The sequence below is a fragment of the Sitophilus oryzae genome, unplaced genomic scaffold (genome assembly GCF_002938485.1).
Source record: "Sitophilus oryzae breed Bouriz unplaced genomic scaffold, Soryzae_2.0 scaffold_1620_pilon_pilon, whole genome shotgun sequence".
NCBI classification, from domain to species: Eukaryota; Metazoa; Arthropoda; class Insecta; order Coleoptera; family Curculionidae; genus Sitophilus; species Sitophilus oryzae.
Genome location: NW_022146304.1, coordinates 1,838,487 through 1,960,382, shown reverse-complemented (window position 1 = coordinate 1,960,382; position 121,896 = coordinate 1,838,487). Strand labels below are relative to the sequence as shown.

General features: G+C 36.2%; 6 protein-coding genes across 8 annotated transcripts; 1 reads left to right on the top strand and 5 right to left on the bottom strand.

The window, feature by feature from the left end:
* Nucleotides 1–3,456: 3,456 nt before the first annotated feature.
* Nucleotides 3,457–10,220, bottom strand: LOC115880238. Of its 2 annotated transcripts, XM_030897405.1 has the most exons (3): nucleotides 9,953–10,220; nucleotides 9,458–9,907; nucleotides 3,457–3,685 (listed from the first exon to the last, which is right to left on the bottom strand). In XM_030897405.1, exons 1-3 carry the CDS (start codon nucleotides 10,043–10,045, stop codon nucleotides 3,671–3,673), a joined length of 558 nt encoding a protein of 185 aa, XP_030753265.1. In that variant the 5' UTR covers nucleotides 10,046–10,220; the 3' UTR covers nucleotides 3,457–3,670. The 2 variants fall into 2 exon arrangements, with proteins under 2 accessions (XP_030753265.1, XP_030753264.1); XM_030897404.1 differs by having other exon boundaries at nucleotides 9,458–10,220.
* A 13,291-nt stretch (nucleotides 10,221–23,511) lies between these two features.
* On the bottom strand, nucleotides 23,512–31,442 carry LOC115880187 (zinc finger MYM-type protein 1-like). Its single transcript, XM_030897324.1, has 2 exons — nucleotides 31,329–31,442; nucleotides 23,512–24,465 (listed from the first exon to the last, which is right to left on the bottom strand). Exons 1-2 carry the CDS (start codon nucleotides 31,440–31,442, stop codon nucleotides 23,512–23,514), a joined length of 1,068 nt encoding a protein of 355 aa, XP_030753184.1.
* An 8,626-nt stretch (nucleotides 31,443–40,068) lies between these two features.
* Nucleotides 40,069–42,716, bottom strand: LOC115880246 (piggyBac transposable element-derived protein 4-like). 2 transcript variants are annotated; one of them, XM_030897418.1, is made up of 2 exons: nucleotides 40,469–42,716; nucleotides 40,069–40,288 (listed from the first exon to the last, which is right to left on the bottom strand). In XM_030897418.1, exons 1-2 carry the CDS (start codon nucleotides 42,219–42,221, stop codon nucleotides 40,251–40,253), a joined length of 1,791 nt encoding a protein of 596 aa, XP_030753278.1. In that variant the 5' UTR covers nucleotides 42,222–42,716; the 3' UTR covers nucleotides 40,069–40,250. The 2 variants fall into 2 exon arrangements, with proteins under 2 accessions (XP_030753278.1, XP_030753279.1); XM_030897419.1 differs by having other exon boundaries at nucleotides 40,069–42,161; nucleotides 42,426–42,716.
* A 6,636-nt stretch (nucleotides 42,717–49,352) lies between these two features.
* On the bottom strand, nucleotides 49,353–54,969 carry LOC115880186. The gene is made up of 3 exons (XM_030897323.1): nucleotides 54,934–54,969; nucleotides 52,507–52,572; nucleotides 49,353–50,300 (listed from the first exon to the last, which is right to left on the bottom strand). The coding sequence occupies exons 1-3, from the start codon at nucleotides 54,967–54,969 to the stop codon at nucleotides 49,353–49,355; spliced, it is 1,050 nt and encodes a 349-aa protein (XP_030753183.1).
* Nucleotides 54,970–58,573: 3,604 nt separating this feature from the next.
* LOC115880185 (craniofacial development protein 2-like) lies at nucleotides 58,574–61,676 on the top strand. Its single transcript, XM_030897322.1, has 3 exons — nucleotides 58,574–58,639; nucleotides 60,529–61,054; nucleotides 61,489–61,676. Exons 1-3 carry the CDS (start codon nucleotides 58,574–58,576, stop codon nucleotides 61,674–61,676), a joined length of 780 nt encoding a protein of 259 aa, XP_030753182.1.
* Nucleotides 61,677–66,595: 4,919 nt separating this feature from the next.
* Nucleotides 66,596–72,576, bottom strand: LOC115880184. Its single transcript, XM_030897321.1, has 3 exons — nucleotides 72,434–72,576; nucleotides 67,358–70,445; nucleotides 66,596–66,772 (listed from the first exon to the last, which is right to left on the bottom strand). The coding sequence occupies exons 1-3, from the start codon at nucleotides 72,574–72,576 to the stop codon at nucleotides 66,596–66,598; spliced, it is 3,408 nt and encodes a 1,135-aa protein (XP_030753181.1).
* Between the last annotated feature and the right edge of the window lie 49,320 nt (nucleotides 72,577–121,896).

Here is a 121,896-nt window from a genome sequence, read left to right as displayed (position 1 = left end):
TTTATATTTAAACCCATCCATAGATAACTTAAAATTATTAGAAACTTTTTTTAGTAAAATAAATAGATTGGTATGGGACGTCATCTGCTTTTCTTCTGTCATCGTCTGTCGAAATCTTACCTGAGAAAAAAAACAGAGTATAGCAGTGAGAAGTTTTTCTTCTTTAACGAATTATCGAATAGGAGTATATCTTACTTCGTTGTTTTTGGCAGGATGTATAATTTAACTTGTCGGTATTAGCTTTATTTCTACTATTGCTCTCATCCATATTCTAGATCTTAGTTTTCATGAAGTGAAAATCTTGAACTGAGTAGAGGTTTTTTATAATACTTCATGAAAAACAGATCTGGTGGATGCTTCCCAGCCCAGACATGGAAATGTTCAAGAATATTATTTGTTTACAAAATTTAAGTATTTTGTAGAAGAAACTATGACTTGACATGGATAGTTTGCCACTAATACTTTCATATTTACCAAGTATATAGCAGTGAGAAGTTTTTCTTCTTTAACGAATTATCGAATAGGAGTATATCTTACTTCATTGTTTTTGGCAGGATGTATAATATAACTTGTCGCTATTAGCTTTATTTCTACTATTGCTCTCATCCATATTCTAGATCTTAGTTTTCATGAAGTGAAAATCATGAACTGAGTAGAGGTTTTTATAATACTTCATGAAAAACAGATCTGGTGGATGCTTCCCAGCCCAGACATGGAAATGTTCAAGAATATTATTTGTTTACAAAATTTTAGTATTTTGTGAAGAAACTATGACTTGACATGGATAGTTTGCCACTAATACTTTCATATTTACCAAGTATATAGCAGTGAGAAGTTATTCTTCTTTAACGAATTATCGAATAGGAGTATATCTTACTTCATTGTTTTTGGCAGGATGTATAATTTAACTTGTCGGTATTAGCTTTATTACTACTATTGCTCTGATCCATATTCTAGATCTTAGTTTTCATGAAGTGAAAATCTTGAACTGAGTAGAGGTTTTTATAATACTTCATGAAAAACAGATCTGGTGGATGCTTCCCAGCCCAGACATGGAAATGTTCAAGAATATTATTTGTTTACAAAATTTTAGTATTTTGTGAAGAAACTATGACTTGACATGGATAGTTTGCCACTAATATTTTCATATTTGCCAAGTACATAGCAGTGAGAAGTTTTTCTTCTTTAACGAATTATCGAATAGGAGTATATCTTACTTCGTTGTTTTTGGCAGGATGTATAATTTAACTTGTCGGTATTAGCTTTATTTCTACTATTGCTCTCATCCATATTCTAGATCTTAGTTTTCATGAAGTGAAAATCTTGAACTGAGTAGAGGTTTTTATAATACTTCATGAAAAACAGATCTGGTGGATGCTTCCCAGCCCAGACATGGAAATGTTCAAGAATATTATTTGTTTACCAAAATTTAGTATTTTGTGAAGAAACTATGACTTGACATGGATAGTTTGCCACTAATATTTTAATATTTACCAAGTATATAGCAGTGAGAAGTTTTTCTTCTTTAACGAATTATCGAATAGGAGTATATCTTACTTCGTTGTTTTTGGCAGGATGTATAATTTAACTTGTCGGTATTAGCTTTATTTCTACTATTGCTCTCATCCATATTCTAGATCTTAGTTTTCATGAAGTGAAAATCTTGAACTGAGTAGAGGTTTTATAATACTTCATGAAAACAGATCTGGTGGATGCTTCCCAGCCCAGACATGGAAATGTTCAAGAATATTATTTGTTTACAAAAATTTAGTATTTTGTGAAGAAACTATGACTTGACATGGATAGTTTGCCACTAATATTTTAATATTTACCAAGTATATAGCAGTGAAGTTTTCTTCTTTAACGAATTATCGAATAGGAGTATATCTTACTTGTTGTTGTTTTTGGCAGGATGTATAATTTAACTTGTCGGTATTAGCTTTATTTCTACTATTGCTCTCATCCATATTCTAGATCTTAGTTTTCATGAAGTGAAAATCTTGAACTGAGTAGAGGTTTTATAATACTTCATGAAAACAGATCTGGTGGATGCTTCCCAGCCCAGACATGTAAATGTTCAAGAATATTATTTGTTTACAAAAATTTAGTATTTTGTGAAGAAACTATGACTTGACATATATATATATATATATATATATATATATATATATATATATATATATATATATATATATATATATATATATATATATATATATATATATATATATATATATATATATATATATATATATATATATATATATATATAGTTTTGCCACTAATACTTTCATATTTACCAAGTATATAGGTATATAATCCAATGTAGGTGTTTGGAGGTACTGGCTTACCGGAGTTGAGGTCAAATATTTTTTTGCCTGTCAGGGTAGTTTCAAATTTCAAAAACGAATCCTGTCGATTTTATCAATGCCTTCGCTTGAAACGGAACCTTCGGTTCAAACTCTGTTCTCGATGATAATAGTACTTAAAAGTTTTTATGAAAGCAATTTATCTACTTTTATTTTTAATAGTGGCCAAGGCTTTGTCTTTAACTCACCGTCTTGTTTTTCCAATGTTCTGTAACCGCCTTAATTTTTCTTGGCCAGCTGTCAATTCTGAAATTTTATCTACCCTATACAGATGTACGCTTAAATGACTCATCAATAAATATAGACGTGGACTCCAAAAGTACAACTAAATTTTTGGATTTAGTACAGTTTGATGTAGCGCTCCCCCCCCCCCCCTATTATATTTAGAACATGTGCGTAACAACGGGTAAAAATTGTGTACACTTTTTATTGTAAGACTACGCCGTCTGGATCAGGCTGGGGTTGGATGATTCCCCGAGTGTTTCAGCTATTCACAGCAACGTTTTCTTCTTTAACAACTACTAAACTGTCGATTTTTCAACGTTCCATCGCTGCAAAAAATGTTGAACTATGGCTTGGAGATGTTCATAATTTTTAAGTTGTGTGTCCGGAACGGAAGTATGGTCTGATTCTGGAAGTGCTGTTAACGACCTTCTCACCAAGAAATGACCTGGAGTAAGCGGCGCAGGATCTTGAGGAAGGGAGTGGGGATAATGATTGGAAGTTTAGAACTTCCCCAATTTGAATTAACATTGTGTAGAGATCTTCATAAGTAAGAGCAGAACCACCTATAACTCGGTTCATAGGGTACTTGATGCTCTTTACCCCTGCTACCTATAAACTCTCAAATTTAGGCGCTTCAGGCGGAGTAAAGTACCAATATTTACCTTTAGTTGACAATGTTGCGACTATGTTATCCGAACTTGATTCTATATTTTTAAAAAGTATGGAGTTAGACCTGAAAAAATTAGTACCAAATGTATCGTGGCTTACCTTGTCTCGTAATAAAACATTTCAGTGCAGCAATAAAAGATGTTGTTGGTAACGACAACTACATATACACATTTAGTGCTCATTCAGATAAATTGTAAACACGCCTTTATTCAACTAATTAAAAACAATTTAAACGCCTAATAATAGTAAAAATATCACCAGTCCGCCAAAAATGATTCGTCCCCCGCCGACGCCGATAGATAGCTTCCCCCGCCCGCCAGCTGACTGTGGCTTGCAGCGTTGCCGATGCTACTTCGCCGTGCCCGTCGCCACGTTGCCATTTTCCTTCGCCTCGGAAAAATCACTGGTTACATTCGGCCATCCTGAAAAAGAGATTAATGCCCTCATTAATTTAACTCTCCAATAAATCAATCAGATTTTGGCGATCTACGCCAACGCCAACGCCATCGCCATCACTGTCATCATGCTCACTTTAATAGCCTCGCCATGCTACTATAATATCGCCTTAAAGAATCAACCGCCACAACAGCCTTAAATACTTTATAACCCCTTACGCCTTTTACCGCCTTTATGACATATCTGTCATTTCCTAACGCCTTCGCCATTTTATACGGACCATCGAACTTGTTAATTATTTTCCGATTTACACCTTTTTTCCCTGATCAAGTTCCAGCCTGTCGCCATAACACCAGATCACCTACCTTATAGGTATCGCCTACCTTGGAGGTGCCGCCTGCAGTTGCAACTTTACGCCTTCGATCGAATACCACCTTCATTTTACGCCCCGCCTTTGTCAGGTTTTACTTGCTTTCTGTCGCCGTGAAAGAAGTTTAGACTTTATATCATCATAAGTCTCGCCTTTCGCCTGGGGTGCATTCGCCATTTGCACATCGCCAGACAGACTCGTATTTGACACCATCATCGTGTGCAAACATCAGTTGGGTCGGGGAAAACCCACTGCTTTGATTAACGGTGTGATTGAGACCCCAAACAATTTCATTGAGCCCTTCATCCCAATCAACTTCAGATATTGCACTTGCCTCTATTGCATTTAATAAAGTACGATTCTGCCTTTCAACCTGACCATTCGCCCTTGGTGTAGCAATTGCATTCAACACGTGTTTTACACCTCGCCCCGCCAAAAATTCAGCTAACGCCTTGCCTGTAAACGCCAGCCCGCGGTACGCCAAACGCCACGCCTCGCCTTGGATATCCAAATTCGCCAAACACCTCTCTTAATTTGAGAATCGCCATTGAAGACTGCAATGTCTTCATCGCCTTCGCCAGTATATCGCCACGCCTTTTTGCTTCGACAGAATAGGCCTAGGTAGTCAATATGCACAGTATCAAAAGGAATCGCCACCCTTTTGATAGGCTGCAACATACCACTCGCCTAGCCATTCGCCAAAAGCACAGCTTTAACACGCCTGGACATATTTCCTAACCAAACGCCCCAGTTTAGGAAACAAATAGGTTTGCTTTAGCAAACCCAAACACCTATCAACGCCTGGATGACCAATGTCATCATAATACTGACGTACCAAGCTAAATTTCGCCATTGCAGGTACATATAAACGATCTCCAAGTAAAGTTTTCCTATACAAACGCCCATTCGTCATTTTGTACACACGCCTTTTTACGCCTTTATCAGCTGTACATTCAGTCAACTTATTCACCAACGCCTGCGCCTTGGGATCTTGCATCTGAACCGTCAAAAACCAATCCTCCTCGCTCAAGTTCACCATAAGAACTTCAGCAACAGGATTTCGGCTCAATGCATCCACATGTTGCATCTTGTGACCCGCCCGATACTCAACTGCCATGTCATATTCTTGTAGAGTCATCCACCATCATGCAATTCGAGGAAGAAGATCCTTTTTCGCCATGGTCGCCCTAACAACTGAACCACCTCAGTTACCACCTTAACATGAACACCAATATAAACACGATAACGCCTCAGAGACTCAACAATCGCCGATGTTTCTAACTCATAACTATACCAAAACTGTCCAGTCGCCTGGTAGCCCTGCTATAGTAAGACATCGAAACCAAGTCGCCGCTCGCCTGTTTCTGCATTAGAACATTCGCCAAGCCCAACTTACTAGCATCCGTATGCAGCTCAGTTTCCGCCTTGCTATCGTACAAACCCAATACTGGTCTACTCGTCAGCTCCGCCTTAAGTTTTTCACAAGCACCTTGTTCAGGATCGCCCCAACGCCATGAAACATCTTTCCTGGTTAAATTTGTCAAGGGTCTTGCAAAGATAGCAAAATCCTTCACAAACTTCCGAAAGTAGCTTGCTAAACCTATAAACTGCCTTACGCCAGGGACATTAGTAGGAACTGGAAAATTTTCCACCGCCTCACAGTGCGGCCAATTCGCGAAAACGTGGCCTTAATTCAGACGCGCTGTTTTAGAACCAGATTTCCACCAAAATTCGTTTTAATATGGTCGTAGATTACAATAAAATAAAAAACACAGAATAAACAAAGATTGCCAGTATTTGCTATTTATTGGCATTAATACAAAAAATACAATTAAAATTAAAAACTACAATTTATTTCTACTCGTCAGAAGACAAACTTTCTTCAGTGCTGGCTGCTTCTAAATCACTTTCCATATTACTATCATCGCTGTCTGCCTCTAATAGATCACTTTGAATTTCTTCGGAAGTTTTAATCGTAACATCAGGGGCCTCGATTAATTCTAAAACTTCATTTGGATATCGCCTAATTTTTTTCCTTGGGAGTTGTCTGATGCTGGATATAACTGGATCTGAAGTTACTAATGAAAATAAATTTAAAATATCTTCATTGCATTTCTCTCTTGAACATTTCCTGGAAAAGCTCTCTCTAAATTTTTTGAAGTCTTTATTTCTGGCTTCCTGCGCTTCTTCGGATAATTGGCCGATGGGCAAGAGAGCTGAAGAGATAACTTCAGGGCCGTGAATTAAAACTTTGTGCACAGTTGGGGGCATTATATACCAAGGGTATTGGTTCACAAAATGTTTAGCTGTATTTAAAGCGAAACTTCTAAATTTTTCAAGATTGATGTCATATCCACTTGAATTTGTAATTAATATAGTGTGGAATCGCTTGATTAAAGTGACATCTACTTCGGTTACTTCTGAAGAAACTTCCGCATTCTCAAAAAATCTTCTTGCGGTATTGCCGTCATTGGAACACCCAAACCCCGGCTTTGGTTTATCTACAATCAAACCTAACTTTTCTCTAAAAAGATTTTGTATCCGTTTTTTATTGGTTTCAACTAGAGCGTTGTCCGTTCCTCGTGCCTGCCATTTCTTTATGGGCATTCTATATCCTATGTGCAAAATACATTCGAAAAAACGTATCCAGCTGTGCAATGTAGAGAGCCCAAATTGTAAATTTGAATCATATCTCGTGATAAACAATCATCAATATTATTAAACTGCTTCGATGTTGCTCCACATATAAAACACTTTTGGGTGGATTTAGTATCTGTTAGTGCATTGCAGATTTTCCCGTCCACCATGGAAAAAAAATAAAGGATATGGCGTGACAGAATCTCATCTCCAAAATTAATGGACGTGGGTTTTAAATTACTTAATTCACAGTCTATTCGGTTTTTTTCTGCTTTTGAATGTTCAGTGGTTTCTTTTGTAAAATTAATTTTAGTGGGCAGCAAACCTTGTCGAAGAAGGACGTGGATTTTGCCATATTACTGCCTTAGGATCATGATAATTTAAATTGGAATTTGTTAGCATCCGTAAAGGTACCAATGAAGATATAAAAACGCTCGAATCATCAAGGTTTGGGTCACTAAATCTCTGTTTATAAGAACTATGACCTGAACTGCCATCGAAACCCCATTTTGATATTAGATGCATGTCTTTTAATAGTTTCGCTGGTAAAGTCAGAAATCATCTTTTGAACTTCAATTACTCGTTCTGCGGTGTGATCAAGCAGGTCTTGCATACTAACTTCAGCAGAAGTCGCAGTTATTTTTCTATTATCTACGTTTGGGTAACATCCTTTTTTTGTTATTGCAAAACTTTATAAGATGGAAATCTTTCTTTATCCTGAGCCCTGATAAGGTTGTACTGGTGCTGTGTTAATTTTGCTTCCACATATAAAGCAAATTAAGCTATCCTGACATAAGTTTTTGTTTTATTGTAAATGTTCATTGCCTTTCTGAATTTTTTTGCGCGTGTGGGTGTTGTTTCTGTTACTTCTTTTATTAATTTTGCGGCTTCGGTTTGTCCAGAGGATCTCAAGCTCATTTGAGTTGCATAAGTAAGTTCGTGAAGCGGTGTTCGTTTTCTAATTTCTTGAGTCTTTTTTCTCTTAGATCGTTCAGAACTTTCAAGAAAAGGCAACTCTGGGCGACCGCGACCGCGCGCCGATTCTTTCCTTTTTGTAGGTTGCTCATGCTCATACATTTGAAAGGCTATAGATGTCTTTAGCCACTCATCATTATTTGCTGTGAATCTGTCAAATGTTCTGTGCGATTTTCCCATCTAGTTTTAAATTGGGCCATAAAATGTGAAACAATATGGCGGAGTTCGTTTAGATTTTGCGTAGGACAATTTGTACGCTTTTCCAAGTATTCTCTTAAATAGGTACCCCGATCTTCCAGTCTTTTATAACCTGACTGTTTCATTACATCAACGAGAAATCCTCTAGTTAAAGACAGTTCATTAGAACCCGATCCTAAAACAAAGAAGTCGCACTTGTCAAATTTTTGTTACATACTGGATAGGATGTGTATATTTTGAAACAACAATATACCATATGCATATTATATGGTTGTAATCAGAAAAGTATGTAGAATTCAAAAATCCTGTAATATACAGCGCGTTCCACTGTTAAAAACGATAAATCTGGTATGACAAACTTTTTGGGCACCCTGTATAAAATAAAACTAAACGGCGAAAACATTCATGAATACCCCTTCAAAATGTTTTTTGAATCATGGTTTTATCTCAAAAAACAAACAAGTTAAGGAAGAATTCAAAATAAACGCGAACACCCTGTACCACTTCAAAGCTTTTTTAAAAATTCAATTTTACCGAAAAGGGCAAAAATGGGCAACATTTTTTAAATCCCACCAAATGTCAACTTAATAAGGAATATTTTGGTGTAAAATTTTTTACGTGGAAGCTTTTGGAAATGTACTATTTGCAAAAGGTATAGAGGTATAGAAGGTATAGAGTTCATGATAACAAATAAAATCACAATAATAGTTTTACAAAAATACACAATATCAAAATCACTACTGAAATGTACGTTCGCTGACGACCAAATAGCAACTAAACTAAACGATCTGTTGCGCAGTTATAAGGGCTGGCAAAAACATTACCTGGGTGGAGTTAGGTAGTCAGGTACCTAACCGTTAGGAAGGATGCAATTAACAGCAATTTAAACAAATCGTTTGAATTAATGCAGGTTTAATGGAATCAGCCGCCTGTGCGCCCAATGCTTTCTTACCCGGCCGAATAGCAACACTCGCCATGCCTAAATAATGAATTCGCCAAAAAGATACATTTCGCCAGATTCAACTTAAGCCCCGTCTTGGCTACAAGTTGAAGTACTTTTCCAACAACGACAAACCTTCCTCTATAGAAGACATCATCCATGCACACCAGAACCAAAACCATGTCGCATACCGCCAAGCATCTTGTTAACCACCTTTTGAGACACCGCCGGGGCATTCGCCAACCCAAATGGCACCTTCAGGTATCCATAATGTCCATCCGGAGTTACAAACGCCGTCTTTGCCACCGAATCGCCATGCACTGGAACCTGAATGCCTTCGATTATATCGCCTCTCCCGTCTAACGCCTTCACCCTGCATAACGCCTCTATAACCCTGTATAACGCCTGAACGCCTTAGTCCTGCGCCTTCTCTCGAACTATCACCCGTTCAGGAAAAGACAACCTATAAGACCTATACACCACTGGCTTATCTGTCGTCAACTGTATTCTCATTTCCCCCAGAATAGTCACGCCTAAATCGTCATCGCCTACAGAGAAACAAACCGCCAACTTCTCTAACAACGCATGCAATTTGTGTACATTATCTTTGCCTATATCGCCTAAACGAATAGTATTCCAATCAAGTTTAAATAGTGAATTAGAACTTATTTGGCCTACCTTAACAGTAACTTCGCCTATAAGGGTGCATCTCGCCATGACGCATCCCGTCTTCCAAATCATCTGTTTTTCGCCTACGTTCTTCACATGTAACTTGGAAGATTCACCGCCAGTCAGTACCTGTCCGCCTATTGCCAATACGGTGCCCTTCTTTTCAAACCGTTTGACAGGTACCCAATACTTTTCGCCTTGTTTTCCGCCATACACCACCACCAATAAGTCTGCCTCTTCGCCAGGATCCATGCTTGTGTCCTCCAAGCATAGCACCTTGCGTAACGCCATCGCCTTGTCATCCTCCAAAGTGATCTGTTGGATCATCTCCACTGCTGGGTCAACCCGAGTGAGCTTCGCCTTGCCATCGGTGACCGTTAGTGTAACGCCTGGGGTAGCTAACGCCGGTTGACCTAAAAGAAGATCAGCGCCAAAAAGATCGCAGTCTGCAATTACCGCCTTAACATGTATTGCGATGCCGTCCACAATGATAGGTAATTTTACCTCGCCTTTCACTGTGCACGTACCGCCGCCAAAATCCTGTAAAACCACAGACGATGGATCAACTTTAATATCGTCACCAAGAGTATCGAACATTTCGCGCCTTATAATGCTTCGTTCACTCCCAGTGTCGATATATACGCCTTAAGTTTTACATCACCCTGTATAACCGCCAGTTTTTTTGTATGCATTTTCAACAACATCGACTAGTCTCACCTGACAGTGCTTCGCCTTTGGAATCGCGCCAGATCCGCCTCCTGACGGTCCTCCACTACGACTAGGGCAAGAAGGGGTTGCATTACTGCGTGGCCACATACCCTAAGGCTTCGGCCACCCCTCACCATCGAGCGAAATCACCCAAGGAAACCCACCACCTCCAACTCACCAAAAATCAGCGGGGAAAGAATATGCATCAGACCGGCCACGTCGAATCTCTAATCACCGCCTCCGCCCAATTATTCAATGTTTCGACCCTTCCCTCAATAACCCCCTTAAGCCCCCTAATTTGGAAGATCGCCGTACCGAATTTACTTCTACCTCTACATCTGTCTAGGCTCTTACATGTTGTTCTGATGTGTTCAACATCTTCCTCTCCCTCTCCACACACACAGTCTCCCCTCAATCTGCCACCCAGCTTAAAACGGTATAGGTAACTCTCAAAGTTACCATGCCCCGTTATGAACTGTGTCGCCTTCTGACTTAGCGGGACTAAGTCCCGTCCCACCCTCCCGCACCACTGGTAGGCATTCCGACCCTTCTCACTACTGTCCCACGCCGCTTGCCATTTATTTAATATAATTTCTTCCAGGACCATTCTATTTTTCTTTCGTCTAAACAAACCCTCAATTTCTATCTCAACCCTATCCCTAACTCTACCTTCAGTTGCACAAGTATCGGCTATCCTGTTGCCCATCTCCGTTCCTTTTCTCACCCACACCACTCCAATCTTCTTATCCTTTGACCACATTTGCGCAATGCGTTTCTTAATCTCTAGCACTGTTCTGTTCCTTATCTTGCTGGCCCTTATTAGCTCGACTGTCGCCATGCTGTCAGTGCGCACTACTACGTTACCCCTGATGTTCATATCGTCTATAAACCTGATACCCTGCCTCACTGCCAGAGTCTCCACCTCTGTGCAGCTGAGGTCATTGGGCGCTCTAAACGATTTCCGTATCCACTCTCCCCCGGCATTTTCCCATGCAATCCCTATCCCTGAATACCCCTCTTTGACACTCCCATCCACCCACACATTCATACCTTCCTCAACCATTCCCCCCTTAACCCAGTCTTCCCATGCCCACGGCTCTTCTCTATGTTCCACCACTGCGTCCCTTCTTTTACTACCCCTTTCCCCGTACCATTCTGCATGCATCTCGGCAGACAGGATGCTCAGAGGTACCAGCCCAGCCAGCACGCACAACGCGTCCGTAGACACCGTCCTGTATGCCGGCACAACCGCCAAACCGAACATCCTGTCTACCGCTGCCAACTGTCTGCTCACTCTAGAGTCTAGTGCTCGTACCCCCCAGATTTCAGCCCCGTACAGGACTGCTGGCTTCAGAGCACCCTCTATGATGTGTTTCAAGGTCCTTTTCCATCCCATTGCTCCTTTCCCTTTAATTCTCCCTGTAACTTTACAGAGGACCTTCCCTGTCCGTGCTCTGACCCGCTTCAGGTGTTCTATGAAGTTTTGTTTTGCATCTAAGTCTATCCCCAAGTATCTTATATGACCCTTTAGGTCCAGCTTGATATCCCCCATTTTAATCACTGGCTCCCTGACGTTACCCTTTTTTGCGACGAACATTCCCATGGTTTTTGTTAAATTGTATTGTAAGCCAGACTTATCCGCCCATCTTATGCAGCTATCCCAGCATTCGCTCCAAACATGTTCAACCTCCCTAGCCGATGTTCCAGAAACAACCAGTACCTGGTCATCGGCATAGGCTTGCACATGTACTCTAGCCCTCCTGTCCCACATGTCCACTGGTAAGTCTCTGTTTTTGTTCGCCACTAATCTGCTGTTAATTTCCTCTAGATATCTGAACCATCCCGCCATTCCCACATTCCAGAGCACCGGACCCAAACTGGAGCCTTGAGGACATCCCCTGTTAACCCTAATCTCAACACCGCCGCTGGCTGCAGTGCGATCCTGCAGGAAACTCCAGCAAGCAGCGATCTCTTTTCCCCCCAAACCACCTCTTCTGAGCTCTTTAACTAGGTCCCCAAACGGTGTTGAAAGCATTCCTCAGGTCCAACGCCACCACCAAAGAATGCTCCCCTGCCCGCTTGTTGCATCCTAGGACCTCGATGAGACCATTCAACGCACCCACCGTGTTCCTTCCTCTACGAAAGCCATACTGATGTTTGTTGTGTATCCCATCCCTTTCCCACAGTTGCTGTACCCTCTCAGCAAGCAGCTTGTCAAGCACCCTGCCAAGAGAGCCAACCAAACAAATTGGCCTGACCCCACCTCCTTTCTTAGGTACCCATGTAATGTCTCCCTTCTTCCAAACCTTCGGGAATACTCCGACACCCAAACATGCGTTGAATAGCCTCACCAGGTCTACTTGTCGCTCCTTCCAAACGACCTTAACAAGTTCGTTTGGGATTCGATCTGAACCAGTGGCTTTGCCCGGTTCCAACCCTCCTACCGCTCTATCTACCTCCCCTACCGAGAATTCTACTACCTTTCTTCCCTCATTCATTGCGTCTCCAATCAACCTGTCCCATACCTCTCTTTCTCTCTCCATCTGCGTATTAATGCCGGGGTGATGTTTCTGTAGCATACCCCTATGCCAGTCTTTCATGTCCAGACCCTCCTCAATGTTACCAATTTGCCTACCTCTTCCTCCTTCTATTCTTCTTAGGACTTCCCAGACTCGGGCCCATGGTTCATTCTCCCTGACTTCTTCCAATATCTTCCTCTCCCATTCCTTTCTTTTCTCCCTAATAGCTCTCTTGTAGTTAGCCCTTTCTTCCACGTATCTTTGTTTATTACGCAATTCTTCCGCTCCTCCACCTACCCTTTCCCTTTGCCAACTTTTCCGGAACCTTCCCACTGAACTTCTCATTGCTTGCAACTCCAGATCCCACCACTCCCCCCCTTTCTTTATTTTTAAAGTCCGTCTTCTGAAGAATTTTTTACATATTCCCATACATCCTTTGTTAATGCTTTCAGCCGCTTCCTCGATTCCGGTTTTACATTGCAAGTTCCAAGCCCCTACCTGTAACTCCCTTACCGCCTTTCTTATCCCGGTCCAGTCAGCTCCCTTAATGTCCCTAGTTGTTCTGTATGTCAAGGCTCCTGTGACTGATCCCTCAATGTTGAAGGAAATCAGTCTGTGGTCACTCAGACTTTCCTCCACCAGCACCTTCCATTCTGTAACATTGACCCCTCTAGCCCAAGTGGTGTCGACCCAGCTTTCTCCCCTAGTACTACTAAAGGTTGCTGGCGACATTCTATTGTTGGCGCATCGAAACCCACCCCTGATCCCCCATTCCAATAGCTCGCCACCTCGCTCATCCGTAACGCTACCCCCCCAAGCTTCGTTCTTAGCGTTAAAGTCGCCAGCCACTACCCATCTACCCCTGATCCCGTTTGTTTTCCCCCAATCTATATCTTGTATGGCCTTGACTGCCCTACCCCCAGGCTCATCATAGATTGTACTTATAAGCATATTGTTAGTTGCCACAGTGGTCCTATTTCTGCATGACAGATCCTCGACTAGTAACGCTCCAATACCCTTTCTAATTTTAATCTCAACTTTGCTGTCAGCCCCCTTACTAAATGAGTCCCATCCCTTATCCTTAGCCCATGTCTCCTGAATCATCACCATATCGTAGACCCCCTCATTAGCCTTGACCTCCAATAAATTCGTTGCCTCCCTTCCCCTCCCCAAATTGACCTGTAGTACTCTCATTCCCCATAATCAACCCTCCCCGAATATTCTCTGATTTTCCTTTCATATACGGGGCACTCTCTGTCTACTGCCTCATGTCTTCGCATATCATCCGCGACCATCAATTACAATTACAACGACAATATTACATTATTATTATTACAACGACAATATTCCTTCCCTACATGCGTTGCCTTCGTGTCTGATCACCCCACATTTGTAGCAAGCTACCACTTCCTTGCAGAATTTAACTACGTGTCCGAACTTGCAGCATCTTCTACACACTGTAACGTTCACATTCTCTTCCACTCTGTGAACAACCAAATCAAACGTTACACTTCCTCTTCTCATAATCTGTTTAAATACGTCTGGTGCCACCTCCAGCACCAGATGCTCCCTGTATTCACTTCTACCCTTCCTCCTTGCCACTACCTTGAATACATCTTTCAACTCCCTGGTTCCCATGGTTTCAATCAGGTCCTCATTTTCTCTGACTAGCCCCTCCACAAAGTCCTGGTCACTGTATTCTCTCTCTATACCCAGCACTACCATCTCTGGCTTCCTAATTCCCCTCTCAATGATTTTAACCCTACTATCCCCTTTCAATCTTTCACCCACTTTCGTCCACTGCTCCTCATCCCTACACTCCACCACTAAAGTTCCCCCTGCATACCTCCTAATACCCTGCACTCCATCCTTGCCCACAATATCCGACGACAGCCTATCTTTGACTGCCGTCATGACGTTGGTATTAGGCTCCTGCCCCTCCACAACAATTTCCCTCTTTCTTGGAACCTCTGGGGTCTTCCACGTCTTTGGCCTCTTATCTTCAACATCCCGTGTTGCGGTCATTTGTGCGTAAGTTTTCGTTTGTAATATGGGTGCTGTCTTCGGTATCTCAACTGGTGTCTCAACCGTCATCATCTCATTTGTTCCCATTGACATGCTACCCCCTTGATTTAAACTCAGTGGTGTCTTCACAACTCTATTCTCAACAATACATTTCTCTAACCTTAAGAATCGATCTTCCGTCCTTTTCGCCCACATTCTAAATATGCCTTCCAACTTATCCCCCTCCCTATCTACGCTCGCCTTCCCCTTTATTTTCCCCCCTCTATCTTTACCCTTAATCTCCCCTAGCGCGATAGCAAACGCTGTGAAGATGTCTGATAGATCATTTAGTCTATCGGACACTTCCGTCTGTTCAGCCCGATTAAACTGTATTTTAGATCCCGAGTACCTCGTCGTAGCCGCTCTGATGCTCGCGATACAGGTTTTAACTTTATTGAACTCAACATTTACATTAAACCCAGAACAGTTTTCATAACCCTTAACCCCTGTCTCCTCTTCCTCCTCCTGCTCCTCTTCCTCGCTTTCCTCGTCTTCCTTCTCCTCCTCTTCTCCTGATTGACTGACCATTGTCCCCTCCTGTTGTTGTCCTTCCTGCTGCTCCTGCTGCCTAGTACCTCTTCCTGATGTTCCCATTGCTTCCGTCTCCCCAACGATGGTTAGCTCCTCATTGACTCCCCTCTGACTTTCCTCCGCTTCTTCGATGGATTTGCTAAGAATATCCTCAGCCTCCCCCATAGCCTTAGCGAAAATGACCCCTATCTTTGCCTTGCTAGTTTCCAATAATCTCCTTTTCTTTTCTGCTTGCTCCGGGGATTCTTGTTCTTCAGGGGTATAGAATTCCTCCTCCGTACCCCTGAACATCCTGACTGGAGATCTCGGCAGGCTACTTCTCCTGGGGAAATTTCCACCGGACTCTCTCAACTCCTTTTCTAGTCTCTCAATGTCCATGACCTTTCCTTCCCTACGCCTCTTGGATCCCTCCTGAGAGTCATCCCTGTCGGCCATTGTATCCTGCGCTACTACGTTCTACAAGTATGTAAACTTATTTGGTAAAAAGGCGAGCCCTAAGACTCGCCACTACACTACGCACTACCAACAAATTGTATATGTACGTAAAGTTTTTTGCATAAAAAGGCGAATATCAGAATATCTGATATTCGCCACTGCGCACACTCGCGTCGACTAATGTAGGTTGGGCTACCTAATAACTATCTAACCTAACTTAACTACTGACTTATCTTAATGAGGTCTCTGCCTTTTGGTCCTTGCCCTGCGCACTCACCCACCAGATGAGCCTGCGTACTCCAATCTGTGGGGCCCCACACTGTCAGCACCTGCGCACTACTGATCACACCACTAACAAATGGGTCTGTGCCCCCGAAACTATACTACGGTTATGGAGCTATGCCCCTTGCAAAGATTGCGGTTATGTTCAAGTTGAACCGAGAACTAACACACGTCTTACCCCGACAACAGTAAGACACGAAGTAACTACGACTAGGGCAGTCAAACCTGTCGTGTCCCTCCTTTCCACACCGCATGCACCTTTCCGCCTTAGGTTTGGGGCAATTGCGGCTTAAGTGGTCCCCCATTATAACACCGGATGCCAGCAGATGTACTTGCCACCAGTGTCGATCTTGCCTCCGGCCTCCTCGCCTTCGATACCACTGCACTGTAGCTAGCTGGGCCGCCACGCCGTTTCAGTTCCATGACCACTAGCTGCATGACGCCTGTATCTGTCAAAATAAGACAAAACCCAGTATACAAGTATACATATATCGCCAGGGGTTGAGCAAGTAAATGCCAGTGCATTCGCCTGCAGATCGAGAGGTAGTTCTTCAATCAAGCACGAAAGCGCCTTTGTGCCTGACAGCTCGCGCCTCTCAATCAACGCCATTTTGTCGTGGTAATAGTGGGTCATGGTTTCGCCATCCAATTTTCCCCTCGCCATCATGTCTTTTTTCCTTCGCCTCGGAAAAATCACTGGTTACAAAATATTTCAATAGGCTGAGATGTGACACGACATTCAGGCAACTCTACCTTTTAAAAAACTTGTACTATTGGTTTTGCCCTAAGGCACACCACGCAACTTCTTGCTATAGTTCTGGAACTACTAAAACCTGCAATAGGCCAGAACATTTGTCTAATCGAATATAGTAGTTGACCACAATGTAATAATTTTAAATGGACACGAACCTTTAAAATTAAGGATTAATATAGTTAAAGAGTGATTATTATGCAGGTGGACGCTTCTGAAAAAATTGGACGCTTCTGATCTGCAGAAAGGTTTGCCTTTTGCATTTACTACTCTAAGTATCCTAAGTTCATCTAAATAAGGAGTTAAACATAAAATATTACTACAATTTGACAAACTTTTACTTTTCAATAAATAATATATTAAATAGTTTACGAAAAGATTGGTTTTGAGCTATTGACCTGAGATAACAAATTTTTATTTTTGAAGACGAATATCGACAAAAATCTGTGACGACTTTTCTGTCTTACCCAAACAGAAAGAAAAAAGTATCCGTTGCTCAGGGTGAGAGGAGAGCTGGGTTCGTAGGTAAGGCTTCTGGCTTGCGGTGATTTTCTAATGTTGTTAAATATTAAAATAAAAATATGATGATATTTAGGCTGCAAAGATTTTAATATTGATGTTAAATATTTGTATAGATATGGCCAAAGACAGTAAAAAGGGCGCCACTTACTTTGTTTATGAAAGAGGTAAAGTAAGAAACCAAAATGAAAAATATTTTAACACAAAATAGCTAGAATAAAGTAATCAGCAGCAATAAGGGTCTATTTATGTTTATCAAGAATAAAAGTCAGAGATAACTATACTACATTAATTATTTATTTAAAAACGAACACAAGTACCAGTTAGTTTCAATGATCCCAATAAAACTGTAAGTTATTTTAAATAAATTCGAATTTAGTAACTGTATTCTTCGAACTATGCTACTTAATATAAAAACGGGTGAAATTTATGTACCTATATATAAATATACGATGATGTTTCGAAACATGTCGTGTACAAAAACCTTCAAGAATGAATACGTGTTAATAATTTTCATATAAAATATTCATAACAAAGCAAAAGTATACTGTTTCAATCAAATTATAACTTATAACGTTAACTGAAAAGTAATTTTGACTCTAAAATATGGGATAAATAGCAATAATTTATAGAGATAATAAAACTGTTGTCTCAAAAATTGTAAAATAAAAGAGTACCTTTTGTATCGAACTTAGGACTTATCTGTATAGTTTTTTATGATGTTGTAAACAGGTAGATAGGTAGTCTCCAGACTAACAGAAGTGGAAGCAGATGACTATGGCAGCAGGAGTCTTCGATATCAGTAGAAGAACAAACGGTCATGAATGCTGTCTTAAGATCTACGTAGGTCCATACAAAATGAAAGTGGGTGAAATTTAAGCGGCATACAATTACTGTGTCCATAGGATTACTGTGGTCATGTAATTACTTATATCTAGGTCCTAATAAGGACTAGATATTATATCTAGGCCCTTACTAAGGTCCTAATAATTACTTATGTCCGTATAATTACTCTATAAATAAAAGATAGCTCTCATAACAGATACTTAAAAAACAACTTACGGCCTGAAATACAGCTTTACATAAACCAAAATATAATCAAACCATATGCTGATCCAAACCAGTAATTAAATATTAATCAAAACCTTCAAAACAAATAAAAAAACAGGAATAACTGAAATAAAATTTAGTTAGTTATGGCGATGCAAAATGGCGGATACACTTACGGTGATATATTCCAAGAAAAACCCAACAAAATACGAACTATACTCTGAACTGCATATTTTAAAAAGGTCTTCAAATCTCCAGATCGGATACCCATGCAATTACAGACAAAAAGCGGATTCAGAGTGCTTTTTACTGAAAGAATCGTATGGACGCTGAACAACGCGTCTCTAACAGATCCGATCTCTCAGCAAAAGGAAAAAAGGCCTACTTCTTGTTTTTTACCTTGTAAAAACGGAAATAGAAGATAGAATGACAAGCGACATCACCATGAGAAAAGACCGAGAAAAGTGAACTGTAATATAATATATGTATGAAGTTTGGCAAGTTCAACATGTAGCGAATAGATAGCGTTAGAAAAAATCATAAAAAAACTAAATATTTAAATTTAATTTTTTAGAAAAGAAATAAAAATGCTACAAATCAAATTGATATTCTTCGTTTACCATGGGTGAGTGATTTTGAATTTTTGTCAGTCTTGTTTGACTTGCTTGAGGATATTTATCTTTGAGCTCTAAACGTATTTGGTACAATATTCGAGCAGCTAACAACGGAGGAGATGCACAACCACCGTATTAAGTTCATAACAGTGAAAATTACCGTATATTCATAACGTTCAATTTGTGCGGATGGATCGTAAGGATTTTTTGGAACAGTTATTTGAAATCTACGTTGATTAGGGTGGATCAACACTTATCGATACGCATTAGTGTATCCCTATGTGATTAATCAGTATTAATCACATAGGGATACATTCTAAAATTCAAAAGAATAGATAATAAATCTAGTTGGTAGTAAATAGTGGAACCTACATGTAGCTCGTCATTTATTGAAACTCCGTTGTCATTTTGTGCCGAGGCATCAAAAAATATTCCGAGGCGACTTGTTCAAATTCAATTTTTTTTTATTAGACCCAAGTAGATTTACAGATTAATACATATTATTATTAATAAATGTGTGTCTAAAGCTAACCTGGTGTCTTTGACAACTGCATGATGTGGTGTATAAAAATGTTCATTTGGATCAACGAGATCCATAGATAAATCTGTGATTTATATCATATGACCAAGATTTTTATATTTGTTATGAAATGCAACATATTTCTTTTTTAACCCGTTATCCTTAAGAATGCATTTTCCTTACAAAAACCAACAAAAAAAACATAAATGTCATTGCCCCAAAAAGCTCTAGTCGATTCATATCTTCCTAAAAGGAAGTTTAAAAAGAAAACGACCTTTTGATGAAAGGACTAAAACTTTAAATATGAGTTTTCTAATGTTAACTTGTTTTAGTTTGAATTAGAAAAAGGATCAAGAATCAGTGTACAAGTTGGAAGGAAACCAGTGGATGTTAAATAGTAAAGCCCGCCATTCACTACGTGTAATGTACACTTGCGCATATATTACACGAACCCTACGAGTAAGTTAATTTTTTCTTGAATGTGGTGAGCCCTAGACAAACAGCGTTATGGCTGCCGTATTGTCTAACAGGCAAAATTTGCTTTGATGGTTAATGGAGTTCTGCTAATAGAAGAAGAAGAAAAAAACGGATTTGGGTGAAACCATTACTGAATTTTCAACAGCAACTGCTTGCCTTTCCTACGTTGCCAAAGAAAATTCCACAGGGTTCATTCTTCTGTCTTTGTGCAAAATTTTCATGTGCTTATTTTATCATAAAGCGAAGCGAGACTTCTCTCTGCTGCATAACATTGGCGAAGTTAGCTCTCTGATTTTGGGGGGGCTTAAGCCCCGGCATCTTTTGATCATAACATTAGGTAAGATTAGGATGAAAACACAGTATTTAATACTAAATGCTTTAGTGGCAATATCGAATAAACATGGACTAAACAGAACTAAGTATAACTGATATATACATTTTAATAATAAACATACAGATATTAAATATGACTAAAAAATAAAATAAGAAACACCCAGACCTTCGCATTAAAGTAGTTGTAATTTTCTGTTTCCGGATTTTGAGAATCCATCAATTATCTCCTGATGTTCAATATTTTTCGCCATATCACTATTGATGTTTAGTATTGAAAGTTTACTAAACCTATCTTGGCTCATTCGACTCCTTAACCATGTTTTTATGCGACGCATGGTTGAAAAGACCTCTCACAAGTAGTTGATCCAATTGGAAGAATCAATGCTACTTGTAGCAGTCCGAATGTATGTGGAAATGTATTTTTTGTGACAATGGATTTGAGGTTTGACAACTTATCACCGATCTTGTTATCAGGGCAATTTTTTATAACAAGCATCTCCGCTTTAAGAGACTCCGTATCAATGTTAAATAGTTTTTTGTAGTGTTCTATGAAGAACAGGCTTCCTATTGGATCCATTTCCAAAAATTTATTGACTGAAATAGCTAGACGTTGACTCTCTTCGGAAAAACGGATTTTCAAGTGATTTGTTACACTGTCAAGTATACGGTAATGAGCATTTCTAAGCTAAAAATTCTTTTTGTCATACGCTCCCAAAAACAGCTATTTTACGGACTCATTTCAGTCCGTAAAATGTTTCTTTTTCGGCCTAGGCCGTAAAGGTCGTCATGGCAACCTTTATGGACTAAAATGTCTAAATTCGTTATTTGGTTGTTTTATTTTGTCATTCGAAATTTGTCACAAAATCACATAAAATTATACATATATTTATAATTAAATTATTAAATACTAACAATATCAAAAGCTAAGTTATTTGTTTAAAGGAACCTCTTTGGTTTAAAGTAAGTACCTAGGTACCTATTTAAAAGAGGCTTTTAAATTAAAATATTCTTAAATTACAGTCACAAACATTCAAACCATCGTCAATTTGGTCGAAATATTCCATGCTGAGAGCAGTGTTAAGTGTTAAAGAAGATATTTATATTGACAAATTTCCAAAACTTATTGCTTTTTTGAAGAGGAATTCGGTTGGTTACGAGCCTAAAAAGTCTAAGGTTTTGTCCATAAAAGAGATCGGTGATTTTTTGGCCACGGCTAGTGATGAAACTTATTTACTTACTAAGGTAAGTTTGCGATAATGATTTTTAAAATATATAGATGGTTTCTTATTCCATTGTATTTGATTTTTAAATTATTAAATACTAACAATATCAAAAGCTAAGTTATTTGGAAAAATAAAAATGAAATGAACAATTTTGTGCATTTTGAAAACTTGCATCTGCAATCGAAACGACTCCTCCATTGGCAGGTAAATTTACTTTCTGATGAGGTGGAGTAAATGCGAACGATGATGTACTTGGTAATACATCCGTGGAAGTGGTCGCGATTTTCTTTTCCCCCATTAGCAGTTTGCAAACTTTCTTCTTTTTCTCAATAGATTCTTCTATGTAACCTTCGGCCACTGTGGACGACCTAAATAATTATTGTTGTTTAGAACAAGATCGGAAAATATTAAAATTTTTACCTCCAACCTCCTAGGCGTTTCAGCGATGTAAAATCCACATCTGCATCTGCAGCAAGAGTAGCAGAACTACGTCGGAAACAATGACCTGTATATTCGTTTGGGTTCGACAACTTTAAAAATGCTGCTACAATCGATGGCATCTTCCCAAATGAATGAATGCCGACTCGTTGCACGGTGCATTTTCCTTTACGATAAGAGATGAAGACATAATCATGTGGTACATTTTTTGGCCTAAGACAAGCATATTTTCTATACAACTCAACTGGATTGACAACGTTCCCTTCGTTCACCACCGGAAACACTCTTTTGATATTAGTTTTTGTATCCGCAAGGGTAACTAAAAGGCAGCTGTTGTCTTTTTCTATGATGTCTTGCACTCGTAGAGAGTACAATTCTTCTCTTCTACATGCTCACAAAGGCCAATGACAAGAGCTACCTAAAAATCAAATACAATGGAATAAGAAACCATCTATATATTTTAAAATCATTATCGCAAACTTACCTTAGTAAGTAAATAAGTTTCATCACTAGCCGTGGCCAAAAATCACCGATCTCTTTTATGGACAAAACCTTAGACTTTTAGGCTCGTAACCAACCGAATTCCTCTTCAAAAAAGCAATAAGTTTTGGAAATTTGTCAATATAAATATCTTCTTTAACACTTAACACTGCTCTCAGCATGGAATATTTCGACCAAATTGACGATGGTTTGAATGTTTGTGACTGTAATTTAAGAATATTTTAATTTAAAAGCCTCTTTTAAATAGGTACCTAGGTACTTACTTTTCGTGGAAATAATTTAGCAATACATCTTCATTTACAACGAATACGCCATTTTTGTCTTTCCATTCATTAAAAACATCATATTCTTTCTGGTAAATGGCACGAGACTTCACAGGAAGTAAATCCAACACGATTTCTTTGGCCTTATTAGCAATATGTTCGGGATTTTGGAACATTTTAAAATTGTTGATGAATTTGTGTGATTTTTGTGACAAATTTCGAATGACATGTCAAAATGCGATGAAATAAACAAACTCGTTACTAAGATATGAATTTATAAGCCAACTTTTCAAACATTATAATTTCAAATATGGAAAATTTGCAAATATGCGTTCTAAAAAACTGTAAAAAGCGTATGACAAAAAATAGTGTATGTAACACGTACCTAAATTATGTTTTTTAGGACTCATCTACTATTTCGGACTCGGCTAACGCCTCGTCCGCAAACAGTAATGATTCGTCCTAAAAAACATCATTTTAGGTACTAGTTACATAAATAGCTATTATTTCATTCAAAGATGTTTCAGAACTAGTACAAGCATCTTCATTTTCATCCCGTCCTATAGTCGACATTACTGCAAAATCAGTCAAATTAGGTGGCATTGTCCTTTTTCTCTTGGAAGTTCTTCCAATATCTAAAATAACATCACTTTCTTGTGCTATTTTTTTAATCTCTTGCCATAAAGTATTAAATGATGCCTCATTCCTTTTCTCTTCCAAGCATTTTATAGTTCCATTTATGATGTCTGTGGATGCCCCTAATGTACTCTCCTTTCCTTGTAGTTGTTTGCTCAAAACATTTACAGTTAACAAAATGTCAGTCAGCAGAACTAAATTAACTAGAAACTTTTTTTGTAGTCAAGCTTGTTAAAAGACCCATCGCCTCAACAACGTTTCTATTGGAATTTTCCTCAATTTCATATTTAAGAGCCACAATAATTGAGGAATAATTATTTTTAACGCCTTGGCAATTATTGCTCCTACAACTCCATCTAGTGTCTGAAATCCTACTGAGTTCCAGTGTCTTGGTTCCTAATGCCTTCTGTGTCTCAATGAAGGTTTTATGGTTTGACGGCTGGGAAAAGTGCACAAATAAAGATTCCAAGATATTGAAAAACTCTTTAACTCCCTGTATGTCATTGCATGAGTCAACAACAGCTAAGTTAAGTCTGTGGGCCATACAGTGAATGTAAATCGCTTCAGGATGTATTTCCCTTATCTTTGCTTGTAAGCCACCGTTTCTTCCCGACATCACGCTTGCACCATCATAGGCTTGTGCAATTATTGGAAAGTTTCTTAGGCCCAATTTATCTATGAAATTTATTATCAAAGTGCACAAGCTTGACGCATCACGTTGTTGAGAACATTCTACGAACCCCAAAAATCGTTCTTCTATCTCCAATTTTTTTGTGTAACGCACACAGAATGACAACTGTTGCTCTTTGAAGCACCTTGCTTCATCAACCATTATTGCAGAGGCTCCACATTCTTTGATTTCGCCGATTATTTTGGATTGTATAATATTTCCAGCATTATTAATAATATCATTTTGTATACCTGAACTACTGAGATTGAAATATTTGTTGTAAGATTCATTGCCCTTGTTTGAGGAGTCATCAGATTCGTCGTGACCTCTAAATGGCATTCCCTGCCGTGACAATGTCAAAATAATATCAGATATTATTTTCAGGTAATGTCTCGTGACGATGGGTTGGCTGATCGGGTTGACCTTGATAGGTAATACTGGAACTACTAGAGGATGATAGTGGATCCGTCCTGGAGAACGGTTCTGTAATACAAAATAAAATACACTTTAATTCATTTAAAAAAAATGTAAAAAAAAACATTTTTCTCCAACCCCCCGGATATGTCGCTATATTTGAACACTAATCTGTAAAAAATTAGGCGATTTTAGAACAATGCCCTGTCACTACGACAACCGTACCGGAAAAGTAAACACTTTGCGGTACGCGTACCAAAAAGACTATGTTCCATTATCAACTGCCCGTACTGGATTCCGCACAACTGATTTTACTCTCACAATACCATCGGTTCCAATTTTAACAGCTTACATTCATTATTAATTAAACTTCCTGGAATATTTTGCATTGCAATGTTTCGATATTAATTCTTTAGCTCAGCGCGCCGTTCAGCAATTTCAGGAAGTACTTACTACTCACAGATGCTAATGGAACATAGTTAAAGATTAGTGACAGTAGGGCGATGTCAATACGTTAACAATAAACGTCAGAATTAATTGCATCCAATTCAACAAATTAAATACGTTTAATTTCATATCAAAAGGAAGGGTTGGAGAAAAAATATTATGTTCTATTCGTACAAAATATACTGTTCGTGATTCATAAGATTACCGGACTCCGCTGCGCCTCGTCCGGTAAACTTTCTTACTCGTCCCGAAAAGACGTATTTTTTGTACTAATACTACTAAAAAAAACAATTTTGTATGTGGAAGAAAGAAAGAAAAAGGAAAAAGTATTTATTATTAGAAATCCCTATACTATACAAAGCTATGTACTATGGGTGAAATAGTTTTTTGAGATAAAAATCGCATCCGTAAGTCACAAACGATAAACAGTACGCCATTTTCGTAACATCGTGATGATCGTCATCATGTGTGAAAACCTAAATTAAGACAATGAATGCCCAAAACTCTTTATCTACCTCCACATCATATACGATGTGCAATATTAAGCTGTCTTAACTTGAATGGACCACCCCGTGTATTAGTTATTCCCACTTCTTACCTTCGAGCACTTTGTTCCCTGTTTCCACATTTTGGACAGTTGTTGTCGTTATTGGTGATTTTCGTTTAAAAAATGATCTGATGTCTGCAGTCGTTTTCTTCATTTTTTCAACTTCAACAATTACTCAAAGACTAGAAATGAGAGAAATAGAAATAATACTTACATTTGATATTCTTTTTATTAACAGAGCGACTAAAAATATGACCAAGCGTTAAAAACTTTTAAAAATATTACTAAAACAGTTACTATCGCATGGTAACGCAAGGAAACAAGGAAAGCAATGACATGATTGTAAATCAAATTAGGAACACACGTACCTTACACAAAACGTTGCTGGATAATTTCTTTCAAAACACTACACAAACTAGCACTATAGTCTTATTCAATATTCAACACAAAACTATCTTTGAATATATGAATATTATTTAAACTATTTATTTAAAACACACTATCTACAATTTACTGCACTATAGTAAATTAAAATCACTGGCTCGACTGCTCGATACTGAAAACTGAATTGACATCAACAACGGACGGTCGCTCCGCTTATATATGATTGCGTCTATCTCTCTCTCGTTCTAGTGTATACGAGAGAACCGTCGAATGTTATGTTCCGGAATATTATCGAAGTTGCCAATGCGAAGTTCCCAGAAATCCGTCGATCAGTGTTCGATGCGACGTTGCCAACGACTCGCTGATTTCGGTATCTTATAGGATCGTCACAATATATTGTTTTCGCAGAATTATTTCTAGGTTAAACTTTAAACTATCGAGTGACATATTAACACTGACAGACCAGGGACCGACTGTAATCGAGCTTGTATTGCATAGAGCGTCAAACATTTTGGGAGGGCTAATTCTACATTTGGGGGGGCTAAGCCCCCCAAAGCCCCCCCATAACTTCGCCACTGCTGCATAATCATACGGATTCTCTTCGGGGCCTCAAAGAAAATTCAGTATTACTTAGTCCTTCTGGAAAAAAGGTAAAGTAAAAGGTTACCTGTAAATCTGCCCTTACTCACTTATTCTCAAACCTTTAGAAATAGTTGATCAGAAGCGTTATAACAAGGCGAATTTGAAAGCGTCACTGTTACTATTACATCCTACTGTCAGTATGTCATAGAAAACGGTTGTTACCTTTTAGTTTCTGTATTACTCGAATCTCGATTGTCTTTCAGTTGCTTCGAGACCGAACAGAATGTTTACCTAAAAGCGATACAGAATCGTAATGCGTGCTACCGAACGATTGTCAAATGTAAAATGTAATGTAATCAAACAAGCATTTTGTGGTCAGATATAACTCTGACACAATTTATATTGACATCTGGTATTGTACATTTTGTATCTATACTTACTACATTATAATTGCCTATTTTCTCGCATATATTGTCCTATTTAAATTTTATATCCTTATTTAATAACGTAGTTGGTTTTTGATATTTTCGCAAAGTCTTTTATACATTTTCTGTAATATCCGACCAGTCCTAAGAAAGATTTTACATCTTTTGGATTTTAAGGTCGAGGAAAGAACTTTGGCTTTTTCAAGAAATATTACTTTGTTCTTGATTTACGTTTTCAAGTTCAGGCTATAGAGACATAAATAATGTAGATTTGCAGGATAACGATGTATGTTCCTCTTGCTATCAGAGATGAACTGTTCCTTCCTAAGTGCCGGGGTGGACTTGACAACGAATTTTCTCCACAACACAAATACTGCTAGATGTCGTCTTGCTACCAATTCCACTGTTTCGGAAAACCGCTTACTTTTGTAATTCTGTTGTTTCCGCCGGATCTCACTTCTGATACCAATTTTTGTAATGAATTTTTCGATGAAGAAAACTCTTGAGGAATACATACATTATTTTTTGATTATTAAAATTTTTAAAATTTCTTGAAACAAAATCTAAGTCTGTTACAGTTATTGGTTACATATTCGATATGCAAATTAAAGGATATTTTAAAATCCATTACTACTCATAAATCCCGCAACTGTTCAGCCCTTTTCAGAATATAATTTTTAATATGGTACTCCTAGAGAAAAACTGGTTTGTTTCCAGTGAAGGATTTTACATCTTTTCCATTTTTATTTATTTGCATTGATTGTACCTAAGCAATCGATCGGCTGTGATTTACGTGATAGATAGGATAGATGATAGATTAGGATAGGAATATCGTTCATCTGATGATAAATCTAATAGAACCGACCTTTTTAGAGAGGCCATGGCGAAAAGCGAATTCTCAAGGCGGATATTCTCACGAAACTGTGGATAACACTCTTGAATAAGAAGGTTTTTTAAATATGTATTATTATAATTATTAATAATTATAGTAACAATAATATTATAATTATGAATTTTGTGTTAGTAAATACAAATATAATTAAATAGCAATTATGGACCTAAAGGAAAATTTTGGTGTTTACTTATCTAACTAATGCTACATTAACTTACGATAAAATACATTATTTGAAATAACAAACAATAAAATATACAGTGTGATTCCATTAAATATCATATGCACTTTCCCCTGCGAAGAAAATTAAAAGGGAAATTATATTTGTTTATCTTTTAATTGTGTAACCCTTTGACTTCTCCTTAAAGGCTTTCTTCAATATTTCAATCACTTTTTATAGAATCGTGAAAAATATTTTGTAGACTAAGAGCAGGTGTAATAGAAGTATGTATGCGAAATTTGAATACCTTCTATAGTTAAAATTAATTTAGAACCAAACTAAACCAACCCTAACGTTCTGATAGGATTTGAGGCATTATAATTGATACCTTTTAGAATTATAGTATTTCCTTCATATTATTCTAAAGTATTTTCTTTTAATTGGGATAATTTGACTAAGCAATTGTCAGCACCACTATCTATAAGAAAATTAGAAGGGTTATATATTTATAAGTTCCGAAATGTCGATTTGGACATAAGTCATTACTGCAAAGTTGATGGTTGAAATTCGGTCTGGGCTGTTCGAAGTGACCGTATTCCGAGAGCCCTCTTCGTTTAAAGATACATTTTGAAATTCGGTCGAGGTATTGAGACTTTCGACTCAATGGGAATTCGAAAAGCCTCCAAGTCACCTCCATTGACCTCATGTAAGTCCTGGTAGTTTCCAATCTCGTTCCATTCCGCTACGCGACTTCCCCCATGTGCCTTAATGGCGACGCTAACAACTCCTTTGTGCACATACTTGAAGAGGTACTTCATGGAGGACAAAGAGCCTTACAAGAGGCGAAGCATCGTTTGTAAGGCACCATTTAACTGTTGTAAATATATGAATTTTGTACTAGCAAATACAAATATAATTAAATAGCAATTATGGACCTAAAGTTATAATAAAGGATAATTTTGGGGTTTACTTATCTAACAAATGCTACATTAACTTACAAAGACCCTTACACGTCAAAATAGATATGTCACCAGTACTTGAGGACGAAGCAACGTTTGTAAGGCACCATTTGACTGTTGTAAATTTATTTACATGAATTTTGTACTAGCAAATACAAATATAATTAAATAGCAATTATGGACCTAAAGTTATAATAAATGAAAATTTTTGGGGTTAGGAATTATTATATACTTAAACTTACGATAAAATACATTTGAAATTAGAAAAATAAAATATACAGTGTGATTACTTTAAATATCATATACACTTTCACCTGCGAAGAAAATTAAAAAGGAAATAATATTTTTTTATCTTTTAATTGTGTTTTTTGATTAATTAATGATTATTAATTAATACTAATTGACTTCTTCTTAAGGGCGTTTCTTCAATATTTCAATCACTTTTTATAGAATCGTGAGAAATATTTCCTAATCTAAAAGCAGGTGTAATAGAAGTATGTATGATGCGAAATTAGAATACCTTCTATAGTTAAATTTAATTTAGAACCAACCCTAACGTTCTAATTTGATGCATTGTGATTGATTTTTTTAGTATTATGGAATTTCCTTCATATTATATTAAAGTATTTCCTTTTAATTGAGATAATTTAACTAAGCAAATGTCAACACCACTATCTATAAGAAAATTAGAAGGGTTATATTTATAAGTTTCGAAATGTCGATTTGGACAAAAGTCATTACTGCAAAGTTGATGGTTGAAATTTGATCTGGACTGTTTGGGCGGTTCTCGAAGTGGCCGTATTCCGAGAGCCCTCTTCGTTTAAAGATACATTTTGAAATTCGGTCGAGGTAGACGACCAAAGTCTGATCCAGTTCATCTAAATCTGGATAGAAGATAATATCTTGTTCCAGAGACAAAATGAACATGACCGAATGAGACTTTCGACTCAATGGGAATTCGAAAAGCCTCCAAGTCGCCTCCATTGAACTCATGTATCTGCAGTCCTGGTAGTTTTTTAGAATCTCGTTCCATTCCGCTACGCGACTTCCCCCATGCGCCTTAATGGCGATGCTGACAACTCTTTGTACACATATTTGAAAAGGTACTTCATGGAGGATAAAGACCCTTACACGTCAAAATAGATATGTCACCAGTACTTGAGGGCGAAGCATCATTTGTAAGGCACCATTTAACTGTAGTAAATATATGAATTTTGTACTAGCAAATACAAATATAATTAAATAGCAATTATGGACCGAAAGTTATAATAAAGGATAATTTTGGGGTTTACTTATCTAACAAATGCTACATTAACTTACGATAAAATACATTTGAAATTAGAAAAATAAAATATACAGTGTGATTACATTAAATATCATATACACTTTCCCCTGCGAAGAAAATTAAAAAGGAAATAATATTTGTTTATATTTTAATTGTGTAACCCTTTGACTTCTCCTTAAGGGCGTTTCTTCAATAGTTCAACCAATTTTTATAGAATCGTGAGAAATATTTTCTAAGCTAAGAACAGGGTGTAATAGAAGTATGTATGATGTGAAATTAGAATACCTTCTTTAGTTAACTTAATTTATAACCAAACCAAACCTAACGTTCTGGTAGTATTTGATGAATTGTGATTGATACCTTTTAGAATTATAGAATTTCCTACATATTATATTAAAGTATTTCCTTTTAATTGAGATAATTTAACTATGCAAATGTCAGTACCACTATCTATAAGAAAATTAAAAGGGTTATATATATTTATAAGTTCAGAAATGCCGATTTGGACATAAGTCATTACTGCGCAGTTGATGGTTGAAATTCTGGACTGTTTGGGCGGTTCTCGAAGTGGCCGTATTCCGAACTTGGTCGAGGTAGACTACCAAAGTCTGATCCAGTTCATCCAAATCTGGATCGAAGATAATATATTGTACCAGAGACAAAATGAACATGACCGAATGAGATTTTTTACTCAATGGGAATTCAAAAAGCTCCCAAGTCGCCTCCATTGAACTCATGTATCTGCAGTCCTGGTAGTTTCGAATGTCGTTCCACTCCGCTACGCAACTTCCGCCATGCGCCTTAACCCCTTGAGCCCGGTGATGCATCACTTGCATCATTTTTGTATATACTAGCTCGCGTTATAATCCGGTGATGCATCATGTGCATCCTTTTCATTTGACTGCAATAACATTTATGCGGCTACGGTATTTGACCGGATACATGCATATACTTCAATTTTTCTGTGCCATATAGTAGAAAATTTATTTTACAACAGATATTTGATGGAGATTTCCTTGCTTTGCAAAAAAAACGAAACACAAACAGGATATTATTTATTAGAGATAATAAAAACGGTAAAAACTGTACTGGCCTACAACTTTACAAAAACACATTACATTATTTATAAAATGTTCAAAGGTTATTATGATAGTACGTAAAGTGTTCTAAAGAACACAAAGGTGTGCGATTTATACATCCAATACAACACTTATACATAAAAAAATAGTTCTTCTCGATGTTGTAGCATACCCAGCATCGTCGTCTCGTGTTCTGTTCGCTACGAAATAATTCATGTACTGCCGAGCTTGATGTTGATGGTTCACTAGGTTTCCGCCTTTTTGCGTTTTCGTACTGATCACGCATTGCTGTATACTCTGGAAGATGTCAAGCGCTATCGAATGATGCGGCCGGCCGGATGACGGGGGCGCTCGTCGATTACGCGTCCCGGTGCCAAGGGTTAATGGCGACGCTAACAACTCCTTTGTGCATATACTTGAAGAGGTACTTCATGGAGGTTAAAGACCCTTACACGTCAAAATAGCCACCAGTACTTGAATTTTGTACTAGCAAATATAAATATAATTAAATAGCAATTATGGACCTAAAGTTATAACAAAGGAAAATTTTGAGGTTTACTTATCTAACAAATGCTACATTAACTAACGATAAAATACATTTGAAATAAGAAAAATAAAATCAGTGTGATTACATTAAATATCATATACACTTTTCCCTACGAAGAAAATTAAAGAGAAATAATATTTGTTTATATTTTAATTGTGTAACCCTTTGACTTCTCCTTAAGTACGTTTATTTATAAGTTCAGAAATGTAGATTTGGACATAAGTCATTACTGCGAAGTTGATTGTTGAAATTCGTCCTGGACTGTTTGGGCTGTTCGAAGTTACCGTATTCCGAGAGCCCTCTTCATTTAAAGATAGATTTTGAAATTCGATCGAGGTAGACTACCAAAGTCTGATCCAGTTCATCCAAATCTGGATCGAAGATAATATATTGTACCAGAGACAAAATGAACATGACCGAATGAGATTTTTGACTCAATGGGAATTCGAAAAGCTCCCAAGTCGCCTCCATTGAACTCATGTATCTGCAGTCCTGGTAGTTTCGAATCTCGTTCCATTCCGCTAAGCAACTTCCCCCATGCGCCTTAATGGCGACGCTAACAACTCCTTTGTGCACATATTTGAAGAGGTACTTCATGGAGGATAAAGACCCTTACACGTCAAAATAACCCCCAGTACTTGAGGGCGAAGCATCGTTTGTAAGGCATCATTTGACTGTTAATAATATTTGTTTATCTCTTAATTGTGTAACCCTTTGACTTCTCCTTAAGGACGTTTATTTATAAGTTCAGAAATGTGGATTTGGACATAAGTCATTACTGCGAAGTTGATGGTTGAAATTTGTCCTGGACTGTTTGGGCTGTTCGAAGTGACCGTATTCCGAGAGCCCTCTTCATTTAAAGATAGATTTTGAAATTCGGTCTAGGTAGACTACCAAAGTCTGATTCAGTTCATCCAAATCTGGATCGAAGTTAATATCTTGTTCCAGAGACAAAATGAACTGGTGGACACATAATCGAATGAGACCTTCGACCCAATGGGAATTCGAAAAGCCTCCAAGTCGCTGCCATTGAACTCATCTAATTGCAGTTCTGGTAGTTTTTCTAATCTCGTTCCATTCCGCTACGTGACTTCTCCCATGCGACTTAATGGCGACGCTATCAACTCCTTTATGCACGTATTTGAAGAGGTACTTCATGGAGGACAAAAACTCTTACACGTCATAATAGATATGTCACCAGTACTTGAGCGCGAAGCATCGTTTGTAAGGCACCATTTGATTGTTCTAAATACTTGAATTATGTACTAGCAAATACAATTAAAATTAAATAGCAATAATTATAGACCTAAAGTTATAATAATGGAAAATTTTAGGGTTTACTTATCTAACTAATACTACTAACTTACGATAAAATATATTTGAAGTAAGAAAAATAAAATATAGAGTGTGATTACATTAAATATACTACATATACACTTTCCCCTGCGAAAAAAATTAAAAAGGAAATAACATTTGTTTATTGTGTAACACTTTTAATTGTGTAACACTTTGACTTCTCCTTAAGGAAGTTTCTTAAATATTTCAATCACTTTTAATAGAATCGTGAGAAATATTTTCTAGGCTAAGAGCAGGGGGTGTAATAGAAGTATGTATGCGAAATGTGAATTCCTACTCTAGTTAAATTTAATTTAGAATACCCTAATGTTCTGGTAGGATTTGAGACATTGTGATTGATACCTTTTAGAATTATAGAATTTCCTTCATATTATATTAAAGTATTTCCTTTTAATTGAGATAATCTAACTATGCAAACGTCAGCACCACTATCTATAAGAAAATTAGAAGGATTATTTATAAGTTCAGAAATGTCGATTTGGACATAAGTCATTACTACGAAGTTGATGGTTGAAATTCGGTCTGGACTGTTTGGGCGGTTCTCGAAGTGGCCGTATTCCGAGAGCCCTCTTCGTTGAAAGATACATTTTGAAATTGAGCTAATGGATTTTGATTAGCGTTATGATTTGTATTCCCCTCCCTCTTATTTTATTATTATATTCTCTTTTATTTCATTGTGTCCTACATTCAGATGTCCGTTCTTTTTGCAATATTTACAAAATTTAAGTGTTCGAATTATCTTAATTTAATTCGTACGCATTTTAGCAGGGCTAAAGTTGAGAATAGCATTTAACAGCCGTACACCTACTTTATGTGCGAATTTTCTGTTTAAAGCTTGCCAGGCCAAGGATACCACCCAGGTCGAGGTAGACTATCAAAGTCGTCCTGATGATGGAGTGTAACTCCGAAACCGGCCGACGAATCGGTGGTCTTAGATTTAGAACGGAAAATTCGCACAGAAAGCAGGTGTACCGGCTGTTAAATGCTTTTCTCATCTTGATTTAAGTTGCTTGGGCCTTGATTATGTAATGAGTTTTTATTATTAGAATGATTTGATCGGTTTTCAAAATGTCTAACTTGATTTGCAAAATTTTTGTTCCTACAAGAGAAAGAAAAACCTGATATATTACAGAAGTCGGAATATCACTATAGAGTTATTTAGACTTTAGTATTTGAAAATTTTCTGTTTAGATTTTAGCTCCTGCTCTTCTTGTGGAGCTGTTGCAATAGCTTTTTCTAATGAGATTGGTCGCTGTGATTTGACTAAAATTTGAGTATCAGGTTTTAGACCTGTTATAAAAATACTAAGAGCTTGTTCTTTTAGGAGTTTTGTGCAAGCGTCCCTTGATTCTGTCGAAAGATCTTCATCTAGTGAATTAATTAATTTAATACAACAATTTTCAATTTTAGTCAGTAGGAAATTATATTTTTTGTTAAATTTTGCTTATATAAATTTAATTCTAATTGCCACTGTACCAATTGTTCGTTTTTCTGAATAGGCTTTGTTTCAATTATATTATAAATAGAACATTTATTAATTATGGTTTTACTAATTTACAAGCTTTGTCACAGTTGTCTATTAATTCGAAAAGTTTAGATTTTGTTCCATCAAATTTAGTTAAGATGATTATAGCTAATTCCAGCGAAATGTAGTTGACAGACATATTGCAATTATTTAAAGAACTTTAGCTTTTTGAAAAAATATTACTTACTTTGTTCTTGGTTTACGTTTTCAAGTTCAGGATATAGAGACATAAATAATGTATACTTGCAGGATAACGATGTATGTTTCTCTTGCCATTAGAGATGAACTATTCTTTCCTAAAGCCTTTGACGTCTTCGTGACGTGCTCTAGTTGTTGAAACCAATACAAGTGCCGGGGTGGACTTGACAACGAATTTTCTTCGCAACACATATACTGCTAGATGTCGTCTTGCTACCAATTCCACTGTTTCGGAAAACCGCTTACTTTTGTAATTCTGTTGCTTCCGCCGGATCCCACTTCTGACACCAATTTTTGTAATGGATTTTTCGATGAAGGAAGCTCTTGAGGAATACATACACTATGTTTTGATTATTAAACTTTTTTAAAATTTCTTGATGCAAATTAAAGGATATTTTAAAATTCATTACTACTCCTAAATCCCGCAACTGTTCAGCCATTTTCAGAATATAATTTTTAATATGGTACTCCTAGCGAAAAACTGTTTTGTTTCTAGTGAAGGCTATTATATTGCATTTTTATTTGCATTGATTGTGTCTAAGCAATCGATCGGCTGTGATTTAGGTGGATAGGAATATCGTTCATCTGATGATAAATCTAATAGAACCGACCTTTTTAAAGATACCATAGCGAAAAGCGAATTCTTAACACGGATATTCTCACGAAACTGTAAATAACACTCTTAAATAAGAAGGTTTTTCAAATATGTATTATTATAATTATTAATAATTATAGTAACAGTAATATTATAGTCATTTAACTTTTTAATAGCAGATAATATCTTTTAGCAGAAAATTGCTATATAAATATTATCATTATATCTATCTAAGAAAATATCGTTTGATACTTATTACTTGACTGCCCAATTGTATTCCTTAAAATTTTCTATCTTCCAAATTTTCATTCCTATCCTGATCATTATCCATCATGTTCTCCTAAAAATATTAAAAACTATTTAGTAAGTTTACTACAACTATTTTGTTTAATTGCCACCGGCGCGGCGCAGATTCCTCCATATTTGATATATTGTGTAAAATTTAAGTTATAAATTTGACGAGGTAAATTATGAAATGAGGTGGTTAATTTAACGAAAAATTGTTATACTATATATACCTTCCCAACTGGCAAGCTCTCCTGGGCTCGGCGACGGATAATTGATAATATAGATGCGTACGAGGCCGATCTCTGATATTGCTGGTGTGTTTCGTAATACCAAATTATATTATTGGCTTCAATTTGAAGCCCCACGTCAACAATATACTGATGGAAGAGTTCTCCTGCGTTGTGAGTGATCGAAAAATGGGCTCGACGCTTCATCCTGAATCGGTAGAACTCACTAAAAGTAATCGTCTTGCGAGGATTACTTAATTGCGGCATGCCAGGATTATATCCCCTGTACCCATAAGGAAACAGTGAAGGATAAACCATGGGATCCACTAAACAGCTGAGCAATTGTAGATAAATGTGTAATATAAGGTTAAAAGTACCTTAGAGCTTCTAAAGTCTTTACAACTGGGCTTAATGAATCCTAACATCTTAAATGCAGAGTTGAATTTGATCAATCCAAGTCCCTGATATCATCAACAACGTTAATATTTTTTTTATTTTTTAGACAATAATTAAATTGAACATCGCCTGCTTTTTGCAAACGATATTTTATAGGACTTTGCTACATTTAACTTTAAATTAAAAAATGTCTATACCTATGTGGCGGATTCATCTCTCCAAAAAATCCTCTATGGGTATTTTGCCACTGTAAGAAAATCTGCAAAATAAAATAGTTATTTTTTGTAAACACTTCTGCGTTAATACAAACGGAAACTACTTGTCAGAAGTACAGATATACAAATTTACCTAACGAACAAAAAATTATTTAACGTTTCGGAAAGTTTATCTCTTTCTGTCGTCGGAAGCAAAGAAATACAAGGAATAAAGGAAAAAACTATTTAAAATATTTAAATTCAACTATTCGAGAGCACTTTAGTTTTTTAAAACAGATACGTCTACAAAAACCGTTGACGTTCTGTTAAAATGGCACATATCAAGTTAAACTTCAAAATTAACAATTATTACCTGATAACCATTACTTAATAAGGTAAAACCAAAAAGCCCCAAGCTTTCTGTATGATTATTTTTAATTTTTACGTATGTTATGTTTATTTATGTTATGTTCTTTAAAATCAAAGAGGCGATTGCCATACATTACTCACATCTATAGATGCATGAGCAATACATTTATTTTTATTAGATTGTATAAAAAAACCTCTTTTATTTTTCTTTTAGAGGCTATCGCTTCTTTTGTTATAATTTTGGCGTTATTAAAATTTATCCTGTGCCCTGTGTCCCATGAATGCTGACAAATCTTAGATATATGAAAATCTCTCTTTCTTAAATAATCTTTATGTTGGTGTGGTGTTCACCATTCACATGGTATTTTGTATATTACATGTTTTGTTTGTTGTTCTGTATTCATTGGTTTAGTATGTGATAAAATGGATCTAAGTGTATTTTGTGTTTTGAAAGATGTTCGTATGTTATATTGTTTTCCTATCCTTCGTATTTTTTCGTATAACGCCTCATATGTATGATTTAGGGTTTGTATTTCGTTTAATGTTTTGTCAATAAAATATGGTGGATAGTCGTTTTTTATTAATGTAGTTTTTTTTAACTTTAAATTATTATCATTACAAAATTCACAAAATCTTACTACATCTTCTTGCAGTAGCTCACAATCATTAACAGATTCACTAACTATAGTTTGTAATCCAAATTAAAACGAATTTCGTTCCAATGTGAATTACAGGTAAAAGTGATAAAAAGATCCGGTTTAGACTGCGAGCCGAACCGGAATAAGAGGAAGGTAAAATAGCTATCTTCCCCACTCGAGAGTTCTCCTTCTGGGTCGGCAGCGGATTATAGTTAAATGGACGCGTACGAGGCCGATCTCTGATATTGTTGGTGTGTTTTGGAATTTCAAAGCCTATTGGCCTCGATTTTAGGCCCCGCATCAACAATATACTATTGGAAGAGTTTTTCTGCGTTGTGAATTATCGAAAAATGGTCTCGACACATTATCCTGAATAGGTAAAACTCACTGAAAGTAGTCGTCTTGCGAGGATTACTAGATCGCTGCATGCCAGGATTAAAGCCCCTGTCGCCGTAAGGAAACAGTAAAGGATAAACCATGGGATCCGCGAAACAGCTGGGAATTTCGAGTTCATTTTGATGCTGTACGCCATCGCGGCGAGGATAAATCTTCACATTAACCTCTCTAGGTACCATTACGATAAAAAAAGTAGTACAAGAAAATATGATTTAATCTGCTGGTCTATAATAAAATATTTTTAAAACTTGAAAAATTGCCCATTTTTAAAAGATAGGTAATTTTTTTATAGTTTTATTTCGCCATGTATACCTACCAATTATTACCAAATTCATATGGTAACGCCTGAAAAGTTAGGTGGCATAATTGTATTGTTTTCATAGTGACGATGATATCCACTTCTCGATATTCTTATAGACCAGGACTTCTATCTGGGACTACTAATTCTTGTACTATTTTTTTTATCGCAATGGTACCTCATCCACACAGACAGGTAAAGCGTTCTGTTGACTCACTTTATTAATATTGTCCCTAAACCCTATTACCAAGTTTTCTAACGGCTCATTTCGTTGTGATATTCTCGAAATTGCCTCTCCCATTGTTAGGTAAGCCCATATTAGCTCTGTACAAGAGTTTGAATAGCTTGTCGCCCTTCAATTACATTGTCAGTATTGTCGATTGTAGTTGATAATTAGATTCTGTTGAACTTGGTCGCCAGGGAGCAAACGTACATTTTCCTCCTCAGTTTCCGTTATCTCGTTCGTGTTCTCAATCTGAAATATTCTGAAACTGGTTCTATAAACTGAAACATCTAACAATATTACAAGATCCAAAATTATTCTACATTGGTGCAAAGGTAATACTCTTTAATGCAATTAAATCTGTAAATAATAATTATGATTATCTCGAGCTTCCAATTGGTTTACCGACATGTGCGGTAAATCGGGATTATGAATTGGTGGTCGTTCAGGGGGAGAGGGCGGCGATAGTGTGCATTGTGATTGTGGTCGTGTGGGCGGTGTGTTGATGACGATGCCACCGGGATTTGGTCGTTAGCGTGGCGGGGGTGGTGTATTATCGTGTGGTGATTGTTGTCGTGTTTTTTTCGGCCTTGTAGGTGGAGGTGTCGGTGTAGTGTGCCCCTGTGGAGGCTCGACTATATCGCCTTCGATTATATTATTGGTGTCGAGACCGTGGAAAAGTATCTCTTCATAGATTGCGTTAACGGCCTCGGTAATTTCTTGCGCCTCGCGTACGGCAGCTGTTTGAAACATTTCTCTAATTACCACATTTCGCGTTAACTTCGCCCCACCTTGGCGACGGATGTTAAAAGCGCCTTGTACCGTACTGTTATCGATATTGACACGCAGGGTTTCTGGAGCTCCGACTCGAGAAAAAGCCACATACAGTTGCCCGTGGGCAAAGCAGGACGTAGGCAAATGCAAACCAACCCGTTTCAATGTCTGGCCTTTGACTCTTATTTATGGTCATCGCGAAGGCCAGCCGAACGGGAAATTGCAATCCCTTTATGTCTCGAGGTAGTGCTGGCACCGTAGCACGTATTAATATGCGCGGCACCATCACCGTTGTACCGCGACGAACGCCAGTGATGACAGCCGTTACACAAACCGGTGCCCAGATCCAAATTGCGCACCAACATGACAACAGTTCCAACTTTCACTTTCAATTCGTGAGGCGGCAAATTGGATGTTTTTACTGAATGTAATAAATCTGCGGGCACGTGAAAATCGTCCCCGTCTTCACCTAGGTATTCGTCACACGAGTAGTAGTAGAACGTTTCTCCTGTCAATTTATTCAATAAAATTTCGTTAATATCATCAACGCAACGCCACCATTGGTAGGGCACAAAATCGAGTGATTACCTAATTCGAGACGTTCTTCTACCCTTGAGTGCTGAGGGCTTAGAGCATCACTGTCGTACACATAGTCTATTAGATTAGTCTATTAGATATTATTGACAATTATATTGCCGTTAACACGTTCGCTACCAGGGCTGTTCTTATGTTTCGTCCTGCTGGACCATATATAGATTATGACAAATTAGAAGAAATAAACCTTCTCTGATTGTAATATATCCAATATGAGAGGAAAATATGCAATTCCTGTAGGATTTTTTGATCCGGCTCATATATGTGACGCTGGTCTATAGCATGACTGAAATATCATAGACCATATGTCGCAAATATGAGACGTAATAAAACTAACAAATATAAGTAAATAAACTCTATTTCTTTCAAAACACGAACAAAATAATGTATTCTGATAACACAAGAACAAACAAAAACAAGAAACTCACAAAAAAAAACAAAAAAAAACTTCTAATGACATAAATACTAAAGATTATCTACTGGCTGCCTTCGTGATACTCCCGAAAACATGGATCTACACACAGCCCAATCATTTTTCCATCTTTGTCTTTACATTTAAAATAAAGTATTCTGATAACACAAGAACAAACAAAATCAAGAAACTCACAAAAAAAAACAAAAAAAAAACTTCTAATGACATAAATACTAAAGATCATCTACTGGCTGCCTTCGTGATACTCCCGAAAACATGGATCTACACACAGCCCAATCACTTTTCCATCTTTGTCTTTACATTTCTCGCAAAGAAAAAATGTCAGTGACCTTTTCTTTTTTGAGGAACAAATTCGGCATCTTCTTCGTTTTTCTGTTTTTTTGGGATAATGAGATGAATGTTTCACCTGACTTTTCCTTGATGGAAGTTGAACTTGAAGGTAGTCATGTATCAGCAGCTCCCTGAATTCAAGGTACGTAATTTTTTTTTTCTTAGCAACGTTGTGCAAATATGTACCATTCCATAAGCATATGTCTACAAAATGGAAAAATAGTTTTAGGTACCACCTAATAGTTTTTCTGGGTGTCGTATAATATGAGAGCATTTGGTCACTCCTGTCCACACCGGACATATGTTTGTTATAGTCAACCACAACACTCGGTTTCTCTTGTTCGGCCCCTCGTTTATTAGTAGTTTTTTCAGATCCAGGTCCATGCAACGTCGTTATCATGAGTACGTCGCGCTTGTCCTTCCACTTCAAGACCATCAAATTTTTCTTTTTTCGGAAAATGCTCTCTCCTTTGCGTAATTTGTAGTTAACTACTACTTTTGGGTTCCCCTTCCGGTTTTTTCTCAATGTTCCTACCACATGAGTTTTTTTTTCATAAAGAAATTCTGCAAGAGTTACACTGTTGTAATAATTGTCCAAGTACAATGTGTGACCTTTCCCAAAATATCGCTCAGCTAGTTTTGTTACTACAGCTTGTGCATGGCCAGTCTCATTGTTAACTGTGTCTTTCCCAGTATAAACCAGACATTCTAAAACAAAGCCGTCAGGGGTGCAAAGCTCATACAATTTTATTCCATATTTTGCACTCTTATTAGGAATATACTGACGAAATATCAATCGTCCACGCCAAAGTAGCAAAGCTTCATCTAGGGAAAGGTTTTTTCCAGGATATAAGACCTGTCGTATGTTTTCAAAAAGATGGTCTGCAACTTGTTCAATTTTATGTAAACGAGAAGTTTTTATATCATCTTTTTTGGTAAAACATAAACACCGTAAAATTTGTTCGAATCTATTTCTTGACATTGTATTTCCAAATATTGGGTGGGCATACAGTGGATTCCTACTCCAGTAGCACTTAACGTTGGGCATTTTTATGTTCCCCATTAGCATACATAATGCGAGAAAACGGCGGAATTCATCAGGAGTTATTGGTTTCCATTTATTCATTGTAGAATGCTTCGGTATTACATTGCCTATAACTGACAGTGCACGTAGATTGATCCATTCACAAATTTTTTCAAATAAGTTGTCATCAAACAATAGTTCAAATATATATCTGACAGTAGAGCTTTCTAAAATATTTACTTTCAACCCTTCGATTTCTAGAAAATCGAAAATCTCTGGTTCACCGTCAATTTCGACCCAGTCACTATCGATATCGTCTTGATTATTCGTTGGTTCATTATCAGGAACATTTTCATCAAGGTCGCTATGTGGTTCATCACTAAAATGTTCCGAGTCACTACTTGGACAATGTTCCACACTAGAACCCGATTCTGATGAAGGCTTGTAGCTACTTCCAGAATCTGAAAACATTTCTGGAATTTCATCAGGTTCCAGCATCTGAGAAAGATTTTCATTATTTTCTGAGTTCATAATTTTGTCGGCCTCTTCTTGAAGGTCTTTCTCGCTTAGAAATGTTCTTTTAGCCATCCCAGCTAAACACTGAAACAACATCAAAGGGAATATTATTACGCGTGTTACGAGTAAATATGTAGCAAACATACGAAATTGAGAGAAAAACAACGAGATTGACGAAAAACCTTTGAAATACAGCGTGCGCCTAAAATGGAAAATATTTTGTGACGTAACCTCACTTTTCCAGCACGTTTTATTTTCTTTGTGGTAATAATGATTTTTTTTTGTTTTCTAGTAGAATTATCATACAAAATACCATACCTAATAATATGTAAAACAAAAAACACTTACATGGACTAAAAACAAGAATAAAGCACAGCACAATTCGGATGTTATGTTGTACCGGTTGACACTCAGTTTCTACTAAACGGTGGAAGCAAAGCACAGACCATGCGACTCAGATATGCGCCACACTTTCCTATAGACCACATGCAAAGCACAAACCGCTATCTGCGAACGTTAATATTTTGTTCATCATTTAGTACAGTAGAAACCACGGCTCAAATGTGTGACGCTGGTCTATGAGAAAAATCCTTGTGGCGCATATATGAGCCACTTGGTAGCGAACGTGTTAATCATTACCAGATTGTTTGGAGCGTTCGGCGCCCGTACAGGCACCGCGGGCAATCGACCCTCGCCCATACTTAACAGCCAATCGGCGTAAGCTTAAGCGCGTTCCGATCCTCTATTAATTGCCCGCAAGTTAATTTTCAACGCTTGACAATGCACCTGTCGCCACAAAGGGGACGGCTCCACCGAATTGTTAAAAACGGATCCGCGTTCACCTCCTATGACTATGGGTAACGTTTGCCTGAAACCACCCCCGAATAGTACTCCTTTGCCTCCGAATGTACGACAAATTGGTCAAGTCGTCCGGCAAATCTTGCAAATACCTATCGATCGATTGCATGGCATGTTTCGATGTCATACTCACCTCGTCCCACACGAGAAATCGTGTGCGATTTGTCGTGCTCGACAGGCCAGCCAACGGTAGTCGTCCCCTCAATGTTCAAGGGCAAACGGAATGCACGGTGGCACGTTTTGCCGTCAATCATTAAGGAGGCGGCTATTACGGTCCAAACTACCGCGAGAACCGAAATCGGTACGGGACTGCTTTTAAACTTGGAAATGATGGCATTAAAGATGAAGGTCTTGCCGGTACCTCCCGGACCGTCTACGAACAGTAAGTTCTTGTCGACGATTTTGGCCGATAGACGTTGCGTCGGATCTGTGAGATAGGCGAGAACGTGTTCTTTGTTGTTAGACGGTTGTTCTAGGGACGCCAACAGCCGTGTCCATACGTAATCCTCTATCTCAAAATGTGTTAAAATTTCCTGATTATTAAGCCATCGATCTGTTCAGAGCCAGAACACGAAATACCACGTCCTGATACACGGCCAATTGCTCCGCGTTTAATTTGGCAATTCCGTATTCTGCTTCGGTACGTTGGCGCAAATCTCTCTTCTTCATCGTTTTCGTCATCTAAAAGTTTTCGATCCGGTCGCGCAGCGTCGGACTCGTCCCTGGACGCAGCTTCAATATCGTTTATACCGATGCGATCGAACGTGAGATCATCTCGGCTGGCTATGATTCTTTGATCGCATCCATAGCTTTTCAGATTGCTACTGATCGGGAATAATCTTGATCTATAAAGTCCATGATCAGATGAGGCTCCCTAAACTCCTGCCACAACAACGGCAACTGTGCCCCGTACGTGTCGTCGACACATATGAGACACAATAAACCGAAGAAGCACCGTAAACGGTACGATGGCATGTGAAGAGCTGCATCAGACATTGTTGAACGATAAACGGTGCCATCATGCAGTAGTCTCAGTTTCCGGCACGCCTCCTGAAATGTCTCACGTAGGACACCGTCGACAGTCCTTAAGGACTCGAAGCTGGTGGCACCTCGGACGTGCTGCAGTAAGAGCTTTAAGTGGAACTGTTCGACGTTGATAGGGGATACCTCGCAAATTGCGCCAACAACTTTAGTCCGCTTTCCGGTTCGCGCGACCCAAGACGCGTTCCGATTCTGCCAGACAAAATATGTTCCGGAATATCGACATATTTGAACTGACGAGCCTCAACCGATGTCACATTTAGATCGAAATATGCCATCAATTTTTCGACCGACGGCGACGGGCTAAAAATTGCTCATCCGGTTCATCCAAATTAAAGATGATATCCTGTTCCAGAGGCAAATGAACCGGTAGACAAACGACCGAATGGGACCTTCGAGTCAATGGGAATTCGAATAGCCTCCAAACCGCCTCCATTGAACTCCTATACCTACAATCCAGGTAGTTGCGGATTTCGTTCCATTCCGCAACGCGACTTCTCCCATGCACTTTAATGGTGACGCTATCAACACCTTTGTGCACGCATTTAAAAAGGTACTTCATGGAGGATAGAGACCCGCACACATCAAAGTTAATATGACACCTGTACTTGAGGGTGGCGTATCGGTTGTAAGGCATGATTCGACTGTTTTGTTTGGATTCGACTGTTGTTTTTAAGTCGCACCTGGATTGTCTCTGCCGCAGATACAATGAATTTGATTGTCGGAGACGACTGCGTATAATGATGCCGAAAAGTTGTTTATCTACGAGGTCACTCTCACCACTAAATCCGGTCGGTTTTGCCACTTTTGTTTGTAATCCAGATTGAGACGAATCTCGTCCCAATGTGGATTACATGTAAAAGTGATAAAAAGGTCCAGTTTACCGCACCTTGCAACTACGGTCATGGCGTCCAAATACAGCCGGTTTTGACTGCGAACCGGACCGGAATAGGAGGAAGGTAGAATAATTATCTTTCCCACTCGACAGTTCCCCTCTTGGGCTCGGCGAGGGATCATACTTAAAATGGACGCGTACGAGGCCGATCTCTGATATTGTTGGTGTGTCTCGTAAAACCAAAGCTGATTGGCTTCGATTTTAAGAAACACATCAACAATATACTGTTGGAAGAGTTCTCTTGCGTTATGTATAATCGAAAAGTGGTCTTGACACATCATCCTGAACCGATAAAACTCACTGAAAGTAATCGTCTTGCGAGGATTACTCAATCGCGGCATGCCAGTGTTGTATCCCCTGTCGCCGTACAGAAACAGTAAAGGATAAACCATGGGATCCGCGAAACAGTTGAGATTTTTGATTTCATTTTGATGCGCTACGCCAGTAGTTCCCAAACTTATTTTTCTCGTGGGCCACTTTCAAAATTTTACTGGTTTCGGTGGACCCCCTGCTGCTACATTTCTACCACATTCTTAAAGTCGCCAAAAAATAATAATTGTGTCACTTCTGAGTTCTGTCCCTATATTCCGATATGTAAAATAAAAACGAAAAATGGTACATTTTATATCACTTTATTTATTAAAAGAATAGAATTACAAGAAAAAATATTAAGGTAATATAGGTTCAGGTCATAATTTTAATTAATGGGAAGGATGTATCTGATGGAGTGTCAGCAAACGATCAATGTTTGGCTTTATTTTTGTGAGCAATAACCGCAAATCCCCCGCTCTGTGATGTTTAATTTGCTCTTTTTTTTTTGTTAAGAGGTTTGTAACGGCACTAAAACTCCTTTCGACAAGGTATGACGAGGGAAAAGCTATTAAAAATTCCTTGCGATTTCCCACAGTCCAGGATATTTTTCGGGTATTTCTGCTTGCAGCCAAAATGTTGGGTAGCCTTTTCTAAATTTCACCTTCAGCTCCTCATTAGTGCTTAGCTCGAGCAGCTCCTCTTGTAATACAACATTGGCCACTTCCGTTTCATCAAATGGATTTATGATCCATGGTGGTATATCCATCGTCAGTATATCTTCAAACCTGGTTTTGAAGTCATCATGCAGAGCACTTAAATGTTGACTGTAGGTATGGATATCCTCATCAATACATTCTACCTGCGACAAGTTCATTGTTAAAACGTGACAAACTGGCATCGAAGTCCAAGCCCCGCCCTTTTCCCGTCGCCCGCGCACCGCTCGCTCTTTCCGAAAAGGAATAGTTTTGATAAAATAGTTACTTCAAAACCAATTTAAAATGATTATGAAATTACTGTTTTATAAAATTAGTAGTTATTTGCAAGAAAAATTACAAAATTAATTGCTCTGCAATATTGCTTATTCGGCCTTTTTAGAGAGGCAGTGTTTCTCTCGTGAAAAAACAATTGAATAAAACGTGCTGTGTTTGTCTTCAAATCGAAAGAGGACAATTAAAATATCTGTAAGTTACTAAGTTACCTATCTATACAGGCCGTTGTGATCAACCGACTAGTACACGTAAACAAAATACTTAAGTACTATAACAAAAAAAGGTAGGTTACTTACTTTTCTCCGGCACTAGCAAACACAGATATAAATTTTCTCACAACTTTTTTTTCCAAATTCCGCCTTTTTTCGAAATTCCGGAAACAAATGAATGCGTTTGCCTTTGGCATCAAGTATTTATAGTGGTGATCAAGTTCATGTCTGAACAAGCATTAAGCATTGTCGGGCGGATAGCGCTTTGCAAGTCTGTACACGAAATTGTACGTAATATCGAATACGCAAGTTTGGACAAGTAACAGTCGCTTGCCTTATTAAAATATTATCTGCTTAGATAGGTACTTAAAACAATGTAGGTAGGCCCTTATAAAAACTATGCTTACATTTTTGCTCTTTACTATCAAAAGCAGATAAATTTTCGTGGACCCCCATTAACATCTTATGGACCCCCATTTTTTGTTCACGCCTACGTAGACCCCCAGCAAGTCTCCCGTGGACCCCTGGGGGTCCACCTGGACCACTTTGGGAATCACTGCGCTACGCCATCGCGACGAGGATAGATCTTCAGATTAACCTCTCTAGGTACCTCACCCGTGAAGACAGCTGCGATTTCGGAACGACTTTCAGGTAAAGCGTACTGTCGACGCACTTCATTAATATTGTCCCGAAATTCAATTACTAAATTATCTAACGGCTCATTTCCTTGTGACATTGTCGCAATCACCTCTCCCATTGTTACGTAAGCCCGGATTAGCTCGTTGTCTTTACGCAGCATGATTTCGACGTTCCTAATAACGTCGTCTGGCACGCGGTTGTCAGTAAACTGGCAACGACGTTCAATTGCTTCGGCAGAATCGATAAAATAATATTGATTGTGTCGCAGCAATCGATCGGCCGTGATTTCACCGATAGGAATATCGTTGGCGTGATGATAAACCTGGCTGCGACAGTAAAACACCAGTGAGCTTGCTCACCGAGTGGATTAGCCGTATACGGGACAGATGTTTTAAAAGAGGCCATGGCGAAAAGCGAATTCGCAAGACGGATATTCTCACGAAACTGTAAATAACCCTCCTGGATAAGAAGGTTTTTCAAATATGCCGGACAACGATTTAGAATTGGAACGCGTATATTTCCCTTGTCGCAACAGTTACGCGGGATTGAAAGGTCCCATGGGACTCTTCAATTCGCGCGAGAAAAATCGACTGCTGCAAAACGGACATATATGTGTAAAAGTTCCGCATCGATCCATTTGAATAACCTCCTCTGCTTGTTCTTGATTTCCCACGGTATAAGCGATATCGTAGGTGCGTTTTGTAGGTATTAAGGCGTGACGTCGCGCAGCATGATTTACAACAGTTTGAATAGCTTGTCACCCTTCAACTACATTGTCAGTATTTGGTCGATTAGGGTTATTGTTGATAATATTGTTTATATGGGCCAAGTTCAACCTATCCAATTGGACGATTAGATTTGGTTGAACTTGGCCACCAGGGGGCAAACCTACATTGCGCTCCTCGTCTACATTGCGTCCGTTTCCAACATTTTCTTCGTTTCCGTTTTCAACCTAAAATATATAAAAACAATATAATATACGTAAATACACGATTTATTATACCACTTCTTTTTCTAAATTTAAATAACGAAATGATGACAATATAGTAAAGTACAAATAGATAATTGAATTTATTGCTCATCATCACTATACCTCAAAAAAATTAAAACAGATGAAATTTCGATGATGGCTTTACTCACAATACACATTATAGGTAAATGATCGCTCGTTCCGCAGTCCTGGATCACCTCAAATTTTGCTTTAGTGCTTAATTCTGCCGAACAAATTATTAAGTCTGGAACACTCTTTCTTGTTAAGGGTGATGTAACTGGTTGTTTCTTCTCCATTATTAAGGATGACCATACCACTTAGATCTAAAAACTCTAATATCTGCTCCCCCTTTATATTATTAAAGCCTGATCCCCATGATAGATTCTGACCATTGAAATCTCCGAGGATGATGATAGGTTTTGAGTAGGTATTTTCAATTCTGGAAGTTACTCTGTATAAGGCTGCTGCATTTATTTCTAGATCTGGTGGAACATATACACTAATTATACAATAATCTTTTAGCTCTAAGGCTATATATTGAAATCTATCTGAAGGATGTCCAATATTTATATTTATTACGTTTCCAGGTTGCGATCTAGGTATTAGAATGGCAACTCCACCATATCCGTCTTGTCGATCATTTTTTATTACGTTGTACCCTACTACATTTACTATTTGTTCTTTTTTCAGCCATGTTTCATTTAAGCAAACAATATCTGGTTTGTAGTCTCTCAAAAGATTAATTAGTGTATCCTTGTTACTGTTGTAGCTGTGTATATTCCAATGTATAATCTTTATGTTCATTTCTTATACTCCTTAGTTGTTTTTAGTTATTTGCTGTTCTTTTTATTATTTTTTAATTAATTTTTTTTAATTTCCTTTTCTTCTTTTTTCTTTTTTTTTTAATCTGTTCTTATACTTTCTATTCTTGTTTCTTTCTTCTTTTTTAGCACTGTCTTAAAAACTGTCTCGAAATCTTTTTTTTATTTCATCCACATTTGTTGCTGTTTCCTCTACCCTATTATCCATTTCTATATCTGAAGACTGTTCCTGTCTAAGTTCCTCTGTTTCTGTTTGAAATACCTCTATGTCCTGTGATGAATAATTTTGGAATTGTGGTAATGGCTCTACTACAACTCTACCTGTTGTTGGAAAGATAATTTTTTTTACATTTTCTCTCTCTTTGCTTGATATATTTGAATAACTTGGATAACTCTTCCTTTTCCGTTGAGTTATGAGCCTTGTCGGAGAATTCAGACTTGTGATACTTCTGCTACAGCTAGGATCTATTTTCTGTTGTGATATGCTTGCTTTTTGAGAAAATAATACTGGAAATTCTTCCTAATTAGTTCTATAGCCAGGCGTTCTTTTGTTTTTCTGTTTATCTGATGGGCATATCTGCCCTGCTTCATAGGCTGACAGATTCTGCTCTGCTATTAACGTGTTGATATTCTTTTGTCTCTTATGCTCTTTACAATCCCATGACGTCGCTGAATGGCCCTCTCCACAATGATAATAGCACTTGTAGTTTTCCTCACAGTCTTTTGCCATGTGCCCTTCTCCACATTTATAACATCTTGTTTTACTTCGACATTGGTTCTTTGAGTGTCCATATCCTAAGCAATTGTAGCACTGTATAACCGGCCTTACGTAAGTGTATACTGGGTAATTCACTCCAAATAATTTAATTTCTTTTGGTAAGGTTTTACCCTCAAATGTCAACACTACTGTAAATGATGATTTGTAAATTATCTTGCCTCCTTCTCTGAATTTTCGATCTAATCTTTTGGCCTCAATGATTTCTTTATTACTATAACTTTCTTGTACGATGTCTTCTTCCAAAATTAATTGTCCCACGTCTCTTATAATGCCTTTCGTTGATAACAATCTTTGGGGAATATATGCTATCAAAGATTTCTGTTGTAATTTATCATTAATAAGTAAATTATTAGCTTGCTGATATGTATTAAACTCGACTCCTACCTTATTGAATCCCTTTTTAGTAATATTCGTTATACCTTCAACTTTTATTTGATATAATATCTTCGACAAATCCGAATAGTGTAACCCTGCTACATTTTTCTCTGTCGATTCAATGATAATTGTGTATGGCCCTATATCATTCTTTGAATATTCTACTCTCCTTAGACGTGCTGCCCATGCCTTTCTTCCCAAATCTATTAACGTCTCTCGCTCCTCTGGTGGAATATTATTTTCACATTGTAGCAACTCTCGTATTTCTTTTATTGCTTCTTGAACTTCTTGGACGACATGGTAACTTAGCCTAACCTAGCCTATAGTTAACCTAGCCTTTAACTAAAAGCAAAGCAGCCCTACTGGCGTTAAATAATCTATCACTACTATTCTCTGTATTTTTCTGGGACTTACCCCCCTTAGCTCTATCACAATAATTAACGCTCAAAAAACAAATCGGCGAAGAGTCCGGTAAGACGATGTGACCACCCTCGAATCTGAACGAATACAATATTCTCCAGTCAAAACTTGAATATTTCAAATTGTCTATACGGAATTCAAAAAATCTTGAAGAAATTCGCTCGAAAATTTCTGACACCCAACTTTTTCACGATGTATTTTCAAAAAAAAAATAATTTCTAATGACATTTATTGTCATTTATCTATAGGGTGTTTCAAAAGTTCTTTTTCTTGTCAGGAGATTTTTTAAATATTTTTCGTTTTTTAATAAGTCTCTTTTGTTATATCCCGACATGTCTGAGATTATTAAACACGATTATGAAAAAACAATGTTGAAATTCCCTCATTTTCTACTCTAAAAATCGATTTAAAAATTTGAAGTTTTCAATGTCATTTTATGCATTCATCTATGGGGTGTTTCAAAAGTTGTTTGTGTTTGTCGTGAAATTTCTAAAATATATTTTTTCCTTTTTAATAAGTCTCTTTTGTATCCCGACATGTCTGAGATTACTAAACACGATTATGAAGAAACAATGTTGAAATTCCCTCATTTTCTACTCTAAAAATCGATTTAAAAATTTGAAGTTTTGAATGTCATTTTATGCATTCATCTATGGGGTGTTTCAAAAGTTGTTTGTGTTTGTCGTGAAATTTTTAAAATATTTTTTCCTTTTTAATAAGTCTCTTATGTTATATCTCGACATGTTTGAAATTATTAAACACGATTATGAAGAAACAATGTTAAAATTCCTTTATTTTCTACTCTAAAAATCGATTTAAGAATTTGAAGTTTTGAATGTCATTTTATGCATTCATCTATGGGGTGTTTCAAAAGTTGTTTGTGTTTGTCGTGAAATTTTTAAAATATTTTTTCCTTTTTAATAAGTCTCTTATGTTATATCTCGACATGTTTGAAATTATTAAACACGATTATGAAGAAACAATGTTAAAATTCCTTTATTTTCTACTCTAAAAATCGATTTAAGAATTTGAAGTTTTGAATGTCATTTTATGCATTCATCTATGGGGTGTTTCAAAAGTTGTTTGTGTTTGTCGTGAAATTTTTAAAATATTTTTTCCTTTTAATAAGTCTCTTATGTTATATCTCGACATGTTTGAAATTATTAAACACGATTATGAAGAAACAATGTTAAAATTCCTTTATTTTCTACTCTAAAAATCGATTTAAGAATTTGAAGTTTTGAATGTCATTTTATGCATTCATCTATGGGGTGTTTCAAAAGTTGTTTGTGTTTGTCGTGAAATTTTTAAAATATTTTTTCCTTTTTAATAAGTCTCTTATGTTATATCTCGACATGTCTGAGACTATTAAACACCATTATGAAGAAACAATGTTAAAATTCCCTCATTTTCAACTCTAAAATTCGATTTAAAAATTTGAAGTTTTCAATGTCATTTTTTGCATTCATCTATGGGGTGTTTCAAAAGTTGTTTGTGTTTGTCGTGAAATTTCTAAAATATTTTTTCCTTTTTAATAAGTGTCTTATGTTATATCTCGACATGTTTTCAACGACGTCAAAATCTAATCGTTTAGCTACAATAATACTCCGTGTGGTGAACAACCCTGTATATGGAAATAAAATAATCTGATACTTACACCAGTAGCCCGACCCCTCTCTCTCAAAATTTCCTCTAGTCCGAGTTCCCCTAAAAAATATTAAAAACTAATTAGTAAATTTACTATTATTGTTTTGTTTAATTGCTACCGGCACATAGTCCTGCAAAAAAGAGCATTAGTTACATAATTATTGATATATTATTTTTAAATTATGAACTTGACGAGGTAAATTATGAAATAATGCTGTTAATAGACGATTAAACCTATTATTTAATGAAAATTTGTTATACCATTCAGAGAACAATTAAAATTTTAATAATATATCAAATCGTAAACAAAGTTAAAGGAATAAACGATGACTTGATATATAGTTATTAATAATAACAAATTACAAAACTTAAATAATAATTTTTATATAGCATTAGTTTACTATATAAATATTATTACTAATATTAGGTAAAATAATAATCATTTGACACTTACCATATCCATCCTCTCAACACGTACTATTAAAATGTTGCCCCTATTTTCCAAATTACTTATGTTTTCCTATAAAAAAATGAAATTTATTAAGTAACACTATAAATATATTGTTTAGTGGCGTTAATTCATTTTTACAAATTTACTTACCAATTTTAATTCCCAATTTTATCAGTCAATCATCAAAATTTATCATCAATTTCCGCAACGGTTCATTTTTCATTGACGTTTCAATCTAAAAGATAATATTCTAATTAATATTTACAGAAATAAATATATATGTAAATTTATTTCTCTTAAATGTTTTACGACTTATTAATCTCTAATCAGTATAAAATTATATACTCTAAATATTTTTTTAAGTATACACTACAGATTTTTTAAGTATACACTACAGATTTTTTAAGTATACACTACAGATTTTTTAAGTATACACTACACTACAACAAAGAAAATATAATTATTAAAATTTACTTACCAAATTTTAATTCCCAATTTTATCAGTCAATCATCAAAATTTATCATCAATTTCCGCAACGGTGCATTTTTCAATCAGGTTTCAATCTAACAGATAATATTCTAATTAATATTTACAGAAATAAATATATACGTAAATTTATTTCTCTTAAATGTTTTACGACTTATTAATCTCTAATCAGTATAAAATTATATACTCTAAATAGATTTTTTTAAGTATACACTACAGTTTTACGTTTATTAATTAATTTCCTTCTATAGAGTTGAATTAGAGTTGAATTTTTGAAAATAACATTTTTACAATTTCATATAATCTTTTTAAAAAATAGAATAATTGATGATTTATAAAAATGATATATTCAAAGTTATGTTCAGCAGTCATTAACGAATATAAAATAGCTTTATTGGGAATTTTGTTATTACCAGTTACAAAAAAATTGCCACATATTTCCTTCTATATACGCATGTCTAACACAGTTCTAGGACGGTTCAGAATCAGTAATAAGAAAAACCCAAAATAGCTTAATATTAATTAAAAAACTAAAAAATTAGAATAAAAATTAATTTGTTTTAGTACATACCTTGACAGCAAATAAATAATATCAACAGCAACATGGTAACTATAGTTCTCGCTCCCATTATTTCTAACGTTCCCCTAAAAAATATTAAAAACTAATTAGTAAATTTAGTATTACTTTATTAAATTTACTATTGTATAATATATATATATATATATATATATATATATATATATATATATATATATATATATATATATATATATATATATATATATATATATATATATATATTATAAATATACTAAATTATTGTTTTGTTTAATTGCCACCGGCACATAGTCCTGCAAAAAAGAGCATTAGTTACATAATTATTGATATATTGTTTTTAAATTATGAACTTGACGAGGTAAATAATGAAATAATGCTGGTAACGGACGATTAAACCTATTATTTAATGAAAATTTGTTATACCATTCAGAGAACAATTAAAATTTTAATAATATATCAAATCGTAAACAAAGTTAAAGGAATAAACGATGAATTGATATATAGTTATTAATAATATCAAATTACAAAACTTAAATAATAATTTTTATACAGCATTAGTTTACTATATAAATATTATTACTAATATTAGATAAAATAATAATCATTTGACACCCCGTTCAACCCGTACCTCTAAAATTTTGCCGCCCCTGTTTTCCAAATTATTCATATTTTCCTTTAAAAAAATTGAAATTTATATAGTAACACTAAATGAAAGTAACACTAAATGGAAGAAAATTTTAACTAAACTAAATGAAATAGAAGGGAAACTAGAAACTAAACCACAAAAAATGTTGTCATACGCTGATGCCCTGACCAATAGCACTATTAAAACTGAAGAAAATAAGAATATTTGTCATGAAAGAACATTGGTAATTAAATCAAAAAAATCACAAACAAAAGAAGCTACAATTCAAGAATTAAAACAAAAAATAAATCCCGCAGCTGCCAGCGCGCCTAGCAAATATTATAACTATACAAAAAGTGGTTGTGTCATAATAAAAAGCGACAGTTCAGAAAACCTTGAAAAATTAAAAATACATGTAGTCCAATCAGTGGGGGCCATTATAGGCCTCTGCCATACAAAAGGTGGTGTAGTAGTAATTTTTTAATATGTTGTTAAGGTTTAGGTCTTGATAAAAAATCCAAGTTTTCGACCTTGGAGTGCGACCGCTTGAGCCGCCATCTTGAATTAAAGATACAAAAAACTGTATTTTTCAAAATATATCCGCAGCGCCTTGTCTAGCCTGAGTTATCGATAATTTACACCTATATCGTTTTATAACACCTAACTATAGCAGTATTTTTTAATCTTGCATACCATAATAGTTGATGTACCTCCGTATTATTTTATTTTAGCAGAACAATGGCTCGAGTATCTCTGTACTTTTCGGCGTATCCAGTGACCAGCAACTTTAGTCATTTTACACCTTTAGTTTTTATGATCTCCTGCATCATATATTCCTTACCGGTACTTGTCGTTTTTTGATGTTCCCTAACTTTTAGCGGAGTTTCTTCAGTGACTCAATGACAGCGGGGAGATACTTGTCTTCAGGTCGGAGAGTTGTTATTGTGTCAACTGCTTTAGCCTGAGCCACCAACAAGGGGTTTACGAACTTGGTTGCTCCAGCAAGCACCAATCTCTTTGCTTTACAGTAAGCAATTCTGGATCTATGTGGCACAGCAGGTGAGTCATAAGCTGCCTGATAATACAGGAACATTGTCTGTAAGTCAGTGAAGTCCCTCTTCTTCTTGTGGAGAGTGTCATCTACCACTATATGGACAACAAAGAAGAGCAGATGAATATTCTCATCACCCACAACCACACTCTCCTTGGGAATGCAGGAAGTGAAGAAAGGGGTCAAGATTACAGTATTCACCTCTCCAGCAATCCCCAAGTCCTGGAGAGTGCAAACTGATTTGGCTACAGATTTCTCCTGGATATGACAAGCAATTATTGGAAAGCAGGCACAAAGTCGTGGGAGGGTGATCAGGTTTGGATCCAGTGATGTATTGGGAGCATGTTGCTCAGTGTCTATAGACAGTTTTTCTATAAGGCAGTTAATCAGCTCCCCCATTTCTCCCACTGATTTCTCCTTTATCTTGTCAAAATTATTGCCTCTTACCATGAAGAGGCTTATCAACAGGTGGATATCTCTAGATAGCTTCTGTTGATTATTATAAGTGAGCTCTCTAGGAACACCACCTGATATGAATTCGATCTCAAAAGTTTCCCTGTTCCCACGATTGGCTCATCCCAGTAACCGTCCATTGCTCTACACTTGGCTCTAGCACCACAGCGGAGTCTAGCAGCCTTATTCAATTTCGCAAAAGTTCTTGGATCCGTTTGATTTAGTAATTTCCCTTCTAGTCAATTAGCTCACAGACAAATGGCAGTCAAAGTGTAACGGAGGCTGTCTCGAAAAAATCAAAATCTCACTTCTCTTGTGCCCGACAATGCGTTTTTTTTGGTTTGCCGTTTCCTTTTTGAGAACCTGATCAATTTTCAAATGGGTTTCGTCTATTCTGAAATTTACGATGTAGTTTTCTTTTGATTTTTTTTACCATCTCCAGATTTGTGAAAAAGAAAGTGTACCTTACAGGTCCATTTCTTTTCTTATAACATCCTAAATGTCGTTAGATTCATGCAATTAGACACCAAAAAGAAAACAATACATCATAATTATAGCACTAGAGCTAATACAAAAAAACACCTTATGCTCCCGGAAAACAGAACTGCGCGATGAGTCTAAACTCAGTAAATAATATGGGTCCAAAATTGTATAATTGTATTCCTCTGGAGATACGCAGAGTAAGTAACATACATAAATTTAATCTACAATGTAGAGAATATGTATGTATGAGTAGAAACACAATGTATGCCTGTCATATTTTTAGTTATATTTTTCGATTTATAAACCTTATGTTATTTACCTTTCCTTTATTTACGCTATTTTTTATCCTAGTTATTAAGTTAATTATAGCTGGATTCATTTTTATTGGTTATTAAGTTTAATTAAGCAAATCTTTACTTAGATGTAAGACAATTAAATATATCAATTTTATATTCTAAGAAAAAGCTAAACAACGAGACGCACACAGGTTTCACATAGAAACCTAGGTGTCTCAATATTTATTTAAAATTTAATATCTGTATAATAGTAGTAATAGTGAGTTAAAATATCAAAAATATTAAATAGTAATAAGTTATTTAAAACAAAAATTGTAATAGGTAAAATCAATACACCACTTCTTTTTTAAATGAATATTATATTATATAAACACATTATTTCCACTGACCTACAATTAAAAATATTGCAGTGATCGTCAAATTCCTATGGTGTAAATTTTCTAAGCAAATTACGTAAGGCTATTTTTGTAAATATTTATATTGATATCTATTATGAATTCACGTACTTGTATGAATTATATTATTGATTAGGTAACTAGGTTACTACTATTTATATTTTATTATAATTTGTAAAACTATGTACCACTGTAGAAATAAAGATTTTTGAATTTGAATTTGAATATTGTTTAGTGGCGTTTACTCATTTTTACAAAACAAAAAAAAAAATAAAATTATAATAATTATTAAAATTTGACATTTTAATTCCCAATTTTCCCAGCTAGTTTTTCGGTTCCTTCGGTCAATTCTTAATTCGACCTTTGGTCTAATCTAATTGAGTTTCAATCTAAAAGATAATATTCTAATTAATTTTTACAGAAATAAATATTTACGTAAATTTATTTCTCTTACATGTTTTACGACTTATTAATCTCTAATCAGTATAAAATTATTATATACTCTAAATAATATTTTTAAGTATACACTACAGTTTACGTTTATTAATTAATTTCCTTCTATATTATATATTATATCACACATCCCAAAGAAAACTGTGCTTAATTAACAATTAGCAATTTTATAGGAGGAGCATTTAAAGAATTGATTGGCTTAAAAAAGGATATGTTAAATTGTTGATTAAAAATATCTGCGTACATGTGATCTTTTCCAAAAGCTCATCCTACAGACTCGCATAAATCTTTATACTCTCTGTATATGTCAGCAATACACTTGCTTCCATCGATAAATTCTTTTGTGGTTTGTGCTCTCAAATAATGCGATTCAATTCTGGGTATAGAATTAATGTGGGTTCTTATATAATTTTTTATGTCTTCGTCCAGTTTTTTGTGATTTTTATGTTTTCCTCTCAAATCTCCAACAAGCGATCCTGATGCATTAGTTTTATTTCTTACAGTTAAAATGGTTCGGTCATTTATATCCAAGGTGTTTTTGAAAAACATTTTACACACTCGCATTTTTTACCTTATTCGGTTTGAAAGTGAAAGGAATAATTTGGTCTTCTTTTAACATCTTTTAATCTTGTATTAGGTGGCATTAATTCCATGTGATTCAGAAGGAAATCTCTTTTTCTATTAATATCTGGCAAATTATAATAGTCCGTAAATATTAGATTTTGCTGAATTTCGTTGATTTTACTAGAACATTTAAAAATGCAATTTGCCTTACAGGTACCCTTTAGTTTTTTTGCAGGTATTATCTTTTTAGACTTGGCAGAGTATATGTATTTCTTTCCTGCATTACGTAAGATCTTGGCTTTGGTTTTTATGTGTTCTGTCTCATGTCGTTGTCTTTTTCTTGTTAGTTTTTTTGGAGAGTTAGTTTCAGGTTCGGGTTCAGGTTCAGGTTCAATTATTTGTGTTCCTCCATTTTCGTTTTCTTCTTCATCCGACGAACTTGTTGATTAAGAACTTGATGAGCAGGTACTACAACTTGAACCCGAGGAAGACGAGGACTTTACAAAATTAGGATCTCTTACGTTATCGTCAATATCCTCTTCAAATTCAGACAATGAGTTGCCACTTTCATAGTTGTTGCAAGTATTATTATTATTGGTATTCGCAACACTTTCAAACTCGATGGCCAAACTATTTAATTGCATATCAGTAATGTTGTTGGTTTCAGATGAATTAATTATCATCTCAACAGTAAAGTAGTGACAATGTCGTTGCTAAATCCGTATCCGTATTCTGAGAAGTGTGATTTAAATTTCTGTCCAGATCTGATGGTAAGCAAACTCTGGTTCCTCAAATGGCTCAATAAAGAAAAAATCAGGACTGGATCTCTTTTCTGGGATTTTCGCATCATCTGCCATAAAATTTTCTTTATTTTCAAAATCAACGTAGTTATCATCAGATTTTTGAAAATTGGAAGCAGGCAGAGCTTCAGTATTTTTATTTATACCATTCTTTTTACGCAATGACGCCATAATGCGTTCCGTTCTAGTGTTATAACAAGGGATGCGTGTTGTCATCTGAAATCATACATTATCCCCTTTTAAACTATTAAAAAAGCTCACCAAATCTTGAAAAAAGATAACCATAAAACCAATACCTATCTGTATTAAGTTAAGAAAAATTTAACTTTTTTACTGTAAAAATGTATTAAGTTCTTATACCACCTTTTTCAAATTTAAAATTTCATATTATAAAAAAAAATATTTGATAGAAAAAGGTATCAATCTAGGATAATACTACCCACCCGCGAACATAATTATTGAAGAATAACGCATTATATATAATACACCTATCCTTAAAAAAAAATCATAAAAATTTTAATAATACCCTATCAAAACTTTATTAAACTAGAATAATACGGTCTTCTACGGATAAAATAGAATTTTTTTACCTTGACAATGGAAGGAAGAGCGTATCAAAGACATATAATACCCTTTTCTTCGGGAAATTACAAGGTATTTATATCGTACAGTACACAATCTTAATACTTAATACTACACTCTTCTACGGAAAATCAGAAAATCCCGCGTAGCACGCCGAAATAAAACTGTTTTCAACGGGCGACCAACACAATTTTGACAATTTGCCGTTTTACCTAGCGCTATCTAGCACATAAAACATAAAATAAGAGCTTTGTTGGCTTGTTGGGGTAAAGTAGAACCCTATAAAGTGTTGTTTTTGACAAAACATGAAAAATTATAATTTTACTACTTAATACGGTTTCCTTCGGGATGTGCGATATATAGAGTTGAATTCAGCACTCTATAATAATATATATTAGTATGCTGATTTTCCAAATTCTTAATAAAAAGTTTTAGACGACACTATTGATATTTTTGAAAATAACATTTACAATTTCATATAATATTTTTTTTTAAAATAGAATAATTGATGGTTTATAAAAATTGTATATTCAAAGTTATGTTCAGCAGCCATTAACTAATATAAAATAGCTTTCTTGGGAACTTTTTTATTACCAGTTACAAAAAAATTGCCGCATATTTTTTTCTGTAAGGAGTGTAAGGGGCGTAAGGGGCGAGGTGTAAGTTCGGGGTGTAAAGGGCGAGGTGGGTGTAAGGGGCGAGGTCGAGGAAAAGGTCAGCCTAAATGTCAAACTCACCTACTCGCGTGATAATCTCGGTTGAACGGCATAAGGATGCAGAAGGCAAATTGGAAAACCACTGCATTAAAGATCACATAGCGATATTCCCTGCATTATCATCATGGCTGAAGTCAGGACTAAATATAATTCCGGAGTAAGTCCTCCGATCGGATCTCCGGGAGGACAGTTGTGACTGATATGAGTAATGCAACCGATACGAAAAATACCGTACTACGAAAACCAATAAAGATAGGAACATGGAAGGTTCAAAGCATGTTCACTCGAGGGAAAACACAATGTAATTCTGTAAATGAATAGATTGAACATCAAAATAATGGGAATCAGTGAAGCTCGCTGGATAAACTGCGGGCAGAGTAGACTTCAAGACAAAATTATTTTTTACTCAGGAGGCAGTGACAGTCAACATCGTCATGGAGTTGCGGTCATTATTGATGAGAGTCTTCAGAGATCGGTGAGGAACTTCGTGCCTTTTTCTCCTCGCGTTTTGCTTTTACAACTTGAGTCATACTGTGGTACACTGAATCTGATCTGATTCAGGTCTACGCTCCAACAGCGGATAGTGACGACGAGGAGGTGGAATCTTTCTACAAAAAGATTGATGACGTCATGAAACTAACTAAAAACAAAGACGTCACTTTGCTCCTGGACGACATGAATGCAAAGATTGGACAAGGTTCATGTGGAAAATGCATTGGGCGGTATGGACTGAGCGAACGTAATGAGCGAGGAGACCGCCTTCTAAAATATTGCCAAGAAAACTCCATGATAATAACTAATACGTACTTCAAACTACCAAAACGTCGCCTATACACATGGAAATCGCCACGAGACAGTGAGAACCGCATAGTCCGAAACCAAATTGATTATATTATCCTCAATCAGAGATACAGGAATGCAGTGAAAAGTGTCAAATCATACCCAGCAGCAGATGTAGGCTCGGACCACAGCCTTCTGGTGACGGAGATTATGGTAAAGCTCAAGAAGCTGAAAGTTTTGTCGAACCAAATATCTATTGATACCAGCCTACTAAGAAGTAATAACGCGAAAGTGAAGGTGTACCAAGGTATAAATGAAAACCTAAGTAAATTGATAAATTGCTGTTCGGCAACACAGAGCCAACCTGACATGTGGCAAAGTTTAAAATCGGCTATTATAGAACCCTGCAAAAAATATCTGAAACCCGAGAAAAGAACAATGCGAAACGATTGGATGACTGATGAAATTTTGATGCTTATGGGAGAAAGAAGGAAGATAAAAACAGAGAGAAATATAAAAAAATACAGAAAGTCATCAAATATAAATGTCGTCAAGCTAGGGAGGAGTGGATAAAAGAGGAATGTACTGAAATAGAAAATCTGCAAAGACTTCGCAACTCACACAGTATGCATAACAAAATAAAAGAGTTTACTGGAACTGTTCGGAAGGAAAAATCGTACCTTCTTACAAATGAAGATGGAGACATTGTGTTGGATATTAAAGATCAATTGACTCTATGAGAACAATACATCGAAACCCCTTTCAACGACCAAAGAGAAGAAATCACTACCAACACTAACAATGAAATGGGGGCATCTATTTTAAAGGAAGAAGTGCAAGCGGCAATAAAAGGAGCCAAAGATGGGAAAGCGCCTGGCCCTGATGATCTACCTGCAGATGCGCTCAAGTTGATAGAAGAACAAAACTAAGGTTGCGATATGCGGTGCTATAACTTCTCTATTTAATAAGCTTTACGAAACAGGGATGATACCAAAGGAATGGCTCCAGTCGACGTTTGTCACAATTCCAAAGAAGCATAATGCCAAAAAATGTGAAGAACACCGCACGATCAGCCTTATGAGTCACACACTTAAGATCTTTCTCAAAGTCATCCACCGCAGGATTTACAGAAAATTAGAAGATGATATAGCAGATACTCAGTTTGGCTTTAGAAATGGTTTCGGTACTAGGGAGGCTTTGTTTGCCCACAATGTCTTAATGCAGCGATGCCTTGATGTCAATCAAAATGTATATGTCTGCTTTATTGACTATAACAAAGCATTTGATAAAGTAAGACACAAGCAACTAATAGAAGCGTTAGAACGCAAAAATCTCGATACAAGAGATATACAAATAATGGTAAAACTGTACCTCAATCAAAGTGCGTCTGGTCGCGTCCAATCTGAACTGACGAGAGCAGTGGATATCAAACGAAGAGTTAGACAGGGATGTGTTCTTTCACCACTCCTTTTCAACGTCTACTCAGAGGAAATCTTTAACAAAACCCTCGAAAATGATGCTGGTGGAATACGAGTTAACGACATACCACTGAACAATTTGCGCCGCTACGCGGACGATACAGTCCTCGCTGAAAACATGCCTTCAGAATATGTTAAATAACGTCATCACAACTAGTCGAGAATATGGTCTGACACTCAATGTTAAGAAGACCAAATACATGATTGTCACTAAAACTGGAGTGCCCAATGAACGTCTGTACGCGGAAGGCGAGGAGCTCGAAAGAGTAGAGAGGTATATGACTATTGGGTACAAGTGTCGACTGCACCGCGGATTATTGTTTAGAAATAAAGATTCGCATTGAAAAGGCCCGTGCATCCTTTGTGACTTAATCTTCACACAAGCTGCTCTGTAGCCGCGATTTGAGCCTAGATCTGAGAACTCGTATGCTCAAATGTTATGTATTCCCAGTCCTTTTGTATGGTATGGAAGCTTGGACCCTCAACGAGCTTTGCGAGCGAAAACTGGAGGCCTTCGAGATGTGGGCATACCGTAGAATGTTGAAAATACCATGAACAGAACATGTAACCAACGTGGAGGTTCTGAGAAGAATCAGGAAGAGCGTAGAGATCCTCAAGGAAGTGAAAAAAGAAAATTGCAATATCTCGGCCATATCATGAGAGGTCCAAGGTATGAGATTTTGCAACTCATAATCCAGGGAAAAATTGTAGGAAAAAGATCTGTTGGAAGGAGAAGTACATCCTGGCTCAGAAACCTGCGAAAATGGTTTAATGTCACGTTATCTGACCTATTTAGGGCCGCAGCTTCCAAGGTCAAAATAGCAATGATGATAGCCAACCTCCGATATGGAGACGGTATATGAAGAAGAAGATATTTCTTTCTATGCATGTCTAACACAGTTCTGGGACGGTTCAGAATCAGTAATAAGAAAAACTCAAAATAGCTTAATATTAATTAAAAAAAAGCTAAAAAATGAGAATAAAAAATAATTTGTTTTAGTACATACTTTGACAGCAAATAAATAACATCAATAACAACATGGTAACTATAGGATATGTTTTTTTTTCGACTATTACGATGTACTTCTTAAAAAATATATAGAATTTCTAATGACATTTATTGTCACTTTTCTATGGGGTGTTTGAAAAGTTGTTATCATTAACAAATTTTTCTTTAAACATTCTTAGCTTTTCAAAAACTCTCTTCAAACATATCTCGACATGTTATAAACAAATTATTAGACACCATTATGTACGAACAATGCCGAAATACATCCATTTTCTATTCCAAATTCCGATTTATTTTTTTTAAGTTTTTTAATGCCATTTTTTGCATTCAACTACGAGCCCTGTCTCAGTGAAGTTGGCCCAACTACCAAAATCATGTTTTTTTAAAGAAAATTGCCAAATTAATGAAAAATATCACATATTATAATATATTTCTTATAACATACGAAATTTTTATTCAATTGTAACCTAAAATACTTTGTTTCAGAGAAAAAAATATGTCACAAATTAAAAAGAGTGTCAATTAAAACAAATCAACGAAACCAAATAGCATCAAATTACCACTGCGTTACAATTACCTTTTCGAGTGATTACTGCTTCGATACGTCTTAGCATAGTGTCAACTAATGTTTAATTACAGTACATTAAATTACAGTCAACTGACTTAAATCTATTCTAAACTTCTTGAAGACGCATTCGCATTAATTTTGAAACGTTTCTTGCCGGATTTTATCGAAGCTTATTCTTCACGATATGCCACAAGATTTCAATCAGCGACAGATCTAGGCTACTGAACGTCCATTTTAGGGGTAAAATATTGTTTTCTAATATCCAATTTTATACCTTTTTAGGCATATTTCAAGCAGCACCATCTTGTTGTAAGATGCATTCGATATTATTTAAACGCATGTGTTCAATTTGGGGATTTAAGGTATCTTGAAACACATGAATACACTTATCATTCTTGGAACCATCTACAAAGTGTAATTTTCCGACTCCACTAGCTGAGATGAATCCCCAAATCGAAATAGAATCCGGAAACTTAACTTTCATGCCATTTTAAGTCATTATGAAACACTTTTTTAGATCTTACGACACGACTCCTATTATCACCAACGCATATTTCACATCTGGCTTCATCATTCCAAATAATAAAATTCCATTGGTTCGGAGACCATAATTTCTCATCTTTGGCCCTTGGCTCATGCTAACCTATTTTTCTTCTGAATGTTTGTTAGTAAGACAGGCCTTTCGCCTATGAGACATATGAAATTAAAGACGAACAAAAAATAATAATAATTTAAGTTCACCTTGTAAGTTTTAAATCACATTTTTTTAGCTCTCTGGCTTTATAATTAGCATCCCGATTTTGCTTGATAATCATTTTTAAAGCACTTAGGTTGGTATTGGAAAAGTGCAGATGAGTTACAGTTCTCGGTTTTTGAGTCACAGATTCAGTTTTTTTGCACAGTTTAATAATATTTCGAACTGTACATCTCGATATATTGACATTATCAGCGATTTGAGAAGCATTTTGATCTTTTAAATGCAAGTGACTGATAACTTTTATTATTTTGTCAGATACAACTTTACCATGAGCCATTATTAGTTGTTAAAGACAACACTAAATTACCAACATTAGTAAAACGTCAAAATCATCTTTGTACCAACGTCAGTTTTGTTTTACAAAGCTGGTTTTTATTTTATTGAATCGAATAAATCGACCTTAACATCTTAAGTTCTCTATTACGTATTTTGCCAAATACAAATAATCTTACCAAGAGGATTATTTCATAATAAGACTTTTTAAAAACCACAACTTTGTAAAATACTTATTTATATTTATATAATTTATATATTTATTAATTTAGAGGTATATTTATTAATACAACGAAGGCCAACTGAGAAGTGTTTTATTCTGAATTTTGACGTTATTCATAAACTAACAAACCACGTTCCTTAATATACCTATAAACAAGGTATTTTACACTTAGAAACTAACAATTTCATTTCATCATTTATTCTACTATAATAATATTCCAGTATATTGCAAACTTCAGTTTTCTTTCCATATAATCATTTAAAGAAACCAAAAATATTATATTACAAATAAAATTTTGATATTGTGCATTTAAATTTCGCGTAAGAAATAATGGCCTGATAATATTGTGTCCGAATATCCCTGCCCAAACATTTACTTTCTGTGGATATTGCGTCCTTGTTTTCGACAAACCTGTGTTGGTTTTCTTTGTTTCAATATCGATAATTTTGAACATGGGGTTCATTATTTAAGGTAAACGTGCATTCGTCAGTGAAACATATGTGTTTTAAAAATTCTCTATCCGTGTTTGCTCTTTCCATCATATCAAAACAAAACGCCTGCCGCCGTATTTCGTCCCCATGTCGTAGCTCTTAGTGCTTTTCATATTGGAAGGAATAGTATTTATTCGTTTCGAAATTCGAAACGCTGTAGTGTGATCTATTCCTATTTCATCCTCAAGTTTCCTTGTGCTGATCTTTCCATCGTCGTTCTCTTCCACGCACAATAAAACTTCCAAGTCGGTATCATTTCTTACATCTTCTCTTTGTTCCTGCTTTGCTTCACATCTGCAATTATTTATTAGGGTACCTTTGGTCTCAAATCTCTGGATATTCCTTGCGATTGTAGATTTTCCAGGTATCGGTCTATTCGGCTACAGAGCAGCAAACATGTCCGACACCTTTTGATAACTATTTCCTTGATAATACCATTTAATCATCAATACTTTTGCTTCGGTAGTATTCATGGCTAATATTTTCGATGTAGGTATGAGTTTTTAATAATAATAATAAAGCACTAAATAGACAAATTTCGGAAATGACAACTTCATTTGACAGTTATCTTTTAGTTATCTTGACTGGTGCTCATAAGTAAATACAGGGCCATAAGAAAGGAGAAATATTTAAAAAGAAATCGGCGATAACTCGTAAACGGGCTAATCAAAAATATCTAAAGTTATTTTTTTGAATTTGGGTTTTAGTGCTCTTCAATAAACCTAAATAGAATTATTCTCTAAAATAATTATTAGGGAAGCCAATAATTGACCACATTAAAATTTACATGGGATTTCCTATGTCCCGCTCGACGATGCAATACCCGGTATAGTCTCTTTGGCGATTAATATCGTTCAGGTCCCAAGAAGCCTTAAACATTGAATTTCTTAGTTCCTCGGATATTTTTGTCACAAATTTTAGTCTGCAGTTTGTGCAAGGAGCTTTAATTTTTCTTTCAGGCCTTTCCTTTCCAATCTATGTAAGCCTGTCCGCTATTTTTCAACCTCTTGATTTTGTTTCTTTGCCAGTTTTGCTGATTTTTAACTCTTTTACGCATTTTTCTTTGTTTTTTTTTGCTCTACGGACGAAGATGAACTGTCATATAAAGGCTCTTGTACATCTAGTCTGCGTGTCTTTCTTGGGGCTCTTTCAAGCTCAAAGTCAGGATCTAAATCTTCGTCATCTCCTCCAAACGGATCTGATTCCGACGAAGACACATGTGAATCCTTTAAAAATGTATTAAACGTTTTTAACGATCGATCTAACTTAGTGTTGCAATTGAATTAAGTGGACTGTATTATTTTCATAGGTGCGGTTCGTGAACAAATGCGTTTTGCGATATAATATTTTGCGATGAAAAATTACATTAAATAAATAGAAAAGAAAAAAAAGGTCGATTGTTCGCCTACCTTGTTTTGTTGCGAAATCTGCAGCGTCTCTGGTCAACAGCGAATTTAAGGATCAGCGGATCACTTGTGTGCACACTCGCCCGGTTCGAACACTTCTCTTCGACTCTCTCGTCGCACTACTACTTCCGCGTGAAGCGGGCGAACAAAAAATTACGCGACAAAAAATATATTAAATATAAAAATAAAAATAACTTATTTTAATCCTAAACATCCAGCCCCCCTGTTTTGTTAAATACGAATTTAGCAAAATAAAAAAAATATAATTTTCATTGAAAGAAAAAAAGAAAGAAAAAATAATGAAGAGAAGAAAAAAAAACAAAATTATGAAGTTGGTAACCGACACAACTTTACTAAAGGTCGCATATAAGTGCCAGTATCTGTACGCACTTCAGCGACTCTTACAATGTTATCAGTACCTGGAAATAGTTTTGTAACACGAGCAATTTTCCAGGTCATTGGTGGAATATTTTCTGATTTAATTAATACTAAATCGCCTTCATTTAAAGGCTGGCCTGGTGTAAGCCATTTAGCTCTCTGTTGGAGGGTGTTTAAATATTCAGAATGCCATCTTGTCCAGAAGTCTTGATGCAAGCGCAGTAACAGTTGATATCTATCTAAATTATTAATCTTTAAATTTGACATATCTGGATCTGGCAAACACGTAAGGGGTTCAAGAGTTAAAAAATGTCCCGGGGTAAGTACTAGAAAATCATTTGGATCGGAACTTTGGGGACTTAACGGACGAGAATTTAGTAAAGCTTCGATTTGTACAAGAATTGTATTAAATTCTTCATATATAAGACGCTGGTCTCCAATTACACGAGCCAAATGTGACTTTACGGATTTAATTCCAGCCTCGTACAGGCCCCCGAAATGTGAAGCTGACGGAGGATTGAAACGCCATTCAATTTTTTCTTCAGCTGCGGCAGTTTTAAATATATTAAGAAGGTACTTATTTGCACCGGAAAAATTAGTGGCATTATCAGAGACAATTTTTGAACATCTACCTCGTTGGGCAATAAAACGGCGTAAGGCACATAAAAAACAATTGGCGCTTAAATCAGAAGCTAGTTCTATATGAATAGCCTTCGTGGCGAAACAAACAAAAATACAAATGTAAGCCTTGATCACTTTTACACCGCGAATACGTGTAGCTGTTATAAAAAATGGACCTCCAAAATCGATCCCGACCACAGAAAATGGTTTAATCTTTGATATTCGACTGGCAGGCAAATTGCCCATTAAGGGTTGCAATGTAGGCGGGTTAACTCGAAAGCATGTAAGACATTTAGAAAGAACGCGTTTGACAGCTCGCCGTGTGGATAGAATCCAATAGTGTTGCGAAAGTAAAAACTGAGTAGTTTGCACTCCTGGATGTAGATTACATTTATGTGTATATTCAAGCAAGAGATATGTTAAGCGGCAATTACTTGGAAGAATTAAAGGATATTTCTTTTCATAATTTAACAACGAATTTTTTAATTTACCTCCAACTCGAAAGAATCCCAAATCATCAACAAATGCGGCTAATTTGCAAAAGGGTTTAGACATTAACTTTTTACTGAGAAAATTTTCTAAATCCGACCTAAAATATTTATATTGCACATGTTTAACAAGCAGTAGTAAAGCGTTGTTTAAATCACGAGCAGAAAAATAAGAAGTATTTCTTGAATTTGGGTTCCTCAAATTAAAAATAAATCGATTAACATATCCTAAAATTCTTTGTATTTTAGAAAGTGATGAATATTTTTCTAAAAGTTGTTCAAAAATGTCAAATTGATTAACCGTTATTAAAGCAATTTTTCTTTCTTCCTTATCCGATTCATTTATGGGAAAATCAGGAGAAAATTTACAAAAATTATCATAGAATGTGGTTGTCGGTAGTTTGATAAAATCTGGTCCTGTCCACCAAGAAGAGCATTTTACAAAATCTAAAGGAAGAAGGCCTCTGGACGCAGGATCAGCGGCGTTATTTTCCGTAGCGACGTGCAACCAAATAGAATTAGGTAATTCTTGAATAATAGCGATGCGATTGGCGATAAAAGGTTTAAAGCGATGAGGAGATGCGTGAAGCCAATGTAATACATTTAGCGAATCAGTAAAAGTAAAAATATTTTTAAAAGTAAGCGTAGTAGCGAGTGACTTTATTACAAAATGTATTAATCGTGTGAGCAATAAAGCTCCACAAAGTTCTAAGCGAGGAATTGATTGCGTTTTGAGCGGCGCTACCTTTGATTTAGCAGCGAGCAGAATTGTACTTATTCTATTTTGCGATACAATTCGGACATAGACACACGCTGCATACGCATGTTGGGACCCATCACAAAATCCACATAAATCAACATATTCGTACGTTTCCGAAAAAATACAGCGAGGTATGCGTAGGGCGGATAATTCTGACAACTGAGAATTATAATCGTTCCATCTTTTTAAAATATGCGCTGGTGGAACGTCATCCCAATCTAAGTTTAAAGACCATAACTTTTGTATTAATAATCTTGAAAAAAGCGTTACCGGAGTTAGAAAACCCAGCGGATCATATACACGAGCGATGTCTGATAAAATATTTCTTTTTGTACAGGGTTTCTCTGACGGAGTGACAACATAAGAAAAATTATCTTCATTTGGATTCCACTGTAATCCTAAAATTTTTAATGTAGGAATCGGTTCCGAATCAAAAGATACACATTTAGTATGTAAAAGATCTGAATCGATATGTTTTAAAAATTCATGGTTATTACTAGCCCATTTTTTCAATTCGAAACCTTCCTTTTTTAATAAATTGGTAAGATCGCGTTGCAGTATGACAGCATCGTCAATTGAATTACAACCGGTACAAATATCATCAACAAAAATGTTATTTGACAAAAGAATATTCGCGGCAGATTTATAATTATGTTTTTCGTCATTAGCCAACTGAATGATTGTTCGAAGAGCAAGATATGGTGATGAACTGACACCAAAAGTAACCGTTTTTGAATTATATTCTCTAATTGGTTCCTCATCAGGAAATCGCCACAATATTTTTTGAAATTTATAATATTTTGGATCAATTCGAATTTGGCGATATATAGCCTTAATGTCAGCTGTGATAGCGATAGAAAAAATTCGAAAATTTAATAATACCGAAGCTATATCTTTTTGCAATTTTGGACCAGTCATTAGACAATTATTAAGCGATAAATTATTTGAATCTTTACAAGATGCGTCAAATACTATTCTAACAGGACTAGTAATTGAATTAGGATTAAATACACAGTGATGCGGTATAAAATATTCATTTTGATCACAAGAAGTTGCTAACGCTAAGTGATCGCTGTCTATGTAATCTTGAATTATTTTTCGATAATCATTATATAAGGTTGGGTTAGATTTTAAACGTTTTTCTAATGAAAGAAATCTGCGTAGAGCTGATAATTTTGTATTTTCAAATATCGGTTCGATTTCTGTTTTAAAAGGAAGAGATACTACATGCTGACCTGAGTCTAATCTATAAGTAGTTTTTTCATAAAATGATTCGCATTTTAAATCTTCTTTAGAAGAAAATGATTTATTATTAATTTCCTCAACCTTCCAAAAATTTTGAATAATATTTTTTATTGAATTAGCATTACTTTGAGCGAAAAATGACAGCGTTGGTAAACATTTTTGTGACATTGAAGAAATATCTCCTATTATTATGTAACCAAATATTGATTGTGTTAGGTAAATTAGAATGCGGAGCGGGGAAAGTTTTCCATCTAATAATATTTTATTAAATATTGAGGCGTTTACATTAAATGACGGATCTGCTATAGTAATATTTTTAATATGAGTCCAGTCAGAAAGATCAAAGTTACAAGTCGGTAAATTTGAAGCGCATACTTGATCTAACACCAACACGTGAACGTGTAGTAGCGACGAAGAAGTATGAAGTGGCGCTATTAAACACTGAATTTCGCCGTTAGATGTCCGACTGTGCATATTACTGAGTCCAAATATGTCAACAATACGCGTGCGTGTTTTTTAACCTAATTTCTTCACCCATTGTTTAGAAATATAACAAGTTTCACTTCCTGAATCCAAGATAGCCCTAATAATATGAAAATACCCAAGCGCATCTTTTAATCTAATTTTAACAGTCGGTAAAATATCGAAACTATGCGATGTATCGCTCCGAACACCGAAATGGCTATAAACTGGCTGCGATTCTTCTGACCGTGCGGCGGATTGTCGATTCGACGGGACTATTGATACCGGGGTGATTGGATTTGTAGTGAGCGGGGTATTTGCGTTATTTACATTTTGCGAGCAATTCTCCTGGGAGACGGAATTATTTTGCGATAAATTATTATTAGAAAAATGAAATAATGTATGATGTCTTTGACGACAAGTGCGACAAGTAGATTCAGAATTACAATTCTGTGTTGTATGTATGCTACTTAAGCAATTTATACACAATTTGCGTTTTTTCGCTAAACTATATCGTTCGCGAGGCGTTTTACTTAAAAGAAGCGAACAACTATAAATTAAATGATCAGTGTTACAAATAGAACACAATCGATTATTTGTGCGATTATTATGCGTAGATGATGTTGATAAAAAAGTGTTACTTTTCCGCTACGAAGAATTATCACGTTTAGTATTTGAATTATATTGATTATTGCGCGAATTTTTAGGTTTATAGTTAGATTTTGACTGTTCTGATAAAGAAGATTGTAAATTTAAATTATCATTAAAAGATATATTTTCAAAAGCGTTACAACATTTTTCGATATAATTTATGAGTATATAATAATCAGGCATATTAGAATTTGAACCATGTTGAGTTTCAAAAGTGGCTACAAGTTGAGACGGTAAGCGTTTTAAAATCATATAAGTTAAAATAAAATTCCAAGCATCTATAGGGTAATCTAAATTTTGTAAAGCAGCGACATTTTCTGAAAATGTATCTAAAAGAACTCTAAGTTCTGGTGAGTTTTGGGACAATACTCTCGGTGCGTTGTCAAGTTCACTCCAATGATGGGTTGCTAAAAGTCGTTTGCTAGAATATCTTGATTTTAACGCATTGTATGCTGTCTCAAAATTTGAAGCTATTAAAGGAAATCTTAAAATATGTTTCTTTCTTCTAGACAATTTACTAAATGAGAAAATTTTTCAATTTTTGTTAAATACTTATTATTATATACCATAGCGTCAAAAACTTCAATAAAAGATGTAAAAGATGTTAAATCACCGGAAAATTTTGATAATTTCATTTCAGGTAACTTTGGTCGCCCTAAATTTCTAGCTTATTGATCAGAATCAGTTTGTGTATCATTATTCATATTTTTTGCTGTGATGCTATGATAGATTGCTTTAGTAGAGAGAAAATTCATTTCAAAATCTTTTCTAATCTGATCTTCCGTTAAAAATTCAGTTTCATCTGAATTTGACAACGATAAAATGGTATTATGATGTTTACTAAAGGTTTCGAATATTGTGTCTATATATTTATACCTCTGTATAAAAACAGGGCGTAAAGAATCATCTTGTTTAGCGGATTTAGCGATATCAAGCGTCTCTTTAATTCTGTTTATTTCAACCAACCGTAAAGTTTTAGCTTTTTTATATTTATCAGCGTCGGACACTGAAGGCGGCATTTTGAAATAAATAAACACCAGAGAGTAGTAATATAATAATAAATGAAAACCAGAGACAACTATTCAGAGGCAAAAAATAGTAAATATAAAAAACAAGAATAAAAAACAATTCAACGTATTCCACCAATGCACAAGATATTGATCTTGAATTTAATTTTTTGGCGTATTAAAAAATATTTTATACTCCTATAAAATATTTATATTAATAATTAGTTAATTTTTAAAGGTGAAAATGAATAAAAAAATGAAAAAAAAAAGAATTATCTGGAGCGGAGGACCAACAATGTTGCGATTAAATTAAGTGGACTGTATTATGCTCATAGGTGCGGTTCGTGAAAAAAATGCGTTTTGCGATATAATATTTTGCGATGAAAAATGACATTAAATAAATAGAAAAGAAAAAAAAGGTCGATTGTTCGCCTACCTTGTTTTGTTGCGAAATCTGCAGCGTCTCTGGTCAACAGCGAATTTAAGGATCAGCGGATCACTTGTGTGCACACTCGCCCGGTTCGAACAATTCTCTTCGACTCTCTCGTCGCACTACTGCTTCCGCGTGAAGTGGGCGAACAAAAAATTACGCGACAAAAAATATATTAAATATAAAAATAACTTATTTTAATCCTAAACACTTAGGTTGTCCAATGTTTAATGTGTTGGATGTACCAGCCAAAGATGTTTGTAAAATACTAGATATAGCCGGCAACTTTGTAGTTGACAACTCATCCACTTTTGATAAAGTTGATGCACCATCCACGATTTGTTTACTCCGTGTTTCTGATGCCACTTCTAGGATCGGGGACTGCATGAGACTTTCGTTGGCCACAGGTTCTCCAACTGAAACCAGAAACATTGTTCGATATAACTACATAATGTATACATGCAAAATTATAAAAAAAAATAATAAAGAAAAACCTTGTCATAATATTTTCATACCATTATTAAATATGGCATTTGGCTGACGAAGCTGAATATCCTCAATGGAAATTGTTCCGAAGGATCTACTCTTAATAGCAGATGTTGTTTCTACTGGTAGTAAATATGCGGGAGGTTCCAAATTAGCACAATCTATCCAATAAACGGCATTTTTCCTGATAGGCTGACGATAAATTAATATTTTTAATAATAATTAAAAAACTTGACACCTTAATTAACAAAATATTGTAAAAAATTGGAATTAAAAATAATTCTTACCATTTGACTCGTCCATATTAATCATATCGACAATTTTTTTCCCTCTTCAAGGAATAATTTTTCAGGAAAACCGAGGACACAAGAAGTATTTTTATAAAAAAGTGCAAATCCGAACAATTCTATGTCCGCAATAAATGATCTTATGTCCTCAAAATAGTAAATCAGAACTATTCTATGTCCATTAAAAATCATAGCGAATGCCATTTAACAAGACAGAACTAGTCTATGTCCACAATTTTATTCGCGCCGACGAACGAAATGTTCTCTGCGGCAGTTTAGCTAGTTCTGCGCTAAGATGAAGTCGATGCATCGATATTGACTTATTTTTTAATCGGCAGTTTTCGGCACTTTCCGGCCGTTTGGACATGGAATACTTCTGCAGTAGATAGAGCAACCCTTGAAGTATACTTAGAATATAAAAACCGGAAATTAAAAATTTTGGACATAGAATATTTCTGCTCTAAGGGGACAACATGTATTACCTTTAGTTTTTATTTTTATGATTTTAGTCATAGATTTTCGTGTTAATTTGTTTCAGAAATAATGAGGTGACCATTTTATTTTTATCATAACTCCGCCAGTTTTTGAGCTACGAACTTTTTGAAAAAAAAAAACATTTAAATGGTCTTTCCAAGCACTTTAAGAACGGCTATATTCATTTTCTTCGAAAAATGTGTTCTTTCGCCATTATTTTGCGGTAAAAATTGCAATGTAGTTTTCGAAAAGTAGTATTGAAAGGAAATATTTTCGCAATTGCCAATTATGCTTATAACTTTGATTTTTAAAACTTTACTTTTGTTGCGTAAATGCCAATGAACTTTAATTATTTTATACTTCCTTTCAATCGAATTATTAATTTACGAAATATATTAATATTAAATATGTTATTTTATATATCGAATAATTCCATCCTTGACAATATTAATTTTGTGAAAAAATATTATAGAACATTTTTTGCTTGGGGGTGAAAAATGGGTGATTTATTTTTCACCTTCGATAAGGGGTGGCACCCCCAGGGTGAAAGCACACATCGCTACTATGTAACTTTTGTTTCTTACATACCGGGTGGTGCATCGTCGTTGGAAACAGGAATACCCATGCAAATTTTGAACTGTTCAAATATTGGCTCCCCTGTTCATTTTACAGGGAAGTCGTAAATATATTTTTTAAAGGTTTATGTATGTGTGGTAAATACACATGCCAAATTTGAACAATTTTAGACCAGCCGATTTTGAGTAATTTAAAAAAGATTGCAACTATTTTTAAATAACCGTAACAGGTAACAATCAAACACCAGTCAATGGTCAGGTAGGTTTACAAACTATGATTTTGTCATTGTCAAAAGTACCTAATTTAATTTTAATATTCAGGGGAAATGAACCGAAATATGTCAGATACACTGTCTAAGCTATTTACTCCATAGTACCGCAGTTTATCATGCTCACTTTTTCTTTGTGTGTATAACAATAAATTATTACTAGTAGTGAATAATATTAAAATTTTATTAAAATTAAGTTACGTTTGAAAATGACGCTGGCAATTTAAGTTATGTCAGTTTTTGACTGGTGTTTGATTGTTACGTATTCAATTTTTATCAAAAAATCGATTCAATTTTTCTCAAGTTACTCAAAATTGGCTTGTCCAGAATTATTCAAATTTAGCATGTGTATTTACCAAACCTAGAGCTTTAAAAAGTCTATTTACGACTTCGCTATAAAATCAGTAGGGGAGCCAATATCTGGACAGTTCAAAATTTGCATGTGATTTCCTATGTTTCCAACGATGATGCACCCGGTATATCTCTATTCACTGTTAAAATTTAACGTCAATCGGTGCAGGTCTTCAGAATTCGGATACAATAACCCTCGCTTACTGGCCTACAAATAAAATCTGTAGGATCAATCAGGGTAAATGAAAACGATTTAGGCAAACTTTATTTTAAAATAATTATCTAGATAAGATAGATATAGGCGAGTCTGTCACAGATGGTGCGACTCGCTGTTAGTTAAACAGGTCTAGCTGCTGACAAAGCACATTGTTCTGGTTACGTCGATGGGCGGCCCTTATTGTAAATTCTCTTCATATTAGTGTCGAAGCGCCACAAGATGGATAGCGGCCGGTGGTTCGCCTTATGACTGAAATATAAAGGCCGTTAAAGAGATTTATCGAATATTATCGTCCTTTGAAGGGAGGAAATATATCTATGCTCGAGATGCCGTAAATATGACGACCGTTATGAATATGTCTTTGTGAACGTCCTTCATATATTCTCACTTCAAATTCTGGCTAAGCTTGTCAATTTTGAAACATATTACGTCTTTGAAGATATTGATGGATGGTTATAGATATCTGTACTCTTCATGTAATTTAATTACATTTATTTGTGTAAAAGCATATCTATTAAAATGTCTCCAGTATCAATTAATTATTTTAAACAGCTTTAATTTTTTGTTTATTAAAAATTTATAGTATTAAGCACAGATTGAATATAAGTAAAGTTAAGTATTTCATAGTAATTATTTCTTTTAATTATTGATAGTGCAGTGCCCAGAGGCTTTTATCTCGGAATTCAATTACTGTGAATGTATTAATGTGAAAGGAGATATTAGCTTTTGAAGAAGATACTAACATTTTTTAGTAATTTTTACATTAAGACCATGCCTTTGTTTTTGGTCCTAGTCAGCAGATATCTAGTAAGTTCTGGTCCCGAAGTACGCCTTCTTAATACAAGATTTGCTTTATTTAGTCTTCTTCTTTAGTCCGTTAGTTAATATATACGTGGTGCATTCGGTGCATTCATTATAAATTTGAAAAGCTGGCAAACGGCGATTTCTTAGCGATAAACTTACAATAAGTCGATCGTCTTGATTAGAAGTTCTCATACGAAAGTTCCTGGACGTCTAGATTGACGTCCTCATGTGGACGTGGTTATAATTCAAAAACCACTCAGTATACTCTATGGTATTAAGGTATTTTTTGAACCTAAATTTTATAGCAAATTCACTCAACTAAACAAATATGAAGCATTTTATTTGAAAAACTAAAACTTAAGTGTAAAAATATATTTGACTGACCATGTATATCTATAAAAAATATTTTTAAAATGCGAATTACCATTGAACACATATTTTGTAAAAGATTTGGAGTGAAAATCTCAAATAGGAATCCTGATACAGAGCTTGTTCGGAATACGGAGCCATCTTGTATGTATGCATTTGTATATGTGAGTTTATTTAAATACTAAAATGTGTGAAAGCAGCGAATTTAAATGGGTAAACTTTGTAATATATGTTCTTAACAATATAATGTAAAAAGTTTTTTATAGTTAATATAGTCCGAAAAAAATTAAATTTAGTTGTCCCGTCCTCGTCTTGGCCTTTTTGCTATTGGTGGCTCGTCGGCTTCATCTAATAGCTCTCTATCTGAGCACCTCCTCCTTTTGCACACCGGAGGAAGAGATTGAGATGGTACAACAATATAGTCCGAAAAAATTTAAATGGTTTAATATAATTAATACAGTCCGAAAAAAAATAAATTTAGTTGTCCCGTCCTCGTCTTGGCCTTTTTGCTATTGGTGGCTCGTCGGCTTTATCTAATAGCTCTCTATCTGCGCAACTCCTCCTTTTCCGCACCGGAGGAAGAGATTGAGATGGTACAACAATATAGTCCGAAAAAAATTAAATGGTTTAATATAGTCCGAAAAAAAATTACTTGTCCCGTCCTCGTCTTGGCTTGCTATTGGTCGCTCGTCGGCTTCATCTAATGGCTGTCTATCTTACACACTTCCTCCGTTTCCGAAAGAAGTTGAAATGATTACGTACCAAGCTTGTGTAGAAGGTAAGGGGTTTTCTTCCTTTTTTTTTCTTTTTTGTATAAACTTTAAATAATGATCCACGGAAATTTAGTTGCCCCGTTCTCGTCTGAGCCTTCTTGCTTTTGGCTTTTCGGCTTCATCTATTAGTTGTCGGTTTGCGCACCTCCTTTTGCGTACAAAAATATAGTCCGAAAAAATTTAAATGGTTTAATGTAGTACAAGAGTACAGCTTGTATTTTCAAATAAAACACTGGATTTCTCTCATAACTCCTTTATTACATCGTAGTACTCAGGATTACGACACAAATATGTGCTTCGTGCGAGCGCCGGGTACCGACTGACCGCGGGAGCCTCGCTCACAATATCTTATCTCCCGTAACATTCTATCGCCTCTGTCATAAAAACTATGCATTATGAATAATACAATCTGACATATACATAAACCTTAATATGTTAATCATAACAATACACTATAAAAACAAGGTACTCATAAAAATCATAACACTCGGCCATCCTACTTTCCGGTCGTCCTCGACTTCCCTCTATTGCTTCTGAAAAGATAAATAAAAAAAATAAAAAAAAGTAAAAAATATTTATTTATTATTTTTAAATGTACAGGGTTTTTCAAATTCGACACTTTTAAATGGAAACACCCTTTTCTATAGGAGATAGACAAAAACTAATATCGGTGTCTGGAGCTCAATGTTTGTCAAAACCATGATGGTGAAAACCGCATATCGATATCTGTTACAGTTTCGGAGTTACGGGGTCTTTTTCAAAAATATGCATTTTTAACAAATCGCTGTAACTTTTTTGCTATGGAAAATTTTGTATTTTTATGAAGACATTTCCAAGGCACCTTTTTACGTAGAATTTAATGATTTAAGTATAATTTTTTTAAAATTAATAATTTAAGAATTATCAACAGAAAATTTGATTTTTTATATGGGACACCCTGTATATTTTTAATTTATTTAAAAGAATTTAAAATTATCTTTCCAAAAATATAACACACTTGATATTTTGCGCGATTCCTCTTCGAGATATAGAGTATATAAAAATTTGTTCGCTTTAAATAAGTAGACTTTGAACGGCCCCGGCTGTAATGCAAAAAAATTCTAGTTGTGAACATCAATTAAAACGAAAATAATATTTGCTATGAGAGATGCAGAATTATATAACAATTTAAAATATATTTAACCAACATCAACACATTTAAACTATATCTAATAATAATAAAAATAAATAGTAAACCAAGACATGAGATTTTGCTACAGGTGTTCGACATATCGACCGTCTTCTGTTATGGACAGACGAGGCAGTTTTTGAACATTTCTTGAGGAATTCATTAACTCAGTGGGGGTGAAAGATACCCTCTCATAACTGCTAAGTATTTCTAATTCTTGTCTAGATTATACGGAACAATAAGGAACCTTTATTCTTCCGCATATATATCCATAGGAATAGATCCATGGGCACTAAGTCAGGCGGCCTCGACGGCCAACGGCTGGGATCTTGGTTAGCTGTTCAATTATTCTTGAAATTGGCTGCAAAAATTTGCTGAAATCAGCGTTCAGAGGCGGTGCGTCGTCTTGCTGGAAAAATATGTTTTCGAGTTCCATTAAGGGCATATCATCAATGAGGGGTCCAAAGCCTACTAGTTAAAAGTGGCGAACTTTTAAAAATTCTGTATTTCGAAGAGGATTATAACAAAACATCAAGTGTGCTATATTTTTGGAAAGGTAATTTTAAATTCTTTTCAGTTAATTAAAAATATAGAGGGTGTCCCAAATAAAAAATCAATTTTTCAGTTGATAACTCTTAAATAATTAATTTTAAAAAAATTATACTTAAACCATTAAATTCTACGTAAAAAGGTGCTTTGGAAATGTTTTCACAGAAATACAAAATTTTTCATAGCAAAAAAGTTACAGCGATTTGTTAAAAATGTACATTTCTGAAAATCACCCCGTAACTCTGAAACGGTAACAGATATTGATGTGCGGTTTTCACCATCATGTTTTTGATGAAAATTGAGCTCCAGACACCGATATTAGTTTTCGTCTATCTCCTATAGAAAAGGGTGTTTCCATTTAAAAGCGTCGAATTTGACCCACCCTGTACATAAATGATATTAGTGTTTACTTTTCATGTACACAAATTATTAATTATTATTCTTAACTTATTATTTTTTTTTAAACTAATTTTCAACAATTTGTGGGTTTTAGGTTCGGGTTTTACTTTTGCAGATTTTCATGCTCGCATAAAAGCTTTGCTTTTTTAAGTTTTTATTATCGCATTAGAGCTTTAATTATTTTTAAGTTTTTATGCTCGCATTAGAGCTTTATTTATTTTTAAGTTTTTATGCTCGCATTAGAGCTTTACTTATTTTTAAGTTTTTATGCTCGCATTAGAGCTTTATTTATTTTTAAGTTTTTATGCTCGCATTAGAGCTTTATTTATTTTTAAGTTTTTATGCTCGCATTAGCGCTTTACTTATTTTTAAGTTTTTATGCTCGCTTTAGAGCTTTACTTATATTTAAGTTTTTATGCTCGCATTAGAGCTTTACTTATTTTTAAGTTTTTATGCTCGCATTAGAGCTTTACTTATTTTTAAGTTTTTATGCTCGCATTAGAGCTCTACTTATTTTTAAGTTTTTATGCTCGCATTAGAGCTTTACTTATTTTTAAATTTTTATGCTCGCATTAGAGCTCTAGAGAGAAAGAGAGAGATTAATAAATCGATATAAAGAGAGAATCGAAGAGAAAGAGAAATTGAACATAATTATTACTTACCTACAACATAACTTTTTAACCTATTTTTTTTTCTGGATGACATATAAATTTTCGGAGGGGGCCTCACAGCCCCCGTTAAAATAAATGACGGGATGGAAATACGGACGGATGGAAGAATTGACGTAGTATTCCGAGCGACTTTGATTTATTCAGTTTGCGGTTCGCTTTCTGGACTATCTTGTGCATTAATTTTTAATGGGAATGCTAAGTGAATTCTTCCAACACTTTTGGGATAAGAAGTTAATTGGCTAACCCTCTGTTAAAGCGCTAATGACACTTCAATCAATTTACATAGAATTTTGTATATATATATTATTGTATATTGAATTTATTATATATATTATATCAAATCCCGCCGCGTATATCCTGGCCACTTTCGGATTATTGCTCGCATAGACGACGAAATCGATGGGGGGATCCGGAAATCTTCTTTTTCTCTCTTTTTTTTTCTTTTTCTTCTTTTTCTATATTTTTTTTTCTTTTTCCATTTTTTTTCTATTTCTTTTTTTCTTTTTTTTTTCTTTTTCGATTCGAAACACAATTCCAAAAATTTCAAAAAAGTAATTTATTCCCGTCCTCGCCTGCGCCTTTCTCTCTGCGGCTCTTCGGCTTCGGCTTCATCTATCAATTGCCTGTCCGCGTACCTCCTTTTGCACACCGGAGGACGAGATGGTTGTGGAGGCGGCGGTAGTGCGGCAGGTCCCTCGTACTGGACCTTCACCACAAGCTTCGTAATACGATTGGATATTGTACAATAGTATAAACCGAAAAAGTTTAAATGATTCCGTACCAATCTTGTGTAGAAGGTTGGTGAAAGAACTGCTTCTGTTCGGGAGATCTGGCGTACTGCCGTCGCCACCACCGTCCCCACGACCACCACTTCCTCCTCAATGGCAGCCATACTCCTCTGGATTTCATCCAGCATATCCGACACCAACTAATAGCTTTCTATCTGCGCACCTCCTCCTTTTGCGCGCTGGAGGAAGAGATTGAGATGGTACAAGAACATAGTCCGAAAAAATTTAAATGGTTTAATATAGTTAATATACTCCGAAAAAAATAATAAATTTAGTTGTCCCGTCCTCGTCTTGGCCTTTTTGCTATTGGTGGCTCGTGGGCTTCATCTAATAGCTCTCTATCTGCGCACCTCCTCCTTTTGCACACCGGAGGAAGAGATTGAGATGGTACAACAATATAGTCCGAAAAAATTTAAATGGTTTAATATAGTTAATATACTCCGAAAAAAATAATAAATTTAATTGTCCCGCCCTCGTCTTGGCCTTTTTGCTATTGGTCGCTCGTCGGCTTCATCTAATAGCTGTCTATCTACGCACCTCCCCCTTTTGTGCACCGGAGGAAGAGATTGAGATGGTACAAAAATATTGTCCGACAAAATTTAAATGACTTAATATAGTTAATATAGTCCGAAAAAAATTAAATTTAGTTGTCCCGTAATTGTCTTGGCCTTTTTGCTCTTGGTGGCTCGTCGGCTTCATCTAATAGCTCTCTATCTGCTCACCTCCTCCTTTTGTGCACCGGAGAAAGAGAATTTAGAATGGTACAAAAAATATAGCCAAAAAAATTTAAAATGAATTTTTTTTTTTTTTTTTTTTTTTTTTTAAAAAATTTAAATTTAGTTGTCCCGTCATCGCTTTGGCCTTTTTGCTATTAGTAGCTCGTCGGCTTAATCTAATAGCTGTCTATCTGCACACCTCCTCATTTTGTGCACCGGAGGAAGAGATTGAGAATGGTAACAAAATAAATTCCGAAAAATTTAAAATGATTTAATTATAGTAATAATAAGTCTTATAGTAATCTTATAGTTATGTGGCGGCGCTGGATGTGCTCCAGAGAAGTACAGTTACCAGCGCATTGACATGGAGGGCTCACAAGCGTATCTTCTTGTTGGAGAAATGGCTTTAAATATATATTTAAAAAAAAAAAAAAAAAAAAAATTAGTTGTCCCGTCCTCGTGTTGGCCTTTTTGCTATTGGTGGCTCGTCGGCTTCATCCAATAGCTCTCTATCTGCGCACCTCCTCCTTTTGTGCACCGGAGGAAGAGATTGAGATGGTACAGACATATAGTCCGCAAAAAATTTAAATGGTTTAATGTTAATTATACAGTGCTCCAAAAAATAAATTTAAGTTCCACGTCCTTGTCTTGGCCTTTTTGCTATTGGTGGTTCGTCGGCTTCATCTAATAGCTGTCTATCTACGTACCTCCCCCGTTTGTGCCGCGAGAGAGAGAGAGAGATGGTAACAAACAATATAGGCCGATAAAAGTTTAATGGTTTACGTACAAGGCTTGTGTAGAAAGTCATAATGGGTCGAATGTTCTCTTCTATTTATAAAAAGTAACGGTGAGATCCGCCGCACTGCGTGCCACCACGTCCCCATAACCACACCGATTCCATCTGTCAATTGCAGGTTATATCTTCTCGTGGGATTTCATCCCAGCATATTCCGACATCACTTATGTTTATAAGATACGTGGCGGCGCTGGATGTCCTCAAGAGAAGTACAGTTACCAGCGCATTGACATGGATGGCTCACAAGCGTTCTTATTTGAGGATGGTTTTAATATATTTAATATATCCGAAATAAAACCACAAATTATTGTCCCCCGTCCTCGTCTTGGCCTTTTGCTCATAATTTAGTCCCGTCCTCGTCTGCGCCTTTTTAACTGCGGCTCTTTGGCTTCATCTATTAATTGCCTGTCCGCGCACCTCCTTTTGCGCTTAGGAGGAAGAGATGGTTGTGGAGGCGGCGGAGGCGGCGGTAGTGCGGTAGATCCCTCGTACTGGACGCCTGCAGACCTCTTTAGTTCGATTTGAGATATTTACATTTTTTTTTTTTTTGAAAAAAGTTAAGATATGGTTACGTATGGGAAACGTGTAGAAGGTCATAATTGCGCGCTGTTCGCTTTTATTATAAGTACGAGAGATCCGCCGCACTGCCGTCGCCACCACCGTCCCCACAACCACAACTTCCTCCTCAATTGCAGCTATACTTCTCTGGATTTCATCCAGCATATCCGACACCAACGTATGTTTATATGTTGTGTGTCGGCGCTGGATGTCCTCCAGAGAAGTACAGTTAGCAGCGCATTGGATTGGACGGCGGACAAGCGTTCTTCTTTGTGACTATTTGGAGAAAAAAGAGGATTTAGAAATATTTTTTTGCTAGACACGGTTAAAACTGGTGTGAAAATAATATGTTACTTACCATAGTTTGATGAAGCCGGGATCGAGGGACGAGGACGAGAAGAGTCCGAAATGATGTTGACGAGTAATTTTGAATTTTGATTGAATTAGACAGGGACCTGCTGAGGAGTTTTTTTACCTTAAAAAGTAACCTAAAGCCTTTTAACCTATTTTTTTTCTGGATCACATAAATTTTCGGAGGGGGCTTCACAGCCCCCGTTAAAATAAATGACGGGATGGAAATACGGACGGATGGAAGAATTGACGTAGTATTCCGAGCGACTCTGATTTATTCAGTTTGCGGTTCGCTTTCTGGACTATCTTGTGCATTAATTTTTAATGGGAGTACTAAGTGAATTCTTCCAACACTTTCGGGATAAGAAGTTAATTGGCTAACCCTCTGTTAGAGCGCTAATGACACTTCAATCAATTTACATAGAATTTTGTATATATTTATTATTGTATAGAATTTATTATATATATTATATCAAATCCCGCCGCGTATATCCTGGCCACTTTCGGATTATTGCTCGCATAGACGACGAAATTGATGGGGGGATCCGAAAATCTTCTTTTTCTCTCTTTTTTTCTTTTTCTATATTTTTTTTCTTTTTTTTTCTCTCTTTTTCTTCTTTTGCGATTCGAAACACAATTCCAAAAATTTCAAAAAAGTAATTTATTCCCGTCCTCGCCTGCGCCTTTCTCTCTGCGGCTCTTCGGCTTCGGCTTTATCTATCAATTGCCTGTCCGCGCACCTCCTTTTGCGCACCGGAGGAAGAGATGGTTGTGGAGGCGGCGGTAGTGCGGCAGGTCCCTCGTAATGGACCTTTACCACAAGCTTCTTAATTCGATTAGATATTGTACAATAGTATAAACCGAAAAAGTTTAAATGATTCCGTACCAATCGTGTGTAGAAGGTTGGTGAAAGAACTGCTTCTGTTAGCAGTACGGGAGATCTGGCGTACTGCCGTCGCCACCACCGTCCCCACGACCACCACTTCCTCCACAATGGCAGCCATACTCCTCTGGATTTCATCCAGCATATCCGACACTAACTTATGTTTATAAGATGCGTGGCGGCGCTGGATGTCCTCCAGAGAAGTACAGTTACCAGCGCATTGACATGGATGGCTCACAAGCGTTCTTCTTTGAGGAATGGTTTAATATATATAATATAGTCCGAAAAAAAAAATTTAGTTGTCCCGTCCTCGTCTTGGCCTTTTTGCTATTGGTGGCTCCTCGGCTTCATCTAATAGCTTTTTATCTGCGCACCTCTTCCTTTTGCGCGCTGGAGGAAGAGATTGAGATGGTACAAGAATATAGCCCGAAAAAAATTAAATGTTTAATATGGTTAATATAGACCGAATAAAAATTAAATTTATTTGTCCCGTCCTCGTCTTGGCCTTTTTGCTATTGGTGGCTCGTCGGCTTCATCTAATAGCTCTCTATCTGCGCACCTCCTCCTTTTGCACACCGGAGGAAGAGATTGAGATGGTACAACAATATAGTCCGAAAAAATTTAAATGGTTTAATATAGTTAATATACTCCGAAAAAAATAATAAATTTAGTTGTCCCGTCCTCGTCTTGGCCTTTTTGCTATTGGTCGCTCGTCGGCTTCATCTAATAGCTGTCTATCTATGCACCTCCCCCTTTTGTGCACCTGAGGAGGAGATTGAGATGGTACAAAAATATTGTCCGAAAAAATTTAAATGAATTAATATAGTTAATATAGTCCGAAAAAAATTAAATTTAGTTGTCCCGTAATCGTCTTGGCCTTTTTGCTCTTGGTGGCTCGTCGGCTTCATCTAATAGCTCTCTATCTGCTCACCTCCTCCTTTTGTGCACCGGAGGATGAGATTGAGATGGTACAAAAATATAGTCCGAAAAAATTTAAATGAAATAATATAGTTAATATAGTCTGAAGAAAATTAAATTTAGTTGTCCCGTCATCGCCTTGGCCTTTTTGCTATTAGTAGCTCGTCGGCTTAATCTAATAGCTGTCTATCTGCACACCTCCTCATTTTGTGCACCGGAGGAAGAGATTGAGATGGTACAAAAATTAAATCCGAAAAAATTTAAATGATTTAATATAGTTAATATAGTCTTATTATTATGTTTATAAGTTATGTGGCGGCGCTGGATGTCCTCCAGAGAAGTACAGTTACCAGCGCATTGACATGGAGGGCTCACAAGCGTTCTTCTTTGAGAAATGGTTTAATATATTTAATATAGTCCGAAAAAAAAATTTAGTTGCCCCGTCCTCGTGTTGGCCTTTTTGCTATTGGTGGCTCGTCGGCTTCATCCAATAGCTCTCTATCTGCGCACCTCCTCCTTTTGTGCACCGGAGGAAGAGATTGAGATGGTACAAAAATATAGTCCGAAAAAATTTAAATGGTTTAATATAATTAATACAGTCCGAAAAAAATAAATTTAGTTTTCCCGTCCTCGTCTTGGCCTTTTTGCTATTGTTGGCTCGTCGGCTTCATCTAATAGCTGTCTATCTGCGCACCTCCTCCTTTTGCGCACCGGAGGAATAGAATGACATGGTACAACAATATAGTCCGAAAAAATTTGAAAGATTTAATATATTTAATATAGTCCGGAAAAAAAAAATTTAGGTGCCCCGTCCTCGTGTTGGCCTTTTTGCTATTGGTGGCTCGTCGGCTTCATCCAATAGCTCTCTATCTGCGCACCTCCTCCTTTTGTGCACCGAGGAAGAGATTGAGATGGTACAACAATATAGGCCGAAAAAATTTAAATGAATTAATATAGTTAATATAGTCCGAAAAAAATTAAATTTAGTTGTCCCTAATCGTCTTGGCCTTTTTGCTCTTGGTGGCTCGTCGGCTTCATCTAATAGCTCTCTATCTGCTCACCTCCTCCTTTTGTGCACCGGAGGAAGAGATTGAGATGGTACAAAAATATAGTCCGAAAAAATTTAAATGGAATAATATAGTTAATATAGTCCGAAGAAAATTAAATTTAGTTGTCCCGTCATCGCCTTGGCCTTTTTGCTATTAGTAGCTCGTCGGCTTAATCTAATAGCTGTCTATCTGCACACCTCCTCATTTTGTGCACCGGAGGAAGAGATTGAGATGGTACAAAAATTAAATCCGAAAAAATTTAAATGATTTAATATAGGTAATATAGTCTTATTATTATGTTTATAAGTTATGTGGCGGCGCTGGATGTCCTCCAGAGAAGTACAGGGTGGGTCAAATTCGACGCTTTTAAATGGAAACACCCTTTTCTATAGGAGATAGAGGAAAACTGATATCGGTGTCTGGAGCTCAATTTTCATCAAAAACATGATGGTGAAAACCGCACATCAATATCTGTTACCGTTTCAGAGTTACGGGGTGATTTTCAGAAATGTACATTTTTAACAAATCGCTGTAACTTTTTTGCTATGAAAAATTTTGTATTTCTGTGAAAACATTTCCAAAGCACCTTTTACGTAGAATTTAATGGTTTAAGTATAATTTTTTAAAATTAATTATTTAAGAGTTATCAACTGAAAATTGATTTTTATTTGGGACACCCTCTATATTTTTAATTAACTGAAAAGAATTTAAAATTACCTTTCAAAAAATATAGCACACTTGATGTTTTGTTATAATCCTCTTCGAAATACAGAATTTTTAAAAGTTCGCCACTTTTAACTAGTAGGCTTTGGACCCCTCATTGATGATATGCCCTTAATGGAACTCGAAAACATATTTTTCCAGCAAGACGACGCACCGCCTCTGAACGCTGATTTCAGCAAATTTTTGCAGCCAATTTCAAGAATAATTGAACAGCTAACCAAGATCCCAGCCGTTGGCCGTCGAGGCCGCCTGACTTAGTGCCCATGGATCTATTCCTATGGATATATATGCGGAAGAATAAAGGTTCCTTATTGTTCCGTATAATCTAGACAAGAATTAGAAATACTTAGCAGTTATGAGAGGGTATCTTTCACCCCCACTGAGTTAATGAATTCCTCAAGAAATGTTCAAAAACTGCCCGGTGTGTCCATAACAGAAGACGGTCGATATGTCGAACACCTGTAGTAAAATCTCACGTCTTTGTTTGCTATTTATTTTTATTGTTATTAGATATAGTTTAAATGTGTTGATGTTTGTTAAATATATTTTAAATTGTAATAAAATTCTGCATCTCTCCTAGCAAATATTATTTTCGTTTTAATTGATGCTCACAGCTAGATTTTTTTTGCATTACAACCGGTGCCGTTCAAAGCCTACTTATTTAAAGCGGGCGAATTTTTATATACTCTATATGTCGCAGAGGAATCGAGCAAAATATCAAGTGTGTTATATTTTTGGAAAGGTAATTTTAAATTATTTTCAATAAATTAAAAATATACAGGGTGTCCCATATAAAAAATCAAATTTTCTGTTGATAATTCTTAAATTAATAATTTTAAAAAAATTATACTTAAACCATTAAATTCTACGTAAAAAGGTGCTTTGGAAATGTTTTCATAAAAATACAAAATTTTCCATAGCAACAAAGTTACAGCGATTTGTTAAAAATGCATATTTTTGAAAAACACCCCGTAACTCCGTAACGGTAACAGATATCGATATGCGGTTTTCACCATCATGTTTTTACCAAAAATTGAACTCCAGACACCGATATGAGTTTTTGCCTATCTCCTATAGAAAAGGATGTTCCCATTTAAAAGCGTCGAATTTGACCCACCCTGTACAGTTACCAGCGCATTGACATGGAGGGCTCACAAGCGTTCTTCTTTGAGAAATGGTTTAATATATTTAATATAGTCCGAAAAAAAAATTTAGTTGTCCCGTCCTCGTCTTTGCCTTTTTGCTATTGGTGGCTCGTCGGCTTCATCTAATAGCTCTCTACCTGCGCACCTCCTCCTTTTGTGCACCGGAGGAAGAGATTGAGGTTGTACAAAAATATAGTCCGAAAAAATTTAAATGGTTTAATATAGCTAGTACAGTCCGAAAAAAAAAATAGTTGTGCCGTCCTCGTCTTGGCCTTTTTGCTCTTGGTGGCTCGTCGGCTTCATCTAATAGCTCTCTACCTGCGCACCTCCTCCTTTTGTGCACCGGAGGAAGAGATTGAGGTTGTACAAAAATATAGTCCGAAAAAATTTAAATGGTTTAATATAGCTAGTACAGTCCGAAAAAAAAAGTTGTGCCGTCCTCGTCTTGGACTTTTTGCGCTTGGTGGCTCGTCGGCTTCATCCAATAGCTCCCTATCTGCGCACCTCCTCCTTTTGTTGCCCGGAGGAAGAGATTGAGATTGATTTAATAATATAATTAATACAGTCCGAAAAAAATTAAATTTAGTTGTCCCGTCCTTGTCTTGGCCTTTTTGCTATTGGTCGCTCGTCGGCGTCATCTAATAGCTCCCTATCTGCACACCTCCTCCTTTTGTGCACCGGAGGAAGAGATTGAGATGGTACAAAAATATAGTCCGAAAAAATTTAAATGATTTAATATAGTTAATATAGCCCGAAAAAAATTAAATTGATTTGTCCCGTCCTCTTATTGGCTTTTTTGCTATTGGTGGCTCGTCGGCTTCATCTAATTGCTCTCTATCTGCGCACCTCCTCCTTTTGTGCACCGGGGGATGAGAGAGATGAGATGATTGAGATGGTACAAAAATATAATCCGAAAAAATTTAAATGATTTAATATAGTTAATATATTCTCCACAAACTTCTTAATACGATTAGATATTGTACAATAGTATAAACCGAAAAAGTTTAAATGATTCCGTACCAAGCTTGTGTAGAAGATACTAATCTGGCGATGCTCGCTTCTGTCAGCAGTATGGGAGATCTGGCGTACTGCCGTCGCCACCTCCGTCCCCACGACCACCACTTCCTCCCCAATGGCAGCTATACTCCTGTGGATTTCATCCAGCATATCCGACACCAACTTATGTTTATAAGTTGTGTGGCGGCGCTGGATGCCCTCCAGAGAAGTACAGTTACCAGCGCATTGACATGGAGGGCTCACAAGCGTTCTTCTTTGAGAAATGGTTTAATATAGTTAATATAGTCCGAAAAGAAAATAGTTGTGCCGTCCTCGTTTTGGCCTTTTTGCTCTTGGTGGCTCGTCGGCTTCATCTAATAGCTGTCTATCTACGCACCTCCCCCTTTTGTGCACCGGAGGAAGAGATTGAGATGGTACAACAATATTGGCCGAAAAAGTTTAAATGGTTACGTACAAGGCTTGTGTAGAAGGTCATAATTGGGCGATGTTCGCTTTTATTATAAGTACGGGAGATCCGCCGCACTGCCGTCGCCACCACCGTCCCCACAGCCACAACTTCCTCCTCAATTGCAGCTATACTTCTCTGGATTTCATCCAGCATATCCGACACCAACTTATGTTTATAAGTTGTGTGGCGGCGCTAGATGTCCTCCAGAGAAGTACAGTTACCAGCGCATTGACATGGAGGGCTCACAAGCGTTCTTCTTTGAGAAATGGTTTAATATAGTTAATATAGTCCGAAAAAAAAATAGTTGTGCCGTCCTCGTCTTGGCCTTTTTGCTCTTGGTGGCTCGTCGGCTTCATCTAATAGCTCTCTACCTGCGCACCTCCTCCTTTTGTGCACCGGAGGAAGAGATTGAGGTTGTACAAAAATATAGTCTGAAAAAATTTAAATGGTGTAATATAATTAATACAGTCCGAAAAAAATTAAATTTAGTTGTCCCGTCGTCGTCTTGGCCTTTTTGCTATTGGTGGCTCGTCGGCTTCATTTAATAGCTCTCTATCTGCGCAACTCCTCCTTTTCCGCATCGGAGGATGATATTGAGATGGTACAACAATATAGGCCGAAAAAGTTTAAATGGTTACATACAAGGCTTGTGTAGAAGGTCATAATTGGGCGATGTTCGCTTTTATTTTAAGTACGGGAGATCCGCCGCACTGCCGTCGCCACCACCGTCCCCACAACCACAACTTCCTCCTCAATTGCAGCTATACTTCTCTGGATTTCATCCAGCATATCCGACACCAACTTATGTTTATAAGATGCGTGGCGGCGCTGGATGTCCTCCAGAGAAGTACAGTTACCAGCGCATTGACCTGGAGGGCTCACAAGCGTTCTTCTTTGAGGAATGGTTTAATATATTTAATATAGTCCGAAAAAAAAATAAATTTAGTCCTCGTTTTGGCCTTTTTGCTATTGGTGGCTCGTCGGCTTCATCTAATAGCTTTCTATCTGCGCACCTCCTCCTTTTGCACGCTGGAGGAAGAGATTGAGATGGTACAAAAATATAGCCCGAAAAAAATTAAATGTTTAATATGGTTAATATAGTCCGAATATAAATTAAATTTATTTGTCCCGTCCTCGTCTTGGTCTTTTTGCTATTGGTGGCTCGTCGGCTTCATCTAATAGCTCTCTATCTGCGCACCTCCTTCTTTTGCATACCGGAGGAAGAGATTGAGTTGGTACAACAATATAGCCCGAAAAAAATTAAATGTTTAATATGGTTAATATAGTCCGAATTAAAATTGCACACCGGAAAAAATGTAAATTGTTTAATATAGTTAGTACAGTCCGAAAATAAAAAAGTTGTGCCGTCCTCGTCTTGGACTTTTTGCGCTTGGTGGCTCGTCAGCTTCATCCAATAGCTCCCTATCTGCGCACCTCCTCCTTTTGTGCACCGGAGGAAGAGATTGAGATGTACAAAAATATAGTCCGAAAAAATTTAAATGGTTTAATATAATTAATATAGTCCGAAAAAAATTAAATTGATTTGTCCCGTCCTCTTATTGGCTTTTTTGCTATTGGTGGCTCGTCGGCTTCATCTAATTGCTCTCTAACTGCGCACCTCCTCCTTTTGTGCACCGGGGGATGAGAGAGATGTGATGATTGAGATGGTACAAAAATATAATCCGAAAAAATTTAAATGATTTAATATAGTTAATATATTCTCCACAAACTTCTTAATACGATTAGATATTGTACAATAGTATAAACCGAAAAAGTTTAAATGATTCCGTACCGAGCTTGTGTAGAAGGTACTAATCTGGCGATGCTCGCTTCTGTCAGCAGTATGGGAGATCTGGCGTACTGCCGTCGCCACCTCCGTCCTCAAGACCATCACTTCCTCCCCAATGGCAGCTATAATCCTGTGGATTTCATCCAGTATATCCGACACCAACTTATGTTTATTTGTGTGGCGGCGCTGGATTCCTCCAGAGAAGTACAGTTACCAGCGCATTGACATGGAGGGCTCACAAGCGTTCTTCTTTGAGAAATGGTTTAATATAGTTAATATAGTCCGAAAAAAAAATAGTTGTGCCGTCCTCGTCTTGGCCTTTTTGCTCTTGGTGGCTCGTCGGCTTCATCCAATAGCTCTCTATCTGCGCACCTCCTCCTTTTTTGCACCGGGTGAAGAGATTGAGATGGTACAAAAATATAGTCCGAAAAAATTTAAATGGTATAATATAATTTATACAGTCCGAAAAAAATTAAATTTAGTTGTCCCGTCCTCGTCTTGGCCTTTTTGCTATTGGTGGCTCGTCGTCTTCATTTAATAGCTCTCTATCTGCGCAACTCCTCCTTTTCCGCATTGCAGGATGATATTGAGATGGTACAACAATATAGTCCGAAAAAATTGAAATGGTATAATATAGTTAATATAGTCCGAAAAAAAATAAATTTAGTTGTCCCGTCCTCGTCTTGGCCTTTTAGCTATTGGTCGCTCGTCGGCTTCATCTAATAGGTCTCTATCTGCGCACCTCCTCCTTTTGCACACCGGAGGAAGAGATTGAGATGGTACAACAATATAGCCCGAAAAAATTTAAATGGTTTAATATAGTTAATATACTCCGAAAAAAATAATAAATTTAATTGTCCCGTCCTCGTCTTGGCCTTTTTGCTATTGGTCGCTCGTCGGCTTCATCTAATAGCTGTCTATCTACGCACCTCCCCCTTTTGTGCACCGGAGGAAGAGATTGAGATGGTACAAAAATATTGTCCGAAAAAATTTAAATGACTTAATATAGTTAATATAGTCCGAAAAAAATTAAATTTATTTGTCCCGTAATTGTCTTGGCCTTTTTGCTCTTGGTGGCTCGTCGGCTTCATCTAATAGCTCTCTATCTGCTCACCTCCTCCTTTTGTGCACCGGAGGAAGAGATTTAGATGGTACAAAAATATAGTCCGAAAAAATTTAAATGAAATAATATAGTTAATATAGTCCGAAGAAAATTAAATTTAGTTGTCGCGTCATCGCTTTGGCCTTTTTGCTATTAGTAGCTCGTCGGCTTAATCTAATAGCTGTCTATCTGCACACCTCATTTTGTGCACCGGAGGAAGAGATTGAGATGGTACAAAAATTAAATCCGAAAAAATTTAAATGATTTAATATAGTTAATATAGTCTTATTATTATGTTTATAAGTTATGTGGCGGCGCTGGATGTGCTCCAGAGAAGTACAGTTACCAGCGCATTGACATGGAGGGCTCACAAGCGTTCTTCTTTGAGAAATGGTTTAATATATTTAATATAGTCCGAAAAAAAATTTAGTTGTCCCGTCCTCGTGTTGGCCTTTTTGCTATTGGTGGCTCGTCGGCTTCATCCAATAGCTCTCTATCTGCGCACCTCCTCCTTTTGTGCACCGGAGGAAGAGATTGAGATGGTACAGACATATAGTCCGAAAAAATTTAAATGGTTTAATGTAATTAATACAGTCCGAAAAAAATAAATTTAGTTTTCCCGTCCTCGTCTTGGCCTTTTTGCTATTGGTGGCTCGTCGGCTTCATCTAATAGCTGTCTATCTACGTACCTCCCCCGTTTGTGCACCGGAGGAAGAGATTGAGATGGTACAACAATATAGGCCGAAAAAGTTTAAATGGTTACGTACAAGGCTTGTGTAGAAAGTCATAATTGGGCGACGTTCTCTTCTATTATAAGTACGGGAGATCCGCCGCACTGCCGTCGCCACCACCGTCCCCATAACCACAATTTCCTCTTCAATTGCAGGTATACTTCTCTGGATTTCATCCAGCATATCCGACATCAACTTATGTTTATAAGATACGTGGCGGCGCTGGATGTCCTCCAGAGAAGTACAGTTACCAGCGCATTGACATGGAGGGCTCACAAGCGTTCTTCTTTGAGGAATGGTTTAATATATTTAATATATTCCGAAAAAAACAAATTAGTTGTCCCGTCCTCGTCTTGGCCTTTTTGCTATTGGTGGCTCGTCGGCTTCATCTAATCGCTTTCTATCTGCGCACCTCCTCTTTTTGCACGCTGGAGGAAGAGATTGAGATGGTACAACAATATAGCCCGAAAAAAATTAAATGTTTAATATGGTTAATATAGTCCGAATAAAAATTAAATTTATTTATCCCGTCCTTGTCTTGGACTTTTTGCTATTGGTGGCTCGTCGGCTTCATCTAATAGCTCTCTATCTGCGCACCTCTTCCTTTTGCACACCGGAGGAAGAGATTGAGATGGTACGACAATATAGTCCGAAAAAATTTAAATGGTTTAAATATAGTTAATATAGTCCAAAAAAATTAAATTTAGTTGTCCCGTCCTCGTCTTGGCCTTTTTGCTATTGGTCGCTCGTCGGCTTCATCTAATAGCTGTCTATCTACGCACCTCCCCCTTTTGTGCACCGGAGGAAGAGATTGAGATGGTACAAAAATATTGTCCGAAAAAATTTAAATGAATTAATATAGTTAATATAGTCCGAAAAAAATTAAATTTAGTTGTCCCGTAATCGTCTTGGCCTTTTTGCTCCTGGTGGCTCGTCGGCTTCATCTAATAGCTCTCTATCTGCTCACCTCCTCCTTTTGTGCACCGGAGGAAGAGATTGAGATGGTACAAAAATATAGTCCGAAAAAATTTAGTTAAATAAATAAATAAGTTAATATAGTCCGAAATAATATAGTTAATATAGTCGGAAGAAAATTAAATTTAGTTGTCCCGTCATCGCCTTGGCCTTTTTGCTATTAGTAGCTCGTCGGCTTAATCTAATAGCTGTCTATATGCACACCTCCTCATTTTGTGCACCGGAGGAAGAGATTAAGATGGTACAAAAATTAAGTCCGACAAAATTTAAATGATTTAATATAGTTAATATAGTCTTATTATTATGTTTATAAGTTATGTGGCGGCGCTGGATGTCTTCCAGAAGTACAGTTACCAGCGCATTGACATGGAGGGCTCACAAGCGTTCTTCTTTGAGAAATGGTTTAATATATTTCCGAAAAAAAAATTTAGTTGTCCCGTCCTCGTCTTTGCCTTTTTGCTATTGTGGCTCGTCGGCTTCATCTAATAGCTCTCTACCTGCGCACCTCCTCCTTTTGTGCACCGGAGAAAGAGATTGAGGTTGTACAAAAATATAGTCCGAAAAAATTTAAATTGTTTAATATAGTTAGTACAGTCCGAAAAAAAAAAGTTGTGCCGTCCTCGTCTTGGCCTTTTTGTTCTTGGTGGCTCGTCGGCTTCATCTAATAGCTCTCTACCTGCGCACCTCCTCTTTTTGTGCACCGGAGGAAGAGATTGAGGTTGTACAAAAATATAGTCCGAAAAAAAAAGTTGTGCCGTCCTCGTCTTGGACTTTTTGCGCTTGGTGGCTCGTCGGCTTCATCTAATAGCTCTCTATCTGCGCAGCTCCTCCTTTTCCGCACCGGAGGAAGAGATTGAGATGGTACAAAAATATAGTCCGAAAAAATTTAAATGATTTAATATAGTTAATATAGTCCGAAAAAAATTAAATTGATTTGTCCCGTCCTCTTATTGGCTTTTTTTGCTATTGGTGGTTCGTCGGCTTCATCTCATTGCTCTCTATCTGCGCACCTCCTCCTTTTGTGCACCGGGGGATGAGAGAGATGAGATGATTGAGATGGTACAAAAATATAATCCGAAAAAATTTAAATGATTTAATATAGTTAATATATTCTCCACAAACTTCTTAATACGATTAGATATTGTACAATAGTATAAACCGAAAAAGTTTAAATGATTCCGTACCGAGCTTGTGTAGAAGGTACTAATCTGGCGATGCTCGCTTCTGTCAGCAGTATGGGAGATCTGGCGTACTGCCGTCGCCACCTCCGTCCCCACGACCACCACTTCCTCCCCAATGGCAGCTATACTCCTGTGGATTTCATCCAGTATATCCGACTTTTTGCTCTTGGTGGCTCGTCGGCTTCATCTAATAGCTCTCTACCTGCGCACCTCCTCCTTTTGTGCACCGGAGGAAGAGATTGAGGTTGTACAAAAATATAGTCCGAAAAAATTTAAATGGTTTAATATAGCTAGTACAGTCCGAAAAAAAAAAGTTGTGCCGTCCTCGTCTTGGACTTTTTGCGCTTGGTGGCTCGTCAGCTTCATCCAATAGCTCCCTATCTGCGCACCTCCTTTTTTTGTGCACCGGAGGAAGAGATTGAGATGTACAAAAATATAGTCCGAAAAAATTTAAATGGTTTAATATAATTAATACAGTCCGGAAAAAATTAAATTTAGTTGTCCCGTCCTCGTCTTGGCCTTTTTGCTATTGGTGGCTCGTCGGCTTCATCTAATAGCTCTCTAGCTGCGCAGCTCCTTTTTTTCCGCACCGGAGGAAGAGATTGAGATGGTACAACAATATAGTCCGAAAAAATTTAAATGGTTTAATATAGTTAATATGGTCCGAAAAAAATTAAATTTAGTTGTCCCGTCCTCGTCTTGGCCTTTTTGCTATTGGTCGCTCGTCGGCTTCATCTAATAGTTCCCTATCTGCACACCTCCTCCTTTTGTGCACCGGAGGAAGAGATTGAGATGGTATAAAAATATAGTCCGAAAAAATTTAAATGATTTAATATAGTTAATATAGTCCGAAAAAAATTAAATTGATTTGTCCCGTCCTCTTATTGGCTTTTTTGCTATTGGTGGCTCGTCGGCTTCATCTAATTGCTCTCTAACTGCGCACCTGCTCCTTTTGTGCACCGGGGGATGAGAGAGATGAGATGATTGAGATGGTACAAAAATATAATCCGAAAAAATTTAAATGATTTAATATAGTTAATATATTCTCCACAAACTTCTTAATACGATTAGATATTGTACAATAGTATAAACCGAAAAAGTTTAAATGATTCCGTACCGAGCTTGTGTAGAAGGTACTAATCTGGCGATGCTCGCTTCTGTCAGCAGTATGGGAGATCTGGCGTACTGCCGTCGCCACCTCCGTCCTCACGACCATCACTTCCTCCCCAATGGCAGCTATACTCCTGTGGATTTCATCCAGTATATCCGACACCAACTTATGTTTATAAGTTGTGTGGCGGCGCTGGATGTCCTCCAGAGAAGTACAGTTACCAGCGCATTGACATGGAGGGCTCACAAGCGTTCTTCTTTGAGAAATGGTTTAATATAGTTAATATAGTCCGAAAAAAAAATAGTTGTGCCGTCCTCGTCTTGGCCTTTTTGCTCTTGGTGGCTCGTCGGCTTCATCTAATAGTTCCCTATCTGCACACCTCCTCCTTTTGTGCACCGGAGGAAGAGATTGAGATGGTACAAAAATATAGTCCGAAAAAATTTAAATGATTTAATATAGTTAATATAGTCCGAAAAAAATTAAATTGATTTGTCCCGTCCTCTTATTGGCTTTTTTGCTATTGGTGGCTCGTCGACTTCATCTAATTGCTCTCTAACTGCGCACCTCCTCCTTTTGTGCACCGGGGGATGAGAGAGATGAGATGATTGAGATGGTACAAAAATATAATCTGAAAAAATTTAAATGATTTAATATAGTTAATATATTCTCCACAAACTTCTTAATACGATTAGATATTGTACAATAGTATAAACCGAAAAAGTTTAAATGATTCCGTACCAAACTTGTGTAGAAGGTACTAATCTGGCGATACTCGCTTCTGTCAGCAGTATTGGAGATCTGGCGTACTGCCGTCGCCACCTCCGTCCCCACGACCACCACTTCCTCCCCAATGGCAGCTATACTCCTGTGGATTTCATCCAGTATATCCGACACCAACTTATGTTTATAAGTTGTGTGGCGGCGCTAGATGTCCTCCAGGGAAGTACAGTTACCAGCGCATTGACATGGAGGGCTCACAAGCGTTCTTCTTTGAGAAATGGTTTAATATAGTTAATATAGTCCGAAAAAAAAATAGTTGTGCCGTCCTCGTCTTGGCCTTTTTGCTCTTGGTGGCTCGTCGGCTTCATCTAATAGCTCTCTACCTGCGCACCTCCTCCTTTTGTGCACCGGAGGAAGAGATTGAGGTTGTACAAAAATATAGTCCGAAAATATTTAAATGGTTTAATATAGCTAGTACAGTCCGAAAAAAAAAGTTGTGCCGTCCTCGTCTTGGACTTTTTACGCTTGGTGGCTCGTCAGCTTCATCCAATAGCTCCCTATCTGCGCACCTCCTCCTTTTGTGCACCGGAGGAAGAGATTGAGATGTACAAAAATATAGTCCGAAAAAATTTAAATGGTTTAATATAATTAATACAGTCCGGAAAAAATTAAATTGATTTGTCCCGTCCTCTTATTGGCTTTTTTGCTATTGGTGGCTCGTCGGCTTCATCTAATAGTTCCCTATCTGCACACCTCCTCCTTTTGTGCACCGGAGGAAGAGATTGAGATGGTATAAAAATATAGTCCGAAAAAATTTAAATGATTTAATATAGTTAATATAGTCCGAAAAAAATTAAATTGATTTGTCCCGTCCTCTTATTGGCTTTTTTGCTATTGGTGGCTCGTCGGCTTCATCTAATTGCTCTCTCTAACTGCGCACCTCCTCCTTTTGTGCACCGGGGATGAGAGAGATGAGATGATTGAGATGGTACAAAATATAATCCGAAAAATTTAAATGATTTAATATAGTTAATATATTCTCCACAAACTTCTTAATACGATTAGATATTGTACAATAGTATAAACCGAAAAAGTTTAAATGATTCCGTACCGTGCTTGTGTAGAAGGTACTAATCTGGCGATGCTCGCTTCTGTCAGCAGTATGGGAGATCTGGCGTACTGCCGTCGCCACCTCCGTCCTCACGACCATCACTTCCTCCCCAATGGCAGCTATACTCCTGTGGATTTCATCCAGTATATCCGACACCAACTTATGTTTATAAGTTGTGTGGCGGCGCTGGATGTCCTCCAGAGAAGTACAGTTACCAGCGCATTGACATGGAGGGCTCACAAGCGTTCTTCTTTGAGAAATGGTTTAATATAGTTAATATAGTCCGAAAAAAAAAATAGTTGTGCCGTCCTCGTCTTGGCCTTTTTGCTCTTGGTGGCTCGTCGGCTTCATCCAATAGCTCTCTATCTGCGCACCTCCTCCTTTTTTGCACCGGGTGAAGAGATTGAGATGGTACAAAAATATAGTCCGAAAAAATTTAAATGGTATAATATAATTAATACAGTCCGAAAAAAATTAAATTTAGTTGTCCCGTCCTCGTCTTGGCCTTTTTGCTATTGGTGGCTCGTCGGCTTCATTTAATAGCTCTCTATCTGCGCAACTCCTCCTTTTCCGCATCGCAGGATGATATTGAGATGGTACAACAATATAGTCCGAAAAAATTGAAATGGTATAATATAGTTAATATAGTCCGAAAAAAAATAAATTTAGTTGTCCCGTCCTCGTCTTGGCCTTTTAGCTATTGGTCGCTCGTCGGCTTCATCTAATAGCTGTCTATCTACGCACCTCCCCCTTTTGTGCACCGGAGGAAGAGATTGAGATGGTACAACAATATAGACCGAAAAAGTTTAAATGGTTACATACAAGGCTTGTGTAGAAGGTCATAATTGGGCGATGTTCGCTTTTATTTTAAGTACGGGAGATCCGCCGCACTGCCGTCGCCACCACCGTCCCCACAACCACAATTTCCTCCTCAATTGCAGCTATACTTCTCTGAATTTCATCCAGCATATCCGACACCAACTTATGTTTATAAGATGCGTGGCGGCGCTGGATGTCCTCCAGAGAAGTACAGTTACCAGCGCATTGACATGGATGGCTCACAAGCGTTTTTCTTTGAGGAGTGGTTTAATATATTTAATATAGTCCGAAAAAAAAATAAATTTAGTTGTCCCGTCCTCGTCTTGGCCTTTTTGCTATTGGTGGCTCGTCGGCTTCATCTAATAGCTTTCTATCTGCGCACCTCCTCCTTTTGCACGCTGGAGGAAGAGATTGAGATGGTACAACAATATAGCCCGAAAAAAATTAAATGTTTAATATGGTTAATATAGTCCGAATTAAAATTAAATTTATTTGTCCCGTCCTCGTCTTGGTCTTTTTGCTATTGGTGGATCGTCGGCTTCATCTAATAGCTCTCTATCTGCGCACCTCCTCCTTTTGCACACCGGAGGAAGAGATTGAGATGGTACAACAATATAGTCTGAAAAAATTTAAATGGTTTAATATATTTAATATAGTCCGAAAAAAAAATTTTGTTGTCCCGTCCTCGTCTTGGTCTTTTTGCTATTGGTGGCTCGTCGGCTTCATCTAGTAGTTTTCTATCTGCGCACCTCCTCTTTTTGCACACCGGGGGAAGAGATTGAGATGGTACAACAATATAGTCCGAAAAAATTTAAATTGTTTAATATAGTTAGTACAGTCCGAAAATAAAATAGTTGTGCCTTCCTCGTCTTGGCCTTTTTGTTCTTGGTGGCTCGTCGGCTTCATCTAATAGTTCTCTATCTGCGCACCTCCTCCTTTTGTGCACCGGAGGAAGAGATTGTGGTTGTACAAAAATATAGTCCGAAAAAATTTAAATGGTTTAATATAGCTAGTACAGTCCGAAAAAAATAAGTTGTGCCGGCCTCGTCTTGGACTTTTTGCGCTTGGTGGCTCGTCAGCTTCATCCAATAGCTCCCTATCTGCGCACCTCCTCCTTTTGTGCACCGGAGGAAGAGATTGAGATGGTACAAAAATATAGTCCGAAAAATTTAAATGGTTTAATATAATTAATACAGTCCGAAAAAAATTAAATTTAGTTGTCCCGTCCTCGTCTTGGCCTTTTTGCTATTGGTGGCTCGTCGGCTTCATCTAATAGCTCTCTATCTGCGCAGCTCCTTTTTTTTCCGCACCGGAGGAAGACATTGAGAAACAATATAGTCCGAAAAAATTTAAATGGTTTAATATAGTTAATATGGTCCGAAAAAAATTAAATTTAGTTGTCCCGTCCTCGTCTTGGCCTTTTTGCTATTGGTCGCTCGTCGGCTTCATCTAATAGCTCCCTATCTGCACACCTCCTCCTTTTGTGCACCGGAGGAAGAGATTGAGATGGTACAAAAATATAGTCCAAAAAAATTATATGATTTAATATAGTTAATATAGTCTGAAAAAAAATAAATTGATTTGTCCCGTCCTCTTATTGGCTTTTTTGCTATTGGTGGCTCGTCGGCTTCATCTAATTGCTCTCTAACTGCGCACCTCCTCCTTTTGTGCACCGGGGGATGAGAGAGATGAGATGATTGAGATGGTACAAAAATATAATCCGAAAAAATTTAAATGATTTAATATAGTTAATATATTCTCCACAAACTTCTTAATACGATTAGATAGTGTACAATAGTATAAACCGAAAAAGTTTAAATGATTCCGTACCAAGCTTGTGTAGAATGTACTAATCTGGCGATGCTCGCTTCTGTCAGCAGTATGGGAGATCTGGCGTACTGCCGTCGCCACCTGCGTCCCCACGACCACCACTTCCTCCCCAATGGCAGATATACTCCTGTGGATTTAATCCAGTATATCCGACACCAACTTATGTTTATAAGTTGTGTGGCGGCGCTGGATGTCCTCCAGAGAAGTACAGTTACCAGCGCATTGACATGGAGGGCTCACAAGCGTTCTTCTTTGAGAAATGGTTTAATATAGTTAATATAGTCCGAAAAAAAATAGTTGTGCCGTCCTCGTCTTGGCCTTTTTGCTCTTGGTGGCTCGTCGGCTTCATCCAATAGCTCTCTATCTGCGCACCTCCTCCTTTTGTGCACCGGGTGAAGAGATTGAGATGGTACAAAAATATAGTCTGAAAAAATTTAAATGGTATAATATAATTAATACAGTCCGAAAAAAATTAAATTTAGTTGTCCCGTCGTCGTCTTGGCCTTTTTGCTATTGGTGGCTCGTCGGCTTCATTTAATAGCTCTCTATCTGCGCAACTCCTCCTTTTCCGCATCGGAGGATGATATTGAGATGGTACAACAATATAGTCCGAAAAAATTTTAATGGTTTAATATGGTTAATATAGTCCGAAAAAAATTAAATTTAGTTGTCCCTTCCTCGTCTTGGCCTTTTAGCTATTGGTCGCTCGTCGGCTTCATCTAATAGCTGTCTATCTACGCACCTCCCCCTTTTGTGCACCGGAGGAAGAGATTGAGATGGTACAACAATATAGGCCGAAAAAGTTTAAATGGTTACGTACAAGGCTTGTGTAGAAGGTCATAATTGGGCGATGTTCGCTTTTATTATAAGTACGGGAGATCCGCCGCACTGCCGTCGCCACCACCGTCCCCACAACCACAATTTCCTCCTCAATTGCAGCTATACTTCTCTGGATTTCATCCAGCATATCCGACACCAACTTATGTTTATAAGATGCGTGGCGGCGCTGGATGTCCTCCAGAGAAGTACAGTTACCAGCGCATTGACATGGAGGGCTCACAAGCGTTCTTCTTTGAGGAATGGTTTAATATATTTAATATAGTCCGAAAAAAAAAATAAATTTAGTTGTCCCGTCCTCGTCTTGGCCTTTTTGCTATTGGTGGCTCGTCGGCTTCATCTATAGGCCGCCTCAGACACGCATGCTTTTCGTCCGTTTTGCTTGCACAGTCTTAGGTTGGTATGCAAGACGGTGTGTGTGAAGCATCAAGTCGTCCGTTTTGTTTATCGTGTACCGTCAATTGACTGGCTTGAACGCAATCAGCCGCGGGTTGATTTTTCGTTCGCGTTCCAACTTGCTTGCGAAGAAAACGTTGAGTCTGATTGGTCTTCAGTCTTGCATTACGTCTTATTTAAAAAAAAAATTAGAGGAAGTATTTGCATACCCAGAATATGCCCATCAAGGATTATATAGCTCAAATTACCTTTAATGGTAGGCAATTATTCAATGCAAATTAACTTTTTAAGTGAAATATTAAATAGTTTACAATATGGTATATCACTAAAAATATATTACTTTTAGGTACAATTAGGGCCCGATACATTTCAAAAAATAGAATATTATTTTATATTAAATGAGGTATTGTACCAACAATCAATTTATATTAAAATTAAATAATTTGGAAGCAAAAATAGCTTTTTTAAAAATTATTTATTTTATTACAAACAGTGAACTTAGACAATTACACAAAATACAAGTTACAATTTGAGCAGAGTATCGATCTGTACTTAATGAGAATTTAATCTTAATCTGGCTTCCCCGCAGCGGGTGCTGGCATTTATAGAGGCTTCTTATCTTATGTTGGGACAGGGCTCATATTCCTTAACTCTTCCCCCCTTAAGACTGAAGGGACCCTTCCCTCTTAGGGACTCCTTGGTTGGACGTGGATTCACGAATAATGTCTGGATCCTTTTTCTTTTATATATGCTGAGACTACAAATAATTAGGGTAATTACACACGCTAAAAGGAGCGAACTCCATGAGATGTAATGGTGCAATGGTACATCTTCTTGTAGGGCTTCTAAACTGTGTCCTTCGGAAATTGATATATTTCGCAATTTTAACTTATATCGAGCCTCTATTACTGTCGGTTTTAAGTCAGGAATAACGAATTCTTGGGTCTGGATACAATCGACAGGCATAAAGTAGATTTCGCATATCTTTCGACTAGGACAGCTTTCGGTTTGTGGGTCCTTGTTACTTATGATAGTTTGTTTTAATGATGTGTACGAGTAATGGTTCACATCGGGACTGGCGTATGTACATTTTTCTGGTTGTACAAGGTTGCACTGGTCGGGTTTATGGTTTTCATAGACAAAAAATATGATATTCACATATTTTTTGTCTTCTAGATGCCAACAGTGTGTATACCATTTTTCATTGGAATAAAATCTTGTGGGTGCTAAGAGCAGTGTTGCATTTTTATTTGGAATAGGAAATATCTCGTTGAGTTTATATTCGAATTTATCTAATATTGGTATCTTTAATATCATTTTTAATTCTGAGTGTTGAACGTATGTAATTAATTCAGAATATTCCAAAAGTTTATAAGGGTGTTTATCTGAGTATATTATTTGTTTAATATCGTATTTGTTTAGTAATATGTCCTTAAGGGAACTTATTTGGGAAATATCAAATAATTCTATGTTGATTATATTAGCTTTAGATAAAGTAATTGTCATAACTATTTTCTTAATGAAATTTAAAATTTGTTCTAACTGATTATTGAGTATTTGATAATTTATAATGGCATTTTCGGTATTAGTAATATTATAAAGTGTATCCTTGATCCCGTTAATATTGCGATTAAATTCACGAACAGTGTGATGTAATTGGTTTTCTATATTTTTTGCAGTAGTAGTTGTTTTCGTATCAAGTTGTTTATTGTTCTTGATACTTTCATTTATTAAATTTAGGTCGTCATTATATGGATTTCCAGTTATAAACTTGATTATAGTACCTAGTCCGTTTATTAATCCACGTTTAGTGCGATCATGACTAATGATAGAAAATTGATTCTTAATATCCTCTAAGTAATTATTATATTGTTTTTGTAATATAGAATGGTTAATTTCAATATTTAATTTGTTGATTAAACTTTTGATACGAGTTAAACTAAGAGAAAGCACAAATGTATGTTTTTGGATTATTTCTGATTGTATTCCTGTTTCTTCTTGAAAGTATACGTTCAAATTGTTGAAACATTGAACTTGGGCTTGAGTGGTATATAGTAAGGAAGTTAGGAGAAGTAATCTGAAAAAGAGAATTTACTGTTTTCTTATTCGTTTTATATTCTTTATATCTGTTGTTATTTTTCTGTTAGCCAAAGTTAAACCAGTAATTTGAGTTTTATTTTGTTGAGTGACTTTAATATTTTCATAAGGTACGTTTTTGTTAATTTGTTTTTTATTTCTATATACAGTAGTATCGGGATTTATTTCGGGAATGGGTTCTTGTCTAGATTGATTTGCACCAGTTAAGTTTTTTGTCATTTTTTCTTTCGTATTTTTATATACCATGCTCTAAGAAAGGTTGTAGTTCATTTCTCCTATTCTCATTGTAATTTTCGTACACCGTTAGATCGTTATCAAACAGTACTTCATGTTCGTATGGGCCGTATAATAAAGTAAAAGGTGTGAAATTAGTTGAAGAATGAATACTTTGATTATAGATAGTAATTGCGGTAGTCATTAAATTGTCTATTCTTTCGTCGGGGTTTTGTATCTGTAGAACTCTTAGTTTTTCTAAGAGGGTAGAATGTAATCTTTCTACAGGGGAATTACTAGTAGAATTTGCGGTAGTAGTTACCTGTTTTTCTATTCTATATAATTTTAAATATTCATTGATTACATTCGAACTAAAATTAGTCGCACTGTCGAATACTATTCTTTTTGGGAAATTATGGTGTGAGAAAAAATGTCTTAGTTTATTTAGAATTGTTATTGCAGTTTGATTTTCTATTAGATATGCTTGAGCGTATTTTGAAAACGGGTCAATTATTGTTAAAAATAGTTTAGCTTTAATATGGAATACATCTACATGTAAGGGTGTCTTTCGTATTTAGCCTTTAAACATATATCGCAAGAATTAATATATTTTGTAATTGTATCTTTTATATTTGGAAAATATATAGATTTCTTTAGGTGTAAGTAAGTTTCATTAATTCCATTATGATTTAAATTGTGGTAATTTTTGACATAATTTATTTGTTCGTTTTCGTCTTCTATATCCAATAATTTTGTCAGACAGAGGGCAATATTTACAGACATGAAATTTTCTTGTAATAATTGTTCTAAAATAGGTCTTAAAATAGTTCTTTGTGTTAAAAAGATTCCATACGTTTTAGTGGGGTCTATTATTTCGATAAGTTGATTAAGAATTTGATTTTCTAGATTATCTTTTTCTAAATAAATTAAATGTATATCTTTGTTGAACCGTTTTATAAATTCGTAACGAGAATTTTGCGTATATTTATAATTATTTGGTTTTTAAACGTATTTATTGATTTTTCAGAAATAGGGAGTCCTGCAGAAATATTTTCTTCTTGTGAATGAATCGTAGCACTGGTAGAGGGTCGAGGTGATTTAATTTTTAAAAATTGAGATAAGAATTGATTAGAATCTTCAGAGGAATTTTCGGATTACTGCGTCTCGTTTTCTTTATTTTTTTCTATGTCTATAATCATAGGAGTCATTGAGTTTGTCTCGTCCTTATCTGTCTGGTGTATATTTATTTCAATGCGTGATAGTGCGTCGGCGACAGAGTTGCTTGAACCTTTTAGATGTTTATGTCAAATTGATATTCGTCTAATTTAATTTTCCACCGTATTAAGCGACTGTTAGGAGTTTTCAACTTTGCTAACCATACTAATGGATTATGATCAGTTAATATAATGAAATGTCTACCGTATAAATAGGGTCTAAAATGTTTTACACCTTCTAGGATAGATAATAATTCTTTCTCTATTACCGAATAATTTCGTTCCGCTGAATTAAGTGTTCTAGAGTAAAAGGCAATTGGTCTATTTTGTTGTGAAAGTACGGAACCTAGCGCTATATCGGACGCGTCAGTAGTTAGGGTAAAAGGTAAAGAGAAATCGGGGTATGTTAGTATTGGAGAATTAGTAATTAATTCTTTACATTTTTCAAACGCTTCTTTGTATTCGTTTTTAGTAATGTCTATTTTTTCTTTTTTTCGAGTGGATTTATTAAGAGGAAAAGTAATTTTTGCAAAGTCTGGGATAAAACGTCTGTAATATCCTATTAATCCAAGGAACGATTTAATTTCTTTTACAGTTTTAGGAATAGGGTATTTTTTTATTGCTTCGATTTTTGAAGGGTTTGGTGTTATTCCCTCAGGTGTTACAATATGTCCTAAGAATTGTACCTTTTTTGTAAGGAATTCACTTTTATCTAATTGTATTTTTAGATTTGCGGTAGTTAGGCAGTCAAATATTAACCTTAGATCTATAAGATGTTCGTGTAAACTCTTGGAAAAATAATAATGTCATCCATATAAACAAAACATCTTTTATTTATATGAGGTGCTAAAACTCGTTCATTAAGCGTTGAAAAGTGCTTGGGGCGTTTTTGAGACCAAAGGGCATTCGTAAATATTCGTAATGTCCTTGAGGGACAGTAAAAGCTGTTTTTTCTATTGACTCAGGGTGCATTTTAATTTGATGAAATCCTTGGGACAAATCTAAGCATGTGAAGTAGGCGGCTTTTCCTAAATTGTCAAGTATTTCGTCAATTCGCGGAAGTGGAAATTTATCTTCGATGGTTTTTTCATTTAATTTACGGAAGTCTATAACCATACAATATTTTTTTTTCACCAGAAGCATCAGCTTTCTTTGGAACTATCCATACCGGGCTGGAATATGGCGATATACTAGGACGTATAATTTTTTGGTCTAATAATTTAATTATCTGTTTTTTTATTTCTTGTTGCATCATTTGGGGATGTCTAAAGCTTTTAGTGTATATAGGATCTTCATTTTTAGTTCTGATAAAATGTTTATTGTGTGTTGTAGCGGACAAGTTGTTATTATCGTTATGTAACAAATGAGAATATTTTTTACAAAGAGAGATAAGTTTTTCTTTTTCCTCGTTGTTTAAGTGATTAGTTCGTATGACATTAGGGTCAAAAGAATGTTTATCGGTTTTTTTTTGTGGTTCGGATATTAAAGTTATTGAGATTTTGAACTTCTAACGGTTTTATCAAAGGGTCGTTTATAATTAAGTTGGGTATCTCTATATGCCCATTAATGATTTTATGTATCGAAGGAGGTATAATAGAGTTATCGTTAAGTATCGTCTGGGGCAGATAAGCATATCCGTCTATTTGATTAACTGGGATTAAGTTGTTTTTCTTATTTCCTAGTTGAAATGGAATAACGATATTATTTAGTTTGATTGTATTATATTTTGTAACATATTTGAGCTTTTAAGTTTTCTAAATCGTTTAAGCCATTAAAGCGTCAAATTTATCATGCCATTTAAGTATACGGAATTTTACAGGGTTATTTATTTTGTATTCTTGAAATATATTGAGATTAATATTTTGGTTACTGTTAAATGTAGTAAAGACAGATTTAATAGTAAAATTTTCTTTAAAAAGCATTTCTTTTGGAAAACGTTTTGTAATTTCGGGATTTACAATGGAATCCGATGCTCCAGAGTCTATTAAAATTTTTAACTTTAATTTTGGTAATAATATAAATGGTAATTTAATATTATGAAGATTATTTAATTCTATGACGTGTCTTTGCTCGAGGAGGCTTGTATTGGAAAATTTTCGGTGTTTTTCTGTTCTTTAAAGTTTTTCCAAGCAAGAAATTCTTGATATTCTCGTTCAGGATAATTATCGTAAGTTATTTGAGGTAAATCGTTATAACTATCATCGTAATTATTTTCGTATTCTGCATTATATAATGAATTATCGTTAATAGGATAAGAATCGCAAAAATGGTCATTTTCTAAATTGTGAAGATTTTGGCGAATGTTTTGTCTATTAGATGTTGTTCTCGCGGACATTGGTTCCCAATTTTGATTATTTCTTATTTGTTGTATAGCGTCGCGTTGTGGCTGAGGTAATTGTTTTGGAGGAAAATATCTTTGACTAAGGTTGTTATTTCTATTGTTATTTGGGTTAAAAATTAGGTTTAAATTTATGATGGTTACTATTATAGTTATTAGAAGGTCTATGATTATTTTGAGAGAAAGGTCTTTGTGAACGAGACATTAAATTAGAATAGCGTTCGCATTGTTCTAAACATTCATGTAATGTACGAGGGTTGGTATAATAGACTGTTTCTCGATACGGTGATTGTAAACCTGCGATAAAAGTTTTCAGAGCTTCAGTAGAATAAATTTCTTTTTGTCAGAGTTTTAATTTTTGTTCATTATCATGGACAAGTTGTACATGTTTCATTAAAATATTAAATTTCGTGTTAAGGCGTAAGTGAAAATCTCGATAATGTTCGCTAAATTTTTGTTTTTCGTTTTGTAATTCATTAAATAAGGTGTCTTCTGATTTGGCTTGACCAAATTGTTCTAAAAGAGCTTTACGTATATTTTTCCAAGTAGCGAAAGAATCATGAATAAAATTATGAAATTTATTCGAAGTAATATACGTATGAGCTATGTCTTTTAGTTTACTCACGATGTGGAGATTTAACAAATGGACTTGTACATTTGAGCACATAGCAAAAGTTCCAGATTCAAACAATTTAATAATATCATCTACGGTTACGATAAAAGTCGATAAAGTATCGTCAGTGGCGTCGCCAGATATTTTTTTCAGGGTGGGCCAGTACTGGGCCAGGTTTTATTCGGGTGGGCCAGATAATTTACCATATCATAGTTGTTGATTAGTTTTTATAAAAAGCTAAAATGAAATGTAACAGAAACGGTACCAGCAAAAGTTTATTAGGCTCCAAAATATAGAAATATACAAATAAACGAAGTATTTTCAAAGTAATTTACATAACCTTTTATTTTTAAATAATAGGTACCTACTAACCTAAAACTTAAAATATTGGTATAGGGTAAGCTTATTATTATTAATATAATTTTAATACTACTTTTACTTCAATTTTAATCTTCGTGGATGTTTAGATGCAAAGATATCCACGACTTCCTCTATTGAAACATTTTTCGCAATGTGTTTTTCTATATTAATGAGGGCTAACGAGGAAAGTTTCTCGTTTGTCATGGAATTTCTCAAATACGTTTTCAACCGTTTTAAACTATAAAAAGATCTTTCACAGGCCGCACTAGACACTGGTATAGTTATACTAATTACACCTAATTTATATGATTCAGAAAATGCTAATTTGTATTTTTCAAGCATGTCAATAAACTGGAAAACTGTTTCGATTTTAACATTAGTTTCCTTTTCATACTTTCTTAGTGTTTGAGATAATATTTTTAACTCGGATTTCAAAAGATCTAAATCAACATTGTAATGCTTGGCAAGAGGTACAATGTTTTCATAAACTAAAAATTTTTCTTTGAAATTCGGGTTAAAACACGCTAAGCCTAATAGTATTTCTTTATTAGATGAAAATTTATTAGTTAACTCGTTTAAAATAACATCTATAACTGGGACATATATGTGAGTTCTAAATGCTTCTTTTGAACTTGGCTTTGTAGATTCTAAATTAAGGTTTTCAGTCACTACAAAAGCTTGAAGTCTCTTTGGAACGTTTTTTAATCTTTTTTTATTCATGTCATTGACATCAACATTACATGAATTTGCAGTTTCCGCAGCCTCAGTAAATAACTTTTCAAAACAGTTTTGATTTTGTCTCTCTAGGGCCAATTGCTCCTTAAAACTATCTATCAAAAATAGTGACTCCGATACATCCGAATTTTTGTTTTGTAACATGTCACTAATTCCTTTGAATCTAGATAAAATATCATAAAAAAAATGAAGATGATAAATAAAAGAAAAATCTATTTGTGTAAGTAAACCCTGAGCCTCTGCTTTTCTTTCACCTCTTTCATTTTCATCTGAAATATTATGAAGCAAGACTAATATGATCTCTAAAGTCTTTTTTATGGCCCTGCAAGCTTGAATTTGACTAGTCCACCGTGTAAAACAAACGCGTTTTAATTCAATAGGTTTTCTATCTGGACAAATTTGTTTTTGTAATTTAATGAATTTTATATGTATATTAGAACCTGAGCAAAAGACATATAATTTTTCCAAAATAGCAAGAAAAAATTTTTTTTTTTTTTTTTTTTTTATTTATTTTGAATTAAAAGTACGACTTTGATTAATTTAACTTATGATTAAAACAATGAATGTAAATATGCCTGAGGTATCTTCTTGTTTGAAATAGCGTTTTGTACTCCCTATTTTTCCCGCTCATCGAACAGCTTGCGATCCGTGTGTTGAGCAATACATTTGTGTTATGTCAAATATTGGCAATGACCTCTTTAATGTACTTTTTATATGTGCAAATAAATTCTGCATAAGGACGCTTCTGCACGACTCAATCCTAGAAAACGGCTCATAAATTGTACCTGATAGTAATATCTTATTTACAATCTTAATATTGTTCATTTTTAGAAATTTTTGTTTCGATAAACAGCGAAACTATAGTCATTAATTCTGATGCTAAAATTCTCGGTACTAAATTTTAATATCGTTTAATAATAAAAAAATTTGTTTTTGAAAAATTTCGTTTTGAAACCGTGGGATGTAATATTTTGCGTTTTTTTATGGGCATTTGCACCTATAGTTTTAGAAGTTATTTGAAAACACTATTATATTACTAATATTAAAATTCCAAAAATACAACTTGTTAGTAACGAGTCGTATATTAGAGGGACAAACGTTCTAAATGTATGCCTGACGAACAAAAAAAAAAAAAAAAAAATAATAATTCTAAATATTTTCGATCTCTCAATTTGTTTTAAATTAGCGTCACACAACTGGTTAATAACTGAAATGTTTTTGTCTTTTTTTAAGTTTAAAATTCAGCTCCTACATTACTTCGCTTTTCTTATGCTGCTCACTAATCAGATGTTTCCTAAAGCCAGAATCTGTTTCCATCGCTCGTTTCCAATTGTTGTACCCAAGGCTAATGAAAGACACATTTTTTTCAAATTCTTGAAAAACGACAATCACTGCATGGAAAGCAGATGATTAAATTTTCGCAATTTTTACACCATTTGATGACCGGTGGCGCCTCTAGTGTTTGTTCGGGCGGTTGGTCTTTTACTCCCGCTTATGGCCATTAAAGAAAAAGTTCTAAAGGGGGATGTTTTGTGCTCAAAACTGACAACTAAAGAGACAGCTTTATTTATTTGTCAAATTACATAGAAACCAACGCCAACCCAGCACAATATTTTTTCTACTCGTAATAAATTCTTTGAAATAATAATTTCTGAATATTTTTTAAAACGTAACTCGATGCGGTGTGGAAAAAAAAATATTGTTTTATACACGACGATAAAGCTGTATTATCGTCTCCCGAAATTAATTCACTCGCGATTTCATCGCTCGTGAATTAATTGTTTCGGTCGACGATAAAATACCATTTTATTGTCTTGTATAAAAAATAACTATTTTTAGAAGTTTATGATCTCCCAAATGCAATGATGTATAGCACTTACCCAAAAAATGTTGCTTGTTTCTTACACGCACATAACGAAAGTGACCTGAACATGTCTTTCCAGTACATTGCCTTTTATGAGAATATTCTTCTTTATGTATTTCTTGGACTACATCATTGTATTTGGGAAATTGTGAGTTTCAAAAAAGATGCAATTAAAAAACACTTTTTTTACTTTAAAAAATCTAATATAATTAAAATAATCTCTCCAAAAAAATCCTTTATGGGTATTTCGCCACTGTACTGCAAGAAAATCTACAAAATAAAATAGTTATTTTTTGTAAACACTTCTGCGTTAAACCTAAACGGACACTGCTTGTCAGAAGTTTTGTTTATAGTTATACAAATTTGCCTAACAAAGAAGAAAATGCTTAACCTTTCGGAAAGTTTATCTCTTTCCGCCGTCGGAAGATTAAAGGAAACAAAGAATAAAGGAAAAAACTAAGCATTTTTGAAAAAAGTTAAGCATTTTTTTCTTTGTTAGGCAAATTTTGTATAACTATAAACATAATTTCTGACAAGCAGTGTCCGTTTAGGTTTAACGCAGAAGTGTTTACAAACAATAACTATTTTATTTTGTAGATTTTCTTACAGTGCAGTGGCAAAATACCCGTAAAAGATTTTTTTGAAGAGATGAATCCGCCACATAGATATTGTTACGGATTCCGTGGGTCCACTAATTTAAACTCGCGATAAAATACTTAACGAATTTATTTTCTCACTTTATACACAATTACTAACTTATATAGTCTGTGAAACGAATAACTTTGAATTTGACAGTTCCCGCGGTCTTTTCTAGTGTTAATTTTATTAGGTTAGCAACTTGCGGCCATGCCGCAAGTTGCTAACCTAATATGCTGAAGCAATGTCCCGACATGCTGAAGCAATGTCGTCTCTAATAGAACAGCCTCGGAGCGAGATTTATGACGTCACACTAGTTAGATATTACGGATTAATAAATATGTTGTAGAATACATGGAAAACATAATTATTCCTCGTATTTTTGGTTTGTATTTTAAAAATGATATAGTTTACATGAAATATACATAATTTAGGTGAAAAAGTAAAAGAAAATTCAGATATTCCCAAAAACCAAACAAAATATGTAACTTACTCGGATAGCAGCAGCTTCATACTAGGCAGTGGGCAGGAATTTTCTTTGGACTTCTTTGGGTCTTCGAATAGCCAGCAGAGTATTGAAATACACGGTAATGAACTGATTACCTCTGACTATCCTGTTCGCAGCGCCAATTAAATAATTTGGAAGCAAAAATAGCTTTTTTAAAAATTATTTATTTTATTACAAACAGTGAACTTAGACAATTACACAAAATACAAGTTACAATTTGTGCGGAGTATCGATCTGTACTTAATGAGAATTTAATCTTAATCTGGCTTCCCCGCAGCGGGCGCTGGCATTTATAGAGGCTTCTTATCTTATGTTGGGATAGGGCTCATATTCCTTAACTGTAATAAAAAATGATTTTAGTATCAACAGGTATCAACGCACCTTTCTAGCATTCCTTTGGCTGCCAACTGCTTGGCCATTTTCTTTGATCTGGCTGTGCCTTGGGTAATTTTTGATGCAACTCTACATTCAAAAGTAAATTCAATTGCGTGCGGTGGTCCCACACTGAAAATTTCTTTAAACTCTGGAGGAAGGATTTTATTTTTTATACATATATTATGCAATTCAACTAAAAACAGAAATGCATGTTTGTATTGAAAAATTTTTGATACTACGCCATGATATTAATAAGGAATATATATTTAGTAACATAACAAAAGCACAGTGAGAATGAAATCCAATATAAAATAATACAAACCTATGTAACTTAATGCAGTTTTAAAACCACATTTTTTAAATTTGGCTACTGGATTGTCGGATGTCTTATAGAGGTCCCGGTGTTTTAAGATTGACAATAAGCTAAGTGCAGCATTATGTTTTGCAATCTGTTTCGATGATCCAGATCCACTTGATGATATTCCAGCTACAGTCACCAAATAATTGAATTCAATTTCGTGCGTATCGCAACACCTGTCATCATCATAATCATACTTCTCAAAATTTGGAGGTGCAAAACCCTTTTTTTTTGCCAACTCATGTAGGACCGTTATAGGGGTTTTCGTTTCTGAAGCCATTTTGAAAAAGTGTTTTTTAAAGTACTTCCTTAAACAAATAAATAAACAAAAAATAAATAAATAAACAAAAAATAAATAAATAAATAAATAAATAATCCTTTGTTGTCTAACAGGTACAAATCCCAATTACAAGACAATTTGAAAAAAATAAAATAGTACATACTAAAACCAGAGTATAACAAATCAACCTAAAACCACAAATTATACAGATATAAACTTATCGTCAAAAGCAGAGCAACAGAAACCGTCGGCTCTTTTAATTATAGCAACTTTCAAAAGACAAAAGACCGAGAAAAGTGAACTGTAATATATGTATGAAGGTGGACAAGTACGACATGTAGCGAATATAGCGTTAGAATAAATATTGAAAATGTAAATATTTAAATTTAATTTTATTAGTTGAGAAATAAAAACGCTACAAATTATTATGAAAAAATAATTTATTATAACTGGCTGATCATTTAATTTTTTCTATGATCATTTCCACGTCCGATATTAGATTGGCAAATTATAAAGGCGGACTACTAGACACACTTAATTTACATGTTTAGATTATTTACCCATAAAACAAAAGAAAAGGTTCCGTTGCTAGGTTATTTATTTATAAGCTTTCCGTTTCTCTCAGTGAAATGAAATTTAAAATAAATAACTAACAAATAATAAAAACGACATTATAGGGGATATACTGTGATAAAAAACAGTTAAAAAGAAAGTATGAAAATACATATTTTTCATTTGGTTAATAAAAATTTGAATCTAATCTTCCAGTTTGTTCTTTATTAAGAAACAAAATTAAAAAAAAAGTGTTACCTACTTCATAACACTGGCTTAAAAAATGTTGTGTGCACCTTGGCCGTAAAGTTGATCTTGTTTGATCTAAAATCACTATTGTATTGCTCGTAATTTCAAAGAAGTTTGTAACAATGGATCTATTTGGGAAGATTAGATTGGTTATAGTAAATAAAATACACAATATATAATTAATTACCTTATTAATAAGTGCACTATTATATACTTACCGATAAGAGATTCGAATCTGCTGGAATCTGGTTCAGAGCGAGATCCATGCGAGATCACTGCCAAATTATTGGATGGCTCACAAGCATTCTTCTTTGAGGAATGGTTTAATATATTTAATATAGTCCGAAAAAAAATAAATTTAGTTGTCCCGTCCTCGTCTTGGCCTTTTTGCTATTGGTGGCTCGTCGGCTTCATCTAATAGCTTTCTATCTGCGCACCTCCTCCTTTTGCGCGCTGGAGGAAGAGATTGAGATGGTACAAGAATATAGCCCGAAAAAAATTAAATGTTTAATATGGTTAATATAGTCCGAATAAAAATTAAATTTATTTGTCCCGTCCTCGTCTTGGCCTTTTGCTATTGGTGGCTCGTCGGCTTCATCTAATAGCTCTCTATTTGCGCACCTCCTCCTTTTGCACACCGGAGGAAGAGATTGAGATGGTATAACAATATAGTCCGAAAAAATTTGAATGGTTTAATATAGTTAATATACTCCGAAAAAAATAATAAATTTAGTTGTCTCGTCCTCGTCTTGGCCTTTTTGCTATTGGTCGCTCGTCGGCTTCATCTAATAGCTGTCTATCTACGCACCTCCCCCTTTTGTGCACCGAAGGAAGAGATTGAGATGGTACAAAAATATTGTCCAAAAAAATTTAAATGAATTAATATAGTTAATATAGTCCGAAAAAAATTAAATTTAGTTGTCCCGTAATCGTCTTGGCCTTTTTGCTCTTGGTGGCTCGTCGGCTTCATCTAATAGCTCTCTATCTGCTCACCTCCTCCTTTTGTGCACCGGAGGAAGAGATTGAGATGGTACAAAAATATAGTCCGAAAAAATTTAAATGAAATAATATAGTTAATATAGTCCGAAGAAAATTAAATTAGTTGTCCCGTCATCGCCTTGGCCTTTTTGCTATTAGTAGCTCGTCGGCTTAATCTAATAGCTGTCTATCTGCACACCTCCTCATTTTGTGCACCGGAGGAAGAGATTGAATTGAGATGGTACAAAAATTAAATCCGAAAAAATTTAAATGATTTAATATAGTTAATATAGTCTTATTATTATCTTTATAAGTTATGTGGCGGCGCTGGATGTCCTCCAGAGAAGTACAGTTACCAGCCCATTGACATGGAGGGCTCACAAGCGTTCTTCTTTGAGAAATGGTTTAATATATTTAATATAGCCCGAAAAAAAAAATTTAGTTGCCCCGTCCTCGTGTTGGCCTTTTTGCTATTGGTAGCTCGTCGGCTTCATCCAATAGCTCTCTATCTGCGCACCTCCTCCTTTTGTGCACCGGAGGAAGAGATTGAGAGGGTACAAAAATATAGTCCGAAAAAATTTAAATGGTTTAATATAATTAATACAGTCCGAAAAAATAAATTTAGTTTTCCGTCCTCGTCTAGGCCTTTTGCTATTGGTGGCTCGTCGGCTTCATCTAATAGCTGTCTATCTGCGCACCTCCCCCTTTTGCGCACCGGAGGAATAGATTGACATGGTACAACAATATAGTCCGAAAAAATTTGAAAGATTTAATATAGCTAATATAGCTCTCTATCTGCGCACCTCCTCCTTTTGCACACCGGAGGAAGAGATTGAGATGGTTCAACAATATAGTACGAAAAAATTTAAATGGTTTAATATAGTTAATATAGTCCGAAAAAAATTAAATTTAGTTGTCCCGTCCTCGTCTTGGCCTTTTTGCTATTGGTCGCTCGTCGGCTTTATCTAATAGCTGTATATCTACGCACCTCCCCGTTTGTGCACCGGAGGAAGATATTGAGATGGTACAACAATATAGGCCGAAAAAAGTTTAAATGGTTACGTACAAGGCTTGTGTAGAAGGTCATAATTGGGCGATGTTCTCTTCTATTATAAGTACGGGAGATCCGCCGCACTGCCGTCGCCACCACCGTCCCCATAACCACAATTTCCTTTGGCCAATGGCTTTGGGCAATTTTCCAATGGCTTCATCCAATAGCTCCCTATCTGCGTACCTCCTCCTTTTGTGCACCCGAGGAAGAGATTGAGATGGTTCAACAATATAGTACGAAAAAATTTAAATGGTTTAATATAGTTAATATAGTCCGAAAAAATTAAATTTAGTTGTCCCGTCCTCGTCTTGGCCTTTTTGCTATTGGTCGCTCGTCGGCTTCATCTAATAGCTGTCTATCTACGCACCTCCCCCGTTTGTGCACCGGAGGAAGAGATTGAGACGGTACAACAATATAGGCCGAAAAAGTTTAAATGGTTACGTACAAGGCTTGTGTAGAAGGTCATAATTGGGCGATGTTCTCTTCTATTATAAGTACGGGAGATTCGCCGCACTGCCGTCGCCACCACCGTCCCCATAACCACAATTTCCTCTTCAATTGCAGGTATACTTCTCTGGATTTCATCCAGCATATCCGACACCAACTTATGTTTATAAGATACGTGGCGGCGCTGGATGTCCTCCAGAGAAGTACAGTTACCAGCGCATTGACATGGAGGGCTCACAAGCGTTCTTCTTTGAGGAATGGTTTAATATATTTAATATAGTCCGAAAAAAAAATGTAGTTGTCCCGTCCTCGTCTTGGCCTTTTTGCTATTGGTGGCTCGTCGGCTTCATCTAATAGCTTTCTATCTGCGCACCTCCTCCTTTTGCGCGCTGGAGGAAGAGATTGAGATGGTACAAAAATATAGCCCGAAAAAATTTAAATGGTATAATATAATTAATACAGTCCGAAAAAAATTAAATTTAGTTGTCCCGTCCTCGTCTTGGCCTTTTTGCTATTGGTAGCTCGTCGGCTTCATCCAATAGCTCTCTATCTGCGCACCTCCTCCTTTTGTGCACCGGAGGAAGAGATTGAGAGGGTACAAAAATATAGTCCGAAAAAATTTGAATGGTTTAATATAATTAATACAGTCCGAAAAAAATAAATTTAGTTTTCCCGTCCTCGTCTAGGCCTTTTTGCTATTGGTGGCTCGTCGGCTTCATCTAATAGCTGTCTATCTGCGCACCTCCCCCTTTTGCGCACCGGAGGAATAGATTGACATGGTACAACAATATAGTCCGAAAAAATTTGAAAGATTTAATATAGTTAATATAGTCCGAAAAAAATTAAATTTAGTTGTCCCGTCCTCGTCTTGGCCTTTTTGCTATTGGTCGCTCGTCGGCTTCATCTAATAGCTGTCTATCTACGCACCTCCCCCGTTTGTGCACCGGAGGAAGAGATTGAGACGGTACAACAATATAGTCCGAAAAATTTTAAATGATTTAATATAGTTAATATATTCTCCACAAACTTCTTAATACGATTAGATATTGTACAATACTATAAACCGAAAAAGTTTAAATGATTTCGTACCAAGCTTGTGTAGAAGGTACTAATCTGGCGATGCTCGCTTCTGTCAGCAGTATGGGAGATCTGGCGTACTGCCGTCGCCACCTCCGTCCCCATGACCGCCACTTCCTCCCCAATGGCAGCTATACTCCTGTGGATTTCATCTAGCATATCCGACACCAACTTATGTTTATAAGTTATGTGGCGGCGCTGGATGTCCTCCAGAGAAGTACAGTTACCAGCGCATTGACATGGAGGGCTCACAAGCGTTCTTCTTTGAGAAATGGTTTAATATAGTTAATATAGTCCGAAAAAAAAATAGTTGTGCCGTCCTCGTTTTGGCCTTTTTGCTCTTGGTGGCTCGTCGGCTTCATCCAATAGCTCTCTATCTGCGCACCTCTTCCTTTTGTGCACCGGGTGAAGAGATTGAGATGGTACAAAAATATAGTCCGAAAAAATTTAAATGGTATAATATAATTAATACAGTCCGAAAAAAATTAAATTTAGTTGTCCCGTCCTCGTCTTGGCCTTTTTGCTATTGGTGGCTCGTCGGCTTCATTTAATAGCTCTCTATCTGCGCAACTCCTCCTTTTCCGCATCGGAGGATGATATTGAGATGGTACAACAATATAGTCCGAAAAAATTTAAATGGTTTAATATAGCTAGTACAATCCGAAAAAAAAAAGTTGTCCCGTCCTCGTCTTGGCCTTTTAGCTATTGGTCGCTCGTCGGCTTCATCTAATAGCTGTCTATCTACGCACCTCCCCCTTTTGTGCACCGGAGGAAGAAATTGAGATAGTACAACAATATAGGCCGAAAAAGTTTAAATTGTTACATACAAGGCTTGTGTAGAAGGTCATAATTGGGCGATGTTCGCTTTTATTATAAGTACGGGAGATCCGCCGCACTGCCGTCGCCACCACCGTCCCCATAACCACAATTTCCTCCTCAATTGCAGCTATACTTCTCTAGATTTCATCCAGCATATCCGACACCAACTTATGTTTATAAGATACGTGGCGGCGCTGGATGTCCTCCAGAGAAGTACAGTTACCTGCGCATTGACATGGAGGGCTCACAAGCGTTCTTCTTTGAGGAATGGTTTAATATATTTAATATAGTCCGAAAAAAAAAATAGTTGTCCCGTCCTCGTCTTGGCCTTTTTGCTATTGGTGGCTCGTCGGCTTCATCTAATAGCTTTCTATCTGCGCACCTCCTCTTTTTGCACACCGGAGGAAGAGATTGAGATGGTACAACAATATAGCCCGAAAAAAATTAAATGTTTAATATGGTTAATATAGTCCGAATAAAAATTAAATTTATTTATCCCGTCCTCGTCTTGGACTTTTTGCTATTGGTGGCTCGTCGGCTTCATCTAATAGCTGTCTATCTGCGCACCTCCTCCTTTTGCACACCGGAGGAAGAGATTGAGATGGTACAACAATATAGCCCGAGAAAAATTAAATGTTTAATATGGTTAATATAGTCCGAATAAAAATTAAATTTATTTATCCCGTCCTCGTCTTGGACTTTTTGCTATTGGTGGCTCGTCGGCTTCATCTAATAGCTGTCTATCTACGCACCTCCTCCTTTTTGCACGCTGGAGGAAGAGATTGAGATGGTACAACAATATAGCCCGAGAAAAATTAAATGTTTAATATGGTTAATATACTCCGAATAAAAATTAAATTTATTTGTCCCGTCCTCGTCTTGGTCTTTTTGCTATTGGTGGCTCGTCGGCTTCATCTAATAGCTCTCTATCTGCGCACCTCCTCCTTTTGCACACCGGAGGAAGAGATTGAGATGGTTCAACAATATAGTACGAAAAAATTTAAATGGTTTAATATAGTTAATATAGTCCGAAAAAAATTAAATTTAGTTGTCCCGTCCTCGTCTTGGCCTTTTTGCTATTGGTCGCTCGTCGGCTTTATCTAATAGCTGTATATCTACGCACCTCCCCCGTTTGTGCACCGGAGGAAGATATTGAGATGGTACAACAATATAGGCCGAAAAAGTTTAAATGGTTACGTACAAGGCTTGTGTAGAAGGTCATAATTGGGCGATGTTCTCTTCTATTATAAGTACGGGAGATCCGCCGCACTGCCGTCGCCACCACCGTCCCCATAACCACAATTTCCTTTGGCCAATGGCTTTGGGCAATTTTCCAATGGCTTCATCCAATAGCTCCCTATCTGCGCACCTCCTCCTTTTGTGCACCGAATTAAGAGATTGAGATGGTACAAAAATATAGTCTGAAAAAATTTAAATGGTTTAATATAATTAATACAGTCCGAAAAAAATTAAATTTAGTTGTCCCGTCCTCGTCTTGGCCTTTTTGCTATTGGTGGCTCGTCGGCTTCATCTAATAGCTCCCTATCTGCACACCTCCTCCTTTTGTGCACCGGAGGAAGAGATTGAGATGGTACAAAAATATAGTCCGAAAAAATTTAAATGATTTAATAATGTTAATATAGTCCGAAAAAAATTAAATTGATTTGTCCCGTCCTCTTATTGGCTTTTTTACTATTGGTGGCTCGTCGGCTTCATCTAATTGCTCTCTATCTGCGCACCTCCTCCTTTTGTGCACCGGGGGATGAGAGAGATGAGATGATTGAGATGGTACAAAAATATAGTCCGAAAAAATTTAAATGATTTAATATAGTTAATATATCCTCCACAAACTTCTTAATACGATTAGATATTGTATAATAGTATAAACCGAAAAAGTTTAAATGATTCCGTACCAAGCTTGTGTAGAAGCTACTAATCTGGCGATGCTCGCTTCTGACAGCAGTATGGGAGATCTGGCGTACTGCCGTCGCCACCTCCGTCCCCACGACGACCTCTTCCTCCTCAATGGCAGCTATACTCCTCCTTTTGTGCACCGGGTCAAGAGATTGAGATGGTACAAAAATATAGTCTGAAAAAATTTAAATGGTTTAATATAATTAATACAGTTCGAAAAAATTTAAATTTAGTTGTCCCGTCCTCGTCTTGGCCTTTTTGCTATTGGTGGTTCGTCGGCTTCATCTAATAGCTCTCTATCTGCGCAGCTCCTCCTTTTCCGCACCGGAGGAAGAGATTGAGATGGTACAACAATATAGTCCGAAAAAAATTAAATGGTTTAATATATTTAATATAGTCTGAAAAAAATTATATTTAGTTGTCCCGTCCTCGTCTTGGCCTTTTTGCTATTGGTCGCTCGTCGGCTTCATCTAATAGCTGTCTATCTGCGCGCCTCCTCCTTTTGCGCACCGGAGGAATAGATTGACATGGTACAACAATATAGTCCGAAAAAATTTGAAAGATTTAATATAGTTAATATAGTCCGAAAAAAATTAAATTGATTTGTCCCGTCCTCTTATTGGCTTTTTTGCTATTGGTGGCTCGTCGGCTTCATCTAATTGCTCTCTATCTGCGCACCTCCTCCTTTTGTGCACCGGGGGATGAGAGATATGAGATGATTGAGATGGTACAAAAATATAGTCCGAAAAATTTTAAATGATTTAATATAGTTAATATATTCTCCACAAACTTCTTAATACGATTAGATATTGTACAATACTATAAACCGAAAAAGTTT

Bases quoted from the DNA above. Each gene is read 5' to 3' on its own strand.
- LOC115880238 (XM_030897404.1), bottom strand. From the start codon at position 10,045: ATGTTCGATACTCTTGGTGACGATATTAAAGTTGATCCATCGTCTGTG.
- LOC115880187 (XM_030897324.1), bottom strand. From the start codon at position 31,442: ATGCGTGATCAGTACGAAAACGCAAAAAGGCGGAAACCTAGTGAACCA. The intron at 24,466-31,328 runs GTATGCTACAAC...TTTGTATTACAG, and splicing joins ACACGAGACGACGATGCTGG to AACCGTTCTCCAGGACGGAT.
- LOC115880246 (XM_030897418.1), bottom strand. From the start codon at position 42,221: ATGTTTGCTACATATTTACTCGTAACACGCGTAATAATATTCCCTTTG. The intron at 40,289-40,468 runs ATCCATGTTTTC...GGCTGTGTGTAG, and splicing joins AGTGATTGGGCTGTGTGTAG to ATCCATGTTTTCGGGAGTAT.
- LOC115880186 (XM_030897323.1), bottom strand. From the start codon at position 54,969: ATGACTAAAGTTGCTGGTCACTGGATACGCCGAAAA. The intron at 52,573-54,933 runs GTACAGAGATAC...ATTTTTTTATAG, and splicing joins GTCACTGGATACGCCGAAAA to GAAAACATAAGTAATTTGGA. The intron at 50,301-52,506 runs GTAAGTGTCAAA...ACTATAGGCTAG, and splicing joins GTGTTGAGAGGATGGATATG to GTTAGGCTAAGTTACCATGT.
- LOC115880185 (XM_030897322.1), top strand. From the start codon at position 58,574: ATGTCGTTGCTAAATCCGTATCCGTATTCTGAGAAGTGTGATTTAAAT. The intron at 58,640-60,528 runs GTAAGCAAACTC...GATCTGATTCAG, and splicing joins ATTTCTGTCCAGATCTGATG to GTCTACGCTCCAACAGCGGA. The intron at 61,055-61,488 runs GTATAAATGAAA...TGACTCTATGAG, and splicing joins GAAAGTGAAGGTGTACCAAG to AACAATACATCGAAACCCCT.
- LOC115880184 (XM_030897321.1), bottom strand. From the start codon at position 72,576: ATGCCGCCTTCAGTGTCCGACGCTGATAAATATAAAAAAGCTAAAACT. The intron at 70,446-72,433 runs GTATAAATATAT...AACTACTTATAG, and splicing joins CGCCCTGTTTTTATACAGAG to ATTAGACTCAGGTCAGCATG. The intron at 66,773-67,357 runs GTAAGAGTCGCT...ACATTTTTAAAG, and splicing joins TTCCAGGTACTGATAACATT to GATTCACATGTGTCTTCGTC.